The sequence below is a fragment of the Phalacrocorax carbo genome, chromosome 12, assembly GCF_963921805.1.
Source record: "Phalacrocorax carbo chromosome 12, bPhaCar2.1, whole genome shotgun sequence".
Lineage (NCBI taxonomy): Eukaryota > Metazoa > Chordata > Aves > Suliformes > Phalacrocoracidae > Phalacrocorax > Phalacrocorax carbo.
In genome coordinates this window covers 6,282,410-6,426,588 of record NC_087524.1, presented here as the reverse complement: position 1 = coordinate 6,426,588, position 144,179 = coordinate 6,282,410, and the positions used below count along the sequence as shown (strand labels likewise).

At 38.7% G+C, this 144,179-nt stretch overlaps 3 protein-coding genes and 1 long non-coding RNA gene across 11 annotated transcripts; 2 read left to right on the top strand and 2 right to left on the bottom strand.

The window, feature by feature from the left end:
• The first annotated feature begins 5,684 nt into the window (after positions 1-5,684).
• LOC135315541 (homeobox protein vent1-like) lies at positions 5,685-7,203 on the top strand. The gene is made up of 3 exons (XM_064464476.1): positions 5,685-5,922; positions 6,082-6,320; positions 6,844-7,203. Exons 1-3 carry the CDS (start codon positions 5,685-5,687, stop codon positions 7,201-7,203), a joined length of 837 nt encoding a protein of 278 aa, XP_064320546.1.
• A 2,799-nt stretch (positions 7,204-10,002) lies between these two features.
• Positions 10,003-11,594, bottom strand: LOC135315540 (homeobox protein vex1-like). Its single transcript, XM_064464475.1, has 2 exons — positions 11,091-11,594; positions 10,003-10,374 (listed from the first exon to the last, which is right to left on the bottom strand). Exons 1-2 carry the CDS (start codon positions 11,592-11,594, stop codon positions 10,003-10,005), a joined length of 876 nt encoding a protein of 291 aa, XP_064320545.1.
• Positions 11,595-30,493: 18,899 nt separating this feature from the next.
• LOC104044777 (heparan sulfate glucosamine 3-O-sulfotransferase 1) lies at positions 30,494-132,790 on the bottom strand. Of its 7 annotated transcripts, none has more exons than XR_010374973.1 (5): positions 131,343-131,850; positions 43,533-43,704; positions 41,555-41,742; positions 36,019-36,083; positions 30,494-35,125 (listed from the first exon to the last, which is right to left on the bottom strand). XR_010374973.1 is itself a non-coding variant. In XM_064463871.1 (3 exons), the coding sequence occupies exon 3, from the start codon at positions 71,947-71,949 to the stop codon at positions 71,020-71,022; it is 930 nt and encodes a 309-aa protein (XP_064319941.1). In that variant the 5' UTR covers positions 71,950-72,068; positions 112,248-112,443; positions 131,343-131,846; the 3' UTR covers positions 70,462-71,019. The 7 variants fall into 7 exon arrangements, 5 of the variants coding, with proteins under 5 accessions (XP_064319941.1, XP_064319940.1, XP_064319939.1 ...); XR_010374974.1 differs by lacking the exon at positions 131,343-131,850 and adding an exon at positions 46,254-46,548; XM_064463871.1 differs by lacking the exons at positions 30,494-35,125; positions 36,019-36,083; positions 41,555-41,742; positions 43,533-43,704 and adding exons at positions 70,462-72,068; positions 112,248-112,443 and having other exon boundaries at positions 131,343-131,846.
• On the top strand, positions 82,413-86,025 carry LOC135315483 (uncharacterized). Of its 2 annotated transcripts, XR_010374976.1 has the most exons (4): positions 82,413-82,487; positions 82,629-82,728; positions 83,614-83,703; positions 85,915-86,025. It is a non-coding gene; the product is annotated as an uncharacterized LOC135315483 (long non-coding RNA). The 2 variants fall into 2 exon arrangements; XR_010374975.1 differs by lacking the exon at positions 85,915-86,025 and having other exon boundaries at positions 83,614-84,089.
• Positions 132,791-144,179: the final 11,389 nt, after the last annotated feature.

The following is a 144,179-nucleotide window of genomic DNA, read 5'->3' as shown; positions in this document are numbered from 1 at the left end:
CGAATTCTGTTACTAAAACGTGGTTGCGAGTTTTCTCTTTGAACTGGGAGAAATAAACCCAGACAACCCTTCGTGGTTTACTCTTGCTTGGTTTTTTATTTTCCTTTTAAATGTCCCATCCACCGCGGTTGTCCCCCTCCGGCAGCACCAAAGGTGCCTTAGTGCCAGCGCCGGCCCCCCGCCCCCGGCAGCCCCCGCCGGAGAGCGAAGCCGTCGTGCCCCGGCCCCGCCGCCGGGATGGACGCTCCGCCAGCGCGGCGAGACCCCCCTTCGGTTCCCAGCGCTCCCCTGCGTGTCTTTAATCGCATCGCAATAACCATCAGCGCCGGAATGCTCTCCGGCAAGGCAAAGCGTTGTCTGCAAGTCAGCTACAAACGGAGCAGCCGAGCCGATTAGCTGGGGAGGAGCGGAGTAATGCTTGTGCGGTGAAACTGTTGGGGCTCTCGGGGAAGGGGCTGTATAACCTGGAAACGGGGCGGGAGGGAAAATCGCCAGAGCACTAACTTCAAAGCCTTTCTCTCCTGCCGTGCGTGCGCGGAAGGGGGGGAAGCACGATTGAATTAGCACAGCGGTAACGGCCCGGAGCCGTCTGCAGCCCCCGCTCGTTAACGCCTGTCCCAATTTGGCCAGAGCAGCCAGCGGGGGACTGGGAATAGGGTCGGGGTATTCCCCCCCGCAGCTCCCAGACACGGTGGAGCCACTCCAGGGACCTCTTTACAAACCAGGTGAAGTTATTCGGCGTTGTGTGCTAATCGGGAGAGATCTCGCCGTGGCAGGCCATTACATCTAATTGCTGCCCATTATCTCTTTCTTTGATACGCAATTAGATGACAATTAACTTGATAAATCCCACCTAAGTGGGAGCAGGAGGGAAGAGGGGAGTTCTTTTGGTCGCGACTTCTTCCTTGCGTAGGCTTTACTACTTTTCCTTCATAAGCGCCTCTTAAACTCTTAAGCCTCGATATAGCGTTAGCTTCTAATAGTACTTACTAGCGAGCTAATCCTGACATCTTTTTAGTATTCAGGTAGGTGAAGTGTTTTAATTCCTATTTTAGTGCTCAGTTATTCTGCCCGGGCGATCCTGAGCGGCTGCGGAGGTGTCACAAGCCCCAGGCAACGCGGGGACGGCGCGCACGGCGATTCAAGCGCTATTTTGTTTCGAGCTAACTTGCGCTCACCTTACCGAGGCGCTTTGTCCATCACCTGCGCAAAGAGCCGGATGAGATTTCCCCGATACACTGTTTTTAACGCAAAGCGCGTTTGCTGCCACAGCCGGGGACCGGGCGAGCCTGGGCCGGCAGCCTGCGAGCCGCGGGGAGGGCACTGGCGTCGGCTGGTTGCGGTGTGTTAGCCCGCATTGTTCCCGTGGGCAAAGGAGCGACCGGGAGATGGCCCTGTTAGTGTTCACGGGTACTTCAAACAGAAAAGCGCCTATTCCGAAACAATCAATCTCGTTGATGCCTAATTGACTCTCTAATAGCACCTATCAGGACATCAAAGGGGGCGCTGAAGAACCTAGTTAGCATTTCCAAAGGGGAGCAGCGGAGGGTACAAACAGCGATCAGCTGTCCCACCGGCATGGGCAGCCCGGGGAAGGGGCCGGGGCCCAGCCCTGCGACTGGCCACGGTCCCGGCGTTTTGGATGGCCCGGGAAGGAGCGGGGCAGCGTATCTTGTCTTGCTAGCGCTGTCCGGCAATGTTAAACCTCCTTCCCTGCAGTAACTCAGCTTACTGACTTCTGAAAGGCCACCACAGACTCTCTCCTAAAAAAACCTGCTGCTTGTTTGTGCAGCTAAATATGGGGGGGTGGGTGGGGTTGGGGTTGGGTGCGTTGGGGTTTTTCCCCCGGGGGTGGCATTGCAGTTTTCTTACTGCATCCTCTACCATCTCCACTTCTCCAGTTTCGTCAAGAAGACTTTAAAACCTCTGTGCTTTTCAGAAAGATCAATAAGATCTGCCTATGACAGAGCAAGTAACTTCATAGCCCAGGAGGTCCCAGGTCTGGAGACCCAGTACATCAGCTCTTAATCTATGATAAATATTATGATAGATTGCTCAGTGTACTGTTTTTTCAGGGACTGCTTCTTAGAAACACGGCTAGTAGAAGGGAAGCTGGGAACCTGAAGATTTGCCCAATTACACTAGAGACTTTTCGAGAAGGTTTATTCTTCTATTTTCTAATTTGTGGCCACTTTTTTCTTATGCTGTCACACAAAACAGGTGGGATGGTACGTTGGAGGACTTGGCACACCAACAGCATTCTTGGGGAGTACAAGTACTTCAGCTTCTAGTAAAGGGTGAGCTTCTAGTAACTGGTGCGGGAAGTGTTGCAGCCTAGATAATGGGCTGAACCTTCCCCCCAACGATACATTTTTGAATGTAGACCTGCTACAGTCATGCCTGTTCTCATGGGCACACGTGCTTCATGTGTGTGCACAAAGCCCCAGAAGAAATATTCCCATTGTGTACCAGTGAGATAAAGCTACCATTTGTCCCTAGAGGTCTTGTAGAGTTCACATGAAAAGAGCACTTTTTCTTGATGACCTTAGCCATAATTCTCACATCCTGGCATTAATCACTGAACCTAAATTTCAGGTATCATACTGAGTTGCAAGTGCACATTAGTTATCAGTAAATTTCTTGAAGCAAGCATGTTTCTTATAGTTGTAACGCTTACGTGCAAAACCAGAACAATAAATACTTTGAAATATGATTTGAAGAAATGGGTCCGCTATATTCTTAATATAAATCACGTAACAAAAATATATGTATCTTCCAAGATTCTGCAGTATCTCTGAGTTCTGGGTATACAGAATTCTACGTGAAAAGGCATTAACTTCCCTAAACACTGAGATTTGTTTTTGATCGTGGTTCTGTCTCAGCTGAAGTTTCCAGTGATACATAAGAATTGAGAGGAAGTAAATTTGTATCTCCTTTAAACACCATATTTCTGCAAGGTGAGAAGATTTAACTGCAGCTGCAGAGCCTCTATCCACCCAGGGTCCGGTGTCGTCAAAGTTTTCAAGTTTCTCAAGCTGCCACCTCTTTCTGATGGGAGCTACAACAGCCATATAACACCTCTCACCCCTTCCCCATCTGTTCCAGGGTTTTGTAGTCCACAGATGCAGCTATGTTCATGGGGGGTGTGTTCTAGGGTTGAGTATAAACATCTTGTTCAACAGGCAGTTCAAACTGGATTCTAACTAAAAAAGTCAGTTTTCATTGGCTTTCAGAAAACAGTGGGACGGGTCAGCTACTTCCTTGCCGCCTCAGTCAAATGACAGGGGAAATGGAAGCAGCTATTCAGGGGTACTAACAGTTTCCCTCTGTAGGAAACATAATGTATAAAAGCAAACGTGTGCTCTGGTCTCTTTGGGCACAACACTGAATGGTCATTTTATGTCTGGTTTAATTTTGGCGGTAGGGGTGAAGTGTCCCTCCCTAGATGGTAGTCCCTGGGCGTCCCTTTGTGCCTGGGTGGGTAACTGCAGGGCACAGGGGACCCAGGGCTTGGCATAAGTTTCATCTTCTGCAGAACTGGTGGGGACGCCCCCTCAGGGGCAAGCGCACTGCTTGCTGGGCAGGTGTATGCTCAGCTTAGGGGCTCCTGAATCCCAGTGGTTTTCAGATACTAACATCCAAACTTGTTTTTGGCAAGGCAGTCATGGTCTGCAGATAGTACGCAATGCGTTACAGGAAGAACTTGCTGTAGATTAATATATATGTAGTGGAGCCTGAGTTTCTCTGCTTGGATTTGTCCACACGTGGTTATTCAGAAATGGCTGCTCCGAATTAAGATGGAGATAGTGAGTATGGTGGTACATTTTCTCCAGAAAAAAAGAGGGACTATACACAGGTGGATAGTTCAGGAATAGTTATTAAATCTAGGAGTTATTAAAATTAATGTGCAGGCACTTAGCCCTTTTGGGGACAGTGAGTCACCTATCCGTGCTTGACTGAAATGTGTCTGGAAAATGCTATGGGGTTTCAAGGCTCCCCTGTTACGGTGGTTTTGGCTGGGTCAGTGGCGCTCACAGGTATGTGCTTCTGACCCAGGGAGGGAGCCTGGTCTCCAGCTCAGTGTTCAACTGCTTGGGCTTTTGTGCTGGCTTGTGTGTATCAGCCAAAGTTACAGTCTTGCGCTACTGGTAAGTGAACCTCCTTTAGCGGCTGTGCCTGGCACCCCAGAAGGAACAGGCCGATATGGCTATCGGGGTGCCGAGGCAAGTACAGCCTCTCCCGTTCCTGCCCTTAGGGGCTGGTGTTGTAAGCAAAGCTCCAGGAGGAATCCAGCTCCTGGGCTCTGTGGGCTTGGTAAGGTTTTTGCATTGCTTTAGTGCCCGGGCTTTATCACTCCCCTGGAGCCAGGGTCGGGATAAACTGGTGTGGCCCTTGGGGGTGGGAGGGGTTGATAACACACTGTCGGGTTACGGGAACAGTTGAAATGATGAAAATGGGTAGCATTAAAATTATTTTCTCCTCTGATCTCTCATTATAAATTAGGGAGTTGGTTTGGTTGGGGTGTTTGACCCTTTTTTTTTTTTTTTTTGAGAAAGAAAACTCACATCCAGTCTTACGTGAGGGAACAGAGATTTTTGCTCTGTTCCTAGAAAGAAAAAAGCTCCCGCCCCGTTAGACCCAGGTTTATGGGGTTTACTCTTTTCAGTTTTGCCTCCTGGTTGGAGCGCCGAGGAGTTTAGTGGAAACTGAGATCCTGCCAGCGCATTCATCCAGTTACAGGGATGGGATCGCTTCCTCTGGTCTTTAGGAAGCACCGAGGGTTAGCATGCGTGTTACCCAAGTATCGCTACTGCCAGTGGGGTGATGGTCGGGGAGGTCTTTTTCACTGTGGTGGCTAAAAGCCGGGTGTCAGTCGGACACAAGAAGAGGCCGGACACGGGCTGAGCTGCCGGGATGTCCCTTTCCCCACCCGAGCTCTGCTGGGGAGGGTGTCTTAGTGTCCTCCCTGCATGAAAACTGCTTTTCGGGAAGCGACGTGTGGATTGGGATGGTTTTGAAGTTGATGAGGTGCGAGCTTTGCTGCTCACTTAGTGCTTTGATCGCTAAACTCACTGGGAGACCGGTTGTGTTTTCTGGCTAGACAGACGGCGCCAAGTTCAAGCTGAGAGGGCCCGCGGCCCCGCTGACTCCAGAGCCCCGCGCGGGGGTGAGGGCTCAGCCCCGGGGAGAGGGACTCCTCGGTAGAGGTTCCCCACGGCTTTTCCCCGGGCGGCTGGTCCCCGCCGCTCCTCCGAGGTGAGGCGCCCGGCGGCGGGTCTGGCAGGCCCGGCGTTACCTTATCCCTCGCCTCCCGTTCCCGGTTTCGGGTACCCGCGCAATGCGGGACCCCGCGGCTGAAAAGGGAGCGGGTAAAACCGCGCCGTTATCGGCACCGCCGGTATCTTTAAACGCCCCTTCGCGGGGCCGGGCCTGCCCGTGCCTTGCCCTCCGGGGGAGAGGGGCAGCTTTGCACTTCAAGGGGGTCTCCCCGGCCCCGCAGACACGCTGGAGCCAGGGGCTGTGGACATTTGCCACACGTGTGAACTCCCCTCCTCGCTGGCAGCTGTTATCTCTGCTCCATTCCCACTTTGATGTGGGTTCACACTTGCAAACGAGCCCGCCCGGGACCGGAGTGTCCATATAAGAGCGGGCCGAGCCCGGCGGTCCCGCAGCCCCTCTCCACCATGAACCAAGCCCAACTCCCTTCGGCAGAGACCAAGCCCCACGGGGTCAGGCCCCACATCTGCTGCGCGCCCCCTCCCCGCGCCCCCACCTCGCGCGGCGGCGCCCCCCTCCTGCTCAGAGCCCAGCCCCGGCGAGGGGCGCCGCGGCCGAGCCAGCCCGCGGCCAGCGAGCCCTGCGCGGCGGAGCGGGGCCGGGACAGCCCCCGGCAGCCCACCGACCCTCACCCGTCGGAGCCAGGTGGGTGAGGAGGGACAGGGAGAAGAGGGGGGACACGGGACCTCGACTCCCGTCGGTGCAGCGGCCCGGCAGGACGAGGAGAGGCGGAGGCAACCCTCCTCCCTGCCTCTGGAGTCTGGGAAAAGACCTCACCGCCGCCCCTTTCCCTGCCTTTCGCAGCTCCCGAAGGCGGCTGGCTGAGCGCCGACGAGTCCTCGGGCTACGAGAGCGAGAGCGCGGGCGGGGATCGAGCCGCTGCGGCGGCACCGGGCGGGACCCGCGGGCGGCAGCGGCGGGCGCGGACCGCCTTCACCTCGGAGCAGGTCTGCCGGCTGGAGAAGACCTTCCAGCGCCAGAAGTACCTGGGGGCCTCGGAGCGGAGGAAGCTGGCGGCTGCCTTGCAGCTCTCGGAGATGCAGGTGGGTCCCGGAGGAAGAGGATCCTTCCCGCCCCCGCCGGGCAGGGGCAGCCGGGCGCAGTGGCCTTCCCTCGGCCTTCCCTGCCCTGCAGCGGTCTTCAGCTGGTGTTAGCAGGGGCTGCGGGAAGGTTAGGGGCATCCCTCGGGCATTAACAAGTTGACACTCGGGGAACTTGGGGACACTTTGTACCGGGGAGGTGTCGAGGTTCCATATTGTTCCTTTTTGAGGTGAACGCCTTCTCCTTGATGTACAGCGATCTGCCTAGACCTTGGAAAGTTTATATACGATCTTAAAGACTCCAAGTGATTAAGCTAAAATCGCTGAACACGGACACTCTTACCCCCTACACCCCCCGGGTCCTCGGCCCTCGGCTAACTAGGGAGAAAGCATCCCTCCAACTCTGTCTATTCGAGTGGAGCAAAATGGCAAAGGCAGCCGAGATACAGTTTAGTTCGCACGTTATTTTTAAGCAAAGTCTCCGATATGTCTCCTCCACCCCCACCCCGTTCTTTCTGTTACTCAGATCAAGACCTGGTTTCAGAACCGGAGGATGAAACTGAAGCGGCAGATACAGGACCACCAGCAGAGCCTCGTGTCTCCGGCTCCGCTCTACGGCTACCCGCCGGGGAGCCCACCCGCCCTCTTCCAGGAAGGGCTCCGGTACCCCTTTGCCCCACAGCACCAGAGACTCCTGCCTTTCACCCCGGTGCCTGCTGTGCAGTTCGGCTTCTCCTTTCCCGGATATGATGCACTGCAAAGCACCTACGGCTTTATGGCAAACGAGCTGCCCTACTACCATCAACGCTTTTTTCCTCATCCTTCTTTCCACCCAGCTATTCAGAACAAAATGGACAAACAATGCCACCCTGTATATGCGTTATAGGGGAGGGGGAAAAAAAAAGGGGGGCAGGTCAAGGGGGAAATGTGTTGTGTGCTGTAATGTATTATTTTGTGCTCAGAATCTCTTGTCTGATTTGGAAGAGTATGTGTTTATTATTTTAAGTTAAATATGAAAAGGAATAACTTTATATTTGTACTAACTGACATTAAAATTTATTAGATGTGATGCCACTCTTAATAGCCTATCAAACAAAAAATTAGTATTTTTTCAATATTGGCAGTCTACTATCTTCATTCAAAAGACACTGGAAAGAAGCTGCTGAAAGGAAGCTGGAGGGAGAAGACCAGTAGCAGAAACTTGCATTTGCCAAATTTCCCATGGCACAGGGCAAAATTATTAAAGTTTAGTCTGAAACTGTCATGTTAAGAAACTGGGTTTCGTTGATATGAATAAACTTTGAACAGAGTTACATGTGCTAACTCTGTAAGGTCGTGCTTGTGCGGTGTAAATGACTGTGGTCACCTGAACTCTGGTTTTGGGTAACGGGGGAGGCTTTAGATGGCTTACCTGACTTTCCTACGCTCCTGTGGGGACACAGTCTGTGTGTTGTGTGCATTTGGGAGCCTGGACCTTCACCGTTGCGCTGTGCTTTTGGCTAAGCGCTTCCTCCAGGAGGAAGGATAAACTGTTGGTGAGTTTTTCTTCTTGAATATGAATCAATTTATTGCTTTGCATTTCCAGTCCCAACTTCTACCCAAAAGCATCAGCTGTATTAATTACAAATGCTAATTAAGTTGGTGTGTCTTTAAACAGGCAGTTTAAAGCCTTCAGTATGGAATTTTAAAGTTTTATAATTACCAAAACACACCTTGTGTTCGGTTCATAGCCATATCATCTAAATGGGGGTTTAATCTGCAAATTCGGCCTTTGATTCACCATTAAATGTTTATGATAGTTGCATATTTTGAACTTCTTTTAGTAAATTGAGCCCTTCAGAAAGAAACCTTTAAAGCACTAGCTCAAGTTTTTGCTCTAGCAATCACAAAATCTGCTGTTTCTTTGTGGGGTCAATTTTTACTCTCTCCTGAAATAGCTTGGTTAACACTTATTTCTTGTTCTTTTAGAGTTAATGAATTTTCTTTTATTCACCTGAAAGGTCTTCTAAATGCATCAGAAACTAAGCTGATTGCTAAATGTTCCCCCTCCACCCTCCAATCCAGTTTCGATTTAATAGCCTAGGGGCTTCTCACTAGTGAAGGGATGACTTGGGAGAAGAAAAGGGAATTTTCTCCAATTACACTGTTCCAAACCAAATGCAGACTGAACTCCGAGAAGATCCAGGTCAGCATGTTGGCAGCAAGATTTCTAGTCGTTGGGGGAAGCAAGATATTGAATTACAGGCTGGCTGTTCGTTAATAGTCATGCTGCACCTTCCCTGCATTGTTCAAAGTGACTTGAGAAAAACATGTCCCTTCAGCCGCCTAGCTGCATCTGGAGCAGTGCTGGCCTGGCGTGGCACGGAGTTGTCGTCTGGTGGGGAAGTGTCTCCCACCCTCCCCCTAGACAGGAAAAGTAAGGGTGCTTGAGAGCAGCCTCGGAGATAACCTCGCTGCGGCTCCTTTGCTCAGGGATGTCTTTTTCACCAGAGGTTTAACCAGACAGGAGATGAGGCCGATTTCAACTTTGCTCTCCTTAGCCCCACACCCCAACTGTTAATGGGAGGGGAGAGAGGGGAAGAAGGGAAAGCACGGCACAAGGCTCTTGGAGGCCCTGTTTCTCAACTTTTTTTTTTTTTCTCACGAGCAATCTCTACATGAAAGAGACGGGCGTTTTGTGCGGGGTTTTTGTTGTTTTTTTTTTTCCCCCTCTCTTGACAATTGCAAAGTAGTCTAACAGGCACCTGGCAAGCAGGTTAGGATGGTCAGGGGCAGGGAAGGAGATGCATACCTGCTGCAGTTTTATGCTGATTCAAGATCCCTTGTTTCCCCATTCCCTAAAAGCTCAGCTTTGCCATTCTCCACAAAGCTTGCTTCAAGATTTTAAAGAATGGCCCCAAGTGTGCCTAACAGAATCCTGCAGTTTAAAATTAGCGAGGCTGCCAAGTTACAGGTGAAACTTTATAAGTAAAACCAGAACATTGTCATTTTGAGTGTCCCAAGAGAACAACTCCATCCAGTGTTTTCATCAGCAGATTTAAGTTACATGTTTGGCATTGGCATCAAGATACACACTTGTCAGTTAATTCCTTAGGCTCACCTCTCTTTAAATGCATAAATGGGATATCTGCCTCAACCAACAGGGCAGACGGCTTTAGGAATGGTGCAGAATATACAGCTAAAAGACAATACTGGACAACTTGTCCAGTTTTGTTCATAGGGCACCACTTTTGGTACTGCTTTCATTTCAATGGGTTTGCAGTAGTTTACAAATCTTTCCTTAAAAACCCGTGCCTAAGTAGAATGGTCAAAGCTTTTTAACACTTGTCTATTACATTACATAATTACTATGTAAATTGAAGTGTAAAGAGTACTCCCCCTTTTCAGTGGAGATCTCCACATGATTACAGGTTGTTTTCTGAAACAAGCCTTTAGGTAGGAAAATGTATATAGAAGTTCCAGTACAGCATAGTGAAGACTAGGAAAAAGGGAATTTTCAAGTCTTCTACTTCCACCCCCAGTATTACCTCTGTAACACAAGCAAATTCTTTTCTCCATTAACATAAAACCCCAAAATTGATTAAAAAATGGAATCAATCTATTTTGTTATATTAAATAAGTTAAATAATTACTCTGAGAGATATTTGGCAGTTCCTATTTAGATTACAGATAATCTTTGGCATCTTTAACAGGAGGGAAGATACGGCTGGAACCTCAGTCTTTTATGGTCATCAGTTAGAGTCATTGCTGGAATTACAGAAGAGTAACAAGATAGTCCTGGGCTGGGAGGCAACAGTAAAGCTGGACTTGGCAAAACGGGCTGAAGGGACTGAGCTGGAACAGAAGGTAACAACAAGGAAGGGCTTGGCATAGCTGTGTGAAGGGAAACAGCAGAGGTAGAAGAGATACTGATGTCCATCCCATGAGAGTATCTGGAGGTAGCAACATCTGGGTAACAACGATAGGGCAAAAATAAGCCTGAGAAAAGAGCTTCCACCCTGGCATCTTGAGTCTGACGTTTAAACTTCATACGGCGATTCTGAAACCACGTTTTTATCTGAGGATAAGAAAGAAGGAGTCAAGAGCCAACCCACTTGTCCCTTTTCCATGCAGTAATACATCCTGAAGTCAGGCTTATTGTCCGAGGGACAGACTATATGAACAAGATATTGCAAGATTTAGGGCAAATAACATTGATCTATATTCAGTGTAATTGTCTAGGCATGAGGAGGAATCAAGCTGTGGCAGCTCCATGATGCACGGCAAGGCAACACCGAGAGATCAGATTTGGACCAGGACTGTTAACTCAAGACTGATGTAGCGGTGTGAAAAGGGCTGGGTGGGGCTATTTCTGTTCCGAGGTAATTCCTGCAGTACTACCAAGCATAGGCATAATTTTAAGCAAGAATTAGCCTGAAAATGGAAATTCTGGTGATTGTGCAAGTATTTTTTTCTTCCGATGAGGTCTCAGCTTTTAAGTCTGTATTTACCGTTTTCCATTTCCGTCTTGTCCCTGGTTTAACACAAACTCCTGGCGGACAGCAAAGCCGCGCTAGATGAAGCGGGGACGTAAGCTTGGTTTAAGCTTGTCCTCTGCCGGAGGGGCAAGGCAGAGAGGCGGCCTGACGCGGGGCACCTGCGGGAGCTGTCACTGCCCCTGTTCCCCCGTGACCGTGAGGAACCTGCCCCGGCAAAGGCGGGCGGGGGAGGCCGCGGTCTTTAGGCTGCGCTCAGGCGGGGAGGGGGGGGCCGGGGCGCCGCGGCCGCGCTCACCTGGCTCTGGGAGAGGTTGAGGAGGGCGGCCAGGCGCCGCTTCTCGCTGGCGCCGATGTAGCGCTGCTCGCGGAAACTCCGCTCCAGCTCCTGCAGCTGCGCGGCCGAGAACTTGGTGCGGGGCCGCCCGGGCGCGGTGGGGCCGCCGCCGTTCGCGTCGTGCCCGGGGCTGCTGCGACCCGCGGCCTCCCGGTCCCGGAGCGCGGCTGCGGGGACACGCCGGGGAGGGGGGGGAAGGTCAAGGGCGGGGGGCGGCGGTGACGTAGGCAGCGGCCGCAGGTGCGGCTGCTGTCCCCTGACGGTCTCACGTGCCGGGACCGTTACGCTAACGGCCGCCACCAACCGTCCCGTCGCGCGACCGGCCCGTGAGGAGAGGCGGGACTCACCGAGGTCCGCCGGGGTCTCCGGGCCGCCGGGCGGGGAGCGGGGGCCGGCAGGCCGGGCTCCGCCACGGCTGCTCTGGGCCAGCCACTCCACCGAGAAGGGTCCCTTCCCCATCTCCATCTCCGCCGGTGCCGCCGCCGCCGCTCACTGAAACCGCCCCGGCTTCGGGGGGCAAACATTTAAAGCGCCTTCCGCGACGTGGTTTGAAAAGGCCGCAAAGCATCAAATGAGGGCCGAGAACAAAGGACCCCATTGAGAGGCGCTTTAATCTCCCCTTTCAGGTGATTGTTACATCCGCCTAATCTCGCAGCGCCGTAGTCAGCAGAACTCAAGGCTACCTGACTTGGCGCCAAGTTCAGCTCCGAGTCGTCTCCTGACCACGTAGTTGCCGATAATTGCATCACGGCCTGTGCTTTTTGCGCTGCCCAAGACTCTTGAGCCGTGCCATGAGTTTCAATCTCTGTCTCCTGATATGAAAGACAAGTATTCGGAAGGGACTGGTAACAAAGGAGGGCACAAATAAACTTAAACCCAAATTCGGAACCCCTCTTCCCTGTTCGAGGCAAGGCGTGGAAGAATCCCGTTGCCTTTCCATCAGCAAAGGAGAGTGACCGGGGGTAGGAACAAGTTAGTCCTCGAGCTTGCAAACCGGTAAAAATTACAGAGAAACAGTGATACTAGCATCTTCCCGATACACCTATGAGTAACACGCTGCACCTTATCAATTCAGGGTGGCCAAATGTTGTTTGAACCAGGAGTCAGTTGGAAATGCAGGATTAAATATTTTTCACTGCTGTCCATGAGGCAGAGTGCTGCAGTTAGGACTCTCATCTTCCTCTGAAGTGTGAGGTACAGTTGTTGACATCAGTTTATGTAGTATCAGAGATTTAAAGAAGTCTTCAGGGAGAGAAGATTTGAAACTAGATCAGAGCGGCATTAGCATGGCAGTTTGCTAGGTCATTTGTAGAAAATAGGGTGGGAAGCTTTGAACTATCTAATAGGTAGCAAAATGAGTTAATTCTTAGGAATTTAAGAAAAAGATTAAGCAATGCACAGTTGTATTTCGGGATATTGGACAGGATAGGAAACACTGAGAAAATGCCTAGTTGGCTTGAATTTATCTGTTCATGTTTTAAAACATGATCTCCTTTCCCTGCACCCCAAGAAAGAAACGTGTGCATTTCAAAGTAAACAGTTCTGATGTTCTTATAAAGTAGATCAAAGAAGAGGAGTGTAAGCTCTGTTCAGAGGCAGTCTGTTCAAGGATGATTCAGATAAGGGTGAGAAAAGAACCACTTCTGCGGTCTGAAGTGGGCCTGGGATGGTACAGTCCTAATCCTCTACAAACACAGGCCAACACATTTACAGGTTGTTTCAGTAAACAGTCACTAGTGCTTGAGTCAGAGATAATGAACTAGCTTTCACGCAGAGCTGAACATGTTTGAGACAACATGTTAATTCTCAGACTTCAAAGAACTTCGCGTCACCTTTTATGAACGGTGATGTATTTGTAGTGAGATGGCAAAAGTCAGATAATGCTACCCTTCTGGCTCTTTTTCCTCTAAGGCTTTTTTATATTTTCTCAGGCAGGAATACTATTTTCTCCCATAAAACGTAATGACATTTATGTGCCCTTTTGTTAAGTGTGCCGAAGCATGTCATAAGTACAAAGTTTTTAGATTCTGACTTTGAATATTATTCACACACAGTTTTGCAGTTATAAAACGTTTTGTTCTCCTTGTAATAACAAGAAGAATGCTCTCGAATATCCATCTGGGCAGTCTGTTTTTAATTTTTTTATCAGCCTGAAATTTCTAGGAGATGACTGCACACACTTCGAAGTAAAGAAGTGACCTTGCAGAGCTGACGTTTAGGTTTTACTGAAAAGCTTATCTGAATAAACTAACAGGGATGGCAGCTGCATTGTCTTCATGTGCTTCTAATTCCACCCACAGCTATCTACAGCTTTTAAAAACAGTTAAGATGTAAGTTAGAAGTTACAGCTTTTCTTTTTTAATGAAAAATACCCCACCAAAACCCCCCAAAGCCAAACCAAGAACCACAGAGAAATCTGCAGATTCTTTTTTTCTGGATTTACCCGAAAAAAACAACCCAACCCCCCCCAAAAAACCCACAAAAAACAACCCACCAAGTTTTTTTTTTTTATGGGACTGAATCACCTGATAAAGTCTTTCTAGAGTTTCTCTTTACATCTTCTGAAGTATTTCGGCTTTGGAATTGTACTTAGGAGGCTAGGAGTAGGGATTTCCATACTGCCCTGCTCTTTTTGAAAATCAAGTATCTTTGTAAATGGTGGATCTTCTCTGCTTTATCTGCTGGTGATAAAAACTTTCATAGATCTGTGTCAGAATTGCTCTGAGAATTTTTGCTGATGAGGATATTTTTGCATTTAATGCAATCACTTTAAAAACAATGCTGGTAGGTTTAATTTATAATTGTAAACCACACGGTCACCATTAAGGGCTTCTGCTGCTTCTTGGGTAAAATAAAATAGGCAACAAAATTTTTGTGTTGGTATAGCTGTTAGCAGGAAACCATGCATGACATAAAATGAAGGTGGCTCTGGCGCCTGCCTATGTTTTAAATACTGGCCCACTTATTGTAAACAGAAGTAGATCACGTAATGACTAAACTTTCCAGCATTGACATGTGACTGCACTATAAAGGATGTAAATGTTCGCCTGTGCTAAAAACGCGATATGTGTTGCATTTTGTTTTTTAAAGGCTTTTAGTATTATGTGACATGATTGTTTTTCTGTAAGGTCTTGCTGCTATGTTTCCTTCAGTTGGTATTTAAATTTTGGTGGCTGGGTTTTGGGTTTTGGTGGGTTTTTTTTTTTTTTGTTTTGGTTTTTTTTTTTTTGGGGGGTGTGTGTGTTTGTGTGTGTGTGTCGGGTCGGGTTCTAATTAATAACTTTATTTTTGCCAGACCATTCGACCCTACAATGATAGAACAAAACTATACGGGAAGCTCAATAAAACTGGAAAAGGGAGTGTCAGTGGCTATGAAGGCAATAAATATAAGAAAACATATCCTTGAAGTGAGTGATATTTTTTAAATGCTAATGTTCATGCATTGAGTGTTAGTATGATGATTTACCTAAGATACTGAACGTGGCTTGAGGCAAAACCCCCATTCAAAGGACTTTGATGGAGTGATTGTAATGCCATAAGTGACCATCACATGAGAGCAATTACAATTTAAAGGGTAATTGCCGCGTGTTTCTAGTTAGCAATTAACAATCGGCAGGTCCTGTGATGAAACATTTATCCCGTCTTCCATTGATAATATTAGCACTTTCTATGAACACATAGACTAGAAAACCCATAATGAGCAGCACTTGGAATGTAAATAGTAAGCTAGAGAAGTGGAGTGGAGTGTTAGTGACTCACATTTTACTGCAGCGATTTAATGATAACCTTTCTTGACCGAGATCTCGATGAAAATGTTTGGTATCACTTACAGCTATGTGTTTTCTTTTGTCTACTCAAGCCTCTCGTTGAAATAACTTTGCGGAGTGTCTCGTAGTAATTAACGTGTTTTTAGTCGTTGCATCAGTTGTGAAGATCATTTCCCACAAAGCAACAATTACTTTGGTGGTGTCAGTTTGGTTATGGAAAATATTGATGCATAGAAGCTGTACTAGGATTTATCAGTATGCTAGCAGTGAAAGTATCTAAGCAATGAAAAACACCGGAGACAGGTTAATGCAATCATCTGAACAAATATTAAGGGCATTTTTTCAGATAAAAATGTTATGTACCACGTTCATTTGTACCTCAGACAAAAGACACACCTAGCTAAACGCAATGTGTTGAGTAGAACTAACAGCGCTCTGCTCTTGAAGGGAGTTGTTTCACCCCTCCTTCCTCCCTCATTCTGGGCTTGCCTTTTCCTACATGCTTTGGGTTTAGGTAACACTCTGATCTACCAGGGAGACCATTTAGGTTCCTAAGATAGCAGGAGACAAGCAGGAAAAAAAGAAAAGCAAATGGCTTTTTGACAGCTGGGAGAGCTAAACCCACTCACTGAAAAGTTGGATGAACCTGTAACTTGCACAAAGGAATGCTTGGAGCTCGGAAGGGAAGCAGCAGGATGATTCCTTTTAGTAGTGAGTAGCTTTGTTGCTTTATATAAATAGATGCTGGTGTCTTACAGTCAATGGATCACTATAATTACTCGCTTTCACCAGATAGAGAGACTGAGGTAAGAACTGCAGTGATGTGCAGACACATATGTAACTCTGTAGTAAATAGATATTTATTTTTGAATATGACTTTTACATTCATAGCTTCCTTCTTGCCAGCTTTTCTAGATGTTCTGATTAGATTAGCTTGACCCTATAGTATGTGCTCTGCTCCTTGCTCCAGTACTTCATCGAACTGAAAGCTACTTTCTCGCGCTGGTGCGAGGCTTCTTATGATGGTGCTGAATTAACGTCACCTAGTGGCACTTTGCAGTACTCAAAGCAGAGTCTGAATGGGCTAAAAGCATGCACTCCCATTTGTCAGGTACTACACATCTGTGACTCAGCAATAGCTGAGTAACAGCTTTATTTTAACAGTGCGTTGTGCTCCAGAATAGGGTAGTCTAATATTGCTTTCGGGCTCTCTCTGACAGTGCGTAATGCGCTACTTCTTTCAGGGATATCATATGGTAAGTGGAAAAAAAACACCTTTAATGCAAACAAATTATTTCTTAGAATTAAAATTCAAATAGTGCTGAATCTTAATTTAACCCACTTGACACATTTTAAGACACAAAAAAAATTTTAAGAAAAAATGCAAGGGTATTTGTTTAAAAAAATCTTGACCCATCTCACTGGAAATCTGTCCCTGACAGAAGAAATAAGTTGTTTGATATGTCATTAACCTTTCTTCATTGTAAGATCTTTCCTTTCTCCTTCTGCTTTCCTTTCTTCACTTGATCTACGGCTGATAAGGCTTTGATCCTGCAGAATGGAGGAGGAGTTCTATGGGGACAATAATTTATAGGATTGAGAGGATTGAATTCAGACCCATTGTAATGCATGTTTTATGAAGTGGAATTAAGATTGTATGAGTAATTCCAGTATGTTTAAACTTTTAATCTCCTAGTAGATCGCTTAATAATTGCAAAGATATATTTTTCTTAAAAAAAAATAATCCTGAACCTGGATGTGTATCCAAGCTCACTCTCAAAAATGGTAACATGCATTTGGCTGACAGGAATAAGCATTGTAATCTCAAATTCTAAAGCAGATTGCATTATAGAAACAGATGGTTTGCAGAAAGGGAAGAGTACAGAAAGAATCCTAAAGACCCAAAATTCTTTCCCTCCAGCAATAGCTCTTGTTTGCCAATATGCTTCATAAACACCCAGTCCTTTCTTTCCTTCATCTCCGCTTTTATAAACCCAGTCGTCTTCGATTTGACATGCCGTGTCTACTGTCATTCTCTCCATCTGTTCAGGGGCTGCCTTCTTCCCGTGGCTGCCGGGGAGGTGTCGGCAGGGGGAGCGCCGAGAACGCGGGAGAGGCCGGTTCTGGCTGGGGGGCGGCCGCGGGCGAAGCGCTGCCCAGCCCTTGCGGCCCCGAGCTGAGGCGGGCCGCAGCGCGGAGGAAGCTTCTGGGGAGCGCTGAACCTCAACAGCTCCTCTCTGGAGCCTGCGTGAAGTCTAATCGGTGTGACTTGGCTTTCTGGGCGGCAGTACACCTAGGACTTGTTAAAAGTTGGAACGATTTTAATGAGGAAAAGCACAGCTACGCACCTAATACTTCTATGCTGCGTGTCTAGTCCAAGTATTGAAAGCTGGAAGAATTAGAGCTCATTAATTAAGTTGTGTAGCACTTGTTTGATATAGTTAAAAACCCCAGCTTAGTCACAAACTGAGCGATTTTATGTTGGGTATTCAGCCGACCTTCCCTCCCCATATTCACACGTGTGGTGTGTAAATTATCCTTAAGCTGCAGTTTTTCAGTAAAAAACTCCCAAAGTTAAGAAAGAAAAATATTTGAAGTTGTTTTGGTGGGTTTTGTTTTGTTTAAACCTAAACCCAAGAATTTTCCTCTTTCTGGATGTCTTTGGTAAGTGTCAACTGAGGGTTAGAAAACTAGCCTGAACTGGTGCAAGGTAAGCGGGAGGAGGAAGGTGTGAAGGACTGTTCCCTTTCAGCGGCAGTGAGATGTTTAATCTGCTCAATTCTTCATATAGAACTTCACCTTTCTTGTTCACATGTAGTAATGAAACTGACCTCTTGGCAACTCAAAAAAAAAAAACTTTTATGTAGAATCTGGAATGTGAATTTGAAGACTCAGTTTTAGTTTTGGTTACAAATTAATCTAAATGTTCATGGTATAGTATGTTGCTGCTAATCGTGCTGTTTTCTGTAGCAAAATACTGTATGTGGGTGTACAGACTGTGATTCCTTTTTGCTTTCCCACTGTCACTTATGCCAGTGCTGACAGGTAGTGTCATAGATTAATTAAATTTATGTGTGTCAGCGAAGTTTTCAAAAAGGTGGAGTTGAACATATTTCCCTCTAGCTAAGTCTTGGTTCTTTTCTCTAGGGCAAATCTGTCATGGGTATTTGTGTGTTAGAGAAAGTGAGTACAGAGAAAATGTAAATACTCTCTTTTTCCTCAAACCGTGATTTCAAAGATGTTCCTAAATGTCCTGCCAACTTAAGCAAGATCTGCTTCTCTTCTCTTATATTGATGCAGCTGCTTTTGCAGGTACAAAATGAATCAAATCAGGGAACTAATTCTACTGGGCCGGAGGGGGGGGCGGGTAGGGAGAGAAGCGGAATTTCTTGTCTGCTTTTTTTTTTTTTCCTTTTTCTTCTAGGCAGGTTGGTTTTCTGATCTAGTTTAAAGCTCAGATACAGTGAGGCAAAAGTAGAAATAATGAGAAATGCAGGATACTGATAATGTAATATACATTGTTACCAAATATGAAGGCACAATTTCTGAAAAAAAGACATTGTTCCCTGTGTCTTGCAAGACTACTGCATGCCGTGATAATTAAAAACTTTGCTACGAAGTTAATTTAGCCTACCTTCTGAGAGGGCTTTTTTTGGATTGTATTTTATATATGAAAATGCTTCAGACATAATTGAAACTCTCAGTGTTTACCAGTATCTCCCAACATGTAAATTAAAGAAGAGATGATTAAGAAAATAATTATTTCTAAGCGGCAAAATATACCAAACAGCTGCCGGCTAGTTTTCTCTCTACCAGCTCAAAACTTGACAGGATTAGATGAAGGTTCAAATCCTGTCGGATCCCAGAGACTTGTTTTAAAGTGGTGTCAGCAGCATTGGATTTCTCTTGCAGCAATTCTTCTTCAGAAAATCTAGTTCCTGCTTCCAGCTGATTTGTCTGAACTATTTGTGCCCCTCAGAGAACTGTTCCACAACTGTAAGTGATCTTACCTAATAGCTACAGTGCTGTTGCACCTACTTTTTCAGCTTCTGGTTCAGAAGTTCAGAGCTTCTGGTCATACTCCTGCTCCTTAACGTTTGCTAGGACTGACACTTTCGGGATTCCTCTATTGGAGGTGGTCTTATTAACGCATAACTCGCTATCATAACAGAAAACTGTGGTTTGCCGTTGTTTTTGAACGGCTACATTACTAATTTAGCCACATTTAGAAGGGTTCGAAAACTGCCACAAGCAGCGCAAATTCAGGAAGAGACTATCAGGGCAGGAAGACGGGGATTGAGATGCCATCTCTTCCATTCTTTCCACTGCTTTTAAGCTGGGAGTGATTACAGGGTGCAACACCATAACAAACAGGAAATTTTAGTTGGCCAGAAATTTTTAAAAGTGTAGGTATTGTAACTTAGATTAAGCTAATTTCTTTCTTGCTTCTCCCAGTGCCGTGCTCTTTATTTGGAGACAGTGCGTTAGTTTCATAATTTTAACTGCATTAGTATACAATAAATATATTTTTTGCAGTATAGGGTTTTTTTAGGTAAATGTATTTGTTCTTGGGGGTGCCTTAGAAGATTTAAAAAAGACCCCAGAAATATTCAGGAATTACCTGAATTCTTTTAGGTGTGTTTACCAGATGTTCCTACAGGTAACATGCTACGTAGAATAACTCTGTAACGACTGCAATATTATACTTTACTAATATTACAGATTTAGTATTGCTGAAATAGTCTTCTGTCTGGGGAATATTTTAAGACTGTTCTTCATTATGGAAAATGAATTTTTTTTCAATTTGAAAAATTATTCTAAGAAGGTTGAAATGAAATTATTATTCTAGGTGGTTCATGATTTAACCTTTATAGTTTTCTGTGCTGTGTGTTTGGTTTCATCACCTCTGTCACATATTTATTGCCAGTCGGAAACTGGATCGCTTAAGTGTTGGGGTTTGGGGTTTGTTGTTTTTTTTTTTTGTATGTAGAAGTGATGAACAGCACATACTCTTGTATGTACAGCAGTGTGCACCCTCTTGTTTGGATACAGAGATTTGTGTCGGGAGATGAATGGACAATGCAGTTAAAATCAGAAGATAAGTATTTTTGTTTCAGACAAATGCACCTTCATGTGGCTGTTGCTTTGCTGAAACTGTAGATGGGCAACATAGGACTCCTATATAACATTCCTGCTCTGAAGGGCAGTATGTGTAATCGGATTTCTAGCTGATATATCTGTCCTTACTGACCAATTTCCCCTGGTATCTGGGATGTGCACGTTTCCTTTGTTTATTGAGCTGATAATTGTAATAATTTATTTTTATAATTTTATTCCTATTTATAAATAGTTTCCAATTTTAAATTGTTCCCAACTGTTAAGTAATTTGTTTGCACATCTGACTTCAGAATTCAGACCTCCAGTATTTTAAATTAGCTTGAAGGATCGCATATAAATACAAGCTGATATTATCAATTTGTGCATAATACATACATAAAAATTATCTAGTTTGAAATCAGTACAACATAGTATCTTGAAACAAATCTTGGTTCCGATGAGGTATAATGGCAAAAAATTTCCAAGAAGGAAAATCTGCTTCCATTACCTGTTACAGAATACAGAGGAGCAATTGTACAGCATGTGAAATGTGACGCGATTACACTCCGGTTGTTGTAACGCAAAATGTTCGTGTTCGTTGTAACGCAACAAAGCTTGTTTTTTAGTAATCTTTGTTTTCTGATAGAATTATAATATTCTACTCATGTTCCTGCTGATAGAAAAGGCCCTACTTCTGGGGAGAAAAATTGGTTAAGAAATTACTTCAAAACCCTACGCTAGTGAGTTTTACTAGCTTTCTTCTTGTATTAGAGGTAGATTTGCAATGCTTCAGAACAATAAATAGGCAAAAGTGCTTTTCAACCTGGTGCTTCCCTCTTTGTGCAACTGGCGTAGTGTCAGTGTTTATCACCGTCTCGATTCATACCCAGCTTAAGTTTTATTTTATTTTAGTAATGGACATTTTGTACTTTTATCTGCAGATAGAGGTAAGTTCACACTTCCACCTCTCCCATGTCCCTTTTTTTTTTCCCCCCATTTCGCAACAGTTATGTGAGAAATGATGAACGGAATTAACAGTACGGGTGTATTTGTGCAAAGGGATTTTGTTAAAGCTTTCACTGCCCATTTCACTTAGGCAGTGGTACAAACTGCAATACAGTTCTTGAATAGTAGAATTCTTAATACTGATTTTCTTTGTATTGCCGAGTTCTTTGTGTTTTTCCAGCCCTTCATTTTATTCCACTGCGTATTTATTATTCAGTAATATGGCATGTACCTCTGTATGTTATTTCCATCATACTGTTTTGTCATTTCATCTTAACCCGATATTTTCAGGAGGTGAAAAGGACACTTATAGCTAAGGTTCTGCCTTGCTTACAGAATCGGATCCTCCTGCCCTTACCTCCTAGGTTTACTTCTTCCACTTAAACTAATTATTTTCTTTATAATAATTAGTTTGGATCTTACACTGTGCCACAAAGAAGAAGGGAAAAGGTCTCTCTACTGTACTTTAACCATGCTTTACACTCCCTTCAGTCTTGGTCAGGAAGGTGTGTAAGCATAGGGTTGTGGTTTGTGTTTGAGAGATTAAGCCCAAACTGGATAGAGGTGAAAAAACCTGCAGATAATCTGTGTTTCACTATCCCGTCGTTGTTCCGTCCCTTCTCCAGATTTGCTAGCTCTGCTCCCGAAATCTGTCCTGAGTTTTATCATTTGTATGCCCTGTTTTGTCACTTTTCTATATGCTTACAAAGGCTGGTGTCTTGCAGTTAATAAAAAGTGTGGAGTTTGAGAATATTTAGATATATTTATAGTATTTATATAATATATATAATGTATTTAGTTATATGATGGTTTGTGAAGTTTTGACTATAGTCATGAAAGACGGGATCAGTAACCAGTGGTACTTAAGGAGTGTGAGAACTAAATTCGCTCTTCTCAAAGGATTTTAAAAACATTTTAAAAACCCAACCCCAAAAACATTTTAAAAAAATCAGTGAGGTGCTTGCTTATCAGGTCATACAACACCCCAACCAACCCCCCGAGTTTTTGTAAATGAGCTGAAATGATTCCCATACCATAGTGAGTGAATGTAAACGTGTTTCATGTTTGATTTTAGGTAGTTTATCTAATTGTTATTTCTTTTTTATAACAGCCACTAATTTTGAGTTAAAAGAAAAAAGATACGCAATATTAAAATGATCTTCTTTTTGACATTCGTGTTGTACTCCAGTTCAATCTTGCTGCTACCGTGTTTGATATGGTTGATCTTTCGCCTGATATTTTCATTGTTTTCACTCCAAACTCAAACACTTTGTTTTCTTTGCTTTTTGGTAATACCTGAAAGGACATTGGTTTTTCTATTAGCTTTTAATTTAAACTGGGTACTCTGTGTCTTAAACAAAAGGCATCAGTTGCAGTCTTGTTGTATAGGGCTCGGGGAATTGTTATAGGCTAAGTTATGTATTAAAGGTAAAATATACACTTCTCTGATACAACTGCATTTTAAAATTTTATATTAATGTGAAACTCCGGAATTTGAGAACCTATAAGTTATATGGGTATTTGTCTCATTTATTTATGTTTTTGTTTTTGTATGCCTTTTTTTCCACTTTTATGTGCGGTAACTCTGGAGGTTCCTCTTGATTTTAATGAGTTACTAGATTTAACATTTTTTATATTTAAAAAACCTTCCATTCTCTCACAAGTGAATTAAGTAGTATTTTGTTTATGTACTTCCACCCCCTTTACCATAAGCTTCGATATGAAATCAGAATAAAGATACAGTTGTAGATGCAATTGTTTATTGCTTTTAATTTAAAAAAAGTGGCATGAAATATGTTACAGATAAATGAAACAGTAACTTGTAAAATATTCATTTAGGCTTGAATAGTATAGCATAACAATAATCGCTGAGTAAAATGACTTGTAATGCACCTAGTTTTGTTTCTTCTAAGCACATAGCTTTACAAGATTTGTTAGAATTTCTGATGCAGGATAACAAAAACTTTTGGTATATGATTAAAACATTAGTTTTTTATTTGACACGCAGTATGACAGTTATATTGTTTCATAATAGCAATATTTTTTCCCCAGAATTAATGTGATACATTACTATTTAGAGTAAATGAACATAATTAGACAGAAACATAAAAGAGTGTTTAAAGACCCTTTTTTCTACCGAAGCCAAGAGAACTTCTATTTTTCCGCTTCCAAGATACCTGCGGGCGAAAGAAGGGAAAAACATTAGCACGTTTATTATTTGATTTACTGTTAACTGCCTGATTTTTACAAGAGAAGAATTTGTAATTCTACATGTGCAGGCATCGTCTAAAAGGTACTTAAGATCTTAAACGATCAAGTCCGAAGAATAAAGAGTACATTGAAAAGACCCCACTCGGGTAACATTCGCAAGACCGGTCCTTACACACCGGAGCCAGCACTGACTGAATTCAGCGAAGACTGGCCCCCCAGCAACTGTGAGATAGGTCCGGAGAGTTACATTTTTGCGGCTTTTGTGACTACATTCCCATTACTTTCAATCGGAGGTTTACGGGAGTTAGGACTACAGAAATAGCTTCTTAGCAATGCATATATATTAGATGGAACATTAAACCAAACAATGCATTAAATACCATAGTTGGAGAAATGCTTAAGATATTTTTCTTGTCATAAATCAGGTTTTTAGGATGAAAGCAACATTCAACCATTATATCAGAGTAAATAACGCCACTATATTTTTATTCCGTTTTTGATGGTTAAGCGAGAGTTTCATAAATTAACCTTTCATTTCTTCATACCTCTGTTTTCTCTATACATTTCTACAGTTGCCTTGGCAATGCTGTTCGAAATGAACGGCGAAGTACCTCAGTTGCCCCATTTTCCCATGCCTTATGCTTCTTTAGATCCAATACTCAAAGAAGTATATGCATAGGAAAAAGGAACAACGAGTCAGATCGAGATCAACTCCATTTGTGGCAAGAGTAAACCTGAAATATAAATGTATAGATTAAAGAGAATAAAAAGAAATTATATTCTTTACACAGCGCCTTTTCTTTTGAACTATAAAGCTGTTAAAAACTAGCGCAGGCTAGAATAGAGGTTACGGTATGAGACAACCAACATTAATGCCTAGGGTTCAGCAGAGACTTAGCAGTATTTAGTATGTTAAAAATTCATCAGTGCAGTCTCATTTTCTGAAATACATAAAAGAAAATGTAGAGTTCTTAGAGAAAGTGAAGAGTCGTTTCTGTAGAATTGCCCTGAAGATGAATTACGAGTCAGTAAGAATATCCTATTTTCAGTATATTGCACTACTGCACAGTATTTGAAGAGTTTTTAAGAGCGGCAGAAATAGCTATTTGAATTACCGAACAAGCGCATAAGAGAGAATAAAAGAAGTTTCGGTATAAAGTACGGTAAAATCGTCTCTACGAGCAGCAAGGCGACTTACCTTGTGAGCTGTCTGATGCTTGAATCGCAAACCCTTCGTTTTCCCGAGAATTTATGCGCTGCTCGAGACCTTGAAGAAGCCTGAACAATGCAGTGTAACTGTTTTCATAAGTGATAATCAGTTTGTCCCTTGCCAAGGTCTTTGCTGCACCTGCAGATTGGGTACACAAAAAGTGCTGTTTTGTAAAGCTGCTGAAAACATGGGAAGTATCAATCATGTGTTGGGGGAGGTAGAAATGGGAGTGCAATGGACAACAGGACTGATAGGAATAATTAAAGTGATAGCTTGAAATGTGCGCTGGGAGTGAGAATTTATCGTCTGTGTTTTCTTTCACATACGTCAATGGCGTTTGGAAAATGTAAATCTAGGAGAGGACTTATTGTTCCCAAAGCCTGTGCTGTGTTTTCTGTCTAACCCGTGCCATTCCCCAGCATACTTTTTTGAGAATCTCTATCAATGTCCTTCACTGCAAATACAACTTTACTGGGGAGGTATCAAGGTCTGTGTACAAGGCTTTCCTCTGCTTATCCAGCCACCAGTGAGGCTCCCTGCTGGATGCCAAGGCTGGGAAACATCTTTTGCCATATTTAATCCTATTTGCTAACAAATTCTTTAACCATTTGCTTTCAAGTTGCTGTCTGTCTTTTAGGACTTTTATTAGGCTATAACACATGATCTCCTATGTAAAGATTACCTATTTTGTGTATTAGAAGTCTGGATTGATCAGCTAAAATTGTTTGGAATTGGTGCAAATTAATTTAGAGAACTACAGTATCCCACGTAGCCACAATACTAGTTGTTACATGCTGTTGTTTATTCATAAGTTCGGACACCCCTGAAATTCATTAAGTGTGCTCTTTTAGCGTCAGAAGGTTTGTCAAAGTTTTCTTAATTTCCTAATTTTCATTTTGTAACCTCGGGTTCAATTTGTTCCTTGCTGTCATAACGAACAGTCATTGCATTCTGATTTGTGTACAGTGCTTTGAAATAAAAAGATTTCTGTATTTAGTTTAAGATGAATCTTCCCTTTGATTTTCACAAAAGATACAATTGATTCTTTCAGTTTTTCTTCAGAGAGGTTCTGTGCTTCTGGCCTGAAGCCATCCTAGTTGTGTCCATGTATTATATGTTTTGTGATTTGTAATATGCAATCAGCTCTGCTGGGATTTCTGCCTTCAATGAGACAGTGTATGTCACCTGTAAATACAAAACCTATCCAGAGCAGTGCTGAATGACACATCTCATATAACAGATGTGTTAGTGGAATTGCCAGTTTTGGTATGTGTTGTTCTGATAGAGAGAGAAGAAAGAGGTTTCTTTTTGTTTTTCCCTAGGGGATTGAATGCTAAATTGCTGGATTATTACCTGGAATATAGGTACTGTTTATGCTTTTGTTTTGAGTCCTAGAGAGGCCATCTAATGCAGGGTGAAAGCACCACCAAGCTTGGGAAAGTTGTTCTGACTTCAGATGGTATGTGAAGTTTTGGTTAAGAGACAACCTTAATGAAATCTGGAGCGGGGTCTGAGGCTTCCATCTTTATGGACAGGAGTGAAATGTTAATGCATACAAGGATTGATGACTCCAATATTTCATGCCTTGTATGTGTAATTTGGTATCATAAATATTTCTATTTAACAACGTTTTCCTACAAAAAGATCTATGCAAACTTCACTTCATGCATACGTGGACACTTGTGTATCATGGCTGTTAGCTGCTGTTTAAAAAAATAAAAAAGAAAAAAACAGTCAAATGAGTTATGTAGCAGTGATGTATCTTAGAGGATATTTATTGTTTCAACCCCCTCTGAGAAGCTGGGATTTCTAGTCCTGCTAATTCTAACTACTTTGTGATATATTTTCAGGGGGCAGATTATGGTGCTTGTGAAGCTCTGGAACATGTTTTTTCATCAGCTTACACCACAGCTCTATCTTAGCTTGTGTCTTAAACAGTGTGAAAGTGACTTTTTATTTCATTTATGGGCAGGGGTGTGTGTGTTTTTGCAAGGATTTCTTCATGGGCCTCAAGGGTGGTTTGTTTTTTTTTTTTTGCTTTGGGATTTTTAAAAACTTTTTTGTATTATGACACATACAGCTTTGTATAGAATTTTAATTTTTCAGTGTTTCTTGCTTTGTGAGAAATTTAGAATAGACTATTTCAGTTGGAAGGGACCTACAGCGATCATCTAGTCGAACTGCCTGACCAGTTCAGGGCTGACCAAGTTAAAGCATGTAACTTGTGGGAGAGAGGTTCAGGTGTATTGAAAAAAGCCTCACTTAAAACACCACATGAGTGTTTCCCCTAGGAATAAATAAAGTTCAGAGCTGGTGGGGGGGGGTTTGGTTACAAACCTTTATTGTGTGTTGCTGAATCAACTTTATTTTAAATAAAAAATTTTATGTTGATTAAGACTGCCTGCAGGGGTATAGAGCTATTTGGCTTTAAGTTGCTTCTTATAGCCCCCTAAAATAAGGAAGTACTATATTATTATGACCATACATAACTGCTGATGTGAATATTTGGAGCTACAATGCCTTGTTAAAGCTGAGGGCTGGCATGAGTTTCTATTTGCCACCTAAACTCTCAGCAGAACATGCAAGTGAGGGCTGAAGAAAGTGTCTGATAAAAATTTCCTTCATGCTGATTTTTAAGTAAAATGGTAGGATACATGGCACTGAGTAGGCAGAAGACCTCTTGCAGAGATTTGCTTTTACACTGAGCAACTAATAGGATAGGAAGAGTTCTATATTGCAGGACAGTGGACTACTAGAACATTGGGCTCATGCATTCTATGTATGTGAATTCTGTCCTGTTAATATCCAGCTCCCCTACAAAGCCCAAATATTTGAACCTTGACCAGGAAGGGTAAATCAAAGTTTCTTAAAAAACCCCCCAGAACAACAACAAAAAACCCTCAAATCCCCACTAGCCGTTCCCCCAGTTCATCCTCCCCAACCACCCCTCTAACCCCATAAAAAAACATCATCTGTCTATTATTAAGAGATGATTCACTAACTTACTGTCCTCAGTGAGACAGGATCATTATAATGTTGATATTTTTTGAATAGTGTAATGCTGTAAATAGCTGCAGAGGTGGAAAAGCAGTGATCCCTTGGTTAGTATGTGGACCTTGTTTTGTGTTATATTTTGCAATGAACCTGGATGGCATTACATGTGGGGCAATGCTCGTTGTTTCAAATGTTTGGCAGACTCATTTCTGTTGTCTTCTGCAACTTCAAAGATGGGTGACTGTAGGATTGAGAGTACTCTCATTAAAGTCAGTGATCAACCTCCTGTTAGCTTCAGCATGCACATGCTGGGCAAACATGTCCAAACTGATTCCTACACTGATTGAACAATAGCCTGGATAAATCCATGCACTTTTTCTGTTCAAACAACAGTAATTCTATGTGCTGTAGCTTATGCAAATTTTTCAGTTGGAGCTAGCAATTAATTTTAATCACTGGAAGTGGTATTTTAAAAGAATGCTTGGTGTTCTTATGGTATATAAAGATATATATACTTGTCAAGGTTAATGAATCTGAAAATAGTCATCCCAGTGTTCTTGGTGTTATTAACTTATTGATCATTGCCTTGGGGAAGAGGGAGAGTTTGGCATTTTTAAACTGGTATTTAAAATCTAATGGCCTAAGTAAGGAACATTCTTAATTGTAGCTGCAAATCTTTGAGCACCCTGTTTGAACAGCTCCTTTCTGATGTTAAAAGCTATTCTAGATTGCTCATCTAAAACAAACACTTGTAACCTGTTCTTCCATGAATGATTGTTACAGAGCAGATGCAGCCAGAAGGAAAAGCTAACTGGGCTGTAACACACAGATGTGAGAGAAAGTCTTAGATTTATCTTCCATCAGCCACTTGACTTATAATGCTTGAATTGTAGCTTTGAAACAAAATAGGTTGGAATGCAGTTCATTGGACCTGTATGGCAGCTTGGAAAAGTGTGATTAGGGGGAGGCATAGCTTTTAGAAGTTGAGGATGTAGTAGCCGTTTGAGTGGTTAACTCAAGATACTATTTATGCTCAAACTAAGCTAAAATTTTTAGAATCGTATTTCTCAAAAAACTTTGGATATGAAAGGGCTGGGCCTTTTCTAATTAATTTCTTACACATTTTAAATGTAGAAATGATATATGTTAGACCTTCTACCGTGGCACCTGAATTAAAACCACTCACTGAAGTCAGTGAAAGATTCCCAGTGAAAACACTGGACTTCAGAGGAGCCTCAAAATCTTGTTATTTTTTTTCCATTTTTCTCTGAATAATATGTGAAGTGGCAGTATTTTACAAATCAAAACCAAAACCCAGCTTAACAGTACAAATTCATTAGAAATTCAGCACAATTGATAGAATTTCCTGTTTTTTTAAACAAAGTTTCCCCATCTGATTATTTTTAAGTTCCAGCTGATATATATTAACCAAACAACAATTTTTTGAACCTACACAAAAACCCCCCATTTTTCTATCCCTCAATTGCTATCCCTGCTGCTCTTTTTAAGGAGGAAAGGCTCTCATTCTTTTAAATATTTTATTTGGGATCTTCCCCCGCCCACCCCCACCCCCCGCAAGTGTGGCTTTTACAGGTTTTTTTTTTCCTTAATACTGTTAACTCAGCCTTAGGCATGTGTTTGTATGGGTGAGCTATTGGTAGAACTTGGACATACGCAGTTGTACTTTTCACTCATGTGGTGCAGAGCCGCCTTAAACTGCAGATTGCTCTGGGCTGCCAGGGTACGGCTCCAGCTTTCTTAAACGGAAAGTAAAAATAATTGGTTTCAGTTTTGCACATTAGGGCAGGCTAAATCTGAACAGTTACTAAAGTGTTTGTGCCGGCCACTCTCTCCCTTGCAAGCAGTATCTCTGAACTAAAATGCTCCATTATTCATGTGTTAAGTTATCCATCTCAAGTATATGATAAAGGTTGCGAGACGCTTTTGCACGCAGGTATCTTCCCCAGAGTACCAGTGAGGAAACAGGCTAAACAGTTCAGTAGCTGACAATTCCCTTGTGTCCTGAGTAGGACAAACAACTTGTTCCACAGTTCCCTGGAAAAGATTGTTGAGCTTATTGTAATATTATGACTGGGGGCGATAAGCTGCCCTAAGCCTCTGTCTCTATCAAATATGTACAGCTCTACAAAATGGCTTTGCATTGCTAGTTTCTCATATCTGAACTATGTCTTCCTCAGTTATGACCCAAGCGGATCACTCAATTCAGCAATGTAGGTGTACTCCTACAAAATTTTCCTTTTAAGTCCCTGTAGACTCATTGACTTAAAGGAAAAAAAAGTAATGTTTAAGGTTTAGCAGTGATAGAAGTATTTGAGCCATGGGCACCTTGCATTTCATGAAAAAGGAGCATGTGGGAACAGTTTTAAAAATTCTTCTCAATTTGTCTTTGTTTGCAGGGGACTTTGCTGTATTCATTCACTGTGCTTCATTAGCGCACTTATTGAAATACTAACTAATTCAGTGTAATACTGGGGAACCTAGCATGTTCAGAATTAAACCTCACTATTTGTGTTTGTGGAAATCTACACAAAGATACTGGTGGAAGCAAATCTTTCTAAAGATTCAGTTTCTTGACATAAGCAGAGACAATCTTAACAGTTCACTGCTACCTCTTCTTTCTCTCTGAATCCCAGTCACATGCTCCTGCTGCTTATTTTGTGCTGGCTTTGGCTTTTGGCTTACCCCTCCATTACCCAGCTCAACTCACTAGTTAGCTTCCAATGAAAGATTAATTGAACAAAAAAGTAGCTTTCAGCCAGTTTAGCAAGGCATAGGGGAAATATGGACTTCCCATTTTAGTAAAAGCAAGATCAGCTGGCCTGACTGCAAAACCATACCTTCAAAGTACAAATAGCCAGAATAGTAGGAATTTTTCTGTGTCTTGTCCCAGGATGCTGTAACTGGTAACTGTGTGGACCCCCCCCCCCCCCCCCCCCAGACTGGGTTGTCTCTCTGTTCCAATTGGAAATGGAGTAAGTAATGTATGCTAAACAGCATAGTGAAATAAAAACCTTTGTTATTATTTAATTTATTGCTGTAGCTCTGTTAGTGTATCAGCGGAGGGCCTTTTGTTAATATAAAACATTATCAAGTGTGGATCGCTTTCGTTGACATTTGTTTGCTTGAGCTCTTATTACAGGTTCCATATAGATTACACATTATTATTGTCATTGGATAAAATTTTTAAAAATAATGCATTTCAGAGGTTGGTGGAAAAATACGTACATGTTAATAAAATGTGAGGATTGCTTTCACCTGTAAATATGTGGATTGGCTCACAAGATTTCAAGTACTTCAAACATTTTCTTGAGTGATTAGGAAATGGTGGTAGCACTTCTGAACAATCTGTTAGCCTCAATTACAAAGTAAGGTCCTCAGCTGGTGTAAATGAGTAAAGATTTGTGGGCTGAAATTATGTTGATTGACAGCAGCAGGCTCAAAAGTTTTTGTCCTATACATTGAACCAAAGTTCATATTTTAGTATTTAGGAGCTTGTTCAAACTTGAAAGTTGTGCATTAATAAAGCGGATTTCTGAGCATATAGTACTGTTGTTGCATCTAGTCCTCAGTTTAAGTCTGAATCTATTAATTTCATCAACAACTAAGCTGCCTGTGTCCAAAAGCATCACACCCCCCAAATTAAAAAATATTACATGTTTATACTCTGAAGAATAGTCTTGTTTCAGTAGAATTACTAATGTAAGAAATATAAGTAAAACTTTAAGGCTTATACAGCTAATTTATATCTTAATGTTTGACATTGTGACTAACAGGTTTTGGTTTTATTTTCCCTCCAATCTGTTTTACAGCCACAGGGGCAAATATGTTTGATCAGGTTCAGGCAAATCCTCTTCAATTTTAATTACTCAGAAATAGAAATGGAAAAATACAGCAGCTTGCCCTACAATGTTGTCACTGAAGGTATTAAAAATTCTCAGCAATCTCACTAACAAGAAGCTTCCTATGTTTTTTCCTGCGTCCTTTGAAGTATCAGTATTACCTTCAGAAACATAACAGACAAATTCAAACAGTGGCCTTGACAAAAGATGAAAACTTCATTTAGCTTTGGTACAAGTTACTGATATCAAACAAGCTGGGAAAGAAATTAGCGAGGAGACAGAATTATCTTCTTACCCTGCCGGAGGGAGTAACAGCAAAATTAACCTTGAAAACTGTTTGGAGAGCATTCTTGTGAAAACAGTATGACACAATGTTGAAGATATGGATATGAAGAGGCCAACAGTTCTTAACTGTTTATGGGGAGTTACACTTTATTTACTGTGTTTTTGAAGTAATGTTACAGCAGACCTATTTGTGCTAAGATTTCTGAGTGCAAACACAGGATCTTCTAATTTTCTGTAGCTGAAGGATTTGTAAATTATTATATTGTTCACCCCTCTCCTTAAAAGCAAAGTTTCATCCAGGTATCTATTTTGAACATGTCAAAAATATGGCAACCCAGTCTTAGTCAGACTTAAAATACTTGCTCCTGCCTCAGGCTGTTTCAGATAGTCCTCAAGATGAAATAATTAAGTGGAGTAAGAATAAAATTCAGACTTTTTTGATATGTTTGAGGATCTTTTTTCTACTTGTAGCAACCTGCTGAAAAACTATCAGCCATACATCTCATAGGCTACGACTAGAATTCATATTTCAGGATGTGAAATTTTGTTAATGTTTAGGTCAGTAGGGAATCCTAACTGGGATATATTTGCTCTAGACTGCTTGCTAATATTTGGTGGTTGTGATAAAGTGTTCTAGTCTGTTTTTTAAGAACGCCTTTCTTATTTTTCAATTAGTGTGTCTTAGGGTATAATTTTGGTACCTTCATTATATGTTTTCAGATCTTAGTTTAAATATGGTTACGGGGTAATTGATATATAGCGTTATGGGATAATTGTTATACTGAAACAAGCCATGAAGCATTGCATTTCTGCTTCCAAAAATAGAGAATTTTAACAAGTACTAGCTAAATGGGAACTAAACTTGGCCATTTATATAGCCTTTACTAGAAAAAAAATGATCTTATCATATGTTGGTTATCTCACAGTAACGAACACATAATATTCTTAAATAGATTTGGTTATCTGCAGTTTCCCTGAAATTTAGTGGTTTGACGTAAATTATTGAGGTGAAAATTTGGGCGAAATCAGTCTGCTAATTTATGTGAAGAATGGAAATAACCATGTCCGTGTTAGAGTTTAATGTGTCAGTCAGCTTATGACAAAAGGACATAGATCTCCACCTTCATGGTAAGAAGTACAGGTATAAAGGTACTTGGCCGACAAGATAACACAGACTACTTTGAGCTGTGGGGAAAAAAAATCACCTCCTTCTGAGGTTTTTGTCTCTAGAGACAATAAATATTTCGAAAGTTACTTTCTGTATCAGAAAAAGAAATACTTGCCCAGCTTAGCAGCAGCTTTTTATTTTTCTTGAGTGTTGACGAAGAACAGAAAACCCTTCAATGAGCAGTATTTCGTTTTGCCAGTTTAATCTCCTGAGCAATGCAACCTGTTTTGGGCTGAAAATTTAGAACATTTCAAACTCATGGAACAGCATCCTTCAGATGTGGTTCTTTGAGACTGCTGAACCAACTTACCAGTTCTCTGCTACTGAAAGGTAAAGGTTGTTCTATACTTAGAAATATAGCTGTTATCTGCTTTCTTTTGTATTTCAGGTTTTGTTTGTTTGTTTCTGTGGGTTTTTTTGGTTGTGGTTTGGTTTGGGGTTTTTTTTTTTTGGGGTGGGGGTGTGTTTGGGGGTGTGTGGGTACCTCACCCCCAAAGTTTTGATGTAGAGCACAAGATTTCTAACAGCAACATCACTCCTAATAGCTAAAGAAAAATAATTCAATAACAAGCAAAATCCACATTTCATTAAAAAGTTAAAGAAAAATATTATATTTCCAGCCTTTCTCACCATACAGAGTTCTTCCATTACAAACTGAGTATGTCTACACTGAATTTAGGTTCTTTCAGCATGTTATTAATTAATAAGGTAACTGTAAATGTAGCTGATAGCAGGATCCTACAAGGTTGCAGTCTGTAACCTAATTAGAAGTAGACATTTTTGCGATCTACAACAAACCTGTTAATAAACAACCGAGTCCAAGGTACTAAGAAGTTTCTTGTGTGATTTTGAATTTTGATTTTGAATGTCTCCTCTGCAGCTGCCCCTAAGAGGTCCCATTTTTGAAACAGTCTTAATGCAGGATTTTCTTAAAGAGATCTGATTTTTAGGAGCATGAAATGTGGCACATGTGTAAATGACGCACCTATATTCCTAATAACTTCTGAGAATCTTAATCCAGAAGCTCGCTCACTATGATAAAAGAGGCTGCTGTTCAACTCTGCAGGAGCTACTTTGGCCCTGTAACAGATATTCAGCAGAATGACTAAGGGTCACATTTTGTGGGATCGTGTTTATTCTGACCGTTTCAGAGCCATTCAGGTCATTAGCACATACTGTGTGTAGAAGTTGTTCAAATATATTTTATTCTATTCCAGAACAATACTATTTTTAAAAGTCAACATTTTTCTTTAAAGTTATTAAAAATATTAAGTGTTTCTAGGCTTGCAGAAGACACATAGAGAAACCGCTGTATCGTATTGCACTAAAAACGTGTTCTTTCTGTAGATCTGTGATTTAACCAATTGTTCACAGTTGGTTTCTCGTCTTGGGGGAGCCTTTAAAAAAATACTTAATGAATTACAGCATGATATTTTTCTCTGCTGCATGGGAGATGGAATCTTCTTTGAAGACTGAAGTCTGAAAACCCCTATCTGGCAATTTGATGATGCTGGACAGTTTTGCCATTCTGATGAAAAATAAATTTCTCCTGCTGCATTCCAGCACTTAATGAAACAAAGACATCAGAGTAAAGGGTGCGCAAGAAGAAAGAGAGAAAGGGGCAACATAAAGGACAAGTGAAAAGAACTGGAATTTATATTTAACCAGGGGAATATTAGATTAGCTAGAAGTTACTTTATATTACCATGAAGAGGACTGAGATATGAAGTTAAAGGAGAATTATCGCAAATAACTAAATAAGAATAAATGCATTTTGGAGGGATTTTAACTTTCCTGAAGCTTTTAGATATATATTGTGTCCCTTTCTGTCAGTATGACAACTGCAGTGGCATAAGGTCTGAAATTTACTCACTTAGGTTTTCAAGGTTTAGTCTTGCTTGCTGAAGAGTTAGAGAAAATGATATTTCCATTTAAAAGTTTTCTCACTTTTAATGAGAGTAATGTGGTTTGACCTTTTGACAAGACAGAAAGCTGGCTTCAGACTTGTGTAAATGTGATCACTTTATACAGGTTATGTGAAAGAAAGTTCTTATATAGTAAGGACAGATAGGAAGGGTTGGACACCAGGAAAAAGTTATGGCTCTATGGAAGTAAAATGTTATATTTTTCTGATAGAGGTAATTAGGCCAAGATTTCACTACAGATGTCCTCATGGATTTATTCAGATGCTTCTGAACCTAAGGGTCTCCTGACACTTCTGTAGTTATACAAGCAGACAATTTTTTCTTTAGCTTTGAGGGATTCTCTTAAGTAGTGCCGGGTAACAGCTCATCTCTCCGAAAAGATTCATCCAGCACAGCATTGCACAATGGTCTATTCTTCTATCATCAGTTGAATTGTGACAGACTTCTTCCCCTTCATAGCGGAGTTGCAAGCTCCTAAAATGGAGAAAAAAACCCAAGCGAACTATTTCAGTTTGTGAGCAAATGCAATCCACAGTCTCTGTGGCAGTATCTGTGACTGAGAATATCTCTAAGCAGCCTCTGTACCATCTACACCAACTTTTTTTTTAGAGAGACAGACTGATAAACAGCAAAATGGAAAATATTTATTTTTTTGAGAGACACTGATAAACAGCAAAAAGAAAAATACTTTCTTTTTGTGCAGTAAGCATTCACCTTTCAAAAGTTGTTTCCAATCTTAACCCTTTATGCCAAGTTCTGAAGTACATTGGGTGATTTGTGTGAGTCATAAACACACCAGAAGAACATCTCACACTATTTTGACTAAAAAAATGAAGGCAGAGTGAATATTAAAAATGGTCTCCTGAACAGAAGATATTTTTTTTCAGTCAGTTTCACTGTGCAGGTTTAAAGACCTTTCAATATTTTATATCTTCCTTACTTTTTTTTACCTAAGTTTTCACTGAATCTCCTCTGAAAAAGTTTATTCACAGAAAATTAAATTCCTTTTTCAGTATTTATATATACCTTTAAAAATATTTCAATAGAAATAAGGATTTAAAGCTGTATACAAATCAGAGCTTTGATAACACTGACTTTTTTGTGGTGAAAAACTTTCCCTTTTCTGCAAAAGGACTTTTTTGATGAAAAATATTCTCATAAGGAATCTATTAATAATCTCAAAAGCCATTTATGTTATGCCTTTGCTCCCAAACTACTGCAAAACACTTCTCAAACCAGACTCAGAAATACACAGGTGAAATGCAGGACTACATAAAAATGACCAGAGTTATTGTCTAAAGATTACTCTTTTGAATGGGAAATCAACATTTTCATTTTCCAATTTATAGCCAGAAAATTCATCTTACCAGACAATGTAGTGAAAAGATTTATATCTTCTGGTTAGAATGAACTCTCTCTGAAGGTATTAAGCCTTAGAAAAGAAAAAGGGTTTGGGATTATTCTGCTTTTTTCCCTGAGTTAAGATCCATCTTTGTTTTGATTCCCTCTTCTCTGTTATAATACAGTAGAAGGTGGTCTGAAACTTCTGAAGTGTGATTTTGTTTTGATGCTAAATATTGCAAATGAACTGGAATTCATGGAACTCAAGATCTCAAGGAGCCTGAGAAGGCTTAATATGAGGTGATCATTTAACAGGCTATTAAGTTTTACCCATCACCACTGCTGTTGAGCCTAGTAATTTTCTTTTACCATGGTTTGTCTTTCAAAATATTACCTAATTTTGACTGAAACATCAAAAGATGGGACCCTTATTTTTCTTAGTAATTCCTGCCCCCTTCCCCTGCCCCAGGTAATCACCCTAAGGTCTTGATTTGCGTTTCTCTTTTTTCTGCTTCTTATTATTAGTCCTTGTTAGGTTATTCCTTAGGAATTAGATCATGCTCTATTATCTAATATTTTTCTCCCCATAAAGGTAGTTTGTACCGCTCTGTGATGACTGAAGGCCAAACAGCTCCTCTGCAGCTGTTAGAACAAAAAAATAAGACCTGCATTCCGTTTGATCACTGATAGCTGCGAAGTTAGAAACGCAAACCAGTGTCAATATTTTGTTCCAAACTTTTCAGTAGAAAGCTTTTCCCAGTGCATTGCTTGTAAATGAAAGGACAAGGATTTCAGTATTTAATCCTATTGAAATAATTAAAAGTTCCATTGTCTATTTCTGGCAATTGTGTTATGTATTTTCTAATAAAAATGAAATTATGAATTTAGAAAAGATTAAGGAATTAATTCTGAATATTAATCTCTTTTAACTGCTGCCCAAGAGAGTGGAATGGACAGTTATGGTAGGTGATAATGTATACTCATGATTTGCTCTTTTTAAATGGTTGTTTACATGGGAAATTATTTAAATATAGATTGAGTATTCCCTGAGTGCATTGGTCTTGATTTTTATTTGGGCCTTAAACAGGTTTCCAGTGTTGAGAAGGAGCATTTTTGTGTAGTTAAATACAAAGGTAGCTATTTCATCATTCAGTTGAGTGTTCTAAGATCAAAACAATTTTGATCCTATTGATCCATTTAGTAACAGTTTTTCAGATGCAGTCTGCCAGATGACGTTGCTGAATGAAATAATTAAGACCTGCTGGTTTCAGCCTTATTTTATTTAGATGTTTGGCTGTCTGAATTTCAAGAGAAAACTGCCTTATGGATGTTACTTGAACTAGCAGCTGTCCAGAATTTCTCAGTTCACCTCCCATCGAGGAAGAGTAGGTCAGAGAAGAAAAAAAAGCTTTTTTGGTACTCTGGCTCTGAGGAATAAAGGCAAAGAAGTGACCAGTATTTCAAAGAGTATTTACAAGGGGGTGCTTCCTTTTGTTGTATCCCTCAGGGCCGTTGTCAGCGAGGAAGAGGCTGCTCTGCCAAATGTATATCAACTGTTCAATTTATTTTATGCTTTGCTTTTGCCAGGAATCAGATATTAGGATCTTTTCTACACCAAAATTCAACATAGTCCTTCAGTGTTGTTACTGCCAAACAGTGTCTAACCGTACAAGGGAATTAGTTTAGCCATCCTTTTTCAGGACAGATTTGCATTAACACTGGAGCAGGCTGCCCAGAGAGCTTGGGCAATCTCTGTCCTCAGAACGTTTCAATACCTAAATGGAGAAAACCCCAAGGAATTTCATGTGGTCTCAGAGCTGACCCTGCTTTGAGCAGCAATCTGCACCTAGAGCTTCCTTATGTCTGTTCCACCTGAAAGTTGATCTTTTTTATGTGATAGGGCTGTAACGCTGAGCTATATCTGTAGGAGAAAAGGAAGGCATCTTGAGATTGTTCCACCGCAGTGATCACACCTGAGTTAGCCTATTAATTTTCAACAGACCAGAAAGAACTTGTGAGGGTTTGAAGGAGAGTGAATTGTGGATTGACCTAGAGGTGGTCACTGCAGAGCTGCTGTTTTTGGTGAGCTAGTTCAATAGCTTATTGCTGCATGTCCTGAACTTTGTAGCTGAACAGTCAAACCGCATCTCTGGTGTTATTAGCTCAAAACTTTCCCTGACTGTTACATCTAGCAAAATGAAAAAAGCAAAGGTCACTTGTCCTGTCTTTTATTTTTGAACACATTACTTCCAAACCAGAACAAAAGTCATAGCATTTAATTCTTTCTCTTTTTGCAACTGTTATTCACAGGTATGCTTAAAAAAATCAGTTTTATGTTAAAAAAATATTTCCATATACCTTGTGTTATTATTTTTTAATATGTGAAGATAATTAGCCAACTGATAAGGTGAAATTGTTATTGTGATTGTGTTTTTAATTGATTTTTATCAGAGGTTATAAAGACTGTGATTATAGTGGGTACGTTATTGCTGAATTCTATAATCTGATAGGTGAATATTTTACCATTTTTGGCATATTTTCTTTACAGGGGTTTAGTAATAATAGATTTGCCTTTATTACAGCAAATAATGAATAATGTTTAGTAAGATTATACTATTTTGAAACTTGACATTTAGCTTAGTCTTGTTTTTTCAATTAATCACAATATCGTAGTATTTTTTAGCTAGGTTTCTTCAACTATCATTAGAATGAAATAGTTTTACAGGCTGCTGAAACCTGCTGTTGAGAAATTAAAAATGTAAGCCTCAGAAAATTTCCCAGTTGCAGTAAAGATTAGGAGTAGGGTGGGCTAAATACTGACCTAATACTGCCCACTTACCTTCTAGTTGTCCTTCTACCAAATGATGCCCTAGTTCTATCTTCCAGTGGCCCTGTTCTGTTATCATTGACAAGTCCTAAATTCAAGAAATCTTGATGTAGTCCAAAACATTGATGGAAGGAAAATGGAATGAAAAGTGAGAATACCATGTGGAAATATTTATTTCCTTACTTTCAAGGGGGGAAAAAAGCACTTTCTAACTTTGATGGAGAAGGAAATTTACTGGCAAGCTAAGCTGGTATGATTTCTGTGGACTAACCTAGTTTCTCCAAGTGATCCTTTACTGCGTCAGTTCCAATATGGCTTGTTTGACTTGATTTTTTTTTTTAAAGCACACTAATGCAGTAAAGCATGCCAGTGACAATGAAAAAGCGAAGGTCTTTTAATCATGACGGTACACTGAATGGACAAGCACCGGCACTGGGGCATAGGAGGGAGCAATACTGTATAGATGGCCTGAAAGTGGAGCTAAATCTCAGCAATAAGCATGATTTGGAGGCGCAGTCTGAGGATACACAACCGATGTAATCTAACAGCTTGCTCTTGTGAGAATAAGTAAATTCTTCAACTGTTCCTAGCTGCATGATCCCACCTTTTCCCTCATACTAGCTCTAGTACTTAACTGATTCTGTGATAGATCAATTCAGATCTTTAAATCATAGTCAAACTATTCACTCTCCTTTCTTCGTCAGGTTAGCTTCCTCTGGTTCACCGAGTTAAATTGAGTCAATGCAGGGTATACGATATGCGGGAGAGTCAGAACAAGCAGAATGTGAAAGGAGGAGAAAGAACAGCGTATATAGTCACGCAGAAGCAGGAAGAACAAGATCCCCCCCTTTTGGTGGTGATGAACTACTAGATCATTTCAAGACCTAATGTCTAACTTAATCTCATGCTCTTACTTTTCAAAACAGCTGAACAGTTTTCATAAAATATCATTCTTAGTATTATCTTTATTTAGTTTCAAAGTTAAATACTGAATGTTCCTTTTTCCTGGACCATTTCTGGGCAACACACTGATTTGAAAGCGCTTGTCTGATCCTCTTTGCTAGCTCTAGCAAGTTACAGAATTTGACAGTAAAAATTCTCAGTATGAGCCTGATTTCCACTTTCTGTCCTTGCTTTGATTGCTGACACTAGCAGATGGCTGCTTAAAAAGATAATTCAAAATGCACACTTATCTATCGCTTGAAATTATCTCTTGCTTTACACAAGACATTTAATTCAGTGGCTCACAAAATAGTATAACTTAGAATTCCTAATGGTCCATCAACTTAGTTACTTTGACAATGATCCAGTGAATGCAAGAAGTCATAAATGTGCTCAACGGCATAATCTGTGTATTTAATTAACAATGCCAAAACCTGACTGATTCCAGAAGCATGATTTTCTTCCAGTTTGCTCAAGTGGCTGGAAATATGAATTTTGAAGGTTTGACTGTAATATGGTAGAGTGTATGTTTATTAATAGTATCTAAATCTGAAGGGATTCCAGGAAGAATGGAAATTTACTGTACAGAATACTTTGTGACTTGCATTTTCTTCTTTCTAATTTGCATAGTTAATATTATCAGAGGTGCATTTGCCTGATTGTATTGTTATAATGAGATTTATCTAGGACCAAAAACCTTAAAATCTAAGAATGAAACTGTCTGGGATTTTGGAGCTGATGAGAATTAAGTGAGCTAGAACTGAAGTTGCTTCTATATGAGAAAATAGGATTACCTTTGTGCTAAAGTATGAGGTTTTATTTTGTACAGAGAGTTAAGTCCAAATTCAGAATTAAATGTACATGTTTGTTTTAACATTGAGAACTGGAAAATACAGGAAGACATTTGGTATTTGGAAATATTCGAACAGAATATTCATCAGCTCACAATGGTGATGGTAGTCAAAGTGCTTATTATACAAGTTTCTGCTAGAATAAAGGGCCCAAGCATCACTTAATTTAAAGAATGTCAACATTCTACAGACTGTGTGCTTAACATATGTAGGCTAAGTACGCTGCTAAATCGATGCTGATGGGAAGAGGTTCTTCAACTAAATGCATATATAATCTATTCTGTGGCCTTGTTATTCAGCTCCCCATATCACAGCCTTTGAAGCAGATCACAGAGTTTGTTCAGCTGAGCTGAAGAAAGACTTGTAGAAAGGTTTTTCTGTGACAGAGCTAGGGAAGATACCAAGGAGAGACCTCAAAATGAGTATAAAAATGTGTCCTAGAGGCCTGTAGCAGTATTTGGAGAAACATAAAGTTCAACTTGTAAAGAAAAAGTTAATAGAGCTCACTGTGACTGAACCCCCAGTGCTTGGTCTGTTCTTTTCATGTGCAGTTCAATTAACAATCAAAACTAAATTTGGATATGGTTGCCATGATTTTGTCAAGTCTGGGATTCTCAGATGTTGGTTTTGTTTTACTGGGTTTGTATCTCTTTATGTTCAATGCATAAATTGATTCTAAACTCAGGAGCACTATGAATGATGATCATGCAGGGAAGTAAGATAACCTGACTAAAAAAAAATATATATTAAATGCACATAACTACAGATAATTGCTAAGTAGTTTGCTACTTAGGAAGTAAAACCAGATTATTATAAAACCCCATCCTTTCGTATGAATTAAATTGTCAATTTGAACTGTAGTGAACTCTTTAGAAAGATTAATCTTGATTTAAAGACATCAAATCACAGACAAATACTAGAAGTTTCTAATAGGTAATTTACCTTCATGATTAAGATTGTGTGCCTTATTCTCAGTTGAACTTCAGCCTCTGGTAATGTCCTAGTATCCAGTAATATCCTAGGAGTCAGTTTTCACTCAGTGTTTTCTTACGTCAGGGTCTCATGTTAGGTAGGTAGGAGATTTGGGAAGTGATTACTTTTCAAACAATGGCATGAACACTTTCTGTTCACTGAAAAAAGAAAGAGATTAGCTCCCATTACTTGACTAAGTTATTTCATAATTTATATGCTTATAAATCTTTATGAAGCATTTACTAACATCCACCACAGTCATCTATGGCCGGTTCAAGGGAAATTTGCCAGAAGCGGAGCTGAATACATTATAAAATACTGCTGTGGCTCTGTACAGTTTTCTTCTTAGGCAAGTATCTGGGTCTTCAAGTGCATGCTTATAAGGAAGGCAGAAAATATATTAACTTTCAAAACTTAATATATACATAATTGCATACCAGCATGGGCATTACATTAGCAAGTAAACAAAGTATAGATTTTAGAAAATGACCTGCACCTTTCCAAATACATCTGATGCAATATAATTTCTAAATGGAAAGTTTTGAAGATTGTAAATTATATCACTAGATGGCAGTAAGAGCCAAGTGAAATGAAATGAAATAGCCATCTAAAGCATCTCAGGGTTTTATTTTGAATTTACTGTCTCAATATCAAATGTAGATATAAATGTAAGGCATGACATTCTGCTATGCCCAAATCCAGGTCAGATATAAATTATGGTCATTCATAGGTCTGTTAACAGGAGATAAAATAGCACAAAAGGCCATTTGCAATGCTTTCTAGGGCTTTGAGGATCTTAACAGAATCTTCAAATTGTTCGATCTGGTTGGTGTTTAAAAATAAAAACAAAACAAACAAAAAACCCCACAAAAGAACCAACAAAACAAATAAAAAAAAAAGGGGCGGGGGGGGAAACCAGATAAAAACCAAAAACCCCCCAATCCAGCCAGGAAGTTAGCTGCACAATGTCCAAAGTGGCTGTTTCTGATGTAGTAAGGCTTGGAGCCTAGAAGACAGGAAATGAACTCGTTCATATAAACTGTTATAAGCAGGAGGCAGATGCTGTTCCAGAACCTTATCGGATAATGTGTAAATTGAAACATCTAAAATAGTGTCTGTTTATAGGATTCAAACAAGCTTAAAACAAGAAAACTGTAGAAAATATTTTGATGGCATGGAGGAAACAAATACAGTAATTATGAAATCAAGATAGTAGTTTAAGTCATTAGCTGATTTAACAGCAAGGCTAGTTTTCTGTGTATTTATTAATCAATAAATGTGCTATGTCACCACTGTGATGTGGCACAGATATGCTGTATAGCCACTGGAAAAGGAAAATAATCCATCACAGACACTGTGTATAGCTCCTTTGTGACACTGGAAAGGGAGAAATAAGTTGGCCACAGCTTCCTAGCAGAGTTCCCCTGGGTTAGACGAACTGCTGGTTGCATGTAGGTGCAGAAGCATAGCCAGTACTTCACAGGAATTGATTATCCCCCTCTACTCAGTAGATCACATCTAGAATATTGCGTCCAGTTTTTGGTCCCCCAGTACAACGAAGACATTGATAAACTGCAGCCAGTATAGTGGATGGCCACTGGGATGGTCAGAAATGGGCTGGAACTCACTCCCTGTGAGGGCAAGCTGAGGGAATGTGGCTTCCTCACTTTGGAGAAAAGGCGGCATCGTGGGGACCTAAAAGCAGCTTCCAAGCAAAGTTACCAAGCTGGACCCAGGCCCTTCACAGTGGTCCATGGTAGGTGGATGAGAGACAATGGCCATGAGTCGAAAGAAGAGAGGTTCTGACTTGGTATAAGGAAAAACTTTTGACCATAAGGACTGTCAAGCATTGTGGGATCGTGCAGCTTCATCCTTGGAGGTTTTAGCAGCCCAGCTGGATAAAGCCCTGAGTAACCTGGTCTGACAGCCTCAGCTGTTCAAAGCTTACCTTGGTTTGAACCAGAGGTTGGTCTAGAGACCTCCTGAGAAGGTTTCCAATGTAAATTACCCTATAATCCTGTATTAACCAGCCAGATGCAGGTTGCTGAATGTGGAATGGAACAAGGTCAGAGAAGGCACACTGCAACACCACGGCAATGAACTGAACAGCAGATGGCACCCTAAAGTGGGATATATAAAACAGTTTAACAGCTGTTGGAACTTTAAATTAATATTGTTAAAAATTTGCCATAGTTTATTTGTTTCCAGCTTTCAGTATGTTAAATGCTATCCCATACACGTTAGGTATCTCTTCTAATGTTCTTTGATCTCTTCTGCTCTCCTCTTGTTCTCAAACACTCCCCAAATAGTTTTCCTTATCTTCCCTACTTTGTCCACTACACTAATTTTTCTTCCAATGAGAAGAGATGCTATCACCTGTACCAGAAAATGGAAAAGCTATGAATAGTTATTTGGAAAGAAAAAAAATATCTACATTATTTTAGCTGTACTGAGGTGGCCAAGAAGACTGCCTCAGAACTAAAAAACTAAATCAACATCCTGATTTGTAACAACTTTTAATTGGATAGCCTACAGGCTGGAAAATTTTTAAAGCAAATGCTTAATTTAATCTCTTCATTTCCAGTCTCCCTTAGAATAGATCCTCTCTGTGCTCAGCCACAGGCACCATCTCACTTTTTGTATTATTCACAGTGAATTAACACTGACACAGCACCCTTCCTTCCCAGATGTCAGGTGATATGCATAGCATCTGTGTGTGTGAAGGGCAAAATAATATTACCGCTATCCTTTTCGTGTATGCTTTAGTAGCAGTAAAGATGAGGTAAGACTCAGCTTCTGCCTCCCTTGCTTGTATCTGAATAGTGCTTTCTTCCGCAAGCAGCAATTTAAAAGGAATTAATCAGTCTGAGTACAGGTAGTAAAATCAGCCTTGAACTTAAGAGGATGACTCCTTTGCTGCCTCCAGTAACTGCACTAGGAGCAGGTAAGTAAGAGCTTCTATAACAGCCAAGCAGGACAGGGCTGAGATTCAGTCTCAAGTAAATCTAGAATCAACAAAGACAAATTCTGGGCTTTCCTCTGTGTTTTCTGTTAACAACATACAGAGAGCTGAGAGATCTACCGAGTTGTTTGTTTGTTTTCTTAAAAGAAGTTAGAAACACACTAACTAGTTCTGCTGCAAAATGTACATTCCCAGATCCAAGCTGAACTTGCTGTGTTCTTTGCCAAGAACAGGCAACGAATCTGCTTTCATGTGAGCATAATGACCTTAACAAAAATGAAAGTGCAGCAGAGTAAGCCCTTGAGTGGACTTTCAGTAGCAGAAAGGCATTCTGCCAAGTTTAGGTAAGAAGGCTCTATGCAGATACTCCTCCCCTCCCCCTGTAATAAACAGTATGTAATTACCAGCACTGAATCTAGCAGCAGGAACTGACATTTCATAGAGTTTCAGAATGCAACTTGATTAGCCTTTCAATGTTAAAATTAAAGCTGTGAGAGCTCAGGAGGGTCTGCCAGCTCAGCAGACTCCTAGGTTGGTTTGCTTAAAGAAAGTTTTTACTATTCCTTTTGCTATGATTAAGGTGTACTTAGTTAAAACAATGAAAATATAGAAAAAATAAGGATAGCTTGAGGTCCTTATAAATTAGAACAGCAAGAGATTAGTGAGAATAAAAAACACACCAGAGGGAGAGGTTAATTTGGGTTTGGTATTTACATGTATAAACAAAACTCTCCTTACTCAAGAAGCTGGATGTCTGAGCCCCAGAACCTGTATGTATTTCTGACTTGAATTGACACTGCAATACTTTGAGGAGGAGATAGTTTTGCTCACACTTAAATATTATTAATTGGGCTTTTGTATAAATATTATAATCTTACCATGCATCTGTCATTATAGGGTCTTCATTTCTTTTGCTTTTTACCAGAGTCTCTGTTGTAGGTTTTAAGGTTCATACTTAAACATGAACGGTCTGTTTCATGTCTACCCTAATCTGAGTTATAAGTTGCACTATCTTTTGCTTTCCCATGACAGGGGTATGAAGAGTTTTGTACTGTTTGTTAAACCATTGAATTCCCCGCTGGCATGGGTCTGATACTGCAAACTAATTAGTAAGATGAAGCTAGTCTGCATTACCTCTTATGTAGAAATTACCAGTATGGATGTGCATTAGTTCCAGAGAAGCTGTAGAAAAGATGATGACACAGCATATTTTCATTGGTATTTTTACCATCAACACTGAATGAGTGGTTCTAGTCCCTGACCTATTCCTATGATAAATTTGTATTTGCCTGAGATGGACAGTGTATACAGTGTCAGTGTATATTGTTCCGAGAGAGAAAGAAGTAGCTTTTGTAATATCTTTTGTTATCTTTATGTTAGATGTTACTTGTATACTGTATTCATTAGAAAAACTGAATGTAGTGTTTCAGTTGCCTGAACAACTGAAAACAAATGTATCATTTTACTATAAGCATTGGCTCTTAAACTTTAAATAATAGACAAAACCAGTATCTAGTATAAAGAAGAAAATTTTCATGTTGAGACTTTACTTTTTACATCTGTTGTTTACACCGTGGTTTGTTTTTTTTTGTTTTGTTTTTTTTTTTTGCATTGCTCAAAGACCCAAAACCCTGTAGCAATGAGCTTCAGGGTTCAAAAGGGCTCAAAAGATTGATTGGGTGCTGAATGTTAGGGTAGAGAGCTCACCCCTTTCTCCAGAGGCATTTCCTGAATACAGCCACACCATTTAGAAGATAAACTGAAAATACAAATAAACAAAAATGGTCATTCCAAATGTGAGTTTCATTTGCAGTAAAATAAGACTGTACAGCCTTTCTCCTGTCTCCATCCTGCACAGCATGCAATTTGTGATAAATGATGGGGAAGTAGCAGGGAGACTGTAAAATCCATTGCCCTCAGCTGCAACCATTTATAGGCATACGTACATAAATAACTAAACTGAGATACCGGTTGTCATAATCTTCCTATTTCTTTTCCTTTTTTCTCCCCAGTCATTTCTGGTATATGCTCAACCAACCAATTCTCACTTATATTTTGGTCCAAACCAGAGAAGTCAGCCTAGAAGGCTGACCTCCTTATTTTATCATAAATTCAACTGTTGGGAAGTGTTGACATGGCACAATGCAATATTATGTACTTAGATCTTGAAAGCACTCTAGTTTTAGATCAATGTTTTCTTAGGATAGTTGCTTTGCTGATAAAGCAGAGTAAGTTGCCCAAGGCAGAACAATGCAGTAATTCATCTCTGTTGCATTTGGAACCTGAGTTAGCATGGATGTATTGGCACAATCTTGCACAATCTTGCATTCTTCCATGTAGGCTGACGCTCCTGATGTGGAAACAACTCCTGCCATGAATGAGTGAAATTCTGACAACAAAGAAATCAATAGCAAAAATTCGTGGAGGTCATTGCTGTCAGGGTGTTGCCACTAGATGCCAACAAGCAAGAAGGAGTAAAGTGATGTCAGGTGCGTGCCTTTTGAAGCAGAGGTAGGGTCAAAAGCATAGCCTTATGTTTTCTTTGCAGAAGAGTGCAAAGGAAATGAACACTTGGGTGTCATAGTTCTGGAAGTGTTATAGTTCTGGTTTCTTAGTTTAGGCACCCAAATTACGTTCTTCATATGAGAGCATATAACCACTCCTGTTGGTGTGGAAACTGCAAATTAGTTTTATATCTGTTTAGCTTTTTCCTGGCCTGATTATTACACACACCAGCTATTGTTATCTATTCTGTTTCTTTACACTGTCTTCTAAACTATGTAAAATGTTCTTTCTCTTTATGGAAAGACCTTCAGTTTTCTGTGGTTGAAATTTCTTTAAATCAATCTAGCTGCAGAATAACCTTTTAGCTCTGGTTCAGCCTCCTACAGGCTCTTCCTATATCTTTCAAGTTTGAAGTCAAGTCCTTTATCACCCTGTTGCCTTGGAATCTGCCTGCTGGGGCTCATACTGTGCTTGTGGCAAATTTTCATAACTTTTTTTTCTAGGGACTTTACCTTTTCTTTTGGTTCTATAAAGTAGGCCAAAAAGTTGAGAAGCCTTGTGCCAGTTTAGTCTTCCCAGGAGAAATCTTCCTTATTCCCTACAAATACTGGTGGCTGGTTGTTACTGAATTTCTTCTTGCTGTTATCTTCATTCATTATTTGTGTATCTCCTTTTCCTGGCCCAGGAAATGGGTTGCAGAACGAAACCATTACACACTTGATGCCAATCTCCTGCACTGCCCATCACCTCACTGGGGGAATTGGGATGGACAGAACATAACCCATGGTGAAAATAAAGGAAGTTGACTTGCAAGTGGGAAGGGGTAGGAGTTTGGCTTGATCTGAGCCTGGGGAAAGGGGAAGAAAGATGTTTCTATATGTGTTTGTTTAATTACTTACATTTCCTGTTTCTTGACACTTGAATCAGTGATTAGAAGTTTGTGTTAACTGGCAATAAATGAAATTAAGTTAAAAAAAAAAAAAAAAGCCTGAGTGTTAAGACTGCTTTGCCTGTGACAGTATTTAATTTCTTCAGATCTGGAGGCAAAGTCACAAGAAAACTTGGACTCATAAGTTCCGCTATAGTTTGGCTTTGCTGCCTAGTTTCCCTAGGATATCCCAGTGGAACAGGGTTGGAGACAGCTGGGAACAGCTATATCTGGACACTTATCTGGGAATAACTCCTATCTAGTTTACATGCTTGGGCTAATCCAAACCTCTGTCCTATGCCAGGTGACAGAACTAAGAGTTTCAAATATCTTCGTGTGTACTTAGCTGTAGTCTTAGGAATTGCCTCAGTTGAACTTTCATTTGGTAAGTGTATTATGAAATTTTAATCACCAGGCAACAATTTTCTGCCTTGAATCCTAATTCTCTACTGGTTTGCACCTCGTGTATTAATTTGCACATATGCGGAGTGAAATTAGGTGTTAAATGAAACTAGTCCAGTTTGGTAACAAATTGCATACCCTTTGAATAGGTGTAAATTATTGTGATGAAATGTAAAGGAGTAGGGATTTGAACCCTTGTGGCAAAATGATTTTGTCTGATCGCTTTCCTGTGATGTGGACAATATAAAACACCTTTTTGCCTATCTTTATAACTATTAAAACATCTATGTGTATTATCAGATTATACCAGCCAATAATCAACATTTAGGGCCTGAAATTGTCGTCTTTCTCTTTCTTAAGCTATTAACAAACAACCAGCTCAGTAATCGTTCTTCAAAGAAAAACTTTTCATTTAAGTAATAGTTCAGTGTAAGCACCAAAATTTTTGTCAAAATAACTTTTTTCTGAGATAATGACCATTGATTACTAAGTGGGAGTGGTATCCTGTGGTTTCCAAAGCTAATGTCGACTGTATTCTGATAAGTAAATTGTACTACAAACCAATTTTTATTTGTACTGTTTTTAATGTAACATTTAATATCAGTTTAGAAATCAATATTCAGTGAAAATAACTATGGAACTACTGGTTGGAAGAGAACTTTGAGGGTCATCTAGTCCAACATCCTGCTCAAAACAAGACTATTACCAACATTAGATAGCCAGCTATGGCCTTTTAATGTAAAAAGAGGGCGTACAGGAAGAGGAAACTAGCATAAGCGACAAAGGAAGATGCTATAAAAGCATTGCTTGTGCACTTAGGGATGAGATCTCTGAGGCCAAGCTTAGCTGGAGCTAAAACTCGGTAAGGACTTAACGAGTAGCCGTAAGTGATGCTGCTAGTATGGCAGTAACAAAAGGAAAACGTAGGTCTGTTGATGGAAGGGTCTAATCCTGTGTTAGGCTATTTCTGAAGCTTTTAATTTGCCTGCAGTTGACTAAGCAACAGCATAAGCATTCTTGATGGCTGGTTTTACAATGCAGGATTACATAAATGAATCTAATACAACTACATTATTTTATCTAGTTCTTTTACATCCTGCTTTTAATTTGAAATATCAGTTTCTGTGTATTAATTATACCTCAAGTTGTAATAACACTCTACATCAGAGAAGAAAAAGTCATTTGTTATCATCGTGGCAGGAATGCCTGCAGTTATAAAAGTTGTATGTTTCCTGTTGACACTAGGCTATAGTTCATAAAACTTCAGCTGGTTACAGCTAACTCAGTGGGACTATGTGAATTTCCATCAGGTAAGGATCTGACCCTCAGAAAATAAATCTAAAACAAGCCTCAAGTTGCTAGGTGATAATGAAATAACAGATTTTTATTTAGAGTTTTAGATATTTTCTCATTAAAACAATCAAATCAAAACAAAGTAATTCTGATGTTAACAAAGTATTTGGCATTCAATATGATTGCTTCAACAATTATTTTCCCCTCATTGTATCAACTTCTCTAATTCATTTCTTCCTCTTCTCTGCCAGTAACAGGTCCTTCTCCATGCTTAAAAGGGAGGGTATCCAAACATCCTGTCTGGTACTCAGACCACATTTGCTTTCTCAGTGTTTTCTGTGCCAAAAGAAAATGAGGAAGCAAATTCTCCTGGAATTTGGAAAGAAAGCATCTGTCTTTGGCTTTATGCTGAATGCTGCATTACAATCACTTTGTTCCTTAGCTCCTGTACTTGGAAAAGTTTGAATTTCCCAGTGATGTCAGTATTGGCAAACATGTTGAATTATTGTTTAAAAAGGAACCCCAACAGAGATTCTTAAGTAGCTACAGTTTTTTGTTGTGAGATTGTTTCCATCATTATAGCTCAAGACTAAGGGAAATTACTTTCAGCAGTTTTTGTGCGCACACATGCTCTCACACTGTCTCTTCCTGTGCTTGCTCATGCTCCCTCTCCGACACTCACATGCTCTTAGCCTTAATTTAGAGAAAAATCCTGAAAGCTTTGAAAAATAAATTACGGAAACTGGAACATGCATCTGACAACAGGAAAAGGTTTCCTAATTGATTATATTTGTCCTTTAACAAGAAATAAGATGTCCTGTCTATCTTTTAGGTTTTGTGGTGTGCCTATTTAATGTTTATAGCTATCTATCAAGTACTATTTGAAGTAACATGTATAAAGTGCTTTAGGTGAGTGCCCCATGTTTCTGTTCTCCGACAGTGTTCTACAGCCAATGACTTAATGATGTCAGTTGTCTAGCACTTAATTTTGTATTCTTTATTTTCAGTCTATGACTGAAATAGGGGAATGATTTCTTATCTGTGCATCATGGCAATCAAATACATTTTCAAAGCTTCCAGTTCACTCTCTGGTTTGTCCTAAAAGTGAAAGGCCAAGAATATTCTGAACAAACAAAAGCAAAGAAGTCTTGAATGAACATCCTTTTGATCTTGCAGCATGGAAAGAAGATTAATTGGTAGAGCTACTGAAGGTGGACATAAAAAGGCAATGCCACTTGAAAAAGCCAACTGAACTACTTAGCTAAACACTTGGCCAGTTACTTGTAACACTATACTGCTAGCAATAGTTTGAAGTCTTCAAAGAGATAATGGCCTGAACTTTATAGATGTTTGAATTTCCAGTGTTCTACTAAAAGGAAATATTTAAAAAAATTAAAAATGAAGTATTGAAAATGTTAGGACCATAAGTCTATTCCTGTTAAAACTCAAGCGTTTTGCTGTGACTTTCTGTGAAAACAGAATCAAGTGTTTACGTTGCCTCTGGTGATTACTAAGTTGATAGTACTGTAACACTGGTTAAATTAGTGCTAATAATGCCTACAACCCTAGTGCTTATATTGTTCTAAAACTACTTTCAGTATGAATAAATGATTGGAGAAAAAAAAGTGTAGATATTTAGAGGACAAATACTTCTAAAAATGTGTATTATACCCAGTACCGTAAAATCACAGATTAAATGCAGCAGGTTTTCTGTCTGCCATCTAAAAGAAGTTTATTAGTTCCAGAGTCTGCCATGACTAAGAGCTGTCATTCCTCATCAAGTCCAGCTCTGAAACCCCAAAGCTCAGACAAGACAAGGTGACTGTCTTGGTAGAAAAGTCCCTGAGGGTGTTTGGGTGATTATCAGACTCTGAAGGACAGCCTAGTTCTTCAGCTTCCTTAAGGCCTGCTTTTCTAGGAATTAGCACAGATCTGCTCACTGTGGGCTTGATAGCAGACAAAAACATCTTTCCAAGAGTCAATCAGAGCTTTTAAATAAAAACATGACAACATAACTTAGAGGAACTCTTGGCAGAACTCGACAGCTTGGTGTCATTTGAGTATTTGAATGAAGATATTAGTTGACATGCAAGCAGAGTAGAAACTGCTGCCAAGACAAGGTTTGGACAAAACTCCTGTAGGTATATTTTCCAAGGCATCTTCAGATGTACTTCTCCCTTTTCAAGTACATTTAGACTGGGGGAAAAGGAAAGAATAAAAGGAATGTGGAAGACTTAGCCTTCAATAAACTCATACAGCACACTGGGAAAGCAAGAGAAACGATGGAAACGGGCACCTTGAAAATGGATATCTGTTTAGGGCAACAGCTGGGGGGGTTGGGATTTGTTGTGGTTGGGTTTTTGGTTGTTGTTTTCTTTTTTTCCTGGTTTTTTTTTTTTTTTTGGTTGTGGGGGTTGTTTGTTTGGGTGGTTTTTGGGTGGGTTTTTTTTCCCCCTCTTTCTTTTAGTAACTCCTTGAGGGAACAAGGCTTACTTGGTAATGCTGTCTCTCTCTGGTTCTCTCCATCTGGTCATTACACCCATAATGACATTTAAAATAATAGCTACTTTCAAGCAAATTTGTAATATACTTAAATTTATATGAGATCTGTGGAAACTGGCACGTAAATGCAGGAGATTTATTCAAAATAATGTCCCACTAAGGGAAAAGCAGGCAGAACACACCTGGTTCTTTGGAATAATGTTGAGGTTCTTGTGGTGAGTAAAGTTGGTAGGGGGATCAAAGGATAAAAATTCAAAGAAAGGATCCATTACTTGTGCTATTTATGATTTTTTTTTCTTTAAGAAGACGTTCTTAAATTCTGTGCAACAGCTAGGCAGGAAATGTAAATTTTTAAGATCACATTCTTCATATTGGAAAGAGATTGTCTTATAAATACTCTTAGATATTTGATTGTCTGCAAATTCTGTTTAGGACTAAAATTTGGACTATAATCCTTACTGTCATGTTTGAAGATGGACATTTCTTGGAATAAAAGTTTAAGGCATACAAATAATATATCATCATACAAATAGTGAATCATATTATTGATAAAGTCAAAAGGTGCTTGAAATGTTGAACCATTAACTAGTTCTAGACTGGTTGTCATATTTTATAGCCTTAATACAAGCTTATCAGAAGTTACAGCTGTTATTTGTCTAGAATATAGAATCATAGAATAGCCCAGGTTGGAAAGGACCTCAGAAGATGATCTGGTCCAACCTTTCATGGGAAAGGGAGCCTAGATTACCTAGCACCCTGTCCAACTGCAACTTGAAAACCTCCAGCAATGGGGACTCTACTGTGTCGCTGGGGAGGTTGTTCCAGTGAATGATTGTTCTCACTGTATTAAACCATGAAATTTCTTTCAATTATTAATAATCCGCCTTACACACCAAGAAGATCTTTCAAGGTATTGGATTAATTTCTTTCCCTCTAGTCAAAGCCTGACTAGCTAAGCCTTATTATTTCAGTTATTACAAAGTTTAATAAACCTAGAAAGAGGCTTGAGGAAAGCATGGAGGACCTGAAATTAAGACATGCAAAAATTGGATTTAAAATAGAGGCAGTTGCTGGTAATAATGTTTACACAGTAGGAATAGCTTATTAAGGCGATGTCATAATGACTGTTTCCAGCAAGTGTGGAGTAATTGGCTTGAGTAGCCACTTGATGTCATCCTGGTGCTATGAAGTTTGTCTAAAAACCATTTAAAAACCAGCTTTGATTCAAAGAGAATGATTGTTTCAGTGAACTTGCCTCATCTATATTCCTAAAGTTTTTTTCAGTTCTCTGCAAACCTTTTGCTTTTTTTCTTTTTCCCCTGAAGTCATGCAGAACCTGATTATGAAGCTTTCTGATGGAATGCTTAGTCTCTTATTTTTTTCTTTGATTTGAAATAGCTGCAAATTTTTCAGGAAAACGTGACTCACTTATGCCTCATGTAACTAGGCTGGTATCGACAGTTATATTAATTTGGCCCAAATACTTTATTTATATGGAAAATACGTAGGAAACCTTTCAAGAGTTTGAGTGATGGTTTTACTTCCAGGCTTATTGACCTGTGTTATGCCACCTCTGTCCTTTTTTCTGACCACCAACAAAACTTTATAAAGACAGGTATTTTTGTCTAGGAAAAGTTGTTCTTTAATGTTTTCTCCTTGTCATCCAACTTGATATAAAGAGTAAAAGGTGTCATTTGATCTTTGTGCATTTCTTTGGTGGGGAGGGGAGAGGGTGGAAAGGATGTTTGTCTCTTAGACAAACATCATAGGATTCAGAATAAAATTTTATTGGACTTTGTGGGAATTAATTTTCTCTGACACTTTTGCCAGAGTAAAATATCCCTGATCTCTTGAAGTATCTTTCTCATACCACTCTTCCTCCTTCCACCACCTAGGCAGATCAACTTCCACCTAGATCAACAATTTTTCTACTGTTTTTTAAATTGCCTATGACTTGTCCTGTTCTTTATACTTGTTCTTGGTTCTTTGACCGTTAGACCTGTATTTTCTACCATACAATTCATAATATTTTCCCAGAGCACTCCCCTGGAGTTGTAAAATATTTGCTTTGTCAGACTGCCACTTTGTTTTCATGACAACATTATATTCACAAAAGATTACAAGTTTGTATTGTCATTTGAAACTTTCACAAATTCTACCTCATATTACTGTGTAATCTAGAAGATCATCTACCGTCTATAAATCGATACAAGAACATCTTTCTCAAGTTCAAGGAATGAATAAGTCAGTGCACAGGCTCACTGGTAATCTGGGAAACCCTGTGTAAGAAACTGTTACTCGTTTCTGTACCTGTTTGCCATCCCAGTGCCTTCTCTGGTAGCCGCCTAAGAAAGGTGAAGCTGAGACTGAAAGAGTCCAGATAGGTGTTAAGAAATTGATTAAAGCTATAGTAGTACTTCTATAGGAACAAAGAGAGATTGAAAAGAACTGGGAGAATTCAGTCTGCATAAGGTGAATAATAGCGATTTGATTGAGGTGAGAAGATTCGTAAGAAATGACTGTCATCTATTTAGCTCTGTCTCAAAGTATGAAGTAAGGAGATGAAGTGAAATTGAAGGACAAAGGGACCTTTTTTCCCAGGAGTACAGTCATTCATTGGCATTTGCTGTTTCAGGAGGTCACCGAGGCAAGTCAGGAGCTGATTGTAGCCGCCTTTTAAGGCTTCATTAACAGCAATTAGTAGAAAATTTTTCCTTTGAGTACTTTGCAGAACACTACTACTGAATAAATCAGATACAGGTTCAAAAACAACGACCTCCAGAGCACAATGGCATATAAAAAAATAGGAGGTATATGAATTAAAGAGAATGCCTCTGCTTGAACTCCCACAATTATTTATGGCTGTGACAGCTCTTTGGGTTACTAGAGTGGGGATGAATATGGTTGTTTCCATCCAGGTTTAGAGATAAATGCCTTTCATTTGCTCTTCTCACTGACAGCAATTTGGGTAAGATTTATCTGTTCAAACTTGAACACTTACAGTGTAAATATTTGCAAATGTTAACTCTTTTGAAAAATTCAGTGAATGGAAAGATACTTTTAGGGCAAAATTTGTATTTTCTTGCACAGAGGTCTAAAACAGTTCAGACAAACTGTGTTCAGGAAGTGAATATTTCTTCCCCTGCTGCATATTACTGAAAAATCTAGACAACAAACTTACAGGCATGTAGCTACAATAGAAGCATACAAAGTTAGGTAGATGAATCTCATATTGATCATCACTCACAGTTGCTCACAACTGTCTTTTATAGTTGCAGTCCTGCAAAATGTTGAGATATTGTCTACAGCCTCTTCTGCTTCTACTTGGTGGCTCCTTTCCATAAATTCTTCTATATTGACTCCTGCAAAAGTGCTATTACAAAATCATATAGCTTTTATTATTCTCTGTGATGGGTTTAATCAGATATTTATGGAATCAGTCCTCTGTTTATATTTTAAAGTTTTAAAATTGGACTATTTTGGATCTGCTAAGACCATTGTGCATAAGAGTTGGCTTTTTTTGTGTTTTTCAAAATTCAGACAATAATATGCTTTACTGACATAAAGTCTTAGTGACTTTCCAGTTGCTGCTAATCCACATGGAGTTCTCATCTATTTAATGATAGTCTGCATACTGTAAGTGAATTTTGTAAAATACACTTTGTTCCTGCAGACAATACCTGGTGTGTTAAGATCGAATCACATTTCCGCAGTAGCTCTTTTCTGGCACTCTAGCCATCAGGGGAAACTCAGAAAAGGTGTAGATGCAATTTGACGCTATGTATTTCACCTGAATGCAAGAGCAGATGAGAACCTGGCTTCTAACGGAGACAGATGGCCAGCTACCAAAGGCATTTTTAGTATCACTTTGATCATATTACTTCAGACATATGTGGTTACTTATCTGTCTACTTAAGGTTTTGTGTATACCTGATTGCCTTATAATCTTGAATGATTCATTTTCACTATGCTTCCATGAAATAGGAACACTGCATTTACTAAGTGGGGGCAACCTATAGTTGTTCCGCAGTGCCTTATGTATGCTGGAAGGACAGTGTTTACTTAAGGCACTACGCCATTCTTCTGGTTGATGTCCTACAGAAAAGCTCTGGGATTCAGGGAGCCTTGAGTGACTTGTCCAAGAGCGCATAGAAAACAGAAGTCTTGCTAGATCAACACTGTTAATGCTGTTAGAGCTAAATGGTTCTTAGCTGTGCGTAGATGGTTATTAATCTGTTATTGCAAGATTTTGATGAATCTTAAATTTAACCTTTCCTATACTTGAGTAGTTTAGAATATTTTTCATCTATCAAACAAAGAAAGTTTAAAAATTTGGCATATGTAAACTTAGCTAATGTAAGCATTTAGATGACTTTAAACAGTTAAAATTTATATATCCTGGATTAATAGAAATTTGAAATGAGATAAGATTTTCTTAGTTCATAGAAGGGATAGGGAAAGCAGAGAAATTACAAATTGATGTATGTGAAGCAATATGAGAGATGTGACTGATAAATTATCTTCTGATATGTTAATGAATTCCAGATAGAGAAGTTGACAAGATGATGATTTATTGAGATTTTAATAAAGTAAATTAAAAATTGAAAGGTGATCTGAGTGAAAGAATCCCCAGGAATCTTCTGAAAAAATAATTAGGAGTTTGAACATTTAAAGAGGACTTTTATAGACATAGACCCTGATACTCACATTTGCATTTTAAATAGATACATCTGAAAAATCTACTGACTGAGTCTACAGTCAATACCAGTTCTCCTTATACTTACATAGAAATAACAAATTTTAAAATACTTATTTAGAAATATGTACTGTCCTCTTGCATGCCCTAAAAAACCCCGTAGTCAGTGCCAGACACTTTTTGGCCACCCAGAAAATCCTGCGTGCCTGTTTGACACTGATGAGTAAAGATAATACATAGACAGATGCAAAAATACTGTAACAAATCAGATATTTGTGATTAAGCTTAGCTTTAGTCAAAAGAAAGCAGTTAGGTAGGACTTCTTCAAGGAAAACTAATTCTAAAGTGCTACTTTTTTCTGTTTTGCTTTCCCACAAGAAACACAGACAACTACCTGTAGAAAAAATAAGAAACTATTGCAGAAGCAGGAAAAAAAAGTAACTGTAGCTGTTGGCTCAGACTGCTAGTCATTGTAATTAACTGGCTGAAACTTGTACAGCTAAGATGTTATCTTTAAAATCCAAGAACAGCCACCATGGCTTTAGTTTGTCTGAAAAATGTTCTTATTGGCTCAGTATCTGATTCAACGTGTTTGGTTGTTAATGTTCCTATTGTCATTTTCTGTCATGAGAAGCACATTATATAAAATAAGTGTAATTAGGAGATAATTCTTATAATACAGAATGTTTCTAAAACCATCAGTATTTTGTCTACACTACAGTAAGCATTCAAATGACATGGATTAAATTTGAGAGGAAAAAAAATAATCTCATATATCTAAAAATAACAATGTAATGGATGAGGTTCAACACACTCAATATAGTTACATAAAATACATGAGAAACAGTACCCCACTTAATTTTACCTATCTAATATTCTCCTTACATGATACATCAATTTTTTCTTTACGGTTTAACTCAATATTTATTTTCTCTTTTAAAATAAAGATCTGTTTAGCATTTGTTGATTTATATCACACACACCCCGCCCCCCGCATCTAGATAAATCTGCAGCTTACCACAATAAATTTTAACTTTTTCCACATGAAATATGGGCACTGTTTTACGTGCCCCATGTATGACAGGAATGCTTTTAATGTTGACTTCTACTGTGCGGTTTGAAATGTCTCTCAGGACAGAAGCTCTGTTGAATGTCTGCTTTTGGAGTAAATAAATGCATGCCTTTTTCTCTCTCCCTTCTCAGGTGTTCCCAGTAGTTTGATTTCCCACCCCACCCCTATAATTGAAAGACGTGGACCTATTGCATTTAAGACATTTGGACGAGAATTTATTTTCTGTTCCATTTTAATTGTCAAGGTTTATCAGTAGATCAGACATAAACCACCACTGATGCACCACTACAGAGAACAGGCTACCTGTCCCCAGGGACGTTTGCTCATAGCTGAGGTACAGGCGCAGTACGGCTGTGGTCTGCGGCGCAGTTCAGCGAGCTGCTGAGGGCAGACAGTCGCTGTGACTGTGTATTGACTGGTGCAGGATTACATATGCAAAGGGTGCTAACAGTGGTTCACATCAATAGAGGCACTGTCTGCAAAGGGAGCGTGGCTTTTTAATTTTTATTTAAAATTCTATAGCATCATGTAAAGAAATTGTCCCAATAGCACTTGCCTTTCCTTTTTGCAAAATCTTCCCTGGTTAAACATGCATCCAATTTAACTACTGCTGACGGAAGCCACAGTAAATCAACAGCTGGCCGGTAAGCCTGGAGCTTTGAAGTCAAAACCGCTCCTTCCTCTTTACAAAACGCTTTGAAACAATTTAATTTCTCTTCAGTTATTTGGTCACAGAGATCGAGGTATGGATAAACTGAAATAGATGTGCATTGGATGGAGGAGAGATTAGGATCTACCAGCATACACTGCTGGCTTCCAAAGACCAGAAGGAACTTTCACATTGTCATTTTTTACAAAATGTCAGAGTACAGGTATTTGGTTGAGGATAAACGAAAAGATCTTTGTGAAATTGTTGCTTCCTAGCACTTTAAAAAAATTGATCTTTCATTTGTTAGTGGGTTTATAAATGCAAACTTGATGTCATTTCCATCCATAACAGACTTACTAACTCCTAGGTCTAATTCATCAAGGACACACAAGTATGTTAGCTATCAAACCAGATGTTTATTAAAGGATGTAATTTATACTTCATTCTCATAGGCAGAATGCCTGACAGTATTGGAGCATGAATATAGCTCTAATCTGATTTAACTCCTTTCTTGCATAAACATATAGGAAAACTTCATGACTGAGTAACAGCAAAATCCAGATGAAATGTGGATAATCTGAGTAATCTAAAGAACACTATAGGGCATAGATTGAAAAGTTGGAATTTCTGTTTAAAGCATGTTGCACAAACCTTTTAAAGAATAACACGTCACATTATAAGGAAAAAAAGAATGTAAAGAGTATGTATCACTGATTATTATCAACAAAAGATTATATCCCCTAGATTAACAAAAGTGTTTGTTCATAGAATTTGATCTAAATGTTGTAAATTCCTACCATGAGCCAAATTCAGATTAAAGTAGCAGAAGAATTTGGCTTTGAATTACGTCACTAAGCATAAAATTACATGAGGATCTGATGAATAGAGGTTGGCCCCTGTGATTTATAACTGTTTACCTTACCACATTTTTGTATCATCTTCTCTCTGACACTGCAGATCCAGATAGTTCTCCAGCTAATTAGCTAGAAAGGAAGTGTGTAATGAATCTCTCTCCAACTTTCCATCTCCCGTTTGAAGTGCAAGTCTCAAGGTAATCGCTCTTTTTCCCCCAAAAGTTTCAGCTATTGGAAATTTGGGAATACATTAGTGTAAGTAACTTGGCTTATTATTTTTTAATTGAAGAAAATGCCTATCTTTTCTGGTTGAAGAGAAGATCATGGATATATAACACTAGAACACCCTGAGGGCTTAAAAATGGAAGGTAAAATCAAACTGAATAGTATAAAGAAACCTGTGATTTGGCTTTCAGTCTTGCAGTTCTTTGGAACTGGCTTATTTTTCTAAGCCACCTGGGACAGCAGATGGTGCCAGCATGCTTTTGAACCTCGTTATTTTCTTACCTGTTTTTGCCTAGCATTGTGTAGCACAAGGTTCTGGTTTGGGCCCTATACTTATGCGTGAAGCATAATCTGATTTATTGAGAGTTTGAGAGCAACATGGCCTGAGTTATCATTAGCATAATCTATATCTAGTTGCAACTAAAGGAGACATGCAATTGTTTTCCACTTATATGACTGAAGTACGTGATAAAAAGACGAGATTAGCTAAGACAGAATCCCTGCAGATTTAATTTATCATGATTGGTTCAGGCAGGAGGTCTGAAGAAAGTGTTATTTCCCTAGGCCTTTTGAATTGTGATGAGGTACCACTCCTGCAGGCCAGCAGGCTGTGCAGTCTACGTGCTGTTATTGACCAGAGGCTGCAATTCAAGGACCTGAAGGCACTGTTAACTTTATTGCAATGAAAATGAGATCAAGCTCTGTTTGAATTCCCTGGAGATAATCACGATGCATATCTTTGTGAAATGGCAGACAGATGAAAGAAATCTGGGCAGTACATTGGGCAACTCGCATAAATGATCTGTTGCCTGCAGCTGGTTCACTATGTAGTTGTGTGTTATTGTTGCAAGAAGAGATTAGCAGAAGGGAGTGTGACTCTTCACAATGTTTTGCTATCTGTCTCAGCTGCCTGGCAGCCCAAGGTTTAAGATTTTTCATGTTAATATTTAAAGTCCCAAGAGGATTGCATCCCAAGTGCATTTTTGAGCTTCTGATGCCCTGTATTCCATTTCAATCTTGACGGTTAGGAGAGCGAGCTTTGGGGCCTGAGGGCTTTCTGAAATGGAATAAGCTGAAAAGTGTACAGTATCTTTTCCTCTGGAGTACTGGGTGTGTAGAATGTTTCCCTCCAGAGCTCACAAATTTAGTATATTTAAAAATATGCTTTCCACCTATAACCAGAAAGCTTTGTGCAACATACTTATAGTTGCAATTATTTCACTGTTGGTAGCTGTGATTTAAAGTAGCGGACTAAGGAAGAAAGACTGCAGAAATGTTTTAATCTTATTAAAGAGTCATCACTCTTTGCCTTGGACATTGCTTATGAAAAATTATTTCATCTTACTTCCCAGTGTTTTTGAGGATCTTTGATTACCCTTGCTTATTTTAAAACATAAGGTATTAAATACTTCAGACAAATAAGATTTTTATGCTCTTTACTTGTAAAACGGACAAGTGGCAAGCTACTAAACAGGTTGAGACTCTTTTGCTACAGGTATCTTTATTACTATATCTGTATTTCATCTGTCTCATGACTATAAGATGAGTAAATCTGAATTCATCTTCACACCTAGTGAAATTTGGACAGGTTTACTTACCTTGAGTAGGATATAACTGTATCTGAGGTCCTACTGAAGACACAGGTAGTGAGATTAAAATCCCAGAATACAGCACATTCAGATCAATGGCCCGGATCTGCAGCCTTAGCTCAAGCATTACATCTGTCATAGCTAGGAGTCTTTCCTGGTCAAAGGCTACAGAATCAGTCTCCCATTTGATTTGTTTATTTTGATCTTCCTATCAATAAGGTACTGTAAATGCTAAAATGTCTATTCAGACTCTTCTGTTGCTCTTACTTTTGGTATTGTATTATCTTATGTATAAATTGGTTAGATATAGTCGTACAAAATTTTTCAACCAGTACTACACTTAAGTCAATTATGTAAAATTTGGCAGCTGCTTTTGCCCAGGCTATTACCACTTAAAAAAATACTGCTGCACTGTTGTTCCTTGATATTCAAAGAGATCTAAATGATGATCAGTGAATAACAAAGAAATGGTCAATGAAACAGCAGCAATAAAAAAAATATCTTTTGGTAGCTCAGATAAAATGCTTTCTAAAGTAAACTAAAACGAATTAAAATAATTTCTTTGTGCTCGTGTTAGTGTTGAAAATACTATATTTATATTTATGAACTGGTGGCTTAAGCAGCACTGAAGGTGTACTGGAAAGTGTTAGAATATATTCTGTCATTTGGCTCAGCTTTAGGCAATTATACATGTAAACATAATTACTGTGGTACTCTTTTTTTTTAAACATATTGGTCTCAAGTTTGTGATGAATGAATCTGAAATGTGTTTTCATGACACCTTTTTGAATTGAATTAATCCAATATTAATTTATTTTAGATGTGCCAGAAGCATCATCCTATTACTAATAAGTTGAAACAGACAGCAGGAAATGCAGGTCCCTTCCTAGCATTGCCAGAATGCATCTCTGTGTGTATCCAGCAATCTGGGTGATATGTTGACAGAATGAGGCCAGCGATGCAAATAAAGGAATTTTTTCCCTCCTCTCTCCTTGCAGTAAATACACTCATTTATATATGAAGTCAGAGAATGCGGTTTATTGCTTGTCATTGACTAACTCACTGACTAGAATTTCTACAGAAAAATAAAATTGAGAGCAATAGCTTCTATATTAGCATTATTTTCACGTATTTAATTTCTGTATTAAGTGATAAGAATATTTTTGTTTCGGAAAGTACAGTTATTTCATTTGGCTTATCAGCCACCCAAGACGGAAGTAGCATTCTCTATGTATATGCATTTCAGGCTAGATCCTTAGTACAAATTAGCTACTGTTTTACTGCAGTCACTGTAGCTGACTGAATTCAGTGCCACGTTACATTAGTGGAGCACATGAATCCAAATGCTTCTGCTAAATATAAAACACATACTTTTTTTTAAAATGGAAGGTGAATTTTTTCCTATCCTCCAAAAAATATCCTCAATCGTTATGCTTTCTAACGTATGTCAGAATTAGCTGTTTTGTCTTAATTGCTTGCAGGTTTGTCCTCTGATTCCCTGACATACTACCACAGCACAGAGACAAAATTTATTTATTTCTGAAAGCCATAGTATATGTTTTATCTTTTACTTTTCTCAGATCACAAAAGCTCAATTTAAGATCAAAACTATTTATTCCACGAAAGAGAAAAGCCAGAATTCATTAATAAATGAAAAAACCACAGAGAAGGATTTATAGATAGAGGAGAAAATCAAAGATAGTGGGTGACTGGCAGTGAAATTGAATTTATGTGAAATAAACATCCTGGGATTTAGTATTTAAAGTGAGATAACATAATCCTGTTCCCTTTGATCATAGTATACAGATGATCAGGATAGGAAGTCATGCAAGTATATATAAATGAAGTATATCAAATAGTTATTTGATAAAAAGGAATCTTGGACAAAGGACCCTAACAAGAGAACAAGCTTCTGTTTTTTCTGGCTCGTTGTATCTAGTAGCTACAGAAAGCTGGATTAGTATATTTTATTCATACTTTTCTGGGTGGCTGTATTTGTCTAGAATAATTACCATCTGTGATGACTGGGGTTTTGGACAAAAATAATGGAGGACCCAGCAGCTAGTAAAAGAAATTAAACAGAGCTTCCAAAGTGAGCTTGCTGTTATGGAATGGAATATATACCACAATTTGGCAAAAATCTGTCTTGTGGGTAATCTGGGGGGGTGGGGGTGGGGGGGAAGGCACCTAACTGCACATTTCCACACGAGCACCCTAAGAACTGGAAGAAAGACTTTTTTTTCTGATTGAAGCCTGAATGTCTGCTTGATGGAAGGGGAAACCGCTCTTCCCAAGCTCACAGAAGATGTTGCAAGTAGTCATTTGGATGGCCGAAGCAGTCCTGATCTCACTATATCATCTGGAGCACACAATACTCAGTATGATTCAGCCTGTTTTAAGTGAGCAGAGTTTTTCATATGCCATTTTTTCCAGTCATGGAAATGTAAGACTTAGCTACCACCCTACCTAATCTTTGTATTTTTAATGCAAGTGATTAATATTGTGAACGCTGCCCTTTTAACATGGAAATCAGCTGGTAAAAAGGGTATTTGCTATGAAAATATTTTTCAAGGGAGAGGCAGGAGGGTGCAACACAAGGCATAAAAGAACTAAAAAAGAAAGTGAACAGTTTTCTAATACTACTAAAAATGTAACTTTTGAATGGAAATCTCTTATTTAAGACACTGAAATGAAAATGTTTTTAAATTCTTAATTTGAATTTTAAAATTCCAAGTTTGTTATTAAACAATGTTGAGATTTCCCCTCTCCTTAATTAAAACACACAGAAAGTTTATTTCTGAAATGTATGAAAGGCAGTTTACTTGAACCCTGTTGTGCTATGCTTACTGTACCTAAACAGGTCCTAAGTGTGTGACCAATTAGCCTTTTTTTTTTCCCAGAGAATCTGTTAATCTATATTATTCATTTTGTCATATGTACACTTGACAGAAAACCTCAGTCACGTAAACATGGGTTGTCTGGCAAACACATACTGGATGAAGCTTACTCTGAATCTAAGACTACAATACCCATTCTCTGCATGGTGAGCGTATTTAGAGCAGTATATGGTGCTAGCTCACAGAAGATATCTAGGGCATGGTCTAAACAGAGTTCAGTTTATTAATACAAGAAATAACATGTGACAGATAGCTCATACTGGAACTGTTGCCCCTGGTTCAGTGTGCCGTCAACAGGATCACTTAGTGCACAGCTGTAGATTCTGCTTGGTTTTGTTTTAGACAGAGTGTGTTTTGCAAGCTGTGTATGGTGCGTGCGTGTGTAACTATAGCATATGTTGTTTTATGAGCCTTTAATCTTTCTTCACTCAAGGCAGCAATGCACCCCCTGCAGTTTACAGTGTTCCATCTGTGTCACTTGTCTTGAGTTGTAGATTTGTATCTTGGCAGAGTATAGAAAAGGTATCTTCAATCTTCTTGTGACAGTTGCGCAGCACTTTTCTAGGCTGACAGTCCTTGTCAAAGCAACAAACCTGCGCTATTTAGTGCTGCTAATTTTCCATAAGGAATTTAAAAGTGCCCAACACTTAGTGAGGGAATTGTTACTTCCCATCCAATTTGCCTTAGTAGCATTGCAGCATTTCACCCAAGGATAGACGTAATATATTCAATCTGTTCTACAGTATTGCAGGATTTCCTGATAAGATGAAATACAGTGTTTTGAGAATATATATTCACGTATGGCCCTGATAGCATAATGATCATAAAATTAACTCAGGCATGTAGAATACCTAGATAAACCCCCGGAGTACCATGTTACGTACTCCTGTGCATCATCTTATCGCACCAGTCATAACTTCGAAATGTAACTGTGCCATATTATGTCAGCAAATATTTAGCAAAGAGGGCCTTCAGCTCAGGTTTTATTGCAGTATAGTTGCCCTTGCCTTATGTTTTCCTATTGCAAATTTGGCTGATACATTCCCAATAGAAAGTTTACAATGGCTCAAAATGTTCACATCAAAAGAGTTAAAAGAGTAAGAAAAATCTTAGCCAGCCTGAGTGGCAAAGGGAATGCATTCGCAATTACCTGTGCTTCACTTTTATTACTGACATCTGATTTAGATCTGTAAGTCAGTGCTTTAGAGTAACAATATAAGAGTTTAGAGTAATGTTCTTCAGAATAAGAAAAACTGTAACATAGTTGTATTATGTAATGAAGAGAGAGAAAATACAAAGAGGTTGTTAAACTATTATCAGTCCCTATATCAAAATGTTCTTCACCGAGAACTGTAATAAACAGAAGTAATAGTCTTAATTCTGGTATGATAACTCTACTTTTATTGTAGTGTGACTCAAACCACCTTTGTATCTCAGAGGAAACAATACAAAACCAGAGAAATGTCCTTTGAGAGAAAAGAAAAAACGTACCACTGGTAAAAGGCTTACCCTAAGATGTTTTCCTTTAAACACTTACTGGGAGGTTTTTGTAATGGAACTAAAAGAACATAAAATGTAAAGGCGAAAGACCATTTTGTATCAGAAAGCAGACTTCATAGTACTTGTTACATGGGCTAATACATGAGATACTGTACATTTTACGCCACATCTATTTTACCAGGAAAGTAGGATTTATGTCAGTCTGGTTTAATCTGTTGTATTTTCCCTAAGTAGCAGATTCAACTTCAAGTACTAATTTACGCTCTGCAGTTCCGTTAGTATCTTGGCTTCCAATAATTTTTCAGGAATTGTGGTAAGCTCATGTCACTGTTAATTAACCTTAAAGACATGACAGCGCCTCTATAATCACACAATGATACTATAGAATCTTTTTATCCACCGTTAGTTCTAACTTATAAACTTGTTTTATAAAATAGCAAAATGATTTAGTGAGTCACATTGAAATTTGAAATAATCAAAGTGGAAATTACTTGGACAGTAGCTAAATATTGGTCATTAACTGCTGGTAATGATTAATATGCTAGGCAAATTAGTACTGATTTTAATTCCAATGTGTCTGTTCATTCCTATGGTAAAATTCAAGCTTTTGAAGGAAATGAAGGCTCAAATCCACAAGTATAGAAAATAATAATCTACAGGAGTATAATATTTACTTAAATAATTTCAATGTTCCTTTCTCTGCAAGGAAATGTTATCGGGAGCATTGTTATTGTGCAACTCCTTCTATGAATCAAGGTATTGGGGCAGGCCATGCCTCTCTCTTTCTATTTTTTTTTTAAACTGTGCTCCTATAAAGCAAAGTAATAACCCGTATTTCTGGTTTTGATCACATAGATTAAACAAGAAATTATAGGAATTATGATGATATTAAAATTTGTGTCCAACTCATTAAAGCATCTGAATTGACAAAGGCTATAAGCAGTCAAACTTGCTGGAAGCAACCCAATTTTTAAATTTCTTTTTGATGCACTCTTGAAATGGCCATGAAGGCTGAAAGCTCTGTATGCGGATGCGCTTCCCTACAGTAGTCAATCTAATCTTTCTTCGATGCATTTTATAGGATTATCTGATGGCTTTGTATCAAAAGGATACTGAAGGAGTTGATGTTGTGTAGCAGCATCCAACAATGTGCACTGAGTGTATGCCCTCTGTAAAGTTCTCCACAATACTGCCTGTGGATATTCCAAAAAGGTCTCTGCTTTAACAGATATTCTTTGAGAGGAACTGTAAATGCTGTATTAAGGCTAAGCTGTGAAAGAAAAGACTGGAAGTCAGCCCAAGGCCTTTGAGCAGCTAGGTACAGAGGACACAATGAAAATATCCTACCCTCTTCCTGGTAAAATAACGGGGGTGAGAGTAACAGGGGTGATGAACATCTCTGGTTTTTTTCAGATTAGTTAAGTACTAGGAGCTTTTTGGGGCAAATACCTAGCTCTTAAGTTTCCCACTGCTTTTTCTGTAAGTACTATAGGTAATATATACAGCCCATATAAAAAAATACTAATATTAGACTCATCTGGTTACTAGGTGTGAGTGTGCTGCTTATTGTGGCAAAGGCTAAACTGATCTGCTTACAGCTGCAGTTGCTTGATATTACTAATTCTCAGTGATATTAGATCAAAGCAAAGATAAACTATGGCATTTAATTAAAAAAAGGAAAGGAACAGTATTTGAAGCGAAAGCTTAATATTTGTGGAATGCGAAAAAACATCAGAGCGCTGCTCAAATAATAAATTCTGCAGTAGTTTTACACACGTGACTGCATCGTCTGTTTCGGATGCTCCCAACACCCTTCGAAACAACTGCATGATCTCCTTAAGCAACCCACCCACAGGAAATTTATTTCTGCAAACACCTCTTGAGCATCAAATAATAATAAGAAAGTCCTTTGATGACCAGTTGGAGAAGAGTAGTTTATGGTTTGCTCTCAATTGTAGAAATTCATATGAGATATTTGTAATTTCTTAAATTGTAAATAGCATCTTTAAATTGACTGTGAGCTGTCAGTTCTTTCCAAAATTTGACTAGTGTTGAATTCCAAGTGCCAAGAATTGGGTACTTTTTATTTCAATATTACTGAAGTGGATCTTCTGTTAAGCTGATCTGCTTCCCCCTCCTGAGGATGAGGGAAGGAGTGTTATCTTTTGAAGACAGTAAAAAAGGAGAAGGTCAGGACTTCATGAGGCAATATTTTTTCAGACCACAAAATGAGAAACTGATTGAAACAGTGTGTAATGTTAAATTATAGTCTACTATATTTATTGAATTCTGTTATGCAGAGGTTAAGTTGCATCTTTGCAGACCATTTACCAAAACAAAACTTTAGATGAGAATCTTGATTTATGTAAAACCAAGACAAAACAACCAACCCCTCACCCAAATTATAATATACATAATATAATTCTTCTGGTATTAGTAAACTCTAAAATGATAATCGAATTCATTCCATCAACTCTGTCCTTCCCAAAAATGCTGAGCAGGAATGAAGAGTGCTAAGAAATCAAGTAGATATATGCATCACTAATCCATACAGATCAGCTCTCCTTGAAATGTAAATTCCAGAACAGGGACCTGCATTTTCAAAGATGTATATAGCTTCTGCCAACTGGTGTTCCTGCATTCAACTCATTTAAAGATTAGCTGTAAACTTCAGAAAAGAAGGAGAAAGACTTGAGGCCTGCAAGTATAAATACAGAAAGATGTTAGAATTTTTTTAAATTATTTTCTTCTTGGAAGCCCATGAAATTGGATGTGACATATAGACGTGCAACCTCTTTAATTACTGGCAACTAGCTGAAACCTTTGTTAAAGTATAATTTTTTTTCAAATTAGTTTCTTAAAAAAAAAAACAACCAACCTCATTCATATTCAGTACTATTAAATGGAATCATCATTGAAAAGAAGCAAACCAAGAAGAATATGGGAAGTTTTAGAATGTATAAGAAACTGAAAGCAATGCTGAAAGAACAGCTACAATCTATGATATATACCGCTGTTATGTTGCTACCTTCAATACTGTCTTTCTGAAATTAGTGGACTGGAACGCGTTCGTTCACCATTGAGACTGCATTGGTCAGAAAGGACAGGCTATGTTAAACAATATAGGGAATCTGGATTTGGGGCTTCTGTTATCAGATAAAAATGTTGTGCCCACAAAACACAAAGTGTTGGTCCAATATAAAATTGCCCTCCTGATTCAGAGTTCAGAACTTTTTCTAGGTTAACTTTTTACTTGACAAATGACAAAGAAGGTATTGTTATATGACACAACTGTAATTGTTACAGTTTACCTATCCAGCGTCCTTGTGGAGATGGTGTAAGACCAGCATAAACATCCTGTTCTTTCCACACCCGGCTCAGAGAAACTTTGTACTTCTGAGTAGTGCCCAATCTGATCAATATTAATGATTAAGAAGCCACAAGGTGGAAGAAGTAAATAACAATTTTGACCATCTGTAGAAATGAGATGTAGTAAATAATCATGTCAGAAAGATAATTTCAGAAGTTAATTATAGGCTAATGACAAATAAACATAATTTTCTCCCATATATGCACATACAACTAGCGGAGGAGATAAAGAATAACATTTATTACATTATTTTTAACATTTTATATTTTTGAGGGAATACTTGGTGAATGCTATTTCCACATAACCTGGCTGAGTCTGACTCTGTCCAGCCTCAGTGGAATATTGCTACCTGCCTAACATCTGACCAGCCCCTTCATAAAGTATTCAAAGCGTAAAAATTCATGCTGCAATATGTACCTTTTAGCCTGTGAAGCGGAAGAGCTGAATCCCACATTAGGAACATAGACTTCTGTAGGCTGCGCAGTGGCTTCGACAGAAGGGGACAGGTTCAGGATTCCCAACAGGATTAGGTGGAGTTTGCTGTGATGCTCAGTGTGGGCCCACACAGCTACAGCTCACCAGCGTTCTGAGAAGCTTAAAGAGGAGTGCACCCAATGAATGCTTCTACTAGGGGGTGCACCAGAGCTCCTCGATTGCAAGATGCCATGTCAAACAAGCAGATCTGCATCTGTAGTTCTATCTGGCACCATATTTAACATTTCAAGTTGACTTTCTTCTTTGGTATTGATATATAATAAAATGTTTAAATGAAAAGGAGAACAGACCAGCACAATACTGTCAAACAAAAAAAATATTAAAAACTAAAAAACTCTTAATGCAGGGGTATAGATGGGTGTGGCTTTTAGATATAATCTGAGCATGGCGTACTTAGCATATTGAACACTGTGTCTGAGATATACAGTATAACCAGATGTTATTTTAACTTTGAGTACATCCCACGAGAAATGACAAAATAAGAATACTCCCTGCTTTGGAGGGCAAGCAAGTAAATTTTGTTTTTTTTTAAAAAATAAGCATCAGTGTGCCAATGGAGATATGTAAATTAAAGGCAGGAGAGCAATGGAATAACTAGTCACAGAATGCAAACATGATTAATATGGTATTACAAATGAAAAGCTTTTCCATCCAAGAGCAAAGTCACATAATTCATATAATCAAATATTTGTACAGTTGATATTAATTTTTTTGCATTAATTTTTTTTAGTGTATGAGTAACAGCGTAAATTGAGGTTGCCTAGGTCTGTTTAATTTCTTTACATTCAGAACTCTCACTTAGAGCTTCTTCAAATAGTTCATATTCTTTGTTTGGAGGTTTGTTGGTTTTTTTTTCCCCCCCCAAACCCAAGATAGTAAGAGTGTGGTTTAATACTAATGATATACAGACAAAGAGGTTCTAGTTCACCTGTTCAAAATCATAGGTGAAATAGATTTGTTTTATTATTAATTGATTAAGAACTTCGGCATATTAACAGAGGATGAATTATTTATTGGAGCCACTATGTATGCCCCTGTTTTAACATATAATTTAGCTTATTGTACGAAAAATTCTAGAAATCAACGACACTATCATTGTGCGTGATATAAAAAAGTACTAACAACAAAAAATACAGAACAGTTAGAATAATACCATTTCAAATATTTACAGTTTTACACTGTTAGAAGCAGTCATTTTTCCAAAACAGCACAAACTTTGTAATAGATACATATCTGAAGTAAGTCTGCTGAAGTTAATGTATTTGCATGATGGGAGAAAGAAGATCAGAGTATGACTCACAGTAATCATACAAATATGTGGAACTCATTTTTGCCAGCATAAAGGGTACCATTTAAATGAGTGAACAGAAGTGTTACTCCAATGAAGCATATAACCAGTATGTTAAGTTCTCACAATACGAATCTCTACAGTTTAGAAAGATATGTTTGAAAGAGTTTTTTCAGGCCCTTTTTAAGAAACATTGATTCCAAATGCATTAATGCCAGTCAAAGGAATGATTAACCATTCTGTAAAATTTTGCATTGTGCTCTCTGAAGTAAGAATACAGTTGCTCTAAAACAGTGTTGTTAACAAGCGGATGGGGGCGCCCTTTGGATTCATGTAGACATCTCTCCCTTCCATCACTCCTAATGCAGTAAAATCCCTTGGTTTGGTTAAAATAAAAATTAGAAGACATAATTCGGGAAGGAAGATTTAGAAATCTTTCAACTTTTTGTAATTCAGGAAGAGGGTCCTTGATTAAAGTATTGCCATCCACTATGTGAATCTGATCCAAACTGAAATGCTTCAGCCACTTTTCCATATGAACATCATATAGACTTCTCTGAATAGCTTTGTATTTGGTATTAAGTGCTCCGTTCTTAATAACAATATCTTCAAAAAGCTGAACAGGCTTGTGGCTTTCTACTCGGTTGTAATATACTTGGGTATAGTCAGATATAACTCTCTCAGTGGGATCTCTTAGAATGAGCAGCAGTTTAATGGAGCTATTCATGTCATGAATTCTTTCCGGAGCCTGTGGTGATGTAAAATAGCCTGGTGTTTTCTCAATTGTAATTTGATTTCCATAAGAAAATGGCATGAGACTTCTATACCAGTCTATTCCTTTCACATAATTTTCATCCCAGTCAAAGAAGTGGACTTCTGTAGCTGCTACCACAATATTAGGATGAATATCCAACATTTCCAACAAAGCTCTTGTCCCTCCTTTACGAACTCCTATGATGATTGTCTGAGGTATTTGTCGGCTTGTGCCAGGAGGTCTCACCTGTGCCGAATAGTGTTCACTTTTATTGCTGAATAATCCTACTTGCGACTTCAGTGTTTCCAACAGTGCCCCATTCTCAACAGGAGCACCCTGAGCATGAGTCAGCAGAAGATAAGCTGACAGTAGTAGGAAGGCCATGTGGAGAGGAATAGTTAGTTCAAGATACTGTTATGCTCAGCTAATGAAAGAATAGGTAAGTCCCCTCTCGAGTTGGTTGGCAGAACCCGTGGTAAACACACAGCAAGTTTCTGAAGCATCTACAAAATAAAACAAGACAAATCAGTGTTTCTAAACCCTTCCCTAGTTGGAAATTCAACTCTCAATGCAATTCACAGATCTAATCTGTGATCACCACAGAAGATTTATACTGAAGATATTTGTTTTCCCTGACTTTATTTCAGAAGAACAAAAAAATACCCCATATAGTTTTTTAACTTAATCATAGGTGACCAATGATGGATGCTAACCCTTCAACAGCTTTTATTTCCTTTAAGCAAACTTTAGAATTTTTTATCTGATTTTAAATTCCTGACTGTTATTTGCTTGCTAGTATATATAGTATATATATAGTACATATAGAAGTATGTGTATAGTATATATAGAAGTACCATATACTTCTCTTGCTATATATATAATACACTATGTATACCATACCCAAAACGATAGTCATAATAATTCCAAAGCATTTTTGAATGTCAATGCCTTGCCCCAAATTCCCTGCTAGAATAGTATATCTGAATCTAAATAATAGCACTGGATGGTGGTGCATCCATTTGGTTTCCAGTGAGCTATGGATCATATGAAAAAAGTTCTGTTTGCTTAGACAGAGAGAACAAAACACAGATATAGGCAAAATTTTGGAATCTAAGCCCTTTAGAGCAGAAAACTAATAGTGTGCAAAGCACGAGTGAAGTGTCTGAGATGTATCAGTGTGGAAAATCTAAATGAGACTGGGTGGATTCTTTGTAAGTATGTAGGTACTCGGAAGCACAGTCACTTAAGTGTTGGGAAATTCTTGGCAAATTCAAATCGTTAGTGTTAGATCACTAACAGATCTGTCATCACAATAGCAGTGATAAAAAATTCACTTTTTTTTTACAGTTTTTTAAACAAAAAATGGTTTACTATCACAGAAGAACACCTGCACTGGAACCACTATGTTTGGATTGCCTGTTTCTATGTCTGAAAAATCTTACAGGACAAATCCTCAATGAGTGTATTCTTGGACTTCACCCCATTTCTGAGCAATTAAAACACTTTAAGATTTTTGGGATAGACCTATTTCCTTACCTTGTTTTGTTTTCAATGTCAAGTGTGGAAACAAGCTACTTCATACAGTGATTTTAAAAACAATAACTGTTGTTGGAATCTGTTTGAACTATGGCTCATATTTTAAAGTAGTCTCAGAAATACTAAAACTTCAGCTCCTTCTTCAGTTCCACTGTCAGTTAGCCTCTTTCTTTGTCTGAATATATTGGTCACAGTACTTCGCCTCTTAGAAACGACCTTAGAAAACACAGCCAATTCCCATTTGTCATGGCTCTGAGGAGCACTCGGTATTTCTTTCTAAAAATTGTTTACTTTGAGGCTTACTTTACAGACGTAAACATTTAACATAACATTTTTGGTAATAACAGTCTAGGCAATGTAGCAGATTCATTAATCTATTTTCTAAATCTTATTAAAACCTACTCTAGCTTCTTGGATATTTAGGGAGTGATTCATTAGCCTGAACAAGCTCTGAACTCACAGATAGATAGCAATTATTAACCCTAAAAATGCCATTTAAAAAATAAACTATGACCTTTAGAGTAATCTGTGGAGTGCATTCCCTGTTATGTCCAAGCGAGACCTAAAGGGCAACTGCTTCTTCAAAAAGAGCACAGATTCAACCAGGTAAAGTGTGTGAGCAAACACTTAGTAAATATTGGAAAAGTCCAAGTATAAATTTGCTTTGTAATCAGAGACCAGAGAAAAACTTGTTCTCCTTTACAAACCTGAAAGGAAGTTTCATTGTAAAGGTCACAGGTTTTTTACTAAGAACTTCACAGGGAAGTTCTATTCAAAATTCTCAAAGACAGGGCATGCAAGCATTTCAGTGGCAATTTCAGGATGGAAGAACAGGTATGTTTATACCAAAACCATTTGTAGCTACGTTTTTCAGAATGACTGCTCTTTTGGATGGCAAGTAAGGGAAACGGCAAGCATGCTATTTAGCACTGCTGAGGAATCAAAATACATCCTGCTATAATGGCAGGATGACACCTGCCATGATCACACTCCTGATGACTCCTGAAATAGAGGCCTTCAAATGTTAAGCATGTTTGTAGGCAGTGACTCTGCCAAATTTTTGGTGATTCACAAGGTTCCTAACCAGTCTATTCTAAGGATAGAGCTACGCATAACATGGTTTTGAGAACACCTCTTCTCTGAAATAGGAATATACAGCAGTATGGCTGCTTTTCAGACCTGTGATGCCAGTAGGCTGGGATTTGGGAGCGGGGGCAAGGGAGCAGTTAATCTTTCTTTTAACCTGGTCCAAACCCCCAGTGTTAATTTACCTCCTATTCATCTTCATCTTTAAATTAAAATTCTTTCAGGAAGATTGAGGAATTGTTTTGTAAACACCTTACAGTTTTTTCAATTTACCTTTCTTGTGCTGATACACACAGCACATTATAATATGTATATACCTCTCTACATCAGATTATACGCATTTCGAAACTAAGGCAAGACCAGCCTGACTGTCTGTCAGGCAAGAAATGCCTTGCAAATACCAAGGCGGAGACATATAGTTCATTATCTAATTTAAATTCCGGAACTGTCCCATCTTGAAACAGTTTTATGAACTGATTCTTGAGAGATATTTTAGGCAACTTTATTAAAAATAATTTTCTTTCTGATTAGAGTTTTTGAAAAGAAGTCTTCTTGAGCCTGACTAGGTTAATAGCTTAACCAAAAATGAGGTTTTTTTGGGAGGGGAGAGAAGAAAGAAGGAATTTCTCTGAAATACACTAAAACCAGTGTAAAAAAAGATATAACAGGATTTGAGGCCAGGGACTCTGCAGTCGTATAGACAGAGGTGTGGTCTTCCTAGATCTGGTAATAGATGAAAAGATGTTCAAATCAATTTATTTTAAATTTTATTTTTTTAAAAATCAACACATTACTATTATTTTATCCCTGATTAACTGAGAGCTATCATGTCTCATGCACCTAAGAATCAGTGGCAAATACTGTTGTTCAAAGAAATCTGGAAGCTGAATGAGAAATTCGTACTTAGAACTAAGGAAAGATTGGTCTTCCAAGATATTTTCAGGTTCATGTGTGATGTGAGTGAGAGTCTGTTTAATTTACCATCTAAAATCAGCAGTTCTCTCTAGAGAAACTGCTTAGAAAGCAGGTAAGTAAAGAGATTTGGCATTTTCTATGGACCAAAGTATTAGTAGCATTTTTTGAAAATAATTATGTTCATTTAACCAGTTTGCAATTGATTAGTTGTTCTATATAGTGGAAATTTCTTAGAGTCATTGCTAGAACAAAACCACGAAATACTACCAGAAATAATCGAATTCAGAATGTGCTGTAAAACTGGTGCCTAAATAGATCAAAATTGCCTTTGGGAGCAATTCCATCAGAATAACATTCCAGCTTCAGCCTAAGATACTTGATTGATTTTGATGAAGCTCTAAGATGTTAGATCCTGTGGTTACGTTATAATTGCTACATGAATGTAAAGGTTTTAAAGATGATTTATCAAATATAATTGGAATGTTATTTGAATAATTTTTGTGGTGCTTTTCTGCCTTTGTGCAATTAAATGCACATTTTTAGAAGATATGAACCGCTTTTTATAATGAAAACAATATATTTTACGTTGCTGCACTGCACTCTCTGAATCTCAGAGTATTCCAAAGAAATTAACCCCATGATACACAATCAGAATTATAGTGCCTTATTACATGGGGTTTTTTCCTATTATTTGGTAGTGTGGTGTTGCTTAGTAACATAAGGAACATCACAGATATAATACTTATTAAGCAGAAATGAAGTTCAGAAAGAAATTCATGCTGCAGAGAGGACTAATTAAGTAAATAATACCTTGCACTTTTGTTAGCTTTACTTTTTTAAAACCTTAGACTGCACTAAAGAAGCTAATATGCTGGCTGAAAAATCATTTTAATATTGCAGAAATATTCTAAAGGCCCTTAAATGCTGCTCTCTATTGTAATTCTAAGCAGCTTATCATTTATCTTGCTTCAGGGTAAAGTACAACATCATAGGGTAAACCTAACTGTATTATTATTACTAAGTTATAATATTAATTAATTTCTAATACTTTCCACTGCCTGTAATGCTTTTCATTGGACAATTTCACAGCACTTTGTGTTAATGAACTGTCTGCACCCTACTAAGGCACCATTTTGACCTTACAGGAAATTGCAACTGACCAGCCTATAGATCCAGTTCAGGAGTGCAAATGCTCTGGAAAATCAGGGCTAATATCATCTGCTCAAGATCATTTAACGGGTTTATAGTCCAACCAAGAATAAAAACCCCAGGGCTTCCAATTCCCCTTCCAATTCCAACTTTGTGCCATTTTATGCCAGCCACTTACATCTCTTATGGTAACTTACACTTGGGTTACATGCTGAACTGAACAGCAGAGATTCCTCAATACTTCAGCCCAAGATTCAAGCATTTTGTGGAATACAGCAGTTTCTTCCCACTTGCATCCGTCCCCACCCCAACTGAAACAAAGTACGAACCCAGGATTTTGTTGTTTCAAGGTGTTTGTGCAGAAATACTGCTGTTCACTACTGAAAACTACAACACGGGGAGGTGATCAGAACAAGTGTCAAAAGCACCAATTTTTGTATTGATTTTTAAAAATATATTTGGATTTTAAAAAGTGTACTGTTTTTCCTGTTTATTGTTGTTAGATATCAACTCATCCCAACACAGAGATCATCCACTGAGAAGAGTACAATTCAAACATTTTAAGGCTTACTGGCACATAAATTTGTAACAGCTCAATTGTATCTCTGTAATTAAGAACATGTTTAATGCTGACAACACACAAAAAAAAAGCTATAGCAGCCTAACTGTATTAACAACCAAAGGTCATATGAAGTGAACTGTTTCAGGAATTTTTTAAAAGAAAATCATACTGTGATTACAGTTATGGCAGTGTAAAGTATCCACATACAGACTGGCTTTATGTAATAAATAATTCTAAATAACACCACCACTAATACAATTCTAAAAGTTTTCAAATATCTGAAATTAGGCTGTTTTTTTCTTTTTCCTTTGGTAAAAGTAGAGCTAGTTACATAGCCTAATAAACACAAATCTGCTCTCAGTAAGGCTTATACATTTTTGAAAAACTGGCAAATGAATAATCCAGTGCATATGGGACACATTACTTTATACAATCCAATATCAATTTATTCAAATCCAATAAAGCAATGACTAATTCTATTAATTCTAAGCATTAAATGTTAGAAATAATGCAACCATCAAAAGTCCTCTCCATGATACCTTAATTCTGCTTTATAGAATAATTTATGAAATAATGGCCATTTAAAAATACTTGGCACATGTCCAATGGTTGAATAAAAAAGTATCCTTTTTAATGTAAGGCGAAAGGGAACAAAATTCAGCTGCTTCTACCCACACAAGTCAGATATGCCTAGACTGAGCTCAGGAGACAATGACAGCACATTTCTGAGTGTGAAAAATACTAAATTTTTTAAAAAAAGTTTCCTGCATAGAAACAGTTGTGAGTCGACCTTACATAAGCTGTACAATTACTTTATGTTTATGTTAGAATAAGATCTATTGGAAATAGGTGCAATTGAATATGTTTAGAGCTGTGTCCTAAAAGTTTCAGTGAGATCTCATTCAGAAGAATCCCAAATTAACTACTCCATGAAACTCAAGGCTAAGTGTGAAAGGACAGTTACCCCAGCACATGACAACCCTTTATCTTCAGACAGGGCATGAAACCGTTCTGCTGCACATTACTCTATACTCCATTGTCAGATTACATGTAATAACTAAATAATATTCCCATGATGTCATGACTGGGCTTTAGCAAAATCTGTTAGGAGAGGTTAGTCAGTTTCCATGAAGATACGCAGACTGGACATGAAGAATACCTCCCACCTCAATCATGGAAAATGCCTGATGCAAACTGGAGAAGGCACAAAAGGTTGAGTGTGAGTAAAATATGACATTGGAGTTTTGTAACAGAGCTTCAAGTTGAGCTCTGCTGGTCTCTGATTATGCAAAGAGCAGAAGACTAAGAAAGTACAAAAAGGACCTCAGATCCCAGAGTCAAGCAAACATCACAGCAGCTCATACTGCTGAAAAAGAATGTTAACATTCTTGTGTGCACTTGGGAATTTCGTTCACTTTCATTTTACTCAAACCGTGGACGTATTTTTACCAGGGAGGTGCACTAAGAATTCTTAAATGAGGTGCTACCTAAAAAACCATGATCTCAAAGACTGTGCCAAAATGCCGTCTGGAAATGAAAGAGCCTAAAGGTGTCTCTTGAAGCATCAATATAAAAACATATGTTATCCCAAAGAAAGACAGAGACATTAACATTTTAAAGTCCTAGTATAAGCAGTGAATGTATTTGGATGAACCTTTTCTAATGAGATTGCAGTTTTATAACAGCCAACAGTTACTACCTTACAGGAATAAAAAAGAAAATAGCTATTTGGTGAGTAAAGGTAGGAGCTGCAGAGTAACTGCAGTTGGCTGCAGGCTTCCCTTCTACCAGGTACATAGACTATAAGGGATAAAAAGGAAAGCTAAGAAAGGTTAGCGTAAACTATAAACACATTAAATCATTGGCAGGTGATATTATTAGATAGGAGTTTTGAAAAGTTTTCTTCCCTGAGGCTAGCTTTATATTTTCTAATTGCCTTTTCTGATAACTCAAGACAGAAAACCGCCTGATGATAATATGACTGCAAATATATAGCAGAACCTTATATACGGTAATATATGCAGTATAAATACACTAATATATTTCTGAGCTAAATAAACCTTCTACAGCTGTAACCTACATATTTATATTTCAGTGTATCTTTGAAAAATATCATACTCAAACCATGCACATAAAAGTTACTGAATTACAATTATATGAAGGCCTTTAATATAAAGCCATATAAAGCTGGGTACATTCTAAGCATATCTCTAAATAGACTTTAAAAAAATTTCTGTTCCTGTTAAGATGTAAAGCATAGATAGTGGTCAGATTAATACAGTTGACAAGGCTAATTTTGTATGTCTAATCACTCTACATATCACACTGGTGTATTTCAAATGGAATCGCATTATTGTTTTGTTGAATTAAACTCACACCTCTAATTGTTAATTATGCATCAGGACTAATATAAACTGAAGTAACAAAGACGCCATGCCAGGTCTTCAGCCAAACAAGCAGTAACTGTGTAATTATAAAGGTGCAAGATGTAACTGCATGGCTGGTAACTAGCTTTTGTGTTTATTTCTACAGGTCTTACTAAGGTAAAACTTCAACCTCTCTACCTCTGGTATAATTAATTGCATATTACTCATTTGCCCACATTCGTTGTCACAAAGAACACCTTAATACTCACTGATGTTTAGGAATTAAAATTGCAATTTGCTGCAGAGGATTTATGAGACACCTGTCCTTCAAAGGCAAAGATTCCTCAGAGGGTCAGAGATGGCGACAGAAGCATTTGATAGGGCCAAGGACGGGTTAGGTCTCTGTTGTACAAAACAGCAAATTCCTACAGGCCATCTATGTCAAACAGGTGACCCTAGAGCCTGTTATGCTCTCTTGTAAAGGGCACAGCTTCCTGGCATCTAAAAAAAATACAGCCCAAAACCATAAACACCTACTGATCTACACTGGTGGGGATTCTAAAACATTACAACTTCAAGGACTCCAAAAAGAGAAGACTTTGGCTCACAGGCGAGTTTTTTTAGGCAGAACTTATCAGCATTATACCTTATGTTTTCAGCACTGGCCCAATGCAGGGTGAGAGCACTCCAGGCAGAGCGCATCAGACATTGGCAGATGCGTGGGCAGCTACCTAGGACAGCCAGGAGTGACATATGTGAGGAGCTGGCCAAGGAGAGAAGCCATGAAACAGAAGCCTTGCAGGCAAGGAGGCTCCTTTGTCCCCAGCTTGCATGCGCTCCCACATTTAAGCACTTCAGCCAAGTCTGCTGAGCCAAGCTCAGTATCTTACTCTCTGTTTATATTATCTTTTCGGAGAACTTTTCCAGAGCCCTGGCATCAGTCTCTGGGAAGTTGTTATACGATTCTGACTGATAAGAATTGCTGTATACCCCCATTATATAACCATGAAATAAACTAATCCTTCCCTTGGTAGTAAGTCCTACTATCCAACAACCAGCAGATTGGAGGCCTTCTAATGTCAAATTCTGACTTAGTGTCAGAGAAGGAGCCAACTTCTTGGCTCAGGAATATACTGAAAAGTACAGGCATGAAGTGAGCTGAGAATTCACCCACAATAAAACAAAGCAGCTGAAAGGCCCAGCACAGTTGAAATGATCTGGCCTTGTAAAGGATGACTGAACAAAGTTTAAGTAGTACTGCGTTATTGCATGCAACCAAAGGACATATTTATTTTTATGACTACAGCTACTTCTTAAGTACTTGATATCTTTAATAGTTTTTAGTTAAGTCAAGATTGTGAAAAATACTGCAGAGAAAAATAAAAAACAGCTCAGGAGTAATATTTTTTTTTTAAAGAGTGACTATAAAACAGGATGTGTGGGAATATAAAGAAGCTGCAAAGTCATCTAGACGATTGATTTAAGGCTGAAAATCTAATTTTGAAATTTTGGGTACTGGCATAGGCCCTGGTAAGAGACAGGATCAAGATAAGGATCATATACAAAAGAGTCTGAGTGAGTATGAATGTTTGATGAAATAACAGGATTTGCAAAACTAAGAAACGTACCCAGTCCACACTCAGTTTAGTCATGCTGAGACACATTGGGCATCACAGAATCCAAAATTATACAAAAAAAGCCTCATAGTCTACCTTTCCTTGAAGTAAATAAACATGCAGAGCTTGAAGTCAGAGACCACAGCGAGCAACTGCCTAGCAGTTCTTAAAACTGATTAATACAGAAAGTAGTAAAAAGGCAAACCTGTCTTATGCTGGTGAGCAAATCCTTGCTAACAAAGAAGATAAATACAAGACCATAATATAGAACAGGCAAACACATTAGAAAAGAACCAAATATACTCTTCTTGAATAAAAACTCAATTAATGCCTTCAACACATATCCTTTGTCGAGTTACATGCACGTTCAACCCAGCAGGCAGCTGAAGAGACAGGGGAATGGAAGCAACTGAGGAAACATTTGAAAATGCCTAATAACCAGAGTACAACACAGAAAACAGCCCAGTGTGCCAAATTCGCGCCACTTTGGCACTGCTCCTCAGGCTAAATCAGAGAGGCAAAAATGACAGTCTGAAGACACAGAGTAAGTAAAAGACAGCTTATTTTCTGGGTATCATAGAAAAAGTAGAAATCTGATGCTTTGCTCCTTACCAGACCTGCTCCCACTGCTGAAGTAATATGTTATAACACAGTAAAAGAATATTCACCACTCTGAAAAGTCTGAGAGCGGATAGCTAATATCAAACACTTCTTATGCTTATCTCCAGGATTTCCGAGATTTAGTAGGCATCCTATCCGATGGCCTTTTGCACTTCTTAGTTAGGAAAGACAGAACTTAGAAAAGCTTCTCTGCAGTCCCAATCTTTCAAAAATTTTGCTGTACAGCCTGAACCTGTAGACATGTCAGTAGTCCAACCAAAGCCAAAGTATTAAACTTCATTGGAAAATGAAGCAGCTCCTTCTCCTCTTTTCCCCAGTCCAGCCAGTTATTATGACAACTTCCCTGTGCAAAAAGAATCTCTGCATCTACAAGCTTATGGTCTCCCCAGAAAAACCACTCTCTGTGGTTGTGCTCTAAACCTGAAAAGCCAGGAGTAAAATACCTGCAGTACCACTGCATCAAATAGCATGGTTAATTCAAGCAGAACATGTTACCTGCCATACAGCATCACTGCTTTCCCATAGCTCAGTGCTACTTTGCACCCAGATAAGCTGTCTCCACTATTCATTTAATGCTGCTTCACTTCAAATCAGTTACAACCTCTCAGAAAGGCTCTTTGATGGCTGAGAGTGCCTACAGCAATTCTTTGGAGCCTTTAAGTGCTCTCTGTCAATTTTCACCTAGGTATTTAAGGTAAAATCGTATTTAGGAGCCACCATATACATTCAGGATCTGGATTTTAAGACTTCAAATTTGTGACATGTGTGACAAATGGTAAGGGTTTGTCACACTAGAAACTCTGACTAGGTCACAATACATGTGGTCAGAGACTGACTGGTAAGATTCCTTCCCAGATTCAAATATTGTGTTTGCTGGCTATGATGATAAAATTTACAATTAGTACTTTTCTTACTTGAAATTGACCTATCAATTTGGAAAACATCTGTTGCACCTAGGTATCTTATAATGACCTTTTAATATTTTTCTCCTTAGGTCTGAATCGTGTTATCAGAATTCCGGTAGTTGGCAAGGTGCTAGAAACCCCTGTAACAGAGGAGAAAGAGGCAGAGGTAGGAAGAGGGTCTGATATATTTTCATAATTAACTGCATTTTAGAGCAATAAAGCATTAGAATGTTCAAGTAATTCTCTTACTAGTGGGTAGGCTGTACATCACATGTACTTTAATTCATTGTAAACCCTCTGCTTTCAGTTACTCAAAAAGCTACGGTATGACAGCAGAATGGTCTTATACTGCCACAACTGGACATTTCTCCAAGGATCAATACTTTAACATGGCATAAAGGCAACAGGTACTTCCATTACCTTGTATTCTCCCTCTCAGTCTCCTCGTCTTCCCAATGAAGGAGACAAAAGCACAAAATTTTGTTATTTCAGTTCCAGAGTGGGCGAAGACCTTTACTTTCTTTGGGTGATCAATTTTGTGATCTATCATTGCCATTGTCTAGCCACACTTAAATTTTTTTTCTTACTATATAGCTTACAACCCACACATTCCATACTGGTCGAGTCCATTTAATTTTTTGTCAGGAAATTTAAAAAAGGAAAGTTAAGGATCAGTCCTCATTTCTCTTTTACCTGTTCTACCTGTTCTACCGCTAAAGCCCTGTTATGTAAAGCAAGGATCTAGGTGTTTGTATGTGATGGTTTTAGACATAAAATATGCATCTTGTGCACCCTGATCCCTGTTTTTCTTGCCCCATAAGCATGCTCAGCAGCCCCTATGCATGGTGGAGTTTTAAAATAATTAGTTCTCTCACTGTCCATATTACTTCTGAGTACATTATTTTTCCATTTTCAATGAATTCTGAGTTTTTCTGGAGTATTAACAGAAGTATTTTCAGCAGATTTTCTGTGGCATCCTTCATCAGTAGCTTAGCAGTTACTTTAAACCTTTTGAAGAACAAATGTCAACACCTGAATACCAGTTAATTTGCAAGTCCAGCAGGATTCATAGAAAAAACAAACTGAAGCACCAAACCCACACTTTAAAATCAGACTGCCTAAGCGTACATAAAATCAGAAAGACATCCTGCTGCCATTACTCACAGCCAACAGTACATTAATAAAATGGAGTTGGATAGTGCTGAATGTAAGGCTAGAGAATCTTAATTCCCTACATAAATGGTGGTGTAATCTTTAAAGACGTTGAGCATCTGAAGCTTTTCTATCTCTAGGATGGCCGAGAACTCCACTGAAGGTCACCTTGCTCCCAGACACTGATGCAACTCTTTTCCAACTCAGCAAGATGGAAGAAACGTGCTCAAGTATGTGTAACGACTCTCTGGCAACCATTTGCAGACTACCTATTTGCAGCTGATGACATCTGTCCAAACCTTGCACTGTTTCAGAAGAACTCGAAATTTAAAAAAGAACCTCACAACATGCAGTAATTCGGAAAGCTTAACATGAAATTTAGTTAGGGAAACAGGATCTCTGCTGAAATCCCAGAATTATTTATCACAACCTATCTCTCCTCCTGCTCTCAGTTTTTATTATCTCACTGATTGGTCACTGATACATAAGGTGGTTTGCCAAGCATAGTCATAATACTATTTCCTCCCAGTCCAGCTCGTGAAAAATGTATGCTTTTATTTAAAGCAACATCATGTTTAATTTTGTGGCAATAAAGGAGTTTTTTATTGCATTCTGATTATGAATGTTCAGTCCCCTTACCTTAAATATGTGCCCACAGGGGAAAATAAATCTGGATGTAAAATTTAATTTGTACCTATAAAATATGGAATAGTTATTTCTGGTTTTAGCATGCTAAAAAAGGTAATACAAGTAAGCAGTGTAAGCTACCAGTTACTGATGCCAGCTCAGTTTTAAAGCAATGGTGATAGCTTTTCCTCTCAAGGAGGACAGTATTTCTTCTAGAAACTATAAATTGTATACATTATTTTACATTTTTAATGCTGAATTTTCATCTCAGATCTGTAGTTTGACATTTCTTGGCTAAAATATTTTCACACTCATGTCCCACTTATTCCTTATGGCATCTATCAATTTAAGTACATTTCAAGCTAAAAGGACATTAATATTAAGAGCAGGTTAAATTTCTTCCAGAACCTTTCTGTCCAGGGGGGAAAGCCTGACATGGATGTACTTGGAAATCTGTCACACCTACTGATGCCTTAACAGGAACTATAGTCAAAATAAAAAACCACTAACTCTGAGTTTATAGATAACAAACAGTTCAGAGCAAATTTTTGAGATGACAAGCAAGATGTTACAATCAAACATGGAAGTGTCAGTGTGTGAGAAATAAGAGGTTCCATTATTGAATGTGAAAGAGTCTCAATTCCTATACTATGGAGCTTACCAAAATTAGATATGAAATTAGAGAGCAGCACATCAAAAACATTCATAAAATGAAGCTATTTCTCTTGACATTTTTAAAAAAATGACTGATATAACTGTCATTCACAGTCTGAGAATGTTTCAGAAACAAAATTTCAGTCAGATTTGAAAGTAGCTGGAGAAATAAATCATGAAGTCCAATCTATTTCATAAAACATTATAGATCTGCAGTGTTCTTAAGTATGCAAGAGAAATTGGATGTGAAGTATTTTAAATTATAACATGTAACCAATGTCTACTGAAAGCACCACAAAGCTGGTAGTGAAGGAGTAAAGGAGTGAAGAAAGCAATGCAAGTTACAAAAAGCAAAAATTAAGCATCTGCAGGCAAAAACATATTATTAATCATTTTAACGACCAGAGTTAGGTTCTATATTTGTGCAAATACACGCACACATATATAGCACACAGAGGAATAAAGAACAGGCAGTAATAGAAAATAATGTAGTCAGATACAAGAATTTAAATTACTTGGGTTCATGAGCAATGCAGTTGATGCTGATAAATGTAGATTATAAAAGTTTATTGCAAACAGATAAATGTGTATGCACTGGAAACATGAACAGCTGTTCAAGCACAGAAGACCTTAGATTTGTTACAACACACCAAACCTTAGGAAAATTTAGATTCTACTATAGTGCAGGTATGTAGGAAGGCAGAAGTGGTACAATGGTGGTGTGGTTGTGATTGGAGTGGAGACTGAACGAATCTGTTCAATTTCCACGTTTTCCTGTATGGGACTAGAGCAAACATACCTTGCACAGTGATGCTGTAACAAAGTGAGATGGAATTTGAATTTACAGTTGATTACATTACATGCTCTCCAAGTAGAGCAACCTCCTCAGACTCTGAGATTATTCACATGGAGAATTAGAGCTCAGCAGCTAATGTGTTTTAAAATTTTCACCTCAGCTTTCTTATGGTAATTTCCCCTTGTAGACAAGCCTTGAGGGTGAAATTTTTCAGAAGCATTATCACTGGTCTAATTTTAGTCCCATAGAAGTCAGTCATAGAAACATCTACTTGTAGCAAAATTATGAAGGTTATGAAAGTTTTTAAATAGTCCCCTCTCTTCCTCACCTTGTGCTCTTCAGATTCGTGTTTTTCATCTTCCAGTGATTTTACAAATGGCTCAACAACAGAACTCAGAGGGTTGTGATCAATGGAGCAGAGTCTGGATGGAGGTCTGTCACTACCGGTGATCCCCAGGGGTCTGTGCTCAGTCCAGTCCTGTTCAATATATTCATCAATGACCTGGATGATGGGACAGAGTGTAACGTCAGCAAGTTCGCTGATGACACCAAGCTGGGAGGAGCGGCTGATACGCCAGCAGGCTGTGCTGCCATCCAGTGAGAGCTGGTCAGGCTGGAGGGCTGGGCCCAGGGGAACCCAATGAAATTCAACAAGAGCAAGGGCAAGGTGTTGCCCCTGGGGAGGAACAACCCCAGGCACCGGTACAGGCTGGGCACTGAAGTACTGGAAAGCAGCTCTGCTGAGAAGGACCTGGGAGGGCTGGTGGGAAGCAAGCTGACCCTGAGCCAACAATGTGCCCTTGTGGCCAAGAAGGCCAACGGTGTCCTGGGCTGCATTAAAAGGAGTGTGGCCAGCAGGTCGAGAGAGGTTATCCTCCCCCTCTCCTCTGCCCTAGTGAGGCCACATTTGGAGTGCTGTGTCCAGTTTTGGGCCCCCCAGTGGAACTGCTTGAGCAAGTCCAGCGGAGAGCTACCAAGATGATCAGGGGACTGGAGCATCTCCCTTATGAGGAAAGGCTGAGAGACTTAGGTGTGTTCAGCCTGGAGAAGAGAAGACTGAGGGGGGATCTTATCAATACTTATAAATATCTAAAGGGCGGGTGTCAGAAGGATGGGGCCGGACTCTTTTCAGTGGTGCCCAATGACAGGCCAAGGGACAACGGGCACAAGTTGGAACACAGGAAGTTCCACCTCAATATGAGAAAAAACTCCTTTCCTGTGGGGGTGCCAGAGCAGGGGCACAGGCTGCCCAGAGAGGCTGTGGGGTCCCTTCCATGGAGACATTCACACACCGCCGGGATGTGTTCCTGTGCCCCCTGCTCTGGGTGTGCCTGCTCAAGCAGAGGGGTTGGATGAGGTGATCTTCAGGGATCCCTTCCAACCCCTACCAGTCTGTGATTCTATGAAATCCAAACACCTTGAATATCCAGGTGACAGAAAGGTGGAGGCAACCATAAAATCGATTCCTTAAGATAGCAATGGTGAGCTGCATTGCTACAGCTGAACAATAAAGGAAATGTTAAATCACTATGCATATTTGAAATATATGCAGGTGTTCTGGAGGGATTTTGAATTAGAGTTGACACATTATCAAGCAATATCAGCCCCCATGTTGAAAGATAACAATTTTAAAGCTATGAACAATACTAAAAAAAAATCACAGTCATTGATATAAACTGGGAGAAACTGCATTGTAAAAAATCAAGAAAATGGAAGGGAACCATGATATGCTAAAATGAAATCCGTTTATTTTGACTACAACCCCCGTCCCATACAATCCCAACACATATCCCTTTTTGCTCAGCAAAATTTTTACATGGCTTTTAGATTCCATTGACCATGCAAGCTAAATAGCACAGGGAAAAGAACAGGTTGACACAGTTTACTTGACCTTTTGACAAAGTACTTCACTATTAGTTTCTTGGTAAAAAGCAAAGATTCAATGTGAACTAAAAAAAACAACAACTCAGAGACCAAAGTGTAGGAATGCACAGGAAACCTTCAGTGTCTGGTTAATTCAGAACCTTGCACCATGCATCTCTTCAGAAAAAGATACAGGCTGAGAGTTTCAAAGGAGCCTAAGGGAGCTTCAGTTACTAATTCGTTTGAAATTTGAATTTCAAACTAGAGATGGACACCTAGATCCCTCAGACTTTCCAGAAAGCCCTTACCCTTAGGGTTCTTTGTGAAACACTCAAAAATCTCAACGGAACTTCAGCTTGCTGCACAGTAGTGGACAAAGGCAAGCACACCGTTAGTATGCAACGGCAGTAAGAAAAAATGCCAGTACAATTTTGTTAAACTAACGGTTCAGAATCACTAGGAACAGTGCGTTTCTTCTGGTCAATCTCTCCCAAGAGAGAGTGGGAGTCACAGGTGTCTGTCAACAGGAGACTGCAAGCAGAAACAATTTGTTAATATAAGGAGATAGTCAAAAGATGTGTGTATTTTTCTTTCTCAGGAGTTCGTACTTTGACTGCTACATTAGATAAATGAACTAGGATAACCCTTGCTCATCTTCTTGCAAGTTCAGGAAAAACATATTTCAGTGAAACAAAAAGGCAACAAAATTAAACCTGACAAAGTGGTATGCTCTGAACAATGCGCAGTTAATCTAGGAGTGCCATTGCCACTAAATATTACTGAAGATCTATGTAACGCAAATGAAAAAGCAAAGAAGAAAGAAAGAAAGAACAGCCAACAAAGAAAAAGGACATTTGAACCTGTATTTCAAAATACAGTATTTAGTGTCTTATATAAGCAATCTACTATAAAATAGATTTTACAAGAGCTCCAGGGGAAACAGAATTCCATTTGAGAAATCTGCACTTCTGGGATCATAATAACTAGGAGGTAGATCATATAAAGTATGTAACAACTTACATATTTTCCAAATAAATTTCCAAATAAATAAAGACTAAATACTTTTAATAGGTTTGGATGCATTTGTTTACTTTATTGAGTTCTGTGGAAAGATGAGCAAAGAAAAATCTCAATTGCTGACTAAAGGACCACAGTTTCCACTCCCATAGCTCAAAGCACAACTTTTTGTGTTTCACTAACTTTAGAGATGATCAGGAACTATACAATTAGAGTGTACAGTTTGACATCCATATTGAAAGTACAAGCAAAGTTGGATGACTTACAGAAGACAAGAAAAAGGACAGGAGCATCACAGACTAGAGTCACATATGCCAGAGGAAAAGAGGCTGTAAATATAAAAAAAAATGAAGCAAGCTAACAGAAAATCATGAATTCGGATCCTTCTACACATTATAGATGCCAGGGCAAAAAGTAACATGATTAAGTGATGAATCCTAAACAGTTGTCTTGTAACAGCTTTTAATGAATCTGAAGACGTTACACTGTACAAAGAAAAACGTAAGAGGGTACATGATAACAGTCACAGTTCATTTAATTTCTGCTTGTGAATCATGTTTTCTAGACTGCTGACCATTCTCATGGATATCTAGACTCTTTCTGTCGCTTCATATCCACTTCGATCATGACACTGAATCCTAGGCCTCTTTCCTCAGATAAGACCTAACTAACACAGAGAACAACCAACCGCCCCACTTGGCTTCCAGACTATGGCTCGTGTAAATAATTCTTACATTCTTCCTGCTTTTTGCTTGGATGGCATTGGGCACTTTCTAGTCCATCAAATCGCAGGAAATTCTTCTGTGCAGCACTCTTAGCTCGTCAATAACCTCACACCTGTGATTTGTACAGTTAAACATTCCTGTTTATTTCTACTTGTACTTGCCCCTATTAAACTGCAGCCTATTTTATCCAAAACATTTACTGAATATAGCAACAACATTTTGACACCCAGCCCTGTTCTCCAGTGTGCTTGCACCCTTCCTTGCTTAGTGTCACCTATGTCTCCTCCATCATCCAGGTCATTAATAAAAGATACTGCATATTGTTTTTCTTATGCTTAAAAATTGTGTAGTGCCAATAAACACTGAACTCTACAGCACAACTCTCATTCAAGATGTATCAAGAAGAAAGTATAGGAATTAAATACAAGGCAACAGTTGATATGTGATTACATGCAGAAAAAAAAGATATGAATATATGCAGTGAGTAAATTAAAATATAATTAGCCATGAAAGTAACATACTTTCATGTAACAATAACAACAAAAATCTAGACATACTATCCCATTCATCGCAATGGAGATGATAATTTCAGATTAAGTCAAATTAAAACAAACACACAAAAGAAACAAAGCCAGCTCTCCGTCTCTGTAGCTACATGCAAATTGAAGCATGCTTGCATCTTGGCAGCAGTTTAAGTGAAATCACAGAATCACAGAGTCACTGAAACATTTGTTGAGTTTACTCTAAGAAAGGCTATACTTGGTCAGAACGAGCATTTAGCCTGTCCTGTACTCTGTGCAGGGTACCCTGTACCCTCTCCAGCAGTGGCAGGCAGATCACAGCCATGGAAGGGAGTGTACAAAACCAAGGCAAACATACAGTGATTTTTCCAAGCATATTTTCCCAGCCTCAGGCAAGTCTGAGAGTTTTGGTGGCTCTCTGAGACAGAATTACTAAGTTTATAGTCCTTAATGGGTAATATCTGCAACCAGTCTTATTACTTTTCAAATCAGGGTAAACTCAGCTTGTGCCAAGGAGTTCCATGGCATAACTATAAGAAACATGAAATAATACTTCCTTGGGTTTAACTTAAACATACCACCTACTAGTTTCATCTAATGCCCAATGCCCTTGCAGCAGAAGAGTCAGTGAACAATCACTCATAATCTATTTACTCGGCACTTATAAGTCAATAAAGTTGTCATAGCCTCCTTCAATTTTCTTCTTCCTAGACTGAAAACTCATAGTACTACTTCTTCCTTGCTTGAAACATTTAATCATCCTACTCATTCTTCTCTGTACCTTGTCAAGGTGCAGGTGCACGACTGCGACACCGCTTGTAACCATGACTTCTCTACTTTGTTCTCTTTCTTTCTAAAAATTTCTAATATTAAATTTGCCTTTTTTTGACTGCTACTGTTTTCATAGCTCACAGTGAACACAAATCTCTGAATACATAATCTCACAGTGAAGTTCTTGAACAGTAACTGTCAGTTTGAATCCATTCTTAGGCACAAACCCACTTTTTTTTTTTTTTACCCTTTGAGAACTACTTTACGTTTATTTACAATGAATTTCACTTGTCACTTTATCACTCAGCATCACTGTGGTGCTTCTTTGAAGCTGGCTTTCATTGCTCCTACTTAGTATCACCTATAAATTTTGGTATATAAAGACAGGCTTCCTGTTCCTGGTGCATTTGAAATAATGCTAGCCTTATGTCTTTAACAAATTGTTTTGTAAGCTCTTCTTTAGTCTACCTAATTGTGGTTTATGTGTTCTATTTGTGGTTTTTATGTTTCTATTATCCTTGAATAATAGAAAAACAGGCATGTCTTCGTTTCTTACATATTGATTTATTGGTGCCTCCTTGTAAGAAGGTTTAGCCAAAAGTCTGAACTTTAGAACAGACTAAACACACACCTGTTAGAGATGTATCAAAAGTAGCTGAATAAAGGCACTTAAGTTATAGTAAGAATAATTCAGTGGAACCTTTTTGCATTCCAGAGGATTTTATTCTGATACTTTATGTCTAAGACCAAAACCAAGCAGATGGTTCAAGATGCCAACACGTTGCTTTGGAAGTGTTTTAGATGAAAGCATTCTGCAGTTCACTTGTTGAGATTTGATTATGTTTTTGCAAACATCCTCTACAGTAAGTGTATGATACAAACCCCACCTGCCAGTAAGAATCATTTGCACTGAATTCAATAGCTTTGGAACAGTTATTAAGAAAGGTTTAAATAATGTTAACAAGCCCATAACGTCTGTACTCTTGACATTTTATAATTTTAAGTCTACGCAGCTTCTCTGTAATCGAGCTATAACTCTATGCACTACTCATTCCAAAACACTTAGGCAGACACTTGTTTACAGTAAGATGACAGCTATCATCTACTGTTATCCAACTATTATATGCTCTCCTTGATTTTTATCTCTCTTATTTAACTTACTCTGCACCCTCAGCATCTACCTTCATGGCTTCACTTTTCTCCTTTTGTACTTTATTCCTCCCTCCTTCCTTTCCAGTTCTCCCTCTCCCTGTTCCTACCTATCTTTGGCATTTTAATGACTGTTAGAATGACTTACACCAATGCTGCTCAACACAGCTTATTAGCAAATCCAGTTTTCAGTTGCATGCAAACTTGCCAAAAAACACATCAGCTGAAATTCTCCACACTTGGGTGATTTCTTTTTCTTGAAAATAGCAGCTTACTGAGCTGAGCTGCTTCCAAGAACAAAGCTGGGGAAAATCACATTGTTTGTTCAGGTTATAAAAAAAATATTCAGCAACTGGCTTTTTGAGAAGCTTCAGTGTTGTTTTGTTACACGGGGCTTTGTAATGTGACAAAGAACTGTCAGCATTTTGCTGAGCCGATGAAAATTTCCCTCAGATTTGGCCAAGTTACAGAATTTCTATTAATTTCTGTTTATACAAACACAACATCTTTTTTGAAACCTGGCTGCCAAAACTCTTTGAATCACCATTGCACACAGCCTACTCCACCATCTCACAGCTTTTTTACCCCAAACCTGCCCCACCATCCCACACAGCAGCTGCCAAGCCCGGCAGGAAACCCCTGTTATGGGCTCAGTGCTCCCTGCCTGGCACCCAAGCTGCGAGGCAGCGGCCACACTAAAGTGCACTGCAACGAAAAACTGTGCAATACAAAGATCCATAAAAGCCACAAGGTGCTGAAGAAGCCGAAAAGAACAGACAGAAAGGACAAGACACTTGGAAAGGAAGACCAGATGTGTTTCAATACAGAGAGGAGCTGGAGGCTTAGGTGTTTGTAACCACTAAGAGCCCACGTCCTACAGACCTCGAAAAGTGACCTCAAGAGAGGGAAACCCTTTCTACAACTAACAGATGTTTCAAACTTTTTAGTTTTAAGAGGTTATACCAATATTTTTCCTTATTTATTTTTAAACAATTCTTAGCTATAGGTGAAATAGGTTAATTTTGAGAAACGTTCAGCTTAAGACAAATGGTTTGCATGGAACAGTAACAATTGATAATCAAGGCATTATGAAAAACTGAAAATATGATGCTATTAATGTGCAGTATGAAATGCAGAAATACAGGCACCACTTCTAGCTTCCTCTTTAGGACAGGCACTTGCATATAAACATTTACAGACCTGTCCATGTTAACAACTTACTTGACCACTTCTCTGAGGGCTCTAGGGGCTTTTGAGTGAATTTACTACCTTCACCAGTCCGCTGAATGAACAGTTTCCTCTGCTGCGCATGAAGAAAACAATTATCAGAGCATGACCAATAATTCATATATGCATCTATACATTCACTGCACACAGGATGCCCACACACCGTGTTGTTGGAAAACCCAGAACAATAATATGTGATCTTCTGAATTTTGCATTCCAAATACTGACCGAGGTGTTGCTATGTAGCGGCATTATTAAGGCACAGATAAGATGTCTAGATTGTATCCTGATTTTATTGTCGTCATCCTAAGTGTGCCTTCTTCTATCTCGACTTCCACCAGTTGCCTCCCTCATGTATGGCATTGTGGTTATACTTTAGACAGCCAGCTTTGTGGCTCTATCATATTTAAAGCTTCACAAAAAAACCCAACAATACATATGAAACAAGTACTACTAAGCACAACAGGAGAACTGAAAGAGAGCAAAATGACTATTAGTCTGAGGTAGTCCTATGCCATTAAACAAAACAAAATAACGAATGACAAAACACAATTTAGCCTTTCATTTCTACTAACCAACTTTCTGAGATTTTAAGATTGCACTCAAATACATGCTGCATTTGTGGTTTAGCATTTCTTTAAATGATTGCATAGGCAGTGGCATCCCCACATTCCCTTAACTTCCTCTGTATAATTAATATACACGTACTGACAGGTTATTACAGTCCATAGAAAAAAGTACATTACTTTCCAAAAGCGTTCTGTTTTACAGAAGAATCAAGAAAAGAAGAAGGCATGCTTCAGAGAATTAGTTAATATATGGCACAAGAATTCAGCTGAAGGGTAGAGCACACCTACATGAGAGAGACATATATACCCCCAACAATGGTGAAATAATTAACAAATGTTTGTTGTACCTGCCCATACAATAAACTGCCCATGCAACAAAATTCATACTGTATGAATTTAGAACATAAGTATGTCCTAAAAACAGAACAGTTGAACAATTATTTCTTTGTGGTAGTCTTGTGTAGCAGAAGCAGTTCCAAGATCTGTCTACCCAGAGGCTACTTCAAAGATCATGGAAACTCCATTTTAAACATAAAAAGTCGTTAGCTGTCTCTGGATCTGATACCCAGTGAAGCTTCTCATTTTCTCACAGTCCTTCTGCAGTTCTGAAGAAAGAAGACATTTAATCCAACTTTGAATATTCTTAAACCTGTTCAACCTTACTGCCATTTCTACCTTGAAATGGAAGCTTTCAAAGATTTGTTTCTATTCCCATTCTAACCAAAACTGCCCAAATGAAATTTGTGTAAACTGATTCTTCTTTACATTGCAACTAAAATTAGACCTGCACTGAACCTTTCTTCCCCCAAACCCGTGAACCTTGGTTGCCATAACTAAGGACTTGACTATTTCTTTAACAAAGATCATATTTTTTTTTCTATGCAATGTAACTTGTTTTTAAATATAATTGGTGGTACATTGGTAATTTGCTCCACTAGCAAACATCACTGAATGTTCCAAATACAATACGTGAACTATAACAATTGAAATCAGTGAAATAAGCTGTTCACTATACTGGTCATAGTTAAAGTTTGCTTAGAATGGTCACGTGTAAAATTAAAGTAGATTAATGCATACAGATTCAAGATTCTTCAGAAAGGAAGTAGTAAAAATCACTGACTTTGTCTCTCCTTTCCTAAAACAGAAGAAAATATTTTTGATGCTATTAAAATGTTAGTAGTTTATGCCTTTGTCAAAAGCATTGTAATGTATTTAGGGTTCCAGAGTACTTTAAAAACCTTACCTGTTGACATGTAACATTTTAAAAGTGTACAGCTGTTATGCTTCTCAGCATGAGAAGATACACATAAAAAGTCTCTAATATATGACACATTTGAAGCACAATCCACAACAGACCATTTGGTAATTCACAGCTTATTTCCTGAAGATCAGTTTTCAGTATCTCACCTAACTTTTAGAACTACTTTTTCCACTTTTTCTCTCTATTCAAGACATGACTGAGTAGAGATACCCAGTAAAGCTCATAGCCATGTTCTTGAATTTAAGCACCCATTATAATTCCTTGAGGCAAAAAAAGCCATATTTTGGTTTTTTAGTTTAAAAAAAGTTTAAAAGTGTTTGCTTACATTATTTTGTTATCAAAGGTTTCATCCCCTAACCAAAAGACACCCAAGCAAAATGTGTATATAATTATTTCCACATTATGCTGCAATTTCAGCAACATCAATCTGCAGTTGACATATCTTCCACATCAAGTCCTGGAATATTTTAACTGGATTGTTGTATTTGGCACTTGGACTTCACTTCAGCAAGTAAAAGCCTTTAGGCTTATGTTAATAGCTCAGTTTCAAAAATCCACTGGAATTGCTCACATATTCTTAAATACTTGATTAACTGTGACAAATAAGCACCCAGAACCAAAAAGGCTCAAACTCGTCATGTTCTATAAAAATTAGATTCAGAAATATGCACATAACAACATTTCAAGACTCCATAGAGATGGAAACGTAGGCCAACTTTTTCAGAAACTTCCAGTATATTTTAATGTTTCCATTCTAAACAGACAACCTTTAATATCGAAGTCCAAGTTTTCACAAATGCAAGACCTCTACACAAATACAGCCCATACTAACAAGAGCAGCCAGGTACACATCATCTGATAATAACTATGCCAAACAGCTAAGAACAGAGGCATATAAAATTAATAAGTACTTTAAAAAATGCATGTTAAATATTTTTCAAGGCAACAGAAAATATTTTCTCATATTATTTTCTTTGTAAGCACATAAGCAAACATTAACTTTCCATTATCAGCAGTTATGTCTACTCAGAATAAGAAATTTAATTATGCATGTAGATATGCTACCTACATGTTACGAGATTTTTATCTTACTGATGGAAAATGGTATGTAGTATGACAAATAGAAGGACATGCTTTAGTCCCATGCTGCAAGGACTTTCACTGACCTCTTAACTGTTCCTATACTAAATTGCTACTTCATTTTTAATGAGCGTTCTATAAATGGAGTTGTCGTTTGTATTCTGAACCTGCAAATACTGCAAAAATTTCTAAAAATGGGTCAGTTGCAAAAACCTAAATACTTTCAATCCATTATTATACAGTAGTATTTAAAGAACATGGTACTGAGTTTGCGCGGCAAGGTTTTGGTAGCTGGGGGCTGCAGGGGCGGCTTCTGTGAGAAGCTGCCAGAAGCTTCCCCGATGTCCAACAGAGCCGGTGCAAGCCAGCTCCAGGATGGACCCACTGCTGGCCAAGGCGAAGCCCATCAGCAACAGTAGTAGTGCCTCTGGGATAACATATTTAAGGGGGAAATAAAAACCCTGCACAATTGCAGCTGGAGAGAGGAGTGAAAATATGAGAGAGGAACAGCCCTGCAGGCACCAAGGTCAGTGAAGAAGGAGGGGCGGAGGTGTTCCAGGTGCTGGAGCAGAGATTCCCCTGCAGCCCATGGGGAAGACCATGGTGAGGCAGGCTGGGCCCCTGCAGCCCGTGGAGGTTAGCGGTGGAGCAGATATCCCCCCTGATATCAGATATCCCTGGAGGACCCCACACCAGGGCAGGTGTGCCCGAAGGAGGCTGTGGCCCCGTGGGAAGCGCACGCTGGAGCAGGTTTGCTGGCGGGAGCTGTGACCCCGCAGGGGACCCAGGCTGGAGCAGTCTGTTCCTGAAGGATGCACCCATGGAAGGGACCCACACTGGAGCAGTTTGTGAAGAACTGCAGCCCGTGGGAAGGACCCACGTTGGAGAAGTTTGTGGGGAGCTGCCTCCCGTGGGAGGGTCCCCATGCTGGAGCAGGGGAAGAGTGTGAGGAGTCCTCCCCCTGAGGGGCAAGGAGCGGCAGAGACAGCGTGTGATGAACTGACCGCAACCCCCATACCTCGTCCCCCTGCGCTGCTGGGGGGAGGAGGTGGAGAAATTGGGAGTGAAGTTGAGCCTGGGAGGAAGGGAGGGGTGGGGGAAGGTTTTTTAAGATTTGGGTTTTTTCTCATTACCCTACTCTGCTTTGATTGTTAATAAATTAAGCTAATTTCCCCAAGTTGAGTCTGTTGTGCCCATGATGGTAACTGCTGAGTGATCTCTCCCTGTCCTTATCTTGACCCATGAGCTTCGTTATGTTTTTTTCTCCCTTGTCCAGCTGAGGAGGGGGAACTGATAGAGCAGCTTTGGTGGGCACTTGGCATTCAGCCAGGGTCGACCCACCACAAGCACCCTCAACAACTAATGTTTAACAGTAGACAGGTATTTTAATGACAGAATTATTAAATAATAATATCAAATAATATTAACTGAAAAAATCAGAACTCAGCAATATTCATGGGGGGTCCCATCACCCAAAATAATAGATGTCTTCAACTGACCAAAACCCAATAAACACTGACATGCACTTGCACAGATACTGTTACTAGGCTTGAAAAATGACTTATGGTTAGGGCACACTTCAGGAGCTGAGACCAGAATTCTGTTCTACGAGGGAAACTACTGCTGTACTTTCATAAGAGTTTTAATTTTAGTTAATTCTAGCAAGTTTAGCCTGCTTTGGATGAAAGAAGCCACACTATTTCTCATACCAACTAAGTTACATTAATTGTAGTTACAACATGTACTGGAGATCACTACTACAAAGCCATATAAACTCTAAAGTTTTCAAATTAATGTTCCTTCTGCAGAAAACCAAACTGAAACATTTCAATGTTTAACAAAAATGGTATTTCATTAAAGTATGTTTGATAGGTCTCTGTTAGAACACTAATGTGGGCTCTGGGAGAACAGTCCAGTACCTGATTTGCCTGATTGAGAATTAAGTTTCCATTATTAGACCACACCATGTCAGGAATAATGGTTGTGTTTTCTCCTTATCCCCTGCCTTTTCCATCCTTTTCTCAAAAGAAACATCTTACAGAGCAGTATACTTTTTCACCTCCATTTTAATTACCAGCTCCCTTGGGTTTTCAGTTTTTGAGCTTGGGAAGTTGATAATAAATTGCGCAGGCATAGCTGCATAGGCATAAAGACTGCTGCTGCCAGCTATAGTTTTGAAGAGACCTAAAGAGAACTGTACCACTCATTCCATCCACATGACAAGGCAGACAGTAAGAGGCTGCAAACACACATTTTTGTTAGCTTCGCAGAAGAACAGTCCGAACAAGCATGTTATTTGTATCACCGATTAGTAAAGGCTAACAACCCTGCCCAACATACCATCATTGTCTGGAAGAAATAAAAGCAATGCACTTCAATAAATGTTATTTCCTTGCAGCAGTCTACCTTTTGAATTCTGTCTCTTTCATTCACAATTATAAACGCACAAATGGAAAATCTGTGGGACAAGACAATCCACTCTGTAAAGCAGTGCCTGTCATTGTAACTCTCTTACACTCCTTCAGATCCTGCTGAACTTAATAGGAGTTGTGAATCCTCAGCACCCGGCATGGCTGGGACTTCACACTAAACTCAACTCTCCACTCTCAGTTCTAACATTCAAGTCTCCTCTGAGGCAATGCCAGTCTTTCCTCCTCATAAACTTGTCATACAAATACTTTGTCCTGTCTTTATGGATACATTCCATTTAAAATATATTTCAATAAGAAAGGTTGATTTAGCAACCTTTAAGTCTTGATCTGTGCTGCTTCACTTTTATCTCTTCCTTGCACTCTGTTCTTTATCAGTCTCAAGGTAGATCTTAAAATGCAGCCTCCAATTAAATGGTATTTCAAGTTTCCATAATTAATTAGGAACCATTCTCCTTTCCCTTCTACTTATACCCCTGAATCCCCCAAGCTTTAGAAACAGGAGTGGGATAAATCAGTACAAATAAACATTTATAACTGAGTAACTTTTACATATGTATCTAGAATATGTGGCATCACAATGCCACAGAATCACAGAAAACTGGGGTGGAAGGGACCTCAAGAGGTGACAGTCTGCCTCTCAGCCCCAAGGCAGGATCAACTATATTGAAACCATTCTTGACAGATGTTTGTATAACCTGATCTTGAAAAATTTCCAGTTATGGAAATTCCACAGCTTCCTTAGGCAATCTACAAAAATACTGTTACAAATTGCACCTACTAATAATTCAACATAGCAAAAAGTTCTTACTGACACTGGTCTGCAAGAGTAATTCTTTGCCAGTTTTAACGTACAATATGGTGCTCAAATTCATACGGATAATAACAATGCACATAAATCTCTTATTAGGCATACAAAATGTATCTTGGTTTTCACTTTTATACAGAGAAATTCTGCATAACTGATCATCAGTGCTCTTAAATGAGTAAGTTACAAAGGACTTCATAATTAATCAAAGCACAAATACTCTGCATTCTCTAATATAGTGTAATTTGTGTGCTAAATACCTTTATGAATCTTACTTTCATATTATTTTTATACAGAACGATTGAGATGCTTTCATGTACACACACACACGTTTTATATATATAAGCCCACATCCCCCATGGGTGGGCTGCGGTTTAATACAAATTTATAATGCAAAGTATTCCCAGGGTCTTAGGTCCACTGAAGCCAAAGGATCTAATGATAAACAAATTAGCACCTTCACAAATGAGGATTCTATGGTCAAGCCAGCCAGCTCTTGACATTCATCTGCATCTTGACTTGCACTAAAGGGTCAATACAACAGTTAATTCGCAAGCGTGATTTGGGAATGCCAGTTTCTTGTAATTAGGATGCAGAATTAATTCTCTACTAACAACATAACAGCAGAATTTTATTTGCAAAGGCATCAATTCTTTCCAGAATTTAAAACATATTAACTAAGGCCTCTTTTTTATTTCTTTTTTTTTTTGCTCTATGAAAATAATTTTACTACACAAATTAAAATTTTCACAGTGGTAGAGAGAAGAATCTTGCTCTTATGGGAAAAAGGCTGCTTTAGGGCTTTAGTCCCAACACCTGGAAGAAAAGGTACCAAACACAGATCAAAAACTGTTTTGAGAAGTGGAAAAATGATGCATCTCTTTTTTGTTTTTGTATCCCCTAGAAAAAAAGTTTTGAACTCACTGAGTTAAATATTGACAACACTCTACCAGTAACTGTGTATGTGCTTTTTCAAACAGCTGGAACATTATCCATAGATTTTTGCAGGTTCACAGGCCCTGTGCTCACATTTCCAGTAAAAGCTGCTGTCTAATATACAAAGCTAAATGCCCCAGGGACATTGAAGTGAACATATTTTTCTGCTGTTTTAAGCACACCAGCAGTCATTTGTAGAGTTTACATGGCTTTCTTGTCAATACCTGCTGGTCACAGTTGGTGAAGAAGCAGTTTCTCTTATGATCTGCTTGCTAATTAAGCATGGCAGTAGCCTTTCAGAGTCAAATTTTCAACAATCTGACAGACAAAAGGGAAGAATCAGATGTATTCTCAGAAGGCTTCAATGTTTAAATCATTTGAATTCTGCAGTTACTGCAACTTCCGGATTAACATGTAACTTTTCTGATAAACTCTACCATACTGTACATAGGATGCTTTAACCCTAATGCTCCACAATGTAATTCTTTAAAAGAAGAAAAGTTAAAAGGATTTGAAGCTATCACAACATAAGCCCAAAATCCGCATTATCTTCTGCTTCTCCTCATTTTCTTCAGTGCTTCATAATCTACCCTTGTTTGTTGCTATCTTTCATTTGTCATCATCCAGCTGTAACTTGTTTCTGCTGTCCATTCCTTCACTCGCAGGAGGATTGTAGGGTTTTCTCCTATGGTACCCTTCTGCACACAAAACATTCTAGAAAGTATTAGCAAAGCCACATCATTAGCCTACTTTAAATTCTTTGCTTTCTTAAACTCTTTTGCTCCAAAAGCCAGTTGCTCCTTTGCTGAATGACCACCTTCTAACGTCTTATTGTTTCCTCATACTACCCCTCCTTTGTTTGTATCCATCTGTTGTCCTTCGCTCATGCTTAGATTATAAACTGTTGTAGGCAGAAGCCTCTAGCATTTGTACAGCCCCACCCAGTGATCTCAGGCTTGAATTCCAAGACACATTGTAATACAGTAAGTAAAAAACCCATTAGTTTTCCTCTAACAGTTGAGATTTCACTGTTTTGTTAAGCCCCTTGAGTGCAGGAAGGACAAACCTGGAAGCAAATCTTACTGGGAACCAAACCTTTGGTTGGGAACCAAATCTTAATACTAATTAAGAACAGGCTGTTTATTCTGAGAAGGTAAGGAAATAGAATACATCAGTAAGTGAGAGTCTTTTTGAGAGAAACCTTCAGATGGCAAAGGCATTAGTAGAACTACCAAAGGTGACTGAAAGGCCTCTTCCTACTCAGGGCAAAAACTCACTCCACAATGAACAGTATCACATCCAAGGATGTTTTTAATAATCTATAAGCTGTGTCCAAATTCTTTAAATAAAATATAACAAATGCTTATTTGTATCTAGTTTGTGGTCACAACTTCTAAGTTCTTGTCCACCTATGCCTTATATTAATCTTCTCCTCTAAAATTGGACATTTGATGTAATTGTAAAAAAAAAAAAGGTACCTTTTGTGATTTTGGACAAGTAATAGGCAATAAAATATATTTTAAAAAATATCCTAAGGACAAGAATGCAACAGAAGATGCTGCTTGTAAAGGCAACTGGCATTAAAAAGCTTCGAAAGTCTAGTACTTTAAAAATATGAGAAGTGGAGGGCTTTCCCATGCTTCTGGGAATAGAGATTAGACATGAAACAGTAAACTTCTACTAGCTACTGAATTGCCTTGTCTACCTTAGTAAGGTAATAAAAGGATCCACATCTGCAACAAAGCTGTAACAAAGGCTCATGTTCCAAAAGGAGAGTGTTACTGGGTGACAAGTCAATGCACACAGAGAAGATCTCAGTCCACCACTGCAGAGTGTTTTGAAAAAATAACTGTGATGCACCCCCTCCCACTATAAACAGTCTTGATTTTAGTTTGGATGCCGCAGGTGGTGAGGCAGCTCTCCTTCCCAGACACCGGCTAATGCTATTAATGTCTACTCTGCTCAGCATAAGTCCAGTGATATACTTCTGCTGGGAAAAAAATGTGGTACTGTTACTGTAAACCTGCTTTTGAAGAAAGTAATACTTTAAAAATTACAGACTTTATTTTGAAGCCTAAATATATTTTTTTCCATTAGTGACAAACTAAAGATCACCTGGACAGATAAAAGAAGAAGAAAGCATCAGGAAAAAATATATAAGATTTCATTTTAAAGATTGGTATTCTTTCCCTGTCCTTTGGCCTATTTTTTTAGTTTCTTAATAGTAAATGAGGTTGAGTTGCTAAGCTGTCTGGAGAGAATACATGGTAGTGTTAAATAAAGCATCAAAATCCCGACACAGTAAAAAATGCACTTAAAAAAAAAAAATCTACTAAAACTTTTTAATTAAAAAGTCTTCCAAAGAGATACAAAGCATTTACACTTCAATTTGATTAAGTTGTACTGAAAGAGAGCTCCCCCTGTCTGGTTCTGATAATTTTATTTCACCTTTCCACTGTAAACTTTTTTCTTTTTAAATACCTTGTCACTTCATTGTTATTTATTCTTTGAAATGCACCTCTTGCCTGAGATTTTGGCTGCACCTATAATGAAATATTTTCTGCTGTGGAACACTTGCAGTATCCTGCTAATAATCACACATGCTAAGAGTCAATCTTCAGGTTTTCACCTGCCTGCAAGTAAAATGATTTGAAACATCCACAGACAAGTTGCCTTGCTATTCCCCAAATTTTTGCCACCTTAAAGGAAAACATGAGCAGAGAAATAAATGTTGGGGTAGGTGAGGAGGAGATACAGAAACTGGCTTTTAAGATTAAAGAAACCAAATTCAAATAAACTGTCAGAGAATAAATTGTCCTTTAAGAGGCTTACTTTAGGACTACTTTTCAGAACCTGTCTGACACAAATTAGTCAGTGTTAGAAGCCTGATATTTCTCTCCATGAAATTTCTTCCTCTCTGTTCAAATCAGACTCTTATTAAACCCACTGAATAACACAGTCAAAGCCATAGCTTAATGAAATCTCTGGGACTTTCCTTACCCTGCAGCCCAGCTCTCAGGAATCAGGAGAATTTTGTCTGACCAGATAAGAACAGAAAAGGCCATGGTCTCTTTTAAGACATGTATCATTTATCTCCCCTTCTCCCATCAAGCATTTCCTCCTCTTGTGATCTTGGGATTCCACAGCGATTATCAAGAGATGAAGCTGAAGAAAACATATTGCCTCCATGCATTTAACGGACAGTCAGTGAGTCTCTCTGCAAGGACATGTGAAAGGGAAGGAGCAACCTGCACAACAAAAGCAAGGTGGTATCAGCTTCAGCCCCCTTGTGTTTAAAGCGCTGTCTGCTCTGCTTGAATGGTAGCAAGGCCGCCACTAAGCCCTTGTCAACTTGTAGTAGTTATATTTGTATTTTTAATGAGCATTTGTAATAAATGGAAAACGGGAATTTCTACTAATTCTGCATTACAAGAGATCCTAGTATAATGTGATTTCTGTTTGATTATAAGGTTAGTACATACAGGACACACAGAACAGCACATCACATATGGTCAGTTTATTAGTTTCTGAAGTAAAGCATAATTAATCAAGATCAAATGTAGTGAAAAAAAAATATTACTATGCCACTTAGTCTCCAAGAAGTATTTAGCTAACTTTATGCCACATTTTTGGCTTCCAGTGATTGCTTCTTAAATTAGCGTAGTTTGATGTTTTTCACTGATGTCCTCTGTGAAATATATATTGAAACAGGTAACCATAAAATGACACAAAAATAAAAAATGGAAGAAGTTAATTTCCATAAAACAAAGTATTCTGGCTGCATCCTGCTGAAATATCTAGAGATCCACCTAAAGTACAACACAGACAAAAATAAGACAGGAAATGTTACAGCAAGCAGTACTGTCAAACAGTACTTTCTCACATGAAAGCCTGTATCAGAGAACAAAGAACAAAAAGCCTTTGAGCTCCTTGCAACATCAACTGCCACTTATTAAATATCAGTGTATTACTGACCATATTTTTTTTAATAAATCTGTCAAATAGAAAAGTCACAAGAAAGCCACCAGTTAACATTTTTTTTCCTATTTGAGACTGTTGTGCAAAGGAATGTTATCCTTGTGCAAAACTCCAACACCTTTTTATGATGTAAGAAGCACAGTGCTTTGCATAAAGCTAGTCTCACCCTGAATAAGAACTTTCTGGTATAAAAATAAATTAAAAAGAACAGATGGCTGCGGAACATAGTAAAAAAAAAAGAATAGAAAAAAAGAAACAGATATCAAAGCATCACCTTCTCTTCCTAAATTTTCCCTGAAAGAAGCAGAATGGGAAGCTTTAAGAAGTTTAGATCATCTAATCCCCATAAGATTCAATAAAAAATCCTCATATACCAAACACTTTATTTGTAAAAAGTGCTAGATGCTCATCATGGGCTAACTTGGACACTGCAAAATGGTCGCTATAGGTGTTCTCAAATATTCAGGAACTGAATATAACTAAAGGGGAAAAGTCTTTACTGGAACTATTTATGTCAGAATTCATCAAACACAGTTTGGTTGTAAGTCTTACCTTGTTCTCTATCTGCCCTGAAGACATGGCATTGCTGCTCTTCGTTTACCTATGGAACATTTCCAGAGCATTTCCAAAAAATAATAATAAAAAATACTGCTAGGTAAAACCCAAGAAGTAGTAATAATTGCATAAAAGCAAATATATTATTTACAACATTAAATTCCTCACTTTCAGTCATTCAAGAGTTGTTTTTGTATAGCTCTCAGACAGGACAGCTTTATCTCTGGAGAGTGTCGGATTATACTTCCAGTCTACGTCTGGGCTTGTTGAAAATTGACCTCTTCTACTCGCGTAAGTTATAGTTTATAAACAAAACAGCTCCTTAAGAGCTAATGTGAGAGCTGCAATCATGGCCACATTAGCAGATGTACATGAAGTTGCCGTGTGTGCTCACATCACGCTGCAAAGCACACCAGCAACAGCCTCAATGCATCCTACAGTAGAGGGACTACATGTGTGTCAACTCACTGTGCATGCACAGCAAGTCTTCTCCGTTGGGGGAGCAAACTGTATTTACATCTTTATAATCTACAGAAAAGCTTAATGACTCCCATGACCTATTTGGACACAGAGATTTACTTGATTTGACCTCCATCCAGGGTGAGATGAAGTATCCCCACCCATGGATACCGTATTTCCCATTAAAACTGACACATTCATGAAAATAGTAAGGGAAAGTCATCAAATGCCAAGACATTTGAGCAAATAGATAAGCTTAAGGAATGAAGTTGTAAACTAACATGTGAAGTTAAGTCTGGCTTGAATCTTTTATTTGTATTTAAATGCATGCAGATTTTTTTCTGCGGTTTCATAATGAGTTGTTTCACATGCACAGTCTGATCATGAAGGTTATGCTTAGTATTCTGCAGTAAAACAACATTTTAATTAATTTATAAGAATATCAATTTCATTCTAGTCTTTGATGCTCTTAGAAACAATTACAAAGCAGCAAGAATTTAAGAAAACAACTGTTAGTATTATTTAATTTTAATCAGAGATCAAAGTTATAAGAAGTGGTAAAAGCATCAGAAGTTTCTCACAACAGCTGAAAAACCTTTACATCCGACTAATTAAAAGTACAGTAATCTATAAAATGCACAATATGGATAACTCCAGTGATAATGACTATAATAGTCTATTCTGTGGCACATTTTCAGGGCTTCAAAATTACAAAAAAGAATTACGGGGTGAGTTGGATCTATTAAACATATTGACAAGTGTTACTTTATAGAATCTATAATAACTATTTTAAGAGCTCTGTTGAGCCACAGCAGTATCTGTGCAGGTCACCACACATGGAAGGAAAATTAAAGAAACCCAGCCAAACAACCAACCAAACAAAAAAATTGAAGATTGGGATTGAAGAATGTGCAATTAAAGCATGCTTGGTTTCATTTAATGTCTAAAATATGTAATCTTCTAGCTAGCCCTGCACTGAGCCATTGCAAAATACCTCAGTCTGTAGAAAAAGTGATATATTCATCAAGCTTCATCAACTACATTTTAATTTTAAAGTTGGTAAGTAACAGTGTATATATAAATATGAATATAAAATTATTGTGGAGTATCTAGAAGGTAGCCTTGTTTATTGAAACAATAAGCACTGTTCTTTACCACCACTGATACTACCAAATCACTTTAGCAGTAAAGTTTCTATTCAAAATTAGTTACTTGCCTCAAGTTATAAACTGCTGCCTTTGTGTACATATCATGTTTCAAAACAGATCACTAAGTGAAGTAGCTCAGAATACTCCGATGTGCTTGTAGCACCTTTAATGTAGCTCATTTTTCTGAAGACTAGATTAAGGAAGAAAAAGCAGAGTTTCAGAAACATCACATCATTTTAAATTTATCAGCCAAGGAAACAGAGCCTAACTACATTACATTTAGGCTATTAAAAGGGGCATAACAGGAAGGTTATATATTTATTTACTTGTAGAACTGGTAGGGATCACTGTCTGTCACAATTACAGCCGCAGCACTTCATTCCTGACTAGACTTCACCAGCGCCTCGGTTAGCCCACAGCATGGACCTTGGGACTCCCTGTTATCAAACTGATGAATCTCAATGTGCCATGTCAGTTTTAAGCACCACCAACTGCTCAAGCACATAAACATCAGCAGCTAGCAGGTGCTGTGTAATACAGCATGCTGTAATTCATATCTGTGCCCTACACTGTCCTTCCTGATTTTCATTTTAAGATATGCATTTTCAGTTTCATTGCTATGTTACCAATTAGCAAATGCTAAAAAGGTGCTGCCTGAAGCCGTATCCAGTGTCCCAAAAGGATAATCTGAGGAAAAGAGGGGCAAACTAAAAACAAGTCAATATAAAATGTAAAAAAAAATGGTTTGTGGTTTTTTTTTTTTTTTACAATCTATTTGAAACAGAAGGCCATCTGGTAAAATTTTACATGGTGTCAATAGAAAGCAGCATATTTCTGTCATGTTATTTTATATATATATTTTGCTTCAGTTTTCCTGAAAACAAATCCTAAAATTTAAAAAATAAATTATGACATCTGCAGAGAGTATAAATGTGTTATTTTAAAAGTGATAGATGAGAAAGAATTAAAGCATTCTTTAAGACAGAGTTGCAGGTATAATAATAATTAATCAGGATGGTAAGAGACAGGGAAAACCGAATTAATGATTTTTCAATTCAGGATTTTTTTTGTTGTTTCTAAAAATATTTTTACAAAACAGAAATGAAAGATGTGAATAGTGCTTCTATGACAGTGGCTTTGGGGTGGAGAGAGTATATTTTTCTTTTCTCTTTGAAGAAATAATTAGAATAATCACATTTAAAAAAACATTTTAGAAACTCAAAAATTCAAGGTTAGGTTAAAGACATTTCCTCAAGAACATCTACCTCTATATGTGCCTATCCCTAAACCTGAATATATTGATCTGCATTTGCAGCTAACTTTCTGGGAAATGCATGAAAACCAAAAAGCCTGAATAAAACCTCATTTACATTTAATGCCCAGGATATCAAAGCTTTAAAACTTACTAAATGAAATGATCACCAAGTGGTTTCCCAGCAAAGCTTATCAATGCAGGAAAACACCTTACCTAGCACAGAGTCACCATAAATAAATAACAGGAGAACAACAATGAAAATACACTTTCACCTAAAAATATGCTTCTAAAATCCAAAGGCAATCTTCTTCTATCTCAGAGCATGACTAACTCTTTTACAGCTGAAAGAGGAAACTTGATAGTACCAGAAATACTTCTGAGCCAGATTTGTTCATATTTAAAGATTTTTTTTTCAAAACACACCTTTATCAAAACACTGCATTACAGATACAGATTCTGAGATCTCTAAGTGACTAAATCCCAAAAGTTACACACTTCTAACCATGAGTTTCATAGCTGAAATATAATCTAGGCTGTTGATATGTATAATACCTCATTTTCAGAAGTTCCAGTAAAAACAAAACCCAAAATATAAAACCAACCTGTACCCAACCCCCTAAAGAATACTATGGTTATGGAGAGGTTTTGAGTCTATGTAAAAGACTTGGCAAAACAGTTTACCCCCATGGGAGCCATCTTCACATTAGTGCTTTGGCAGGAGAGGGATATAGGACAAGCATACTAAACTCTTTGCGTTTTGTTACCCAAGGAGAAAATTAAAACCAGAACAGAAATATAATCCTTAATGGTACCAGTGAATTAACTGTCACTTTCCTAGCCAAATAATCAAGGATTAGAGGTCTAGCTTCTGAAAGGAAGTTTTTGTTTCTAGTTTTCACTACTCCCACAAATAATGTCCTCATAAAACCCCGTCATCCAATCTACTGGAGATATATTTCCTAATGTAAAAGTAGAAGTTTGACAATCTTGGTGTGAAAACTTACATGGCAGACACACCATGATAGGAAAATCTCAGTGTACGGTTTTCTCTCTGCTGCTTCTGCATTTATATTGATTTGCATAGTTTCCCTAGGACTACTTCACAGGTGGGGAAGTGATCTCCAGGCAGAGGAAGTCTGGTCTCAAGGAGTATTTCTTACACAGAGCTTTGCCTTAGGACATGTCACTACTGACATGCAACATATGTTCTATATACATCAATTAGCCAGACAATAGTATGGAATGGCTGCAGGTTTAAAAAACAAAAAAAAAAAGAAGAGAAGAGAAGAAGTATTGACACTGTTTTTCTCTCCATTTTGATCTGTTAAACCATTTTAGACTTGTTAGACAATAGCTAAGATCACCTCTTTGGGTGACACATGGTTGAAAAATTTTCAGTCTCATACAGCAAAGTTCTATCTACTGGGACAAGAGGCAGGAGCACTTGACCTGTCTCCCACTATGTCTGTGAGGGGAAAAAAGATTGCACTAAAAAACCCCAAAAGCCAGAAGCACAATCTATTGTAAACCGCTTCCCTTCCCAGGTTCTGGGAGGGCAGAGAGCTCCCTTGTAAGGAGGAGACAGGTATAGATGGAGATAGAAGCAATGTTCCCTTCTCCCTAGATCCATAATTTAACTGAAGAGCTGTTCCTAAGGTATTTAAATTTGCATGAAATGAGGATCCTCCGTGCAAGCAACACAGATGGTGTTCCTATATTAGTTGAACCAGTCTCTGAAGCCACCACTGACTTCAGAGGGCCTAGACTCCTCTAATTTTAGCTTTATTAGGTGCCAAAGTTATAGGGCACAAAGAGGGTTGTTTGTGTAATCACATGACAGAAACAGTTACCTCTGACTTGTTGGCATCAACATTCTGGATTCTAATGTATCAGCATTACCTAAATATGGCCCTTGACATCATCAACTCCCCAAGTTTACTTTCCCAAATAAGCTTTGAGACATACAGAAATAACCCATAACTAAAGAAGCTTGTTTACTTTTATTATACATTAAATAATAATTTTAATATATAAAAATATAAATTATATATAATTCAATGAAGATTAGTAATCTTCAGTTCACTTCTGAGGTACTGATGGATTTGAGATATCAGTATTATTTCATTAAAGCAGCAAAAAGTTGATCATTTTTCTGAATCCTACCTTGGGCCCAGAAATTTCAGCCTACTGTGGTTGCTGCCAAAACTTCCCAGTGTTGCCTGTGTCTCATGCAACTATTAGTCTTTCTTGCAACATCACTATGTTTCCCACTCTGAAAACCATGACTTCATTTAGCAGGGCCTATTGTGATAGGACAACGGGTAATGGTTTTAAACTAAAAGAGGGTAGGTTCAGACTACATATGAGGAAGAAATTTTTTACAATGATGGTGGTAAAACGCTGGCACAGGTTCCCAGAGAGATGGTCGATGCCCCATCCCTGGAAACATTCAGGGTCAGGTTGGACAGGGCTCTGAGCAACCTGATCTAGTTGAAGATGTCCCTGCTCGTTGCAGGGGGCTGGACTAGATGACCTTTAAAGGTCCTTTCCAACCCAAACTATTCTATGAGTTTCATCAATTACTACCTTGAGTTCTCTATCACATCTGCTGTATCACAGGACTTTCTAAGCTCCCGAGTGAGTTCCTTAAGTTGACATAATAGTTAGGCTTTGTGCCAATGGTGAGTTTTGGGTCTTGCCCAAGACCTTAATCTCAACCTATGATCTGACCAGAAACTCTGTTAGCAAGAGCAAAACAGGCTTTTCCAATTGACAACAGCAACAAACTCTTCATTTTGAGTGCAGGCAACACTGGACATGAGTAATAAAACACAAAGTTGATACGAAGGTGTTCACAATTAATCCTGGTGATCAAATGAACCGAGAAACAACTAAAGCCACCATATACAGTAGAAACAACTTCTTGAAGAAAAAAGACTAACTTCTGTACACCTTACCCTCTACTAGCATTTACTGCTTGTGTACAGAGTGAAACAGTACAAATATTTTCCCTGTGGTCAGAAGTTTTAATTCTGACACTTACTTTTACACTGTAGCCTATTTCCTTTACATCTCATGCTTTGTGTTGCACGTGAGTCTAACACAGGTGACACATTCTGTGCTTGAGTTCTGGTTGATCAAGGTAGCATGGAAGGATGATCTATGAGCAACAAAGCACTGGCTCCAGTCAGACCATCTTCCAGAAATGTTCCTTCTAGAAAATTAGTGCATTAGTGCTGAATCACAGTAGCAATAGTAGCACAGAATGTATCAACATTCTGTGGACAGAATATATCAACCTCAGCATACACGCTTGTCTGAAATAAAGGACTTATTGGGCCCAATGTTATTCAACATCTTTATAAGTGATCTGGATAATGGCATCAAGTGCAGCCTGATGAAGTTTGCAGATGACACCAAGTTGAGTGGGGAAGTAGACACTCCAGAAGGGAGAGCTGCTCTGCTGGGAGATCTGGATAGGCTGGAGGAGTGGGCCAGCAAGAACCTTATGAAGTTCAACAAGGAAAAGTGTAAGATCATGCACCTGGGAAAACATAATCTGGGAGTGCAGCACAGGCTGGGATGCACCTGGCTGGAGAGCAGCTCTGTGGAAAGGGACCTGGGGGTCCTGCTGGGCAGGAAGCTCAACATGAGCGAACAGTGTCTGCTGCGGCCAAGAAGGCCAACAGGATGCTGGCTTGCATCAAAAAGGGGCATCGCCAGCAGAGATAAAGGAGTCATTATCCCGCTCTACTCAGCGCTTGTCAGGCCACACCTGGAGTCCTGTGTCCAGTTCTGGTCCCTGCTGTACAAAAAGGATGTGGACAGGCTGGAAGGGGTCCAGAGAAGGGCCACCAAGATGATCAGAGGACTGGGAAGCTGCCATACGAGGATAGGCTGGGAGGGCTGGGTTTGTTCAGCCTTGAGAAAAGGAGGCTCACAGGGGATCTCATCCCCATGTACCAGTACTTAAGGGGCAACTACAAAGAAGATGGAGACTCCCTTTTTACATGGAGTCCCATGGAGAGGACAAGGGGGAATGGACACAAGTTGCTCTTGGGGAGATTCCGATTGGACATGAGAAGGAAATTTTTCACACTGAGGTTAGTCAACCATTGGAATAATCTCCCCAGAGAAGGGGTTGACTCAGCCATGTTGGACACCTTCAAGAGTCGTCTGGACAGGGTGCTGGGCCATCTTGTTTAGACTCTGCTCTTCCTAGAAAGGTTGGACTAGATGATCTCTGAAGTCCCTTCCAACCTGGGATTCTGTGACTTAAAATACCAGCTTAAAAATGTTTCGCTATCCCACAATGTGCATTATTTTTACAATTTAGTAATTAATCTGTAATTCTGAATATCTTCAGTTACAAGCCATAAAACTTAAAACGCTTGTAAAAAACTGAGTGCATTTTCAAATTACTTTATTCTGTAGAAAATTTAATTCAGGCTGAAATTGAATAGTTATCTTTAAAAAAAGCCTGTTTTGCTTTGTACACCTAACAGAATCAACTTCTGCTTGCCTTACTTGCTTTATAAAATCTGAGAGATACGTAATAAAAAAGCAAGAATAATTTTGGGTTATATGATGACTCAGAATACTTTACCTTTTCCCCTACTGGAACAATAGGAACTGATTGGACACATAACCCACAAGTTTTACTGAGATGCTTGACGTTACTGAAGTAATTAGACCTGGTGCGTTCACAGAAGGAAACAAGAACAAGATCTTTTATTTGCATTTCAACAGATATGTGCTTCTGAATAAAAGGCAATTAATTAAGAACATGTGGTTAAAAATTTGTTTTCTTCCAACAATATTTTAGCTATTGTTCGGTTGGTTTTCATTAACTCGCACCTCTCCCCTTTATCATCATATAAAGCTTACTTTTTGTATCAGATTATTTCCAAATAATAAAAAAACCAAACCCAAACCCAAAAACTCACACTCCAGATTTCCCTCACAGTAAATAACTGTTTCCTTATGTTCAGATGGAACTCGTGTTTCAGTTTATGTCCATTGACTCTTATTCTGCCACTGGGCACCGCTGAGAAGAGTATGGGTTCATCCTCTTTGCGCTCCAATAAAATATTTATAAACACTGATAAGGTCTCCCTGATCCCTCTCTTCGAGCACCCAGATCTATGAATGAAAAGATTAGACACAGGATTAATTCCCTCCAATACATTTTTGGTATCAGAATCACAAAAAAGGGAGCCAATCTAAGCGAGGCAGAGTACTGAAACACCTATAATGCTACTATTAACAACGAAGGAGCTTGTCTACAAGGAGGTCATCACAATGGTGGAGCCAGGTTCTTCATAGTGTTGCATAGTGGGAGGACTCAAGGCAACAGGTGTAAGCTGAAACACAAGAGATTCTTACTGCATATGAGGAAAAGCCTTTTCATTATCAGGACAGCCAGGCATTGAAACAGGTTGCCCCAAGAGGTGGTACATCCTCTGTCCTCAGACATTTTCAAGACCAGACTGGGAAAACCCTGTGTAATGGCCTGGCTTCAACACTGACCCTTTTTTGAGCAGAGGGTTGGACCAAGATATCTTCCTGAGGCCTCTTCCAACCTGAATTTTTGTATGAGCCTATAATCAATGACAGAAGCGTTCACAGTTCATTTTTAATGAACTGAATAAGGTCTGAGCTAGCTCTACCACTGCGAAACCAAAACAATCCAGTCAAAACACCCAATATCTATGTTCTGGAAATACACACAATATGGACACACATAACATGCTCCCATAAGACTGTGTGGGAACAGGAAAATGGTCTTAAAGTAGAGGTAAGTGAGAGATATAGATGTTAAATGCTAATTCTGTAACAAGTAACCACACATACAGTAAAAGAGTGAAAATGGTACAGGAAACAACACTTCCAGCAGACACACATCATTGTCTTGCACACTACCTGTGCTGCAGATTACAGACTCATACTTTTACACCAGCCTAGATAAAGGACCGTATTACCCACTGCTTCACAATTATCTAAGTTTATAAAACCACATCCCATTCTGGAGGAATTACCCTCTTCCTAGTTTCAACATGACTAAGGTTTTTTTTGACAATTATAGTTCTTGTTACTGAGCAGTTGTGTAACAAGTCAGATGCAAGAGGTACGTTCAGTCCTTTCCTCATCCAGTACCTAGGTAGGCTCCTCTGGTATTTCAGTGAAAGCAGGTGCAAGTCTTTCTTAAGTGAGAGTGCGCTGAGCAGATTAATTAACTGCTTCCCCAACAGACTAAAGTGCTCCTGGTGCTCTAAAAAAATAAATGAGAAAATTTAAGTTCTCTAGAGATCTCCTGGGACAACTACTCAGATCAGAGATGAAATGCTTCAAAGCATGACGAACTTGTTTTTTCCATGCTTATCTTGATTATTTTAGCAGGAAAGGTGTTGGTTCTTGCTAAAGGTGGGATCAGCTTGACTACAGCTGACCTAAACAGCTATATAAAGTTACAGTGTTCTCAAGGTTTCTTCCAATTAAGGAAAGAAACAGATGATGGAACTTGGTGTCTGATGCAGTCTTGCTTATTTACAGGTAGTATTTAAGTACCACTTTTCTTAGCACAACAAAACACAAGCAGGCAACTGTTTTCTGTTCTTTACTACTCACCTTCATCTACCACACCATCTAAAGAGCTCTCACAAAGCTATGTCTGAATTCACACTTCAAATAGTCATTTGCACAAGGTCACAAGCTTTTGGCTCATTTTCACCTTTCTGTCATTTCCTCATTTCTCCTAAGAATTATTCAGCAAAACCCCTCAGCTACATGTACTGTTATTTTACTGAGTGACATACCTTTGTTTTGGTGCTTCTTAAATGAAAAGCAGAGGCCCACCAGCTTCAGTTAGCATTGTTACAAATAGAGTTTAAATTATTCTGTTATCCTACCTAAGAGTGAAAAATAGTGACCCCGTGCTTCTTCCAGGAAGAATTAAAACAGTATATACTCTTAAATGCTAAAGTGCTTTTAGTGTTTTCCTGTTTGTCCACTTATGCAACTACTCTCAACTACTCCGACTGTAGCATCCAAGAATCACACTAAATGACTGGATCGATCTCTGCTTTTTACGCTAAAGGTGCAAGCAATGAAAACTATGACTACTCTTCTGTGACATGTCTGTTACATGGAATTGTTCCCTTATTAGCTTTCCAAAGAGATATTTTTTTCCTTTAGTGTGATCCTGTTCTTACTGTCAACAAATTCAAAGAAAACATACAATAAAGGAATCGGGTCCTTTCTAGAGAGACAAGAACTAGCTAATATAATCCTGTGCTGTGCTATGCTAGTAGTCTACTCTCACATTAATCCTTCTCACAAATAGAGGGGAAAGACAGCATATACACTGAGATGATATACAAAAACCTAAAAATAAAGATTTCAATTTAAGAATTACAATGGCAGGGCGATGTTTAGGGCATGCAGGCTGTCTTCTACAAAAACCATTTACCATATTTGGCAAACAAAAAAAAGCAAAAAGGGAAAGGGATAAAAGGCAACTAAATGCTTTACTTAAAAGCAAATAGCATGAATTTCAAGCCAAACAGATATTATTTCTTTACACTAGCCTCAGAAATGACTGAACACAGAATTCATTTAAGCTGACCACAAATGAAGAGCAGGGAAAAAAAAATGAGCATCTGCCACAGTCAAAGCGCCCCACTTCAATGTTAAAGAACTGAGTATGAGGGGCATGCAACATTAACTTCAGTAGGTTAATTTTGGGTGTCTCAGATTTTATAGTGCTAGAATTAGAATTGCTCCTTTGCACCACTGGCTTCTTACAATTTCTTTTCTTCATCCTATACCATCCTCAAAGTAAGAGAGTCAGGGTAGGCAGCCAGCATATATTTCAGCTAGACTTTGGCCAAGGTTCTGTCCTTCCCTGACTTCTAATGCTGGTTCAACATCAGCACTATAGCATTATCATGTTATTTCTTACAGCATCTATGTTTTTCTCCAGGAATTGGCTATCACTGCTAGGGACTGTTAATTTCTAACCTCACCTATCTGTCCCCACATGGCTGCAGATGGATTTCAGACACCAATGATCTGGATGATAAAACACTAGCTTTCCATAACAAGGCTCTACAGTTGAGCCCTACCACACATAGCTGCTGGTCAACTTGAATAATCACAGCAGAAAGCTCAGCTTTTTCACTGACAGCCAATCTGAGCCCCATCTTTTTGATTCACTAATAAAGTCAAGACCCGTAGATGCAAAACAGACTCTCAATTCTTGTGTTCTCAGCACCAAATACAGAATCTGATGAAGGGCAAAGAATGCCATACTTAGAAATGGAGCACAATGTACAACCACGTTTTGGTCTGTAAGAGGTGGGCAGGAAAATGGATGACACTGGGCTCTGCAGGCAAAGACAGTCCTCTTTTATGCTGGTGTCATATGAAGAAACTAGATTACCACATAACAACAAGTCAAATAAACACAGACTATGAGAGTAGGATAGAACCTAATTTATCACCGGATTAAACCCAGGCATTCCTCTTACCTGGGCTCTATTAAAACACAGACATCTTTCCACCCTGTCGTTCAATGTGTTTCATATTCTTTGCTCCACCCCCCCCCCCACCCCCCCGAAAGAAGAATACATAAATTTTTTTATTATCTTCTATTTACTCTCTACTATCCTTTTCAAAATAAGAGTTTCACATGCAGCAGGTTAAGCCTGATATTTGGCAAGAAGGTATAGCAGTATTTTTAAACTGTTTGCATTTTCACTGGGAGATAATGTGAATCTACGACGAGCACACGAAGTAACTATTCTCAGACAAGCACACAGAGTGCACCTTAATTTGCCAGATAGGATCTGAGGTCACATCAATATAAGAAAATTCAGGAATATTAAACCAAATTAAATCTAAAATATATTGATGCACGTGTACACATATTTCTTAAGAAATAAAATGGCCATTCAGTGAAATACACTGAATGGAGACAAGCAAGTAGTGTTATGTACCTATTGATTGATTTAAATAAAAATGTTTAGTTCAGTTTAACTTGGAATGACCCCATGTGTATACAAGTTAACACACTTCTATAACTTCAAATTATTTATGTACATAACTCACCCTTTTCTTTCTCCCTAGCTACAGTACAGCTTTATACAGCACGTTATACACCAGGTATTCTTCTAACAGGTCCTTCTATCCCTCCACTGGTCAGCACGCTCCAAGATTTTTCCATTCAGTAGATGCCCTCCATTTTAATCTTCCCTCAGAGTAATACTACACATCTGCATTTAACTACCTCTGACAGTTATTAGCCTGAATACTTAACTAATCTGCATTCTTTTGTACAAAATGTGACTGTATTGTTTCTCTCAATTTAGCATAATCCGCAAAGTTGGAAGCCTTTCTTTCAATACCACAATCTAAATATCACCTAAAAGTAATTAAAAGTTTTCCTTATGCCAGTTCCTTAATACATTCTTAATCTGAAAAAACCACATTACAATACATCGCTTTTCCTTCTGCTGAGGTCCTTTTCAAAATCTGATATGCTATGGGCTTTTTTTTTTTAAAAAAATCTTTGTCCCATTTACCTATTAATTGAATATACAGAATGTATTCGAATATTAAACAAACACCCCTCTCAAAAGTACTCAATGCAAGTTCAATTGAAGCAACTGTAACTTCAACAACATACAGCTCTATGGATTGTAGCAGAACTAATGTTATGTTTGCAAGTACCCATGCTAAAGTGTCTGGTGAAATCTGTCAGTTAAAAACCACTGTGTTTCAATTACTAATGTAAAGAAGGTCTATTACCTGCCTTCAGTGAAAAACCAGAGGAAAAACATCATTAGAGTAAAGCAGTTTGTTCTGTTTACTTGTAAGCGAGCCTATAAAAAGAAGCATCGTGAACATCTATTAAAGTACATAAATATATAGGACTAGATTCTTTAAGCATGAAGCCAGAATTTGAAAAACTGACTCCTTTAAAGTCAATCTAACTCTCAGAAACATTAAATATCAGTTGTCCATAAAGGATTTTTTTTTTTTAAAAATACCATTTGGTAGCACAAAACTGAGAGAATCCAAAGTCACCAGCCAGTTCTGAGACTGTGCTGGTAGTAGTGCTGTAGGGCATTCAAATCTCTACTTCTTTACTTCACTCAAGCATACTCTACTAAATAGATAGCTTTACTGCCATCCAAATATTTCCCAGGTCTTTTCCCCAAACAGCACACTACAGCAAGTTAGATAATTTCCAGCTCTCCCATTGCAACCCCATTTGCCCAAGGAACCCACAGGAACCAGACACAACACAGCCTCTCTCTTGGATGCTTTTGGCACACAGTAACACAGCTCTCCTTGCTTTTTGGGCAATTCCAATGTCACCATTCTCCAGCTGTCAGAGGAGGCACTCAGGAATCAGTGAGAAACCAGGAACAATTGCATTGCCTGGAGGGATCTGAACATAAACCTTCCACTATACCTGCGCATCCATTTCCAGATGCTGGAGGCAAATCAGGAAAACAAGGCCCATTTCTCACTCATTTTGTGAAACTATTTCACTTTGCAGGCGTTGATTAACTAACCAAAGATCAAAGTGAAATTGTCTCTGAGGCAACTGCCCTTAAAGACAGGAAGCTCTGAGACACAGTCCACTTCTTCAGGGGAGGGGTATGGGCACTGTGGCTGCTTTCTCCATCTCATTAATATTTAAAATAATAGAACAGTTTCAGTGTAAAGGTCCAAATCCAACATTCTACTACAAAATGTTCTATGAACTAACAGCGTGGACACTCTCCCAGCAGGTAGAAGATGTGGATTCAAAAGCATGTAGGAGACAACCCAGGTTTCAAATCCTGAATGAGTCCTATGCGTGCATATGCTGTGCTATGAATTGTATGTCCACTCACTGTCACAGCCAGTAGCTACTACACAGAAGTGAATGATAACATACTGAAGATCCCTTCAGAAAAAATTGAACTACAGGCATCTATATGTTTGGCACCCAGTTATTTCCAAAATATTTTACTTTAAGTTGTGACAAAAATATCCCAAATCCAAAGTTCATTTACATCTAAAGTTGGTCAGCCAAAGATTTGTTCACCAAGAAACACAGTGATCTACTCTACAGACAGTTTCTGCTGCTTCATAAGAAAGACTGGTTTCTCAACTTTAAACAGAAAAGGAGGGGGAAAAAAAGAGATATATTTACCCAGTGCAATGCATAAGCAAAATGTGGCAAGACAAACCACTGATCCTGCCTAATTTACTGCAATCCAAACACCAGGTGTGCACCTGAACCAGTGAATTATTGATTTTGTCAAAATACAGGTGAACAGGTAGAGTTTTGACAAACTGGTGTCATCTATTGAGAAATATTTCAGAAAAGAATTCCATCCCAAGCAGCACTAATCAAAACCTGCAGTTCAACAGGGTTTGAGGTTTAATTTCAGAACTCACAAAAACCATATCTGGGAGATGGTGAAGAATGAGAAGCAGAGAGCAAACACAGAACTGGAAAGGAAGTGTGAGGAAAATAAAATAATAATAAAACCCCAAACCACCACCAAAATAAAAACCCCACAAAAAAATCCCAGAGAAGCCAGAAAAAGAAAGCATAAATATGTGACAAGGGAACCACAGACTTAAAGGGAAAAAAAATCTGCAAATAGAATGCATAAAAAGAAGTCTGCATTAGATAGTGATTACATTTAACAACAGACAACAGGAAAGAGACAAAAGAACAAGAAATCAGAACTCTTAAGAAATGTAAAAACTGTAACTAAAAAGAAACTGTGACTAAATTACACTGAAGTTCCTCCCTCTTCAACAGAGAGAATAAAGCGCCTTCTAAAAAAATAGTCGCATTATATATTAAAGTGAGGAAGAAAAACCTTATCATCAGCAAAGAGGTGGGTGGGACCTTCTTCTGCCATACCTGTCTGAATAACACTGAATGGGCCTTAGAAAGGATTATCTAGGTCTTTTGGGGGAAAACCATTTATAGCCCTTCCCACCTGACTCTGCCTTCCTAAACTCATTCCCTTGATATTAAATAAAAAGGGACCAATTTATAAAACTTCAAATAGGCACAATGTTTTCCTTTTGACCTTACAAATTAGAACACAATATTCAATATTAACTTTTCAGAGCCATCCCGCATTAAACAAGATGGTACTAAAGCTAAGTAGGTCTTTACTCAGCATCAAAATTAGAATGTTAGACATTAAGAGATCAAAATGAAGGTATTTTATACTTAGATACTTTGCTAACTAGAGGGTAAAATTCATGTTCTGAGGAATTCTGAAGCTTCAGTAGTACAAGAAATTATTTCACTTAAGAAGCAAAATTTCTTACAGAATTTGGAGAAGGAGAAATAAGTTTTCCCCAAGCTCTGGCAACGTGGTAAGCTCGGCCTTACAACTAGGATTCCTGGGACCTGCAGTTCCCTTAAAGTCAGTTAAGCGTAGGAAAGACACTAATTCTATTAGACAGAACAAATAGTTTCTCATTAAATACTAAGCTGAAGTAGTGTGTCAACAGATACATTCCCTCCAAAAGTTTCTGACCAACCCTACAGTGATATCCAAAATTCCTTCATGTCTTATGTAAGTACTTTTTAAAGTGGTAAAAACAAGCTCATCTTAATTACACACTGCAGTAGATTTAATCCAATGTACATGAGGCATGCTATTCAGTGAAAAGTTATACTGAACACCTCTCATTCGATAGCTACCAAAAAGAAACTTAAATCTGAGTCTCCTCCAAGGATTCCTATTAACAACTCACTGTCTATGCTTTGGCTGCTCCATGTGTTAAAAAAACTAAGATTATAATAAGACTGTAAAAATACACATTGTTATAATCTTATTATCCTTATTAAAATCTACAACTGAAAAATTATGAAGTAGCTGTTGCTCTTGTTAACTGTGCACAATGAACACATTTCATGGGACCAGGATCAACAACACATGACTGCAGAGGCAGAGACTCTGTCAAAATACTAATGCACATATAATAAGCTATATGCAGAGACAATTGGTATTTTTAGATGCATAATTTAAAAATTGCTCTGCAATCCTAACAATCTTTCTCTGAATCTTTTTAGCAAGGAATCTTTTACAGATAAATGCAAAATCCTCTCCATCGAAACAAACACTTGCAGTTTAAGATCTAAACAGTTATTTCCTTCCTCACATATATATATGCAAATTATTATTTCCTTTTAGTAAATAAGAATACCCTCGGATCACAAAAAGTAAATTAGAAACAGCAGAGCAGCCCACATTTCTCCATCAACAGTGTAAAATAATATGATCAGCTTGCACAGAAACAACATGTTAAAACATGTGTAGTGTTATTCTACAATTGGCTGAACATTTAATTATCTTAATCAGTATATATTATCTGATTTTTTTAAATGAAAACTTTACACACTGAATATTAGAGTTTCTACAGAAACAAAATAAAACAACCCAAAATGCTTTAACAGCATTTCCTTCTAGTGCGAGCTGGCACAATTTAAATATGTCCCAGAGGGCAATACAGAGCTATGTTCAATGCTTGTGTATTTCTATTGGCTTCCATTTGATTAAAGGAAACTGCTTCATTATAGAAGCAAAGTAGAACAATCCCTTGGAGTATTAAAGTACAATGTGCATATGACCACACAAGGATTCAAAAGAAAAGAGATACAACGCTCTTTTCTGAATACCTGATTACCTGACTTTGAGAAATGACTCTTTAGCAAAGATTTATATTACTCCTGTTTTCTAAAACTCCATACGTAATTATCATAACAGTCCTCTTTTCAAGATAAATTTAGTTTTTGAATTTCTGTTTTCTATCACTGGCACTATTTTTGTCATCAGGATACGGGAGATAAAGTACAAGCATAAAAAGCCAGCCATCAAACATTGAAACAAGTGTCTTAAGCTTCCATGATTTTGTTGAGGGGAGATGAAAAAAAAGGTGAAAACAACAAAAACATTCATATCTCTAACCTGGTAAAGAGGCCTAATCTCTCAGGACTTTTTGCAGCGTACAGGCATGGATCTTACTTTAGGATCCAGAAACTTGGAACTAAGATAAAAATGCACTAGAGTATGAAAATAACAAGCCTTTTCTTTTTCTTCATTCTTCAGTGCACATGTCAGATTTTGAATTTAGAAAACCCTAGAAGCACAAAAGAGTCTATGCATTGTAGGGATATTTCATTAATCTACTACAGGACGGGAGGGAAAAATATCACAGCCAGAAAATCAGTGATGCACAGGTTACCAATACTACTGGAAGGCTCAACATTTAATAGTATAGCACAAAATCAAAGTTAAATGAAATTTTGTAAATTAAGTAATCAGATTTTTAAAAACCCAACAAAACACCATCTCACTAAATTAAGCTATTTATTTACAGAATAAACTAAAGGTAGCATGTGGTACAAAGGAAGCAGAGATGGATCTTTCTGAGACTGACAGAACCTGATGTTCGGGGACTAGGTCTAAAAGACGTCCAACTGTTGCAACCTACAAAAAAAAAAAAGTCTTAAGTGCTTATTTTCAGACTGCATCTTAGGAATCTATCACTACAAAGTGTCAAAGTTGACAACTGCAAATGATCTTCCATCTTAAACTTGACAGTACTTTTCTTTATAAATGTTACAATGGGAAACACAGCAGTGTGGGAATTCATGTGAGGCAAGTCTGGAAGATGTTTGAGAATCTGGCTGTTATAAGACATGAACTTTTTAATCCTGAGAATTATCTATGTTTCCTTCATATATGACAAGGTCACAAGATAAAATATTTCATTACAATATCTGTGTAAGGCTTATTTTAAAGAATTAGTTTATCTAGAAACAATAAATAAATTCTGATGTTCCAGTCAAAATTTAACTTTTTGTATTTTGTGTTACAAACTACTGTTTGCAAGGCTTGACTGCCTGTCATTAAATAAGGTCTGCTTACTGTATAAAATGCACAGAGCAGCTTAGTTGAGTAATATGGCATTTTTATGGCTATGATTTTAACTAGTTAAGCCAAGGAAATAGATGTCAGCTACTTTATTTTTATCTTACTGTTGAAGTAAAGCTGTAAACCTTTTCCTTTCAGAAATAATCCTCAAACTGATTGCTGTCAACTGATTGCTGGAGGGAAAGTCTGTCAACCAAGGAGGGTGGAGAAGAGGAAAGACAAGCTCCTTCTTTCCATGTGTAACCACCTTTCCATAAAAATGGAAGCTAAATCCAACATAATCTTTGTAAATTAAAGATCTATTCTGCATGAACATTTAAAAAATTGTTCTGTATAGTAGCCAACACATTAATTCAGGACAAACTACATCTGACTAGACTCCATTATCAAAGAGACACGATGTTATTCAAGTGTTCAGAATGAAATCCTGTATGTTTGTTCCTTAAAAATGAAAGCATATCTTGTAAAAGCTGATTTTGGATACTAAGGGATATAGTCTGCCCTTTATATGCTCCAAACAAATTTATACCAGAATTCAAACTCCTATCAGATTTCTAGGTCTAATGGCCTTATACCGTTCATTTACAGAAGATGAGCTACCTCCTTCAGAGGGCATAATGAAGATCAGTAATATCTATAAAGAGTTTTGTACCAAGTAAGCACTATATAAATGCTAAATTATGGCCAGGGTAAGTAGCCCAGTTTCTGTCCATCCAGAAACTAAAAAGTGACACTCGATAGTTGGATTACTTTATTCACTAGTGTCTAAAGAACAGTATATCTACTTACTGATATTTTGCCATTTATCAACACAAGCTATCTCTTTATTAACTTGCTTCTGGGTTTTTAATTTTTTTAGGATATTCACTAAGATCCTATTGTAAATAAATACAATCTTAGAACACATATTCTGTGGTCCATCCCTGCAAAAAAAGGAAAGTCTTCTATTTGCAGTTTATACAAAGTTTGATTAGGCATCTTTTTTTTCCCCTTTAAACACTTTTTAGATGACAAGAAGGTAAGACTTTACTTGCAGAGACTTAAATGTAATACACAAAGAGATTGGTTAGCACTCTGAAGAATCATAGTAGGGAAAAAAGATTAAATAACTTTCTTCATTGTTCTGCAGGTAATGTGTAACATTATACCTAATAACTATATCTGCACCGTTTATAGCACCAGTTGAAGAGGATTTGCTCTGCCTTTCCAACTTGAACAGATGTACCGCATTAACAGGAAATTTTAGACAACAACAAGAAAAAACAAAGCAATTATTTTTCTGAAATTCAGATGATCAGCATATGCATTTGTATTGATTTTGGAGATAAAAGTAAAGGCTAGAGCTGCGTACTTGCACAGGTGCCCATTAACACTTTTTCGACTCCCACCTGTTCACTGCAGTTTAGATGCCAAGAGCCATTTCTCTCCGAATTCTGGAGGCATCCTGAGATGCCTCAGCATCATACAGAGAAGTAAAATTCTCCTGTTTTTTTAATGGAGTTCCTACAGGATGTGAATTCAGAACCAAACTGCAAAGACTAGATTGCTTCTTGAAATCAGTGTCAAGGTACTAAGTTGAAAGTATAGTTAGTTAATCACTGTGTCCCTACAACACCATATCTTCCTTTCAAGGAGGAGAAAAAAAGAGAATCTGCAGTTTCAGTATTTTAAGTACTACCTTTTGCAGTATTCTGTAAATGGAAAGCCTTAATTTCATGAGATGGTTCCCTTTCCTCGCTCTTCTGTGCACACAGACACAAAGAAAATACAGCTTTTTAGCTAAAAGCAAATGCATGAGTGACTTGCTAAGCCAACAGAAAACTCTGTTCAAGCAATATTGAATAAATTTTCCTCAGACAAAACAGCTTGATCCTCGAACAAGCTTAAAAATAGCACTCAGTATCACCCTAGAAATCTTAAGCTTTGTTTACAATGAGGGTAGTCCAGTTTCTGCTTGCTGCTGCTGGCAACGCAGGTGAGTGTGGCCTAGCAAGTGGAAATGTGGACTACAGGTGCAAATTTTCCTCAAGCTTTTTTGCCATCTGAAGCAAGCATATATTTAAAAGCCCTTGGATTTTTCTAACATAAGATACACAATTGCTTCAGCTGAATGAAAGGCCATTTGGGCTTCATGAACTTCAGCCATAGCCTGATTAATTCACCCCTATTTCACAACCAATTACAAGACGACACATTTCAAAATCTCCATAACTATATCAAGCCCAGAGGGTCCTTCTCCCTTAAAAATGAGGAGGGGAAACAAATTTAATGAAAAAAAAAAAGCAGTGCCTCTGTGACATACAAAATAACACTATCTTCCCTGTGTCAAACACATGGTATGGGTAGTTCACACTCATCCACAAAAACATAGCCAAAAGGACAACTGTCAGTTAGTGTGAGTGTACACACATATGCCAGTGCTATTAAATCAGAACAAGGAAAGATGGTGAAAAGATATTTTTACCTGTTAAGTATCTTGGCCACACAGCAGTAGCAATCTACATTATTACTGATGAAGTATGGAAGTGAGATGAGATGAAAACTGGTAGAACTGCTGGGCTCAGAGGATTGCGATCAGTGCCACAAAATTCAGCTGGAGGCAGTTACTAATGGCTCACCCCAAAGGGTTGATACTGGGGCCAATGCTGTTTAACATTTTCATTAATGACCTGAATAACAGGACTGGATGCACCCTCAGCAAATTGGCAGACCATATGAAACTGGGAGTAGTTGTGCTGCCATTCAGAGGGACATCAACAGGCCGGAGAAATGAAGTTCAGCAAAAGGAAATGCATGTTCCTCACCCAGAGCAGAATAAGCCTGTGCACTAGTAAAAGGCTAGGGACCAACCAGACAGAAAGCAACTGTGCAGAAAAGGACGTGGGCGGTCCTGCTGGACAAGAAGTTGAACATAAGCTAGCAAAGTGCCCTTGTGGCAATGAAGGCCAACACCCTCCTGAGCTGCATTAGGAAAAACACTGCCAGCAGGCTGAGAGAGGTGATCCTTTCCCTCAGCACCAATGAAGTCACATCTGGGGTACTGTATCCAGTTCTGGGCTCCCCAGTACAAGAAAGACATGGACATACTGGTGTGCATCCACTAGAGGGCCGCAGAGATGATACGGGGATTGAAGTATCTGCAACATGAAGAGAGACTGGAGGAGCAGGGGTCGTTTAGCCTGGAGGAGGCTCAGGAGGGATCTTATCAGTATATGTAAATACCTGATGGCAGGAACGATAGAAGACACAGACAGACTCTTCTCAGTCGCATCCAGTGAAAGGTCAAGAGGCAGAAGGCATAACCAGAAATACGGGAAATTCCATCTGAACACAAGAAAAAACATTTTTTCACGTGTGGGTTGTCCAGCACTGAAACAGGTTGCTTAACAAGGCTGTAAAGCATCCATCCTTGGAGGTATTCAAAACCCAACTGGAGATAGCCCTTGGCAACATGCTCTAGGTGACCCTCCTCTGAGCAGGGGGATCAGACTACATGATCTCCAGGGGTCCTCTCCACCTTCTCCGATTCTGTGCTTATAGATCCATTTGATTTTTTGTGTAAGTAGCTCCATTACATATATAAAGGCAAACTACTGCTATTTAGCATGATAACATTAACATCTTATCCTGAATTTTCAATGTATCGCTTACATGACATACTCTGCTTTCTTATCTGCAATTAAAAGTTTTAAGCATGACACAAGAGTAATACTATACCATCATATTTCTATGGAAATCTTGTTACACTTTGGGGATTAAGCAAAATCAACACTAGTGAAAGGTTTAAAAAAGTTGCAATTGCAATATCAAACTGCAATAAAAGATTAATGCAAAATACTATTTCTATTTTTAAAAATTAAACATTTAAAAAATAGTTTTTTCCAAACTACACTTCAACTCGATTAATGAAATGTACCCATATCCTTATTTCAGCTCAAGTTATTCAAGCCATTGCAGCACGTATGTCCCTTTAGTAGCTTTTCCACTTACTTCACATTTCAGTTAAACATCTGTTTCATTAATATGAAGGGCTTACCTACCTGCTCAAGGCTTAAAAACTTCTTAATCTATTTGTTAGTTTTAACCAAGGAGGCTTAAATGCATTTTTTCCCTATAGAAATTTCTTCAATATTTGAACAGAATAGATTCTTACATTAATAATTAGAAAAGCCAGAATTCTAAATGTGCATGAAAGGGTAATGGCTTTTTGAGGCTACAGATGGAGGTGCAGTCCTGCAGCAACATTAGCAAGAAATTCTGATCAATTCCATAGTTTCCATTCAAAACTCTGTGGGCAGCAGGAAGACTGCTAAAGCTCTGGTACTGGCACTTGTTTCGCAGTTGCAAGTAGAAGTAAGGACTGGATTGAAAATAGGAGCAAGAAAGGTCTACAAAAGAAAGAAAGAGACAGAACCCTGGAGAGAGCCTTCACTTTCAAGGTCTAGGAAACTTGGACATAAAACTGAGAAAAGGGTTTCAAAACCCTTTCAGCAACAAGACATAGTTTTCTTCTGTGGATCCACATGAACTAGCTGTCTGCCTAAAGTGATAGCTAAAGAATTACAATATCTTTAAATAATTTCAACAAATTTACTCATCAAAAACATAGGTTATTCTGTTAAATAACAGACTGACCTAAGTAAATTTTAAGTTATGCAGTCACAGTTACTACTTTCCACTTCTATAGTACATTTTCAGTAGTAACTCAGAGACTCAATTTTCAAGCGTTGCCCATGCCATCATGAAAATCCCACTATATTCCACCTCTATCCTGTTTTTTTGTTAAGTCTCAAGAGAACACCATCTGAGCAGCTGAACGGAACGGACAGTAATTGCAAGGGGGGAATGGGGAAAGAAAGTAGTAGCAGGGACACAAAGCTGAACTAGGAAATTGTTAAAGTATTACAAAAAAAAGTGTTTGGATCAGTCCCCTGTTCTCAATGACTAAGGCACAATGGCTTTTGAGCTATTAAATTATTCCTCCCTGGATTACTAACAGGTTGGTCACAGGGTAGGGAATTTACAAAGGCCCTAGTATCATCAGCAGAAATCTGTAGGGTACCACTTCTTTTAAACACTGAGTAGCAAAAAAAAAGCTAGATCAAGTGGAGAGTATTTTGGAGAGTAGAGAACATGGTGCTTAGGTGTAAGAAAAGAGAAGCAAGTGACCTAGGCAATTGTTATCCTGACTTCAGTGTTTGAAAAGCTGGGGTTTTTTTTTTTTCAATTAAAAAGTAATTAACAATAAGGAGGACAATGTAAAAAAAATCAGGATAATTTCAACATAACTTTAAAAAGACACATTAGTCTAGAACAAACAAGTTAACTTTTAAAAGCAAATATTAAGGCAAAGGAAATCCAGAGTCAAATCGCTTCAGATTTCAGTAAAGAATTTGATACGGTATCACTAAGCAATTATTTACTGAGTTGGAAAAGATAGGGCGTAACAGAAAAATAAAGTGGATATAAAACTGACTAATGGTGACATATTGAGTGGACTTATTTAAAAGCCTTCTGTGGATTAATTTTATTTCAGGTCTGTGAACCTGGCAAAAAGTAGAGGTGTTTTAATAAGAACTGGTTACAGGAAGCATTCTTGATACAGGGGAGGCTCTTGCTAACTTACAGACGAAACTGGAGGACCATTGGGATAGGCATATTAGAAATGGGAAAACATATAGCAACTTTTCAAAGACCCATGATTACAAATAGCAGACTTTCTGTGATTACATGGTGTCTTATAACCCGAGAGCAACAGAAAAAGAGAAATCACACACCCATGTCTAGTTTACTGCAAGAAGATTAATCCAACACAGGATACTGTAAAACAAACTTGACCTTCACTGATATCTGATGAAGTATTTTCAGTAGACCAGGTGGAGTATTAGCACTATTATTCAAGACTTTGAGGAAACACTTCACATACCTCACCTGCATCACATACTTTGTATGTTCAGAATTCAGGAGAATCAAGTTACTAGGCTCTGTGTCTTCCTATGTATTCTGTTTAACTAAGCAGGCTAAAAGGTGCTTGCTCTGCATGTTTGATCCTAGCACATAAAAGCTGAGGAAGGCACATGATGAACAGTTATAATTTATCGAGAGCTACACCCCAAGGAATGAGTTGGTTTTAAATAACAATACTGAGATATTAAAAATTAGGAATCAAAGAATATATTTAGGCTGGAAGTTCAAAGAATGTTCTAAGCATTAGGAGAGAGGTTTTGAAATGTCTTTCCAGAAAAAGCAACCGGGCAAAGTACTTAACTGGCTTTAAGATAGACTGTAGTGACTTTATGACTGGGATTAGATAAGAACGTTGCCTAACTCAGGCCTTTTCTTCAGCCCTGCATTGCTACGGTGAAGTACTGGTCCCTGTTCTGCTCCCCCCCTTCCTAGGCTTCTTGTTCCCACTATTCCCACTAAAGTTCAACTGGGGCTTTGAGAGGACTACATGCAATTTTTTTATCTTGAAGAGAAGAGAGTCTTAAGACTTAAACCCCTACCCCTTGAGCTTACATGTTTTTATAGAATATTGCATCAAAGAAGATGACTAGAAGCTCTCCTTGAGATCAAAAGATTTAATCAGCAACTAAACAGAGCAGTACATTGCAAACATACTGAAATGATATTGCCTCTTTAGGTCTTCATTAAATATTTGCCCTCCTTGCCAGTTTAATGGATTCCTGCTTACTATACAAACAGCCGAAAAGGGAATTTGATTGTACTCAGTGCATATATGGCTCAAATGCTGGCACTATCCTTTCTATATTGGTGTTGCTATCCGAAAACTGCACATAAGCTTCTGTTAGGACATACAGCTACCCACACCCCTCGTAACATGCTACTTTTACGTTAATTATTGAACAACCTGTTCAAAAGTTCTCTTATGGTAGTGGGTCATTCAAAAACAGCTACAGAAAATAGAGAGGGCATATTCACATGACTACAGACACGGACCAGTTGCCACATAGTTATTTGTATAGCATTAAGAGAACATTAAGCAACGTTGCAGACATCTAACTCCTCCATTCAGCTCCTTCCCAAGCTATGCGGCTTCATGATACGAAAAGCATGCTCAACCTCTTGTGAATGTTGAAAAGTTAGGTGGGTCTGTCATTCACTGAAGTCACCAAGGCACTGTATCAAGTCCACTGTACCAAACACAATCAACTCATTATTGTATGCACAACGAAGTCTGGTGACTGTAAACGCACTTCTCTACATCCTTCTGGCTGCCAAATGATTTTTCATTTTAGATTAGAAAAGAAGCAAATATTTTTGCAATGTAACTTGATCCACACTTTGGCATCCAAACATAAATTTCACTTAAAATGTACACGGGATTGAAACTTAAGCAATGACAGAAATTTTTTCAAACTCATAATTTTTCAGAACTTCTGTGTTATCCACGTTTAACCTACATAGCCAAAGCACTGGCCAGAACAATGCAGTTACACAGAAAACGTATTTCTATTAAAGTGCTAGCTCAGACCAATAAATGTCCACCACTTAGTATATTTCGGCCACTTTGGGGACTGTTGTTCATGATAACATTTCCAGTTAGAGACAGATGAATCAGAGAAGAAAAATTGCTCTCCTGTTCCAAGGTCAATGATGAAGTCCACCTTTACCGAATGTCATTTGACCTCTACCATCTCTTTTTCTCTGATAAACCAAATCCTCAACAACAGAATCGTTTTTAATTGGTTGGTTATAGACTAGACCAAGGCTTCCACCTTAAATGTCATAAACTGGTGTATGAGAGTATGATTTAGTTCAACAATGACATGCAGTCTTGGATTTGACAAAAAGACTCCATTTCAGAATGTTTCTTCCCCTCTGACTGGTCTCCTTTCAAATTTTTGTCTTTTTATTTCCAGCTTGTGCTTATTTTTGGCTCCCTTATTTTGTTGCTGTAGAACAGTGATATGAAAATGACTGCATACATGCCTTGTTTTCAAAGTAAGCATACTGAGTGGTTAGCCCAGCTCATATGTTCTCACTTACCTCACAGATTTCTGGGTTATTATTAGCTTGTTTTACGAGTATAGCCCTCTTTCGCCACACGCATACACACACTTTTACAATAAGCTCACAACTTAGGAAACTTGAAAGTCACATGTGCTGGTGAAGAACACAAATGCCTCAATTCCTTCATTCTAATGACATGACTTAATGCAATGTACAGGCTCCATATATAACTCAGCAGCTTTTTAATCAGAAGGCAATATTTTTACATAACTGGAACAAAATAACTTAATTTGCCATTTGCAGTAGTATCAAAAATATGTTAGGCTACTAAAGCAATTAACCCCAATCTAAATTAGCTCCATCTGAAATGTCAAACCTCGGTCTAGTTTTGCCAGCGACAAAATGAGCCAAATACATGAAATTCACTGATGTCATAAAACTAAATTATTAATAATTTCTACAGTATGAAACCATGATCTTATCAGCCTAAACCCCTCATTTCCTATTTTATGAAGAAATACCTGCCACAGGAATAAATATCCCTAAACACAAACATCTTACTGAGCAGTGGTTCTCCCCAGTTCAGCTCATTTAACAGGCAAGTGCCAAGAACTACTACAGTATTGCCTTAGAGGCAGTAAGTGAAATTCTTGGAAGTAGCTTATCATATTTTAAAGGTATTTTTTCAAAGGATGGAAATAATCAAAGCAGGCATCACACAGGTTTTAGATGCTGCAGTAGAGAAAGTAAACCTTTTCAATGGAAGTTGCAGTCTCCCTAGTCTAAGTTTTCTCCATTCAGCACCTCAGAAAATACGGTTTTGCACAGACTAAAAACTGAAAGTAAAATTTAACAGCTTGGTTATTCTCAGTCTTTCCATGTGTAGCAAAAATAATAAGAAGTATGTGATTCTGAAGCATTATCCTTATATCGTCAACCGCTTCCAACTCCGCAAGAGATTTCAGGCTCTAACGTGTAAATCATTACTACATGCTCTAATAGTACTTTCTGTTTAATCAGGAGAGAAGAAAAATCCCCTCTGGAATGACAATAAATAACTACAGTTTCGTTTTAAATGAAATGAGGTGGTTTATATCTGACCTGAGTTTCAGTCTTTTCCTAGTGGGAAATATAAATTCAGCATTTGGATACATAATCCTACAGCTCTCAGAAGCCGACTCCACCGCGAACACTTTACATGATTTATAGCTCTCCTCCAGATTCAGACGGCGGGTCTCGGCGGGGCAGGTGCAACGGGGTATTTTTTCCCTTCCTTCGGAGATCGCTCCCCCGTCTGTACGTTAATTAGCAAGTCCTCCTCAGTCCCGCGCGAGCGGGGCGGACGCCGCCAACGGCTCGCCAGCCGTGACTGCCTCGCGCGGGGCGCGCGACCCGCAGCGCGGCGGAGGGACGGCGCGAGCGACGGAGGGCGGGAGCGAGGGGGCCGCTGCTGTCGCCACAGCGGCTCCGACAGCGCCAGCGGCGCGCGGAGGGAGCCCGGCTCCCGCGCAGTTACGCCGAGGAAGCGATTTGTGAACCACGGGCGGGATCTGCGGGGAACCTCGGGGACGCGGGCGAACCCCCCCCGCGCTACCACCAGCGTCTCCCCTCCTCCCCCCCCCACCCCGGCAAGTTAAAACTGCCCCGCCAGCGCCGCCGAGCCCCCTCCACTCCCCGCACCCGCCGGCCCGGCCCCCTTCCCTGACTGCCGGGGGAAGGGGGAGCGAGCCGCGGCTCCCGTTACCTCCTCCGGAGCCATGGAGAGCGCTGCGGCCGCGGCCTCGGCCCCGCGCGGCTGGCGGCGGCTCCGCGCCGGGGCGGAGAGGAGCGGAGCGGAGGTGCCGGAGGTGCCGGCGCTCTCCGCGCCCCCTCACCCCGCCGCGCTACGCCTGGAGCCGGTGGCACAGCCCGCTCCACATAAATGCATTAACAGCAGCCACATCATGATTAATTCATCAGCCCCGGTGACCAGCGGAGGAGGCAGGCGTGAGGGGAGCCGGCGAGAGGCAGGGCGCTCGGGAGCGTCCCCGCCGCCGGCGCGGAGCGGGTGGGAGGCTGCGCCGAGCTGCCCGTGCCCCGCCAGGGCTGAGGGAGGGAGGGAGGGGTGCTCCCCTGGGCAGGTGACTGGGCGATGTCCCCCCTCCCGCCCGGGAACGGTTGGGGCTCAAGGGGCGCTCCCTCAGCGCCGTGGCCGCCGTGCCCTCGCCCCAGACCCCGGCGGGCAGCGGTCCGCGCGGGGCGAAGTAACCGTGGCAAGTTGGAAAGGCTCCGCGCCGCGAAGCGGTTTGCGGTCCCCGCTCAGCAGGACGCCGGGGGGATTCCCCCCAGCTCAGCGGGAGACGGGCCGCCGTGGGGAGGTGCACCCCTCGCTTGTGTTCCCGCTGCCTCGGCCCTGGAGAGGGGCCCCAGAGCGCCGAGCTGCCCGGCACGGAGGGGATGAGCCGGGCACTGCCAGCATCCCTGACGGCGGGAGGGCCACTGAGCATCCGTGTGGCTGCGATCACATTAACAGGACAGGGATCATTTGCACAAAAGTGTCCAACCACCCCACCCCCCCCCCCACCCCCGGCCTTAGTAAAAACAACTCTTCGGCCACTTGCCAGTTGCTAGAGCCAGGCTCCTCCATGCAAGGCACCACTGGTGTGCATGTGAGCTCGCTTTGCTCTGCTGGAGCAGCAACACCGGCTCCTTCTCCAGACCTCGGGCGCCGATCGTGGCTCGGGGCTTTACTGCCCTCTCTTCCGAGGGCCAGTGCTGATTTCTTCAAATACCGTTTCTTTAAACTTGCAGTACGCCGAACTTGGAGTTTCTTCACAGCAGGGGTAAGCGACCACTCAGATTTTAAGGGTTTCAGAACAGATGCTAAAGGCAGGAGCCCCTTTGCATTCTTCTGCCTTTATTTTCCACTCTAAATATAGGTAGAAGTCCTGCAAGTCCACCATCCCTCTCCAATACTTAGTACCAGATGCATTTCATCTACAACACCAAGCAAGAGACACGTGTGCTTATCTTCTTGATCAGGTAGCTCCCTTATCAGGCGATGAAATTTGTGTAGAACAGATGATTTATCACCTATTTATTACCTCCTCACCTCATCTATAAAACCAGGTTTGCCTACCTGGTAGCATTATCAAGCTTCAAGGGGCTGTATTTGAAAAGGCTATTATCAAGGTTTAACAGTTCTTTATTGATCGTGTGCCAGGGGCAAAAATTTCACCTGTCACCTCTTGTGTATTTTAGATTAGCAAAGAACTTTCAACCTGACATAGCTATATATAGAGATTCCCAAGCATCAAACAGAATTCATAAGGTTTACATAGAGAGATCCCCCAAATTGGCACAAGCCCTTAGTTAGATAATCATAGGCAAGGAAGATTAAAGCTGTGTAAGGAGGAAGAAATTAAAATTAAAACGTAGAGCACTTTTGTGGGAAAATTTAATTTACATGATACGTTATTGTTATTTTTTCTTCCCTGTTACGCTGTAGATTTTGTGTTACTTGTATACAAAAGGGTAATTACTTGTAACTCTACAGCTGAGGTTGCACTGTGGTTTGCACTTATAGCAGGACTAAAATCTCTACGTTTAACACTTGAATGCTTGCATTTTGACTACACATTTGGCACAATAATACTTGAGAATTACAGCTGAATTTTCTGTTTTAAGTAATAGTTGTTTGCCTTCTGCAGAGAAAAATCTTAATTGCCCTCTTTATTAAAATTTTCACATTTCCATCACAGTTGTGAATTCTAAGAGTCCTTAGTATTGCAAGCCATTCTTACTGTAGGATAAGAGCACACATAAAGCCAATTTTGGATTTTTAAATTAAGCAAAGTCATCCCAATATTTGTCACAGGCCAATTAAGTTTGACAGAGATTTGTCAGAGAGAGCTGTTTCTGACTTTATGTTTAAAAGTGTGTGTCCTGGATTAGTATTCTGATGAAATGAAGTTTTCTTTTAATTTTGGTGTCTGCTTCTTATGTGGTTTTAATTTTCTTCATTGTTTTCTGACTGCTTCTGCCTATAGCCACTGTATTACTTCACTGCACTTAGTAGTGGTGTTCCAACATAATTATATAATATTAGATGGAACTGCACTATCTAGTTTTTATTAAAAAAAAATCAGTTTGTCAGAATTGAAAGTTTTAGCAGGAAAACAAAGAAAATCATGGAACTCGAGTAAAACCTCTGAATCACCAATCCAAAACTCTTTGCTTTTCAGCAGACTATATTATCTAATACCTTCTGTAATCCAGTGGTTCATCTTAAAATCTTTTTCACTCTTCCTACAGTCCCTGACCATCACTCCTCTGATGTGACATTGTCTCATTTGTTTCTCTCTCAATGATGTTCTTAAGAGTTATTCTCTTCAGTTCACCATTTGATGTATTTATATACAGCACTCAGTTTTTATTTAATTGATCCAGATCCTCTTTTAATCTCATTTCATAAAACAAGTTCTGTATTTCCTTGATGACATCTATGACCTATTACAGTGACTTACTCTGTCTTAAACACAAAGTTTTATAAATGGTGTTTTAGTAAACTCTTAATCGTCATGTGCATAATAGCATTAAGTCTCTCATCTCCTTTTGAACACTGATAAAGATGGGATTGGCCTTACTCTCTTACATGTTGATAGCTTATAGCTTGTCCTGTGCTCAGTACTAAGAACAAATTTTTCTCCTGCTGTACAACTTTTGACTCTCAAACTACCAGATTATACCAAAAGTTTTTCTTAGGCTTTAGTGCATAATATTGAATTTTGTTATACTATAATATAACACCGTTTCTTGGCTCCAATATCTTGTGTGTGCTGTTGACAAGTTGGGAATCAACAGTAAATTTAACTTTTTCTTTTTTTCTAAGATTACTAGTGAAATTATTAAGAGATACTGAAATAATAAGACTGATTCTTTAAAAATCTAGCAAATACCATGTTATTCGTTGATATATTTTCAACATAAGCCCTCTTCCTTTTGCAGGTCCTTATCTTCTTCACAGTGTTGGTACTAGTTTTCATCTCTTCCATTTAAATAGCTGCTCATATACAGACACCTGCTTCCAGGCGGCTAGCATTAAACTGTGGAAAAAGCAAAGGTATTAAAGGAGATGGTGGATGATGTGTCATGTTTTGCAATAGAGGGATAAAGGTACAGTATAATTAAAAGGATAGAGGCAAAAACCATATATGGCTAGCCTGGTGAAAGTCCAGTCTATCTGCTGCGCTAGATTTCCACTTACAAATGGCTTAGAACTATGATGCAGAGAAAAATCACTGTGGCGGGGGGGAAAGACCTATTTTCAATGCTTTTCACTTGTTTCTTCTGAGTATTTTTGGAAATTTTCCAGATTCCTTATCACAGAACTCAATTTTATTCATGAGTCATCTCAGTGTCTCGTGTAGAGCTACGTACCTATAAAAGTATTCAAAATTTCAAAGCCTGGATTTCTTATACTGTTTTTATGTACTGAAGGACAACTTTATGTTTCTCTACTAAATGATTAACAACCTTGCTGATGCCTCATTGGTATTAAAAGATGGACAGATTTATTACATATGGATGCATAGTTCCACTACTGAACATCTGAATTTATATAGACATAGATTCATTGGAAAGATTTCAAGCAATATGTGTGTTCATGTTGTAGATCACTTCAAGTTTCAGTGCTGTCAGATCTAGACATTTAGTCTTGGTCCATGTCTTTGATAGAGGAAATCTCGATCACACAAAAATCAAAGAAATTCTGCTAGTTCCTTCATCAGGGCTAGGATTTAATTTACTGAATTTTCTCTGAAGCTTCACTATATTTGACATTAAATTCCTAATTATAGTAGCTTATATAAAATATAAACTATAAAATATAAACATAGACATTTTTGAGATTTTTTTTCTAGAAAATGAATTATATTGAAGAAGGAATATTTTATGATAGGATCAATCCTGATTTAGTAAAGGTAAAAGCAAATGATAGTAGTACAGCTATGTGAAATATCCCTGGCCTGAAGGCCATATGACATTTGCTTGATTCAAGGCTTAATACTCAAAGTCTGATCACAATTCTTCATCCACTCAGGTTCATGAAGTTGGTCTGATTTACGACTAATTCTGGCCACTACACAGAAACTGTGGTTTCAGTTGAATTAGCATGATTTGTTTCAGTTTGAAGCACAGACTAAAACTCAAGGCATAAAGGGTGTCTTCTCCCTTGATTTTAGATTAATTTTTAAGTGAATTAAACATCTGACAAATAATGGGGCAGATTACCTTTCTGTGCTCAAGTCACTAGCATTCATTAAGAGTGAATTTGACTCAATATTTCCTCATTCTCCAAAGACCTTTTCTTTGCAGCTTTATAACAAATTGAGATTATCTGGACAAATGTGGATTTCAATCTGCATAAAACTTACAGGAACTTTATCATATGAAACCTCAGGGCGTGACACAGGCAGCATCTGGTATTCAACACAGTACCAACCTTTGAAAGACTCCAGAGAAGTGCATCTTCTCTCATGTTTAGTTAGTAATTGAATATTGTAATTCCTGACATCTTAATTATCATGAAAGGACTTTTTCTCACTGAAGTCATAAGGACTGTTAGAAAAACCTTATTAACAGTAAAGCGATAAACACAAGTTACTGAGAGGACATCAACGGTGTTGAAAGATGACAAATTTATTTTCCAAAGATGGGGCAATTCTGTCGTTCCTGAAGGGTTACTGAGGGCATTCCAAACAAGTGTAGATGATTTTTGAAGCTGAAACACTTTGCCATACGCTCTATTTCTGATTCTAAAAGTTGCCCTTGATTTTAAATACCCGCACTCATATATCCATTGCACTGCTCTAAATTTTGTCACCAGAGGCAGTGAACTGAAGAAAGAGAAGAGAAAATAGGAAGGGTGGATGAACTGTCACAGCAAGGAATAAGATGATCCAAAAAAAGACATTACTCTGAATTGCTAGTACCTTCTGCAGACTCAGAGTGGACTGTAACTAAAAGTAAAATTGCTTTTGTAGTTCTCTCACCCTGAAAACAGTCCAAAATTATACGCAGCTAGGGTAAGTTGCAGATAGGGCTGGTGTCTACAGTACACCATCTCTGAACATCCTCCTGGAGCTGTGCAATTAGCCAGAGAGTAAAGGGTGTTGCAGACTTACCCTTCAGGACCTCAATGCATTTCCAGCTTCTGGAGGAACAGACATGAGGTCACTGGAAGGAAAACTCGCTACACCGCAATGCTGAACCAAGGCCTTCATTGTTTTGTTAGCCCTGAAGTTTCAGATGAAATGTGGTTTATAATGCTGTAAAATTATAGGTCAGGTAAACCTCATTGCCACTCTTGGGTATAGCTGTCCCTCTTCATTTAAGATAGATGTAAGAAGTCATAATGCTCCTTCGCAGAAACAAGTAGCTGGAATGACCATACTCTCTAAACCCCAAATACAATTACATGTCTCTGTACAAAACAAAAGCTTGAAAGAGCCAGCTCAGAATGTGAATGAAGTGGGTGGAGTGGTTTTGCTCTTTGTAAGCAGGAAATAAATACAAATGAAACAAATAGGTGCTGTGTATGTAGGACAAACGTAAACATGCAGACACAGGCAATATGTAGAAGGACCTCATGTCAAATTACTGTGAAAGAATAGGTACTTATGAGAAAACCTAGACAGGTTTTGAACTGCTATCACAGACTGACATGGGTTGAATCCCCGAAAAAAAGAAGCTTTTTCAATATGTATAATTTCTGCTATACTCCAGGAAACGGGATTTTTTTTTAATATTGCTTTTTAGAAACAGGACTGCACTGAAAAAAGATCAATCTCTATTAACAGTTCCTCCTTCTAGTGGGAACAGTCTACAAACCCCCAAATTCTGACCAGCCATTGGGCGCAATAACAAAGCTGTGTGGCAGAGTGATAAATCTCAGATGTAAATATACATGCTATTATTAAAGTGATAAATCTCAGATATAAATATACATATCGTTATTAATTAACTTACAGAATTCCCACCCTACATTTTCAGAGGAATATCTTCCTTTAAGGTGTTCATAAGAATTATTTATGCTTGGGAGCTGAAACCGGTATATCTAGTTATCATTCAAATACCCCAAAGACCTACTAAATCAAAGAGGCATTCCTATACAGGAGAAAAAGTTTTTAGTGCCCAACTTCTATGCAAAGATTTAGGGGTCTGTAACCTCCCCAACACATACACATCCCCTCTCCAGCAAGTGTAGGAAAAAATAAGAGGCAATGTAGGTAGGTATCTTTTGAATTTTCCCCTGAAGCCTTGAGAAAAGCTTATAAAAGGAGAAAGCCTTTGGGGTAGTGGGCTGACAGTGGCTTGGAGCAAGCGGTGAAAGAATACTCCATTGCCTTGTTCAGGGAAGCAGGGTTTTGCAGTTTCTTGTAAACAAACAGGATCAACTCAAAGAAACAGCCATATAAGAGGACAACCTGTCAAGCTTTGATCCAGTGTTCAACTCACTAAAGCATGAGTACATTCCTGACTTATACAGACCAGGAAACTGTTATCTCAAATTATTCTTCCCAAAGCAAACCTTAAGGATAATCCAGATAGTGCAAATGATTAATTTTCTCAGTGCACATGTAACTGGTAACTTCATTATTCATCAGTGGGTTTTTTTCTATACCTGTTAATATATGAAACAACGTAAGTGGAAGATGCACCACACTCATGAATGAAACATTCGTAGTGTGAAAGAACAAAACATAAATATTTAAAATTGACACCTCTGCGCTCTCTAAATCTCACAGTATTAGTAAGGACTCCCAAGCTCTTTTAGGTTAACACTTAACTATGGAATGCTTTTTTTTTTTACTTTGCTACATAAATGTACAGCATATTGTATCATGGTCACATTAGGGCAGTTGGTCATTACTGTAAATAAGGTAAGTATAGATGTTTAAAATAAGCACACACGTGTATTTTATTCAACAGCAAAAAAGCACCATCTTGAAGAAGACAACAGTGTTTGTTCAAGTGCTCAATACACAAAAAAATTCTAGCTATTAAAAAAGCATATGAATGCCATGCTGGAACTGATCAAAGGTCCAGTGCTCTGTCTCCAATGTATAGTCCATCTACTTTCCTATCCTTGGCTACTAGCAGATGGTTAAAGAGTACGTGTACAAAGTGGTCCTTTCAGAAGAACATCCTCCTACCTTCTGGCAATAAACAGTGTAAAGGTTATCTGAAACAGAGGTTTTGTACAGGCTTGTCGTGTTTAATAGCCACCGATGGACTGACTGAAGAAAGAACAACATAAGCAATGATTTAACACTTGCTGAAAAGGAACAGCGGCAGCTACTGAATCTTCAATGCCACCACATACAGCACCCTGGGTTTTCCTCAGAGGTCTCCTATCTAATTACTCACCAAGTTCAACCTGCTTAGCTCATGAGATCTGACAAAATCACAGCCTGAGGTGGAGCAGCTGGGATTTAACATTTATTTATAAAACTTAATTAGGATTTTTTTTCTTACTTTCCTTTTTTCCAGCTCTTCACTGTTAAAATCACGTGACACCCTACATATGCACATACAAACACATAAAACAAAGAGTAAAAGCAAACCACAACAGTCAGTGAAGTTACTTGCTATAGAAATAGCAGCGCTGGCATTAGCACTTCAAAGGGAAAAGCTATTTTAAAATTTAACTGCCTGGCAGATGCAGCAGATATAGAACAGGAACCAAAGAGAGGTAAGGAGGGAGGCAGAGTAGGAAGAGGAGAAAATGAGGTGGGAGGGGTAGGAAAGCAGATGAACTGTACATTAATTCAAGGTAAAAATAGCCTGTGTACTGACAATGAAATGTTGCCAGTGTGGAACCCAGTAGCAAAATTCCCATTGACTTCAGGGATATCTCTCTTTCACTCTGCATTAGTAGTTCTGTGTTCTACAGTGTGTCAACACAATTCCTCAATGTATTTATTTCCTTTTAGTTCATAGTTGCCAATCCTTTATTCTACAGTAATTCTACAAATATTGTGAAGTCTAGAAGGAAACTGACCCTCGCTACTGTTTTCAGTACTGGATTGGAAAATCAGGATAGAAACCTGTCAGTTTTTATGCCATAAATTGCTGTTCACACTGATGGTATTATACAAACCACAGCCTTTCAGCGTATATTAAACTCATGTATTTTGAAGCAAGTGGAACAGAGTTTCAGTCCCCTGATTCCTGGGATTTGTTGTCATCTACCTCACTGCTGAACTCCAGATGCACTAATGACTTCAAAGGTAGGTATTTAAACAGTATGTTTAGTCTGTAATGCAAGATATATGGAAAGGTTAGTCAGTCTACATCGATGCAGAACTGATTATACTTCAGGCTGAAAAAATATTCATGGAAAAGTATTTTATATACAGTCAGGCTGATTGCTGTGGTAACACTGAATAACCTTAGCTGGTTCATTAAATCCATCTATGACGGAATTTTTTCCTTTTCTGTTCTTTGCCAATAGTAGTAATAATCATGTAGATAAGTCATTAGACTATTACAACTTTGTCATTTACTCTTAGATCTGTTCTAAACAGAGTTCAGATAGCGTGGTTAAAAAGTTACTATCCTTGCCACTGTTGTTGCAGAAGACGGTTCAGGTAAAGTGCATTACAGCAAATATAAAGAAATATACTCATGTCAAAATAATTTACAGGACAACCTTTGCCTTGATATCAGCAGTCCATTTTGTAAGCACTGCATGACATCATTTCACATGACGCTTTGAAGGAAAGGAGATGTATTCTCAGTGCTCCTAAAACAACTATGGCAGATGCATACGCTGTTCCAATGGGGAATCAAACTCCGTGAATCAGGTGAAGTTTTCCGAGTGGCCTATGGGAAGCGGATACAAGCTCATAGCTCCAAATGTATCTACCTTGTGGAGAAGCTCAGAATGCAGGAGATGGCAAAGGATGACCCGTGAACCTGTGGGATCATAGTGGAAGGACTATACTTGGCTGTTTATAAGAACTGTAAAAAGATGATGGAACTTTGCAACTTAACCGAAGAGGGCTAATTCCAGTTTCGGCTTTTTTGGCAAAGGATTTTTATCTTTTTCATAAGCAGAAAAATGAGAACAAAGTCGTCTGTTAAGACATAAGAAGTACCTTTCCAATTTTGTTTGTTCGTTTTCCTGGAAGTCACTTTTAAACTTAGCTTTGTTCATGTAGGTGCTCAGATGATTTTAGAAGGGGATTTTATTTATCCAGATATTACGGAATGGCCATTGTCTTCTTATCAGGACAAAAACTCGCTATGATTTAAGAGATGACAGTAAAAGATACAGAAAAGACTAATGCAAAGAACAGGGTAAATCCACTGTTTTCAAAGGAGAATGTGAAGTCTTACCAATCAGCCTAGTGAAGCAGACTGACGGACGGTTATGTTAACAATAATCATATCCCATACCTTTATCTTATTCACTGCATCTTTTACGTGTTTCCTCCTGCTTACTTCTCCATGGGTGTAAGTTTCAGGTTGTTTAAAATTCATTTATCTGTATGGTGGTTGGGTTCACAGTTATTTGATTAAATTTTTTAAAATCAGTAGTTTTGCTCCATGGCCTCAAAAGTTTAAGTCTTTGGGTGAAAAAAAGGTTTGGTAGCACATAAGTCTCAAGGAAAAAAAAAAAACATTTAAAACTAAATGCCCAGGGTTAAAAATAAAGAAATATATCTAAAATACGAATACTTTAATTCAATGTATAAAATAATTTGGCCTTCATTTTCACATATGTAGCTATAATCATTCTGCGCTAAATGAATCTGAGGAAATGTGAGTGGTTCTAAACATAAAAATATGAAAAAAATTATACTAGTAATACTTCTAAGTGATTTAGTTACACTTTGTTCAGCTCCCAAACTACTTTAAAGGCTGACTCCATTTTATAGTAGCCTGGAGAGTGAATCTGCTACAGCTCCGTTAATACATTCCGGATTTCAAAGTTAAGAGTTCTCAGCTCCTTGAATTTGAAAATATTTTCAGTTGTTTACACATACATCATGAAATGGACCTCTCACATCTGTGCCTACATTTGCGGAAGTCAAATGAGACTTTGCCATTGACACATGACAGAGGAAGTTGAAAACATTTGACTGAAGTGTTTAAGATTTGCATCACGAAATCAAGATCGATATCTCTTTTTTGAGGCAAACTGTCCTTGCCTGGAACAACCTAACTACCAAATATCAGAAAAGAGGTGAACAAGGCATTGCACCCTTTTTATAGGTGGCGAATTGAGGAAATTACAGTAACTAAAACAAAACAGGGTGCCCTGTCATTTAATTTTTGATATTTGGTCTCTGCAATAGTTTTTGATATTTCAGTTAGATTTTTTTTTTTGTTGGTAAGTATATATATTAATTGGGTCATTTTTACACATCAGAGCACTATGGGATATTTTAACTAAACAGAATACACTCTAACCCATCAAAAAAGCATACTCAGTAATGATTTTAGTCTTTAAAGGAACAAGTTGACATTAAGAGAACAACTTGCCATACCTGTCAAAAAAAGAAATAATCTAAACCAAGAAAATAATGGTATCTATATTCTTCCGATGGTAATTATCTCTTTTGTTGTGGATTCCACTCTCAGATAATAAACCTAATCTTCTAGTGAGCAACCTTGCCTTCAGTTTGGGATACATAACTCATGTCATAGTCAATTCTTTCACAGCTGTGCCTGTAACAGTGGAGACCTGCTTAATTAGACCTCCCTCCCAAAAAAATCAAAGAATAATTGTATTCCTGTGGTTTTAGGTACCACATAATGTTCTAAAAACAAAACAAAAGGCGTATGAGCAAAATAAACTCTCCGCTATTACCACATGACTCCTTGTAGGCGAAGGCTACCATGCAGGTTAACACAGAAAATAATGGATCTGTTTGCCTCAGAAATTTTTGTAGATAGGCTTAATTGCTTATTAACTCTACAGGTAGAGATAATTACAAAGATTTTAAAATAGGCCTTCAATTTTGACATGTCCAACCTACACAAAACTGGGGCCTGATTTTTTCAGAGTGGTTTGTGCTTTTAAAACCCATCTGATGTTGATGTGGTAACTGTCGGTACTCATCCCCTAAAAATATTCTTATACTTCGTATAAGTACATACTAAATATAATATTCTTATATAAGTATCCAGTATTTGAGACATCAAAACCAGAGGCACCTTTTAAGAATTTTCTTTGGTACAGCAAACCTCTTTTCATAACTCCCGTTTACATAATCTGGGTTTTCTGGTGCCATTATGCAAGCAGCAAGATATAACAAGCACAAAACAAAACAAAAGCACCCTCTGAAATATTGTCTTCAGTCATACCCTAGCTTAATTTTGTTGGTTTTAAATAAAATGTTCTTTTTAACTTTTTTTGAGTTCACTTCCAAGAAATGGTTCCCACACTCTTACACAGATCAATCCTCCATAGAAAGCATTCTGCAGATTTCAAAATGTATGTGCAGTCAGTTGTCATTGGGGATCCAAGCTTGTCAACAAGGTGGTTTGGGAGAAGGATGGTGCTGCATCCTCTGTAACAGTAGTGAAGGTTTATGTCACAACGTTCTTTTAAAGAGTAACTGTGCTAAAATAATTTCAAAGCAAGCCACAAAAACCTACAAGTGTTCTATGCTGTATCACTTACTCATCCGATCTGCCAATACCAGCAATGATAGCTTTGCATATACATAATTTGTTAACTATTGGTTAATATTAATGTTTTAGCTATATTAAACATACTTTAAAAACATAAAAACAAGAATTTTAATTTTAGGGTTTTTCTCCCTCTGGATGCTTGAGAGTTTTGGATACACAGTGTTGTCCTTTGTGTCCAGAGGCCTCTGTATGAAAAAACGCCAACAAGGAAAGTAGAAATCTTCTGACTAGAACTAACTAAAAGGCTGAGTC

Bases quoted from the DNA above. Each gene is read 5' to 3' on its own strand.
- LOC135315541 (XM_064464476.1), top strand. From the start codon at position 5,685: ATGAACCAAGCCCAACTCCCTTCGGCAGAGACCAAGCCCCACGGGGTC. The intron at 5,923-6,081 runs GTGGGTGAGGAG...TGCCTTTCGCAG, and splicing joins CCCTCACCCGTCGGAGCCAG to CTCCCGAAGGCGGCTGGCTG. The intron at 6,321-6,843 runs GTGGGTCCCGGA...TCTGTTACTCAG, and splicing joins TGCAGCTCTCGGAGATGCAG to ATCAAGACCTGGTTTCAGAA.
- LOC135315540 (XM_064464475.1), bottom strand. From the start codon at position 11,594: ATGGAGATGGGGAAGGGACCCTTCTCGGTGGAGTGGCTGGCCCAGAGC. The intron at 10,375-11,090 runs GTGAGCGCGGCC...TCTTATCCTCAG, and splicing joins TCAACCTCTCCCAGAGCCAG to ATAAAAACGTGGTTTCAGAA.
- LOC104044777 (XM_064463869.1), bottom strand. From the start codon at position 71,949: ATGGCCTTCCTACTACTGTCAGCTTATCTTCTGCTGACTCATGCTCAG.